This window comes from Homo sapiens, chromosome 13 (genome assembly GCF_000001405.40).
Source record: "Homo sapiens chromosome 13, GRCh38.p14 Primary Assembly".
NCBI classification, from domain to species: domain Eukaryota; kingdom Metazoa; phylum Chordata; class Mammalia; order Primates; family Hominidae; genus Homo; species Homo sapiens.
Genome location: NC_000013.11, coordinates 29,763,811 through 29,907,989, shown reverse-complemented (window position 1 = coordinate 29,907,989; position 144,179 = coordinate 29,763,811). Strand labels below are relative to the sequence as shown.

The window sequence follows — 144,179 nt, the reverse complement described above, 5'->3', positions numbered from 1 at the left end:
AGGTCTAGGTTTGAGGAGCAAGCACTTCTAGCCACAAAAAATATCCAAATAAGGATGGAGGGGCGAGAACAGTCAAATGTAGCTTACTCATGGTTTTCAATAGGTATGCTTTCAGTTTTCTTCTTCATCATCAAGGTGCTAGCAGTATTGCATCAGCATCCATATAAAGAAAGGGAGATGCAACAGGGAGCCGCAGGGAAAGCTCTGACTGAGGAGTTGGGAGTGTGAGGGATCTGCTATCCTGAGCTGGGCGGCCACAGAGAAGTCTTGGACGCCTCTGGCTGCACTGCAAAAGTCTGTTGGTTTATGTTTCTAAGTGATCATCATGTCTTTAGAAATTAGCTATGCAGATGAGCTCTCTCCAGATGTTTGTTGGAAGATTTTAGTAAGTACAGATGCTCCTTGACTTACAATGGGGTCACATCCTAATAAACCCATCATAAATTGAAAATATTATAAGTCGAAAATTCATTTAATATACCTAACCTACCAAACATCACAGCTGAACATAGCCTTCCTTAAACGTGCTCAGAACACTTGCATTAGCCTACAATTGGGCAAAATTATCTAACACAAATCCTGTTTTATAATAAAGTGTTAGATCTCTCATATAATCTATTGAATACTGTACTAAAAGTGAAAAACAATGGTTGTATGGGTACTAGAAATACAGTTTCCACTGAATGCATGTCACTTTCACTTCATCATAAACTTGAAAAATCATTCATCAAGGAATGTCTGTAGTTGTTTTGGGTTGAATTGTGTCCCCCAGAAAGATACGTTCATGTATCTTTCTAACCCTGTAAATGTGACCTTATGTTGAAACAGAATCTGTGCAGATGTCATCAAGTTAAGATGAGGTTATACTGGATTAGTGTGGACTCTAATCCAGTGACTGGTGTCCTTATAAAGAGGGGAGTTTGGACACAGACGTAGAAAGAATGCTATGTGACAAGGGAGGTAGAGAAGGTAGGGACTGGAGTTGTGTGCCTACAAGCCAAGGAACACCAAGGATTGCCAGGCAAATACCAGAATCTAAGAGAGAGACTTGGAATGGACTCTCCCTCAACCCCCAGAAAGAACCAACCCTGCCATCCTGTTGAAGGGAACACTACGGTCCCAGAAGTGACCACACCTTGATCCTGAACTTCTGGCCTCCAGAACTGTAAAAGAATAAATTTCTGTTGTTTTAAGCCACCCAGTTTGTGGTACATTGTCATGACAGCCCTAGGAATCTAACACAGCAGTCGTCTCACACACAGGCCAATATAACTAGTTTAGAACAAGATTCATTACATCTGTTAGATGTCAAGGGAATATTTTTTGGTCTCGATGATGGCAAATGTATTTTGATAATACTACTGACCTTGCAATTTTTACTGGGAGTTTTTGGAATGTATATTCATTTCGTGCTCCTAAAAAGATTAAGCATGCATGAGTGCATGGACACATCTATCAATCCACTACGTGGCATTTCATTAAAAAAATAAATAAATAAAATCAGGCTGGGCATGGTGGTTCACACCTGTAACCCCAGCACTATGGGAGGCTGAGGCGGGTGGATCACCTGAGGTCAGGAGTTCGAGACCAGCCTGACCAACATGGTGAAATCCCATTTCTACTTAAAATACAAAAATTAGCCAGGTGTGGTGGTGGGCACCTGTAATCTTAGCTACTCGGGAGGCTGAGGCAGGAGAATTGCTTGGACCCAGGCGGTGGAGGTTGCAGTGAGCTAAGATTGTGCCATTGCACTCCAGCCTGGGCAACAAGAGTGAAATTCCGTCTCAAAAAAAAAAAAAAAAAAAAAAAAAAGAAATCCTGTTTTTTAGTATCAGGAAATGAATTAAATACTTCATCTATTTTCTACAAAAAGGTGACCTATGTTTACATTTTCAACCTCATATTTAACAGTGATTGTGCAATGTTATTGCATTCTCTCGTTAGCCACTCCCAGGCAGTGGAAATGTTGGCTTGCCAGCTCTCAGTGGAGAAGTAAATTGCCCTCTGACAGTGCTGGTGAGGCGCCACTCTATTTAAAGGCAATTTGAGGAAGAGTGATCATCTCCTGTGTGGGGAAGGCCAAGTTAAGACTTCTGTTCAGATCCACTGGAATTTACATAGCTACACCAACTAGAGGACACTTCCACCTTGGTTCATGCTACACAAAAAGAAGCAGACCCCTGACAACTATTTGGTGATTGGCATAAATGAAGACTCACTGAACTTGAATGTGGGCCTCAAAACTGATTTTTATTTTGACTTAATTATCTGGCTTAAGACTTTTCTTTTTTACTGATTGGCCTGATTTTCACAGTCATGTTGTCATTTTTCTTATCAGCTCACTGAAACAGCCTCGGAGTCATGTACAATTCAATGTACATGTACACAGTTCAATGCTGCCCTTCAAAACTTTCTGTCCTACCATCATTTCTTTTTTGTTTTTGTTTTCCAGAATACAACTCATTCAAGTAAGAAGAACTGAAGGGAGCTTTTAAAAAATGATTCTGAAAGAGTTTATATGATCACTGGGAAATATATATACTATTTCTTTAAATAAATAATATTTAAAAAAATAAAGTGGAATATGAAAATCAGCCTGTGATTTTTAAGTAATCATGTTTTTAAAAAGCAGCTTTTTTAAATGGGACATTTTCAAATCTAATTTATAAAATTATTGTTTGAATTAGAAAAAGAGAATTTCTGGCACCTCTGCAGTTGAGAACTTTATGTGCCCTGCAATTAACAAGAGAGACTAAACTACACATTGCTGGTTGGTTAACTGGGTAAAATAAGATAGTCTTTAAACTGGAAAACAATTTTCCATCCTTTTCTGTAGAAAGTGTGCTTTTCAGAAGATATATATGTATATATTCATCACATGTATATTACAGACAAATAATCCTAAGTGTAGAATCTTAACTGAAAATATATGAATTATCAGCCAGGGGCGGTGGCTCACACCTGTAATCCCATCACTTTGGGAGACTGAGGCAGGCAGATCATGAGGTCAAGAGATCAAGACCATCCTGACCAACATGGTGAAACCCCGTCTCTACTAAAAGTAGAAAAAGTTAGCCGGGCGTGGTGGCACGCACCTGTAGTCCCAGCTACTTGGGAGGCTGAAGCAGGAGAATCACTTGAACCCTGGAGGCAGAGGTTGCAGTGAGCCAAGATCGCACCACTGCACTCCAGCCTGGCTACAGAGTAAGACTGTCTCAAAAAAAAAAAAAAAAAAAAAAAAATATATATATATATATATATATATATATATATATGAACTGTCGATATCCACAGGGTTATATCTAAGATGGTAGGATTATAAATGGTTTCTCCCTTTTTTTCTACTCTTCTGTATTTTCTATAGCAATTATGTAGTACTATTATAATGATAAAATATGATTAATTGTTAAAATGAACTGAGAACAAACGTGATTCTATGAGACATGTCTACAGACAGCTGGGAAACAGCCATGGGTGACAGAATCTGCTGTTACACTGTTACAAGGATAAGAAGTGGCCCAATTTGGGTGAAAAATGCTCACACCAAGGCCAAGAGACAGAGCAGCAGCAGGCTCTCCAGGTGAATTCTTCGCTGGCCAATGGCCCCAGACCGGCCTTCTCGAGGCTAACGTGTCATGGAGTCCAAGCTGGCACCATTTTTGTTGTGTCAAGCTCATTTTGTCTTTAATCTGAGCCTGCTTTGATGTGTTCAAATGAAATGCTGAGAATTTTTAGAGCAGAGAAAGCAATGAAGAGCCTGGCTCCCCAGTCTGTCCATCTGGATAGACACTTTGAATCCAGAAAGCTTCTGGCACCTTCACAGTTGAGAACTTTATGTGCCCTGGAATCAGCAAGAAAAACTAAACTATTTATCATAGGATATCTGGCCTGGCAGGATGAAAAAGGCGGTCTTCAAATTGAAGTAACAGGCTTACTTTTACTGCAGGAGTGTGTTTTGCAGAGGATATACTTAAAAGACAAAAATATTAATCCTGAGAATATCAAGGAGACTGCTAAGGAGGACTTTCACACTTTCATTTATTTGTTTATCACTCACTCATTCATTCATGCAGTTAATTAACCCCAGCTGGGTGCGGGTGTGTGGCCAGTCCTCAAAGCAGTGGTTCTGAAAGCATGGGTCCAGAACTAGAAGCACAGGCATCACCTGAGAACTTCTTAGAGATGCAAATTCTCAGAGTCAACCCCTAGACTGCAGAATTGAAGTCTCCAGGGGTGTGGCTCAGCAATGTGCATTTTAACAAGCCCTCCAGATGATTCCTGTAACTGCTAAAGTTCGAGGACCACAGGTGTTATGCATGGGTGTGTTGCAGTGGAGCTGGAAAGGAATTGCTGTTAAGTATTTCAGCTGGGCACAGTGGCTCACAACTGTGATCCCAGTACTTTGGGAGGCTAAGGTGGGAGGATTGTTTGAACCAGAAGTTCGAGGCCAGTGTGGGCAACATGGCAAGACCCCCATCTCTAAAAACATTATTTTTTTTTTTAAAAAAAAAAAAAAGGACAGTAGTGTGTGAGGTGGGCCTGGTGGCTCATGCCTATAATTTTAGCACTTTGGGAGGCCAAGGCAGGAGGACTGCTTGAGCTCAGGAGTTTAAGATCAACCTGGGCTACACAGTGAGACCTTGTCTCCACAAAAAATAAACAAAATTAGCCACGATGGTGGTATACACCTCTGGTCCTCTACTCAAGAGGCTGAGGTGAGAGCATCACTTGAGCCCCAGAAGTCAAGGCTACAGTGAGCTATGAGCCATTATTGTGCCACCACACTCCAGCCTGGGTGTCAGAGCGAGAGCTTATCTCTACAAAAAAAAAAAGAACAATAGTGTGTGGAAGAAGCTCATTGTTCTAGGGAAGCACAGAGTGCAAGGCAACTCCATCACCCCATGGAGAGGACTTTCCACAGCCTATTTCTTTGCACTGAATGATTCCACTCTTAGGATGAAATGTGCAGTCTTCTTGATCCAATATTGTATTGATTTGAAGTGTCCATTCCAAGTGGCTTCCAGAAGGAAGTAAAACAACTCAAATTAAAAAATATCTCCATTCTTTCTTGCTTATGTTCTTTGATCAAGTTGTCTTTGTGCTCTTATGAAATGGCTACAGCCCAGTCCTCACAGCCCAACATAAGTTTGCCAAAAGATACTCTGGGAATCCTAAATGGTTATCAATGATGTCACCTGATAGGCAGCATTAGATGTCCACACGATGCACTTAGAACAAACACTTCCTACATACAATGACACTCATTTTCTTTCGTTTTCCTCTTCTCTTCTTTTTTCCTCCCTACATCATCTTTAGCTGAGAAGGTAGTAATGCTGCAGACGAGCTCTCCTTATCAAATGTATCAGGCCTGGACACAGCTGTGTGGGAAGCAAGGCTGCTTGCGATGTCAGCCGCCTCCAGGATCTCCTGGGTCAAAAGGACTTATTTTGCAGTTGAATCTGTTGTGTCTCATGTTTTTCTGCTTCTCTGGAGAGGAATGCCCAAAGAGGCGTGGCTGAGAGGTTAACCACAGTTATGCAGACAACAGCTGGCTGCTTTTCTCATCGCTTCCTAAGGGTTTAATTTTGGATCCTGTCCAAATAGCTATGTTTTGGATAGAAAGTGGGAAAACAGCCCAATTGAGATTGCTTTAGTTGCCTATATGATGGACATCATCCTCATAGGTTTCAACTGGAGGCTTGAGGTTATGTTTTCAATGACTAATATATGTCTTTATTTAAATTCCATCACAGGAAAACCTAATACCTGCTAGTCACAGCTGTTGAAAATTGTATAACTACAGTCTACCATTAATCGAATGCTTGCAATGTGCTAGGCGTTATGTTGATATTTCCTGCTATAACCACATGTCAACTATCTAAAGGAGGTTTTATTACCCCATTTTGCAGCTATGGAAACTGAAGCTGAGAGAGATTAAGTAATTTGTTCAGGGTTATATAGCAAGTAAGTTGCAAGATTGGAATTTGATTCAGGTGTGTCTGACTCCACCCTGTTATGGCGTCTCTCTGATATCCCTGTAGTGAAGGGATAAAATGATGACATTCATTTGGTTAAAGAACACTGATTCCGTCTTCTAGAAATGTGCTCTGGCCAGGCTCAGACACAGCATTCTAGACCAATGACTGCATCACTGATTTCTTATCAGCCTAAAGCTGATCAAATTGCAGGGGAATTTACTGATAAATGATAGATTCCAGAGCTGGCAAACAGGTTTTTCGCGCCAATTCTGATTATTTTTTCATGCACGCATGAAGTGCTGTGTTGAGAAAGTGTCTGAGGCCACATGTGAGCCCAGGGGCAAGGTGTACTCTGATGGATAAGGTGACATCTGGCCTGGCATCAAGAGAGGCAACTACAGAGGATATGATAAATATTTTGTAATATTTGATATATTGAATTGGGTGCCAAGTGTCCTAAAATTTAGGCTCAGACCTTGAATTTAGATTTTATAATAATTGCCATTGAAAATTAAGTATCATAAAAATGCGCTCAGTAAAATGTGGTGTTACCTCATCAGTTCTGTGTGATGTGGGAGATGATGAAACACCACAATAGATTGGATTAGAATTGATGCAAGCATGCTTCATTCTAAGGAAACCTACACTCAAAAGATTACAAATTATGAGATTCTCAACCTTACAAAAGGATTACTGGGATGCTTTTAAAGAGTAACATCACCTCAGCACTACCCCAAACACACCCAATGCATGCAAAGAGTCTTTCATGATCCCATTCAAGATGGAAGAGGGAGTCAGAATAAGAAACTAAACTTGCTATTGTTGGCATATTGTTAATACTATCCAATGTGATCTACAGATTCAATGCAATCCTTATGAAAATTCCAATGACGTTTTTCACAGAAATAGAAAAATAATCCCCAAATTTGTCCAAAACCACAAAAGACCCCAAATGGCCAAAGCAATAATGAGCAAAAAGAACAAAGCTGGAGACATCACAGTACCTGATTTCAAACTATACTATAAAGCTACAGTAATCAAAACAGTATTGTACTTGAATCTTAAATTCAGCTGATTTTAAAAAGAGAGAGAGAAAAAAAAGTATGGTACTGGCATAAAAACAGACACACAGACCAGTGGAACAGAACAGAGAGCCCAGAAATAGATCTTTGCATTTGTGGTCCATTGATTTTCAATGAAAGTGCCAAGAACACACAATGAAGGAAGGGCAGTCTCTTCAATAAATAGTACTGAGACAACTGTATATCCACTTGCAGAAGAACAAAATTGGACCCTTATCTCACACAACATGCAAAAATCTAACCAAAATGGATTAAAGACTTAAATGTAGGACCTGGAATTGTAAAACTACTAGAAGAAAACATAGGGGACAAGCTCCATGACATTGGTCTGGGCAATGATTTTTTTTGGATATGATACCAAAAGCACAGGCAACAAAAACAAAATTAGACAAATGGAATTGCATCAAACTAAAAAGCTTCTGCACAGCAAAGAAAACAATGGAGTGAGGGGACAACCTATGGAATAGAAGAAAATATTTGCAAACCACACATCCAATAAGGGGTTAATATTCAAAATATATAAGGAACGCAAAGAACTCAACAGTAAGAAAGCAAATAACCAGACTAAAAATAGGCAATGGATATGAATAGATATTCCTCAAAAGAAGATATACAGATGGCCAACAGGTATATGAAAAATGCCCAAATCATTAATCATTAGAGAAATGCAAATTAAAACCATAATCAGATATCACCTCACACCTGTCAGAATGGCGATTATGAAAAAGATGAAAGATAACAAGCGTTGGCAGGGATGTGGAGAAAGGAAACCCTTGTACACTGTCAATGGGAATGTGTTAATGGGGACACACATTAGTACAGTCATTATGGAAAACAATATGGAGGTTCCTCAAAAAATTAAAAATAGAACTACCATATGACCCAGCAATCCCATTACTGGGTATATATCCAAGGGAAATGAGATCAGTATGGTAAAGAGATATCTGCAGTCCCATGTTTATTGCACCACTAATCACAATAGCCAAGATATGGAATCAACCTAAGTGTCCATTGATGGGTGAATGGATAAAGAAAATGTGGTATTTATACAACAGAATACTATTCACCATAAAAAGAAGGAAATCATGTCATTTGTGACAACAAAGATTAACCTGGAGGACATTATGTTAAGTGAAAGAAGTCAAGCACAGAAAGACAAATATCACATGATCTCACTTACATGTGAAATCTGAAAAAGGTGGACTCTGAAGTAGAGAGGAGAATGGTGGTTACCAAGTACTGGGGAGTGGGGTTGCTGGGAAGATGTTGGTCAAAGAATACAAAATTTCAGTTAGACAGGAGGAGTAAGTTCAATAGATCTATTGTATAACATGCTGACTATAATGAATAACAATATATTGTATTCTTGAAAATTGCTAAGAAAATGTACTTCAAGTGTTCTCACCACAAAAAAATGAAAAGTATATGAGGTAATTAATATGTTAATTCACTCAATTTAGCTGTTCCAAAAATATACGCATATTTCAAAACAACATGTTGCACATGATAAATATACAAAATTTTTATTTGTCAATTTAAAAATAAATAAAAGAAGCTAAAGTGTTGGGAGACTACTTATTAAAGAGCAATCAGGAATAAGCATTTATAAAGCTATTAGGCAAGAGGAACTCTTATTCAATGTATAGAGCCCAACTACTTGGGATGCTGAGGCAGGAGAGTTGCTTCAGCCCAGGAATCCGAGGCTACAGTGAGCTATGATTGTCCGTGTGAGTAGCTGCTACACTCCAACCTGGGAAAAACAGTTAGACCCTGTCTCTAAAAACAAAAAGCAAAATTTATGTGCATGACTATTTTTTTTTCTTTTGAGACAGAGTCTCGCTCTGCGCCCAGGTTGGATGGAGTGCAGTGGCGCGATCTCCACTCACTGCAAGCTCCACCTTCCAGAATACATCTATCAAGGAAAGGCTTCACTATTGATATTCTTGAGGTGAAAGAAAATGTCAGTAGATGAGAAAGATCTTTATACCAAATCTTCAACATCTTCAGTTGAGTTGATTTTCACAACATGCCCTTGGACTTGGATGATGCTGCATCCTCCATGTGGTCTGACATCTCCAGCAAGATTTGGCACACTGTGGATGGAGCAAACCTGCCTCTGGAATCAAATCATTATGCCAAGGCATCCAGGCTGAGGGTAACCCAGGATGAAATGTTTCCCAAGATCACTGGGACCTTCCTACCCACATGAGGTCATCAACTGAGACTGGCTTTCTCCAGACCAGACTTGGAGGTTGATGCTATCTTCACAAGTGTGCAAAAGTCAATAAGAGTTTTGTGTAACTTTGCTCAGGATACTTTGAAAAATTGTTTAATTTTTTATTTCTGGTTATGCATATTTTCAACTATTAAAACCATGCAAGAATCACTGTTCACTAATTAAAACAATAATTTCATATTGAGAACATCTTGTAAATTCAAAATAATTGGGGGGTACTCTTTATATTTAATGTGCTTTCAAAGTACATCTGCAATGTACTTTACTACCAGAAGAAGAGGTGACCATATGGCACACAATCCGAGTTTTAAAGCATGCAAAGTTAATTTGACATTTCACCTATCATTGACAGTGACTTTACAGAGGCAGTTTTCTTTTGGGTAACACGGTACTTCACAACATCCTGGATGTACCCAGTGGTCACTGAAGCAATTCTTTGAACCAGCCCCATGCATGACCAATAAACTCTCACAGAGGGAGTGGATGCAATGGGCCAGGATGGGGATAGAAAGCTGAGAACAACATGTATAGCTGTACAGCACAGTGTCCCCTAATCATTTGGAAGAATAACCTTACTGGAGGCAATATATACTTACAGAAATTAACTTTTTCACTACTTCATACTGGTGGAGGAAAAAAAGAAGAAATTAATTTATACTCTATACAGTCTTGCACAAAATATTAGATTTAAAAAGCATTAGGTTTAAAAACATTAGGCTAAATAAAATCTTATTTGATCTAAAAAAGTATTTATCTACTTCCCTCATGGTCCTCCCATTCCCCGTTCTGCTGCTCCTCACATCTCCGGCCAAAGATAACAAAAACCTGCCCCCATAATCGCCGCGTTACTATGCCACATGATAAGAAACACAGGTTGACTACAACCAGGCGCACGCTTCCATATGTATATTACTGAAACAAAGGGCTCGTGAAACAATAGTTATCCTTATTGCGTATGATGCACTCTGATGTTTTCTATTTGATTTTGTTTTTTGAAACATGCTGCAAGTCAGCTGGGAACATCACTGTTCCAGAACATTCTGTGATGATGGAGACGTTCTATAGCGCCACTGTCCGTTACAGAATCTACCAGCCACGTGTGTCTATTGAGCACTTGAAATGTCTAACGAGCATTGAAGAAATGAATTTTAATTTTACTTTAAATAAAATTACATTTAAAGGTAAATAGCCATATTTAAATTTAAAAAGCCATGAGGATGGGCCAGTGGCTATTGTACTGAACAAGTCAGCTTTGAAAAGTTCTTTGGTAGTATTTAATAAAGTTAAATATGCCCCTACCCCAGAACCCAGCCATTCTACTCCTAGGGGGAAAAAGCACTCGAGTCACATAACACTGTTCTAGAAATGGAATTCTCTGCAAGTCTGGCTGCTGAAACTGTCTGTTGTAACCTGAGACAGGTTTTATCTGTAACTGCTGAAATAACTTATTCAACTCTAGGACCAATTTTGCCCGCTGCTGTCGCCCACAGATGAGAGCTTCCCAGCTCCCCAAAACCATCCTAGTGTCAATGAACTTTCTCAAAGAGTAATATGTAACATTTCTCTTTCCTACAAAACCTCCATCCTTCGTTTGTTCTTCAGACCTACCAAAGACCACCCAGTCTGTGTGTATCCCCTGAATTGCAATTCTTTCCTCCCAAGGAAAGCATTAAATATATTCGTCTCTACCTTTTTATTCTGACTTTGACAATACCCAAGGAAAATAAGTGACTATGTCCATGAAAGAATATGCAATATAATACCACAAAACTGGAAAGAACTCATTGTTAGTCAATGGTAGAATTAATTTTTAAAAGTATAGTGTTGTCATACAATAAAATACCATAAAGCTATTTTAAACAAGAGTAAACTCATACCATAAGAACATAATGTTTGAGTGAAAGAAGCCAGACAAAAGAGTTTACACTGTGTGATTTCACTTATACAGTGCTTAAGAATAGGCAAAATAATCTATGGTGATAGAAGTTGCCTCTAGGGGTGGGTGAATACTGACTGGACAGTCACTTTAAGGAACCTTCTGGGGTGATGGAAATGTTCTATATCATGATTTGGGTGTTGGTTACATGGGTATATACACATGTTAAAAAATCAGAGTTATACATTTGAGATTTATGTGCATTATTCTAAACTGTATAATAGGAAAAAAACTTTTTTTCTATTATATTCTTAACAGAACACTTCTGACACCAGATGTGTGGGGTTTTTTTTCCCTCTGTACACAAAGCAATTCTCCAGTGTCTTATAATTCAATTCAATTTGGACACTACCTGCAGATAGTGTCAGATCTTCCACTGGTTAAGAGCTCAGTTCCACAAAACTGTCCCCACTTCAGACACCAGCCACAGGCCCCACATTGTGACCTGTGCTTCTGACCAACCAGCTATAAATCAGGGTTCCTATGCCCTTCTCATTGAGTTCAATAATTTGCCAGAGGCCAGGCACCACTGGTGGCTCACGCCTATAATCCTAGCACTTTGGGAGGCTGAGTTGGGTTGATCACCTGAGGTCAGGAGTTTGAGACCAGCCTGGCCAACATGGTAAAACCCTGTCTCTATTGAAAATACAAAAAATTAGCCAGGCATGGTGGTGCGCCTGTAGTTCTAGATACTCAGAATGCTGAGGCAGAAGAATCGCTTGAACCCGGGAGGCAGAGGTTGCAGTGAGCTGAGATCGCATCATTGCACTCCAGCCTGGGTGACAGAGTGAGACCCCATCTCAAAATATAACAATAATAATAATAATACTTTGCCAGGGGTGCTCACAAAACTCAGGGAAATACTTGTGTTGACCCATTTATTATAAAGAATATTAGAAAGGCTACAGATGAATAGCCAGATGGAAGAGAACATAGGGCAAGGTATGTGGGAAGGAGCTAGGAGCTTCCATGATTTCTTGAGGTGCACCACCCTCCAGACACCTCCACAGGTTCAGCAACTCTGAACCCTGTCCTTTTGGGTTTTGATGGAGGTTTCATTATGTAGGCATGATTGATTATGTCACTGACCTTGGTGATCAGCTTAACCTTCAGCCCCTCTCCCCTCCCCAGAAGTCAGGGAATGGGGCTGAAAGTTCCAACCATCAAATCGCAAGTCTGGTCCCCCAGAAGCCAGCTCCCATCCTGAGTCTATCTAGGAGTCCCCAGCCATCAGTCATTTATTAACATTCCAGAAAGGCACTTATTACTCAGAGATTCCAGGGGTTTTAGGAGCTCTGGGTCAGGAAACAGGACAAAAACCAAATATCTACTTTGTATTATACATCATGGTATCACAATTATACTTCAATAAAAAATATTTTAAGCAGGGCATGGTGGCATGTGCCCATAGTCCCATCTAGGGAGGCCAAGGCAGGAAGATTGCTCAGCCCCAGGAGTTGGAAGCCACCCTGGTCAATATAGCAAGACCCCATCTCTAAAAACTGTCTTGTCTTGTCTTTTCCTTTCCTTTCCTCTTCTTTTCTTTTCTTTTGAATCTTTTCTTTTCAAAAGAGGGTCTCACTCTGTCACCCAGGCTGGAGTGTCATGGCGTGATCAGGGCTCACTGCAGCCTTGATCTCCCAGGCTCAAGTGATCCTCCCACCTCAGTACCACCCTCCACCTCCCCCCCGCCCCCCGCCAAGTAGCTGGGACTACAGGCATGCGCCCCACTCACCACTAATTATTATTATTTTTTTTAAGTAGAGATGGGGTCTCTTCATATTGCCCAGGCTGGTCTCAAACTCCTGGATTCAAGCAATCTGCCCACCTTGGCCTCCCAAAGTGCTGGGATTACAGGCATGAGCCACTCTGCTTGGCCTTGTATATATGAATTTTGAAGTAGTTGGTTCTTAGCCCTTAGATTGATTGCAAATCTACTAATGGGTAGGGACCCCGTTTGAAGAACAGTGCTGAAACAAGATATACTCAGCATTCTACCCAAGGGCATGACTCTCTCATGGAAAGGAAGGGCAGAATATTAAAAAGTATTTTATTCTAGCCTGGATTTCTCTGCATTTGCTCCCTGTCTCACCTTGCTCCTGTATTCTGATGTTTTTCTGCCTTTGTATAGAAGAGCTGCTATGACTATATATGAAATCAAATCAACTGACCCATCACCCCCAGGCCTTTTCCCCTTTATTGTATATGGTTCTCTCTGTTCTGCTTCTCCCACCTCTACCTGCTTGCATGGTCCCGGTATGACATGGTGAGAATAGAGGAGGTGAATGCAGGAATAAGCAAGGGACTCTGCAGTCATGAGCTGGCACTTTATTTCACCTTCTCCCCCTGCTGCTGCCTCCTTACATGCAGAAAGTGGCTGGGCTGGCTCATGCTCCCTGCAGACAGAGGCCAAACTAGTGGCAGGAAGTGCTGTCTTCCTCACTCAGCCAGAAAGGTAATGGGTCTGTACCACACTTGCCTAATAGCTGATGTTCTGCCTGACACTACCCGTGTGCCCACTGAGGACCAACAAGGCCAGGTGTCCCAGCACTACAAGCAACACACAGGCGGCCTGAAGGAAGCCAGGGCAAATAGTTGTCCATGACAACACTGGGATGGGAAGTGCCCGGGAAGAGAAAGCAACCAGCAGAGGAGCACCTTAGGGGCCAAGAGAGAAAGAAGCAGGAATGTAGACACTAAATGGCAAAGGCAAGATGCAGAAGCATGGGGTCCAGGGAGAATGCAAGCGGCCAGAGAATGGGTGGGAGTGTGCCCATGCACACACAGGCAGAGACCACCTGATTAGGGGGATGGCGAGGAGAACTGAGTAGTATTCCAGTCGTTTAAATTGAAAGAAGCTGTGTTTTAATAAATTTTCCAACAGGGAGTCAGGTAACATGTATATATATGTATATGGACACACACACACACACACATATCTGATCCCTGAGAAAGCTTTGTAAAATAATGAAGCCCAAACTATTAAAGTATTAACTGAAATTCAGAGTTTTCATCTCAATTTTCTCTAGAGCATCTGGCAACCAGATGACAAAATTTTCAGTTTTGTTCAAGTATGTATGGGGTAGATGATTAACCAGTTAATCAATTTAATCTGCCTCAGCAACATTGTTATCTAGGTCATGTGGGGAAGCTTGACCATTCCTGAAGTATGTTGAGAGATGGTGAATGCCTCCTTTGTAAACTCTCATTGACTCTAACAAGCCCCAAGTTATCATATCCAGCTTATTGGTGCTTGTGAGGCCAAAAAATTAACAGTTTGAAGTAAATGCAACATGAATCCCTCCTAACCAACAAGTAATTGTTCCATAAGGCTCAATAATAATACATTTATTTATAACTAAATAATTTTATTACTAAATATATTTAATTTATAACTAAATATATTAATTTAATTTATAGATGTATTTAATATAAATATTTCACTATATAAATGCTTTTTATTATATATTACAAATACATTTTATCTGTTTTACAAATAATATATAATGTTTATATTATATATAATTTTTATATATTATAGATATAATTTTTTATATTTATGTTTTTATATCTATATTATATAATGTCACTTATATAGTGTCATATACAATATATGTTTTATATAACATATAATGTCTTAGATATATAACATATATGCAATGTCTCATATATATATATATATATATATATATATATATATATATACACGTTATATATGATATGTATAAAATGCCAGCCCCTTAATGTACACAGTGAGTTATCATGGGAATTTCCAATAAGTTTGTGAAGACAGAAACAGTGGTCTATATATGGTAATGGCAGTTAATCTGTGCAGAATAAAGAGAACCTAAATTAATTTGAAATAAATTAAAAAGAGCTTTGTCTTTTCTTTTTAAAATTCAATCAGTAAAGACTTAACATAGAAAATATTGGCAGTAGATTTCTGTGGCTTTTGCCACCTATATAAAAAGACTGATATGGCTAAAATCTTTTTTAAAAAGTAATCCAAAAAAACTGTCATCTGACAGGGTAAAAGTTGTTGGTGTTCATCACTGGCACACTTAGGTTTTCAATTGTGTTGATGCTGCCAATTCAGAGTGATATTTGTGGCAGACCTGGGGAGTGAAAATGGGTGAAGAAGACGGATAATGAGTTTAAACGAATTTGGTATCAGTGATAACTGCAGACCTTAGGAAAATGTTTTCTTTGCCAAGAGAAAAGAAGCTATTAAACTGTGAATAGAGCTCATATAGAGTGTTGAAAATCAACACGGAGTGGGGCAGTACTGCTACAATCACCTGGGAAACCATGGCAGTTGCTAGGGCCTCCCGTTGCTTCTAATGAGAACGGTGTGGTTCAGAGTCAGCGTGAGCAGTGTGCCATCAGCCAGGCCGAGGCCACGGTCACAGGCAGCGTTCGCCTCTTTAGGCAGACAATGCACAATGGTGCCTAGCTAGGCCTTGCATAAACCACATTCTCCAGAGAGTCAGCATTGATTTTGAGCAATTACTTCCATACTCCCGGGGCTCAGTAAAACCAGGAGCATCCTGTTCTGATCCAAACTCCCTTTTCTTCTTCTGAATGAAGGGAAATCTCTGCGTCATGATTTCCAATATTAAAAAAGCAATGCTGGGAAGGGGCAAGCTTGCAATTAATATTGCATCCATTTCCATTGGTGTCTGAAAGGTTCCGTGAAGCCTTTGTCTTTCAATGATGGAAAATGAGCTTCTCAAAAATTAAAGATTTTTAAAAATTCATATGATGGTGAAGGATGAACTGATACAAGGAAGTTCTTATCTTGGCAAATGACACAGACTATGCCTATACTGGTTCAACCATATGGGAGAAAAGAATAAATTGTCTTCCAGATATTTTATCTGCATAATATGAAAAACTTCTTTGATTGAATTTTTCACTTTTCATTCAGATGTTTGATGTTATAGACAAAGTCACAGATATGAGAATATGAGAAGAAAATGAAAGGTGTGCAAAAATACATCATCAAAAATGCTTTTTGATGATAATAAAGTTTCCCCTTAATATTTTAGAGTTTTCTCCCAAGCAAGATTTGATGGGTTTCGTATTTATATAGGACATATATTAGCATGTTTTTGACCTTAGAAGCTGCTGATCTCGATGTTTAAAAATCAAAGAGGAAAGAGCTGCAGACTGGAGTTTGAAATGTCCTCATCATGAAAACCTTGTTCCTGGTGGTTGTTTTAGCAAATAAGTTGTTAAACAAAAGTAGAAGCTAATGCAAAAAAACTAAGATCAAAGGGGAAAAAATCATGAAGTTGGAGGAAAGGCACATACGTAAGAGAGCGCCAGTAGGAAATAGAGAAACAAATATGATAGGCTTGAAAGGCCTGTGGGTTTGAGACCTTCTTAGGAAGAAATTTGGGTACCAGACTTGGGAACATATATTTATTTCACTAGGCACTGAAAAGCCATTCAGTGTTTCTTTTTAAATTTTCTGTTTATTAGCTGCCAACAACAGAATCTACTCTGCCTAGTCCAAGTTGAAAGAGAAGTTAACAAACTTCTTATTAAACTAGCTTATAGAATCTTCAGGTGAGCTAAACAGTCAGGCTCTGAAGATAGGTAAAAAGAGCTGCTGTAGTGAAAACACACCTCACTAACACTCCTGAGGCTCAGGAAACCCCACGCTGCAGTTGACAGAAGAATGGATCCCTATACACAGTACCCCCTCGTAGTACTCACTGTTGGTTCTACCTCTCCTGCAGGAGCCCGAGGTAACTGTGATTCATAGAACTGAAATGACATACCTGAGCATTAGCTCCAAGGGAGTCTGGGAATATGAGCTTTATACTTTAGGCAAGCATGACCCAGAATATTGGAGGATGTTCAAAGATCTTCTGCAGATCTGCACAAATGACAAGTGTCCACCACAAGAATTATGCCACTGTAGCTGTGCTTTAGGAAAAGTAATTTGCCATGATTTGTGTAGAAAGGATTGGGGTAGGCCAGGTACTGTGATTCACGCCTATAATCCCAGCACTTTGGGAGGCCAAAGCAGGAGGATCACTTGAGTCCCAGAATTAAAGACTGGCTTGGGCAACATGGCAAAAGTCTGTCTCTGCAAGAAACACAAAAATTAATCTGGTGTGGTGGTGTGTGCCTGTAGTGCCAGCTACTCTGGAGTCTGAGGTGGGAGGATCGATTGAGCCCAGGGAAGTCAAGGCTGCAGTGAGCTGTGATAACACCACTGCACTCCAACCTAAGTGACAAAGTGAGACTCTATCTCAAAAAAGAAATAATTAAATAAATAAATAAATAAATAAAATAAAGGACTATAGTAGAAAAAGCCTGGATGTGAATAGACAAGTTACAAGCCTATTGGAATTGTCAAGGGAAACAGTAATAAGGTCTCACCTTGTGTAGTAGACACACAAGGAAAGAGAAGATTCTGGAATTACTGAAGAGACAAAACTGGAAACATTTAGCAATGATGCCATCAGTAGAAATAGGGAAGTCAGGAGGAGGTGCCATTCTGAAGTGGAGGACTGAGTCCAGCCTGGGACACGATCAATTTGGAAAGCAGGATGCACAGCTGGACAAACCCAGCACACGTTAGGATGGTAGAGCTGGAGCTTGGAGAGAAGCATCCAGAGACATAGGCACTAGAGTCACCCACAAAGAAATGGAAGTTGAAAGGACAGGACTGGGAGGGTGTAGTTCAAAGTTTGTGTTTTCATTTCCCTTGAAAATTGGTTTATTTGCATGTTGTCTGCTATCATGATTTAAGGATAGTTTAGCCCACAGCCTTCTTACCCTGCACCTGCAGCAAAAATAAACCAACGGAAATTTCATTCTTATCCAAGTAACACATTATTTGCTGTCTTGAGGAACCGGTCACCTGTCTTCAAATGATTCCCCTATTCTGTTTTTTTTTTTGTTGTCGTTGTTGTTGTTGTTTTTCTTTTTTGTTTTGTTTTGTTTTGTTTTGAGACAGGATCTTACTCTGTTACCCAGGCTGGAGTGCAATGGCATAATCATAGCTCACTGCAGCCTCAATCTCCCAGGTTCAAGCAGTCCTCCTGCCTCAGCCTCCCAAGTAGCTGGGACTACAGACATGTGCCACCATGTCCAGCTGTTTTTTATTTTTTTGTAGAGACGGTGTCTTACTATGTTGCCCAGGCTGGTCTCAAACTCCTGGGCTCAAGTGATCCTCCCACCTCGGCCTCCCAAACTGCTGAGATGCAGGCATGAGCTACTGCACCTGGCTTGATTCCCTATTCTTTATGTAACTCTGCCTTAGGGTTGTGAAGACTTAGTTGTTTGTGTCTGGGTGCAGGGGAGTATCATAAATAAGGAAAGCCAAGCCTTGTTTTTATTGCAGCCATTTTTCACCTGGTCTCAGAAAACACTGACACAGTCTACAGTCAAGAGTCTACATCACAAAAGAAAAAAAAGCTTTGGAGTCTCAAATCTGAGCAAGTCTCTATTGGGGGAGAGGGAGGGGCTTGTTTCCAACTATTCAAGTGCCATGAGCGCTTGCAGCGCGGGGCCTCACTGTCCCACATTGCCATTTTCTAGTTTTCTAACAATGAGGCCTTCTCTGAGGCCCCAGAGAAAGAGACCCTCTGGACAGTGAATGGGAGGCTTGTTACCCACAAAGAGTAAACTAAGGAGTTGGGACCAGCATTTTCTTTTAAATCAAGGAACACTTTTGTTTTGAGGGACAAAACTGTCTCAGAGCAGCCTGAGCTGCTCCACGGGGATGGAACCTGAGCCTCCCCTCCCCGCTGATCAGGACAGCAGGGCTGCCCACCGGACTGACCAGGGCCAGGGTCACCAGCAGCATGGGAAGGATCCCAAAGCCAACCCCACCCTGGCAAATGGGGGCCAGTCAACTGCTCCAGGTCATCAACTTGGGCACAAAGTCATGAGGGCCCTCCTTCCTTCTGATAACTCACCTCCTGACATGGAATCCCCTTAGAAGATGCTAGAGAGACCAACCTACACACACAAATGGATGGCCTGCTACAGAAACAACTCTCCCAACATGCTGTGCCATTCTTGCTTTCTGAAAAGGAAGAGGATCTGCAGCTGCCCAGCAGGGAGGAAGCTACTGGCACCTGGTCGTTGAGACCAGAGGAGTGCTACTTCTATACACCAAGCAATCTAGTCCTCTCCACATGAAGTAGTAAATAGTTGAGTCAGTTTCAGAACTCTGTCTTCCCAGAGAGCATCAGGGCATTATTACGTAATATCTTGGAGCACCACAAATGTACATTATCCTGAACAGTAACTAATATTGTTCCTGAGGCAGAAAGAGTCCTTCACCCAGCTCGAAAAATGATAGAACAGCTCAGGCAGGGCAGGGCAAGGGTTTAGGGCCTCCTTCAGGAGACAGATGACTCTGACCGGGGATCAGGGTCAGGGCTGGCATCTCTGCTCTGGCTAAAATTCAAATTTTACATGTATCTCTATGAGGTGGGCATTTTGCTGTCAAAGGTTTTATGGATGGTTCTAGATGTGGAAACAGATTATTAAAAGGAAAAGCAAAGCCTTGCTTGGCAGAGCTTACACTTCTCAAGCATTGACCTGAGCCTTAAATTTTGCAACTGTAATTTTAGAGGATGCAGGACACACATCCTGTTTTGGAGGCTGTTTTGGAGGAGCAGGAAGACAAAAAAAGAGATGCTGTGGACTCAGTTCTCAAAGGCAAGTGGTGGCAGAACACCAGGAAGAAATCAGTTAGCGGGGTAAGTATCCACATGGATCACTTTCCTTCCAAATGGAGGCATATTCTTAGGCAGATTTTTGACGGGCCTCTCGGGACCTCCAGTAGTGGCTGCATTAACATGTTGGCCCTGACAGGGCACTTGGGGTTGGGACTCACAGTGCTTCTGTCCAGCAGAGCTGTGATAGACAAAGAAGGTGATGTTTGCTGCAGAAACCTTCAAAGTCTCCTCAGCAGCAGCAGCAGCCGTAAATCTAGGGTCAGTTTTTCTGCCCCTCAGGCACTAAACAAGCCACAGTGAGTGAGTGTCTCATGGTCCCGCAAATAAGGAAATGTATCCCAGATACAGTTGGTGGCACCCTCAGAGGAAAGTCAAGATTACAAAGGGACTGGATATGTCAGAAGAAGAGAGGAGTGAGACAGAAAAGCAAAAGAGAAGTCTTGGGGGGCTCTGAGGCAAGCTGCGGGGTAGAAAACCTGTGTTGCTTCTTGTTTCACACTGGCCAGAATCCTGTAAAGTTGTTGTTTACCCAGCAGCCACTAAGCAAATGTCCCTTCTTGGGCGGTCTAGTCCAGTCCCTAGGTGGAGGTGGAGAGAATAAGACAAAGGACAGGGTGACATGAGCCCACTGACCTTTCACCTCGTCACGTATTTGTGGGTGGTCTGATTTTCCCTGAGCTGCAGAAAAACCTCAGTGGCCCAAGCACGTGTCAGAGCTTCCTCCCACCATCAGGAGTTTTGCCTTCTTGCCAGGTCTGGCTGCACGAATCACCTTCACACCTATCCTTCTTCCTCTGACAGGCTGCTGATAACAGCATCATCATCTCTGTAGAGGTTTACAGACCATACAGCACACATCTGTTAACCCTTCCCACAGGCCAGGGACTAGTTATCATTGTTCTTATGTTCTCACTACAGAACCTGAGGTCCAGAGAGGTTGAGAGTCTTGTCCAACATCATACCATTTAAAGAAAAAATCATTGGCATCTAGCATTTATTGAGCACTTGCTACTTTCCAGATAAGTGCTTTATTTGGATTTATTATTCTCATAACAACCCAGTGTTGTTGGCGTATTATTGTCTGCAGGGTACAGGTGAGGAAGCTGAGAGCGTGCACACATCTTGACCATAGGTTCGCATGTGTGGGACACCAGTAGTGTGTGAAGTGGGCAGCCTGACCTCACAGCCTTCCCTCTTCTGTGTCTCTGCCACAGCTAGAAACTGGCAAAGGCAGAATTTGAATGGAGGTCCCAGCCCACCTTTCCCACGAGGCTGGCGCTTCTCAAACCTGAATGTGTACATTGCCATGAATCACCCGGGGATGTTGTTCAAATGTGGGTTCTGACCCCACAGGTCTGAGACATGGCCCAGGGTTCTGCGTTTTTTAATGAGCTCCCTCCCAGGTGACACTGATACTATGGGACCGCAGACTCCGCTGTGAGTAATGATGTTCTATACTATTGTCACAGGGTAAACCCCCAAACTGGGGCTCAGCCTCGGAGGCCACGTGGGTGTTTGGCTTCACATAGGAAAGAATTCAAGAGTGAGCCAACAGAGTAAAGTGAAAGCAAGTTTCTTAAAAAGTAAAGGAATAAAAGGGTGGCTACCCCATAGGCAGAGTAGCATTTGGGGGCTGCTCGACTGACTATACTTATGGTTATTTCTTGATTAGATGCTGAACAGGGGGTGGATTATTCATGTTTTCTGGGAAAGAGGTGGGGAGGTCCTGGAAATGAGGATTCTTCCCCCTTTTGGATCATGTAGGGTAACTTCAGGAAGTTGCCATGGCATTTGTAAACTGTCCTGGTGCTGGTGGGAGGTTCCTTTAGTATGCTAATGTATTATAAGTAGTGTATAATGAGTAATGAGGATGACTAGAGGTTGCTTTCCTTGCCCTCTTGGTTTTGGTGGGTTTTGGCTGGCTTCTATACTGCATCCTGTTTTATCAGCGGGGTCTTGTCACCTGTGTCTGATTCCTATCTCACTATAGCTACTTTTTTTCTTTTCTTTTTTCTTTTTTTTTTTTTTGGACAGAGTTTTGCTCTGTTGCCCAGGCTGGAGTGCAGTGGCAGGATCACCACTGGGCCTCCCCGGCTCAAGTGATTCTCCCACCTCAGCCTCTCAAGTTGCTGGGACTATAGGTGCTCACCACAGTGCCCAGCTAATTTTTTTGTTTTGTTTTGTTTAGAGATGGGGGTTTCAATACATTGCCGAGGCTGGTCTTGAAATTCTGGCTTCAAATGTTCTTCCCTCCTGGGCTTCCCAAAGTGTTGGGATTACAGGCATGAGCCACTGCACCTGCGGCTACTCTTTGTGATCTCTGACTGCCAAATCCCTTGCACCTGACCCCTATACACACTGTTGTCCTACCTTCTCTTATACATACATTTGAAGGCCTATTTGAATAGACCTTCAAATCTGACTTAGTCCATGGTTGCATCCAGTAGGGCAATGGCCCTTTACTGGGAATTAATATAATAATAATTTGAGGGGCTCTTCCAATGCAAAAACAGCTTTGCCTCAATTGCAGAGATTTCTGATTCAATCTACAGTAATGGGAGCGGGGTTGGGGATTAGCATAGTGTGAGTCTCTGCCCTTTGCAGTATAAATCAATCCACCCTTTCTCATGTGCTTTCGATTCATCCATTACCCAAGTGATCTACATAGTAAGACCCCAGAAAATAGGCTAGCAAAATCAGAGTTCTCCTCAGTGGTGAATACTTACCCTGAATGGTTTTTCTCCACCACAGCTGGATAGGCCGACTTCTCTGCTAATCACACTATGCATGTACAGGATTGGCTCTCTTGCCTCCACCCCACCTCCAATGACATAATCACTTATAATCAATCATAGGCTTTCCTCTCTTGCCACGTGTAGACGTGGCCAATATGCATAAATATGAGCCTTTTGGGGAAGGATAAAAACCACTTCTAATCTGACAAGTATAAGGCTGAAGTAGCATTGATGATTTTTCTCTTCCCCAAGTCCTCATCCCCAGTAATGTAGCCGCTCTGAGCCTTGGCTGAGAAATAAGAATTCTTATAGAGGACTCCTTTCACTTTAAGGATTTTCAAAGACCAGCTCCCTGTGTGGTTACGTTTTCCTCTGATTTTTTTTTTCTGCAGTTCTAAAGAAAGCCTCACATTGAGAAAAACTAGAAAGGCATGATTCAGTGATGTCAAATGCTCTCAGGATTCCTCCTTCCAAAGTCTTTGTTAATTGTACCCAGTATCTATAGTGATAAATTTAAAGACACAGGAAACAGCGGGATCCCAAAGACACTAGACTATTGTATTGTCCCATTAAGTTGAAACAATGGAGCAGAGTCTTGAGCCTGTCTCCAGGGCAACAGAAAATGCCAGTCACAGTCAGGTGGACTTTCTGATGAATTTTTTAAAAATAGAGTTGCACATACTTTGTTATTTTAAAGAAAGTTAACTCATAAACCTTTAGGTGCAATTAAAAATACTTTGAACCGAAAATGTCCTTGATTTAATTGCAAGCTTTCTTTTTTTGGTATTTTTTTTATTCCCATAGCCAAATAAAATTCTCACACCAGGGGAAAAAGACCCTATGGAAAGACCAAAAAATGACATATTAGCAAAAAGCTGAATTTTATTTAAATATGTGTGTTGGTATTTAAATATCAGCAGCTGAATTAGCAATGGGCATTCTGACATGTGTTCTTCTGTTTCTATCACCAATCTAATTCACTTTGCTCTGGACTTAGGGCTGGACCTTCTAAAAAGCCCAAGACCATCAAATATAAGTCAGGAACTATGAAAAATCCACAATGGTCCTGTGTGTCCTACTGGTGACTCTGCCCTCAGCTTCTCGGTTTGGCCTTGTCTCTCTCTGGCCCTAGCCTGCCCTCTGCGCTCAGCAAATTCCTTGCCATCACCTCTCGTGCATGACCACTCATTTTGGCAGCATTTTTCCTGGCTGACCTCAGCATTCTCTTTTGGATATGATTTTAAGCACTCGCTCTCCAGAAGTATTTATGATAGCTAGAAATAAAACAATTCTAGAGCTGTGCTATCCAATATGGTACTTATTAGTCATATGCAGTTGCTTATATTATTTAAAATTAAATAGGCTGGACGCGGTGGCTCATCCCTGTAATCCCAGCACTTTGGGAGACTGAGGCGGGCAGATCACCTGAGGTCAGGAGTTCGAGACCAGCCTGGCCGACATGGTGAAAGCCCGTCTCTACTACAAAAAATGAAAATTAGCCGGGCATGGTGGGGCGACGCCTGTGATCCCAGCTACTTGAGAGGCTGAGGCAGGAGAATTGCTTAAGCCTGGGAGACAGAGGTTGCAGTGAGCCGAGATCACACCATTGCACTCCTGCCTGGGCAACATGAGTGAGATTCTGTCTCAAAACACATAAATAAAAATTAAATTAAATTAAATTAAAACATTCAGTTCCTCAGTTGCACTAGCCACATTTCAAGTACTCAATAGCCATATGCAATGGACAGCACAGATATAGAACATTCCCTTCATTGCAGAAAGTTCTGTTGAACAGTACTGACTTACAGACACTCTTAGTCTCATCCCAACCCCAATGGGCTGACCAATTTGATGTTAGTATCTTTCTGCAGTTCCCTCAATCCAAATCGTGTGAAACTGAAATCCCTAAAGTCTGAAACAATCTTGTTAGCATTCTCTTGAGATAGTCCCAGGATGGTTCAAAGTTCCTTCACATAACTTCTGAATGCCTATTAGCCCCATTCTGGCTATCTAGAGCTCCAAAGACACTGGGTAGTTGGATCATTAGTGAAGAAGATTTAGGTTTAGGAACTCACAGCAGCGTACTGTTCTAGGACCAGTAGAGTACCACATTTATTACTACCCATTTAGGCAGAGCCAGACTATATTAGTTTGCTGCTTATGTGCCTTTTATTAATCAACATGCCTAACATTCCACCATTAGAAATTTATTCATTTGGGCCTTACAGATATCTTCTTTATTCCCCATACTGGGAGAGAGTATATGGACTATACTGGTTAGGGCAGATTGAGAGAGAGAGTTAAGTACGGAGACACACATTGTCGATGTCGTTGCTTGGCTTACTCCCCACACCCCCACAACACAACCCCTTGGGTGTGAGAACAGAAGTAAGGCTCTGCAGTGCCTTGCCATATGTCAGATATCATAAAGGAGAAACTACTTCTAAATGTTAGCCACTATATACCCAATACAATGCTGGGCCCGTAAGTGCTCACTACCATATCTGATGGGTTAAATTATAGATCGTTTTAATAATATTTTAATACATTAGAATTAAAATCTAATATATTTGAATCACTCTGAAGTATGTTCACCCATCATGAATTCAAAATTAATTTTTAAGTGCCTAAAGCGAGTTTTTTCATGCTTTTTTGACTTAGTGAGCAAAAATCATTCCATCCACACCTGCCACCCCAAACAAAACTTCTTCATTTTATTTACTCCTTTGCTTATTTATTCATTCAACAGCAACTTTTGTGTACCTACTCAAGATTGTCCAGTCTCAACAAAGTTGAATAATACCCCTTGGTCTAGAAGCTTGGCAGATGACCATTGTTGAAGGAAAAACTTTAGACAAATTAAATTTAACACAGCTTAATTGAGCAAGGGACAACTCAAGAATCAGGCAACTCTTACAACCAGGAGAGGTTTAATGAGACTGTAGAACTGCCAAGTGGCTGGATAACATTTATAGACAGGAAAAAGGAAATGATGTACAGAAAATAGAAGTGAGGTACAGAGAGAGCTGGACTGGTTTCAGCTTGGCATTTGCCTTATTGGAACCCAGTTTGAACATTTGGCCACAAGGAATTGACTGAAGCTTGGCTTCTGTGATTGGCTGAGACTTTTAGCTCTTTGTTACCGGAATATACTCCTAAATTAGGTTTTCAGTTTGTGTATGGACTAGGCTAGGTTGCAGTTCTTTACATAGGATTTCCACAGAGGCCTCTAAAGCCCACATTTAGTTTGATTTAACACTATGTAATTCCCACGTGGACCTGCAACTTCTAGAATAGAAGACTTCTGGCCCCTTGCTACCTCTGATTTGCATCCTCCGTTCCAAGTTCCTGAATCTCAGTCTATCAGTTAGAATTCATCCTGGGTGCCTAATTGAGGGAAGCCTAAATAATAGTAGCCTACACAAGACAGACAATTTCCCTCTCAGCTGAAAAGCCAGAGTTGGCCTTCAGGACTAATACAGACAGCTCCCGGTCTTCTAGAATCCAGGCTGCTTCCACTTTGCTGTTTCACTAACCTTAGTGCCTTACTTCCTGACCTAAGATCTGCATTCCAGGTGACAGGAAGAAAGAAAAGGAAAGAAGAGCATTCCCTCACTCGTTTAGGAGGCTTCCTCTTAATCTCACTGGGCAGGATTTAGTCCTTGGCTGCACCTAGCTGCAAAAGAGGCTGGGAAATTTCATCCTTTCCCCCTCAGGCTTCTGATACAAAAGTAAGAGTCTAGAATGGACAGTGGGGTAGACACCTAGCAATCTCTGTAGCCTACCACATGCTGTGCCCAAGGCACTGTCCTACTAGAAATATACTACCTACAGCTGCAAAAGTAATAATCCATGTCCTCTGATAATGGAAACAAAAGCCATTAAGTGCAAATAATATTATTCACATCACCAACATTCTTTCAATCATGTATATTGTAAAGTGCTAATCTTATCTTTTGAATGCTTGCTTGTTACTGTAAAACACGAGTAAAATTGATGTTTGTAGGCATGACTATTATAAACTCTCACATATATTAAAACAAAACCCTTGCAAAGGCAATAGCAAAGCTATAAAGAACTAAAAGCTATAGAATTAGTACATCTACGTTTTTACATATTAAAAAAATCCATTAAATTGGTCATATTGACCATGGTATTTTAAATTTCCAATTATCCTGCTGATTGCCAAATCTTAGAATAGGACATAGAAAATGGGGAAATAAATTATTGTTACCATAAGAACGCTAATTTTTTAGATCATAACTTTGAAATAACTCCATGTCTTCAGTTTTTAGGCATAAAAGGAAGAAAGAGAGCGGAGTGGAAAAGCCAGCGTGTGGAACACAGTAACAAAGTCCAAGGAGGCTTTGATGTTAATACCTGGCAGAGTTAAAAGAGGAGCAGTTCAAACCTCACCTGCTGCTAATATTCAATTGGGGATAATTAAACCACCATCAGGTTTCCCAAGCAGAGAACAGATACATTTTCTCATGAGATGGAAAGTGCTTCTCTACGTCCTGCCCAAATAATACCCAAACACATGCAAAGAACTTCTCTTTAAATTGAGACTTGTTGAAGTTAACTGTTTGGAGCCAGTGTTTCACTTGCTTTCACCCTAAGGTCTGAGGTAGATCCTGATCTGCAGCAAAGTCCCCCTCCCTGTCCTGAGTTTCTGGGTTCCCAGGGTAACCCCGCCTAGTCAAACTCCAGGAGGTTGCCGGGGTGTTGCTTCTTTTCTCAGTCTCCCAGGGATCCTGGCCCTCTCCCCACCACTGACTGCCATGTCCCTGTGCGTCCTGGCTCCCCCTGGCACCCTGTCACCACTGCTAGTCATTCATAGGCTCCCTAGTCTTGCTCCTCAATGACACAAATCATAGATTTCTGGCCAGCACTGGCTAAAATCAGTAGAAATGATGAAGCATGGTGATCCCCAACAGTGGGACCAGCTCAGATGGGGGCTGTAATCCCATGGTAGAGACTTACATCTCCCAGTAGCCTTTCTCTCCCTTTCCATAGTAATGGAACCCATAATTTTAGCTGTGCACATGGCCACCCAAAATAAAGATCACATTTTCCAATTTCTTCTGCAGCTAAATTTTTTTTTTTTTTTTTTTGAGATGGAGTCTTGCTCTGTCACTCAGGCTGGAGTGCAGTGGCAGGATTTCAGCTCACTGAAACCTCCACTTCCCGGGTTCAAGCGATTCTCTAACCTCAGCCTCCTGAGTAGCTGGGACTATAGGCATGCACCACCATGCCCAGCTAATTTTTGTATTTTTAGTAGAGATGGGGTTTCACCATATTGGTCAGGCTGCTCTCCAACTCCTGACCTCATGATCCACCCACCTTGGCCTCCCAAAGTGCTGGGATTACAGGCATGAGCCACTGCGCCCGGCCTCCTGCAGCTAAATTTAAGAGCACATGTCTAAGTTCTGGCCAGTAAGAACATAAGTGGAAATGGAAGAGAGAAGTTGTGTCCTTTGCTTCTGTTTCTTCTCTTCTGTTGGTGAGAATGTAAAGGCAATGACCAGAGCTCCAGCAGCTATCTGGAGCCATGAAATGGCCTAGAGAGTGAAAATTATGCATGAGACAAAAAATAAAGTTGACAAAGTTTGGGTTCTCCAGACACTATGGAGTACAACCTAGCTCAGAACTAACTGCCTCTGAACTTACAAAACATAAGAGAGAAATAATGTTCTTTCCTGCTTAAGTAAGAACTGTTACATGTTAGCTTCAGCCAAATTTAATCCTTACTATATGCTAAAAACATGCAACTGGCCATAGTCAAAATAGTGACTGGATGAATTGGGTTTTCATCTTCTGGGCCTTCTCCTTTGTTCCTTCTCCCAAGCCCCCTGACTCTCTGATGCCCTCTGTCCCCTCTACATGGATACCCTCCCTTGCAGCTCGCTGCTTTGCAATTTTCTAATCGTTTGTCTTCTATCCAGATTTACACATCCTATATCCCATTGCTTCGGGATCTGGCAGTGACTGGCTAGGCAATGTGATAATAAAACATATACTAAGTTATTAACAGGAAATAATGGGTGTTCTTATTCCAACATAGCATCCTAACAGGGGCTTGAGTGACTAACCCAAGGAATGACTAACATGGGCACTCTGGCAGGTAATTATGGAGGGATTTTTAAATAGGCAGTCTTATTGACATTTGATATAAGAAATACAGTTCTGCAGACTGTCAGGCAACTCCAAGTTTACACACATAGCATGTCAGATTGAATTAGGATTTCCAGATACTTAGCTTTCTCCTTATATTGCTTGCTAGTGCAAAACCATACCAATGATGTTCAAAATAAAATACATGGAGACTGGTGGGAGGAGGAAGTATGGAAATTGACAGTTTGAAAACTTTCCAATTTTTCAGAAGTGATATATTTTTAAATTTTGCTTTCTATAGAAAGTATTACTTTTGCACCAACCTATAGAAATTGTGTTTTAAAAAGACCCCCATATCTAACATAACAATGTGCGTTAAAATCTTAGGTTGCTCCTGTAATCTGCATCAGCTAGCCCTCAACCACTCCAAATAAGCATACAATCTAAGTAAAAACGATGTGCTCCATATGAAAACACCACTTGTGGACATCGCCCGACTCCTGGTCCTTCCAAGAAAATTGTGACCCTCCACCCCCCAATGCCCTTCTATATGGAAATTATGGGGCTACCATTGACTGACACATATCATCTTTCTTACTTCTCCATCATCAAATCCAAATCTGCTAATAATTGGTGAAAAGGTGATGGTTTGTTGTTATTTCCGTAGCATATTCTAGTGGGCTTTTCTTTAACATCTTATAACTTATAGCCAGCTAACAGGCAGGGAAATACATAATAAAGGAGTTCAGGAGACTGCCTGGCTCATCAAATACTGCCTGAATAAATATGCACTTTTGCTTGGCTCCCATTGGTCTCACTTCCGGTAGAAATAGAGTAATTTGAACCTATGCCCTGGACCCCAAAGCAACAGCTTATGAAAGACTTGTAATTGTAAACCAACTTCCTTAAAGATAGCAATGCCTTGAAATGCAGGACTGGCCTTGGAAATTAGGGAGGCAAGTAACTTCATGCTAAACCCTTTATCTTTCCTTTCCTCGCCCTTTATCTTATCATCCTCTTCCTTCTCCCTTTCTCTTTCATGCCACTGCTATTTACAACAATAGACTCCTGGTAGGAAATGTGTTAAAAAAATTAAAATAAGTTACCCACAATAAAAAGCATATATATATGTCTTAAGCTACTTTCCTCTCTTCTTATTTTCACTTTAAGAAGTGTCCCTTGCTATATAATTATGGTTGTTGTTCTAAGCCCTTACCTAGTAAGCTCACCAAATCAGAATGAACCTTGAGCTTAGAGTCCCTGGACACACACACAGTTGAGAACTGGAAGAACACTGGTTGGCTGTCAGCACTCTCCTAGGCGTTGTCGGGGAGGACAAGGCATCTCGTGCCGTGACTGCCACAATTAACTGGTAGTCTTGTGGGAGACAAGGCAGAATGGATGAAACAATCACAGAACAATGCCAACGGAAGATAATTAACAATGATGTCACGCTATAAATCAGTCCTTGAAATAATGACCTACATGTCTAAAAATAGAGCTCAGGTGAGTAAGAAATTAGGTGGGTAGAGAGGTATAAGAACAGGGCAGGTCCAGTGGGGGATGTGTGAGCCATGCCACCTTCAGAGACAGTATGCAGAACTGCTAAAGGCAGTTATTTAGGTCAGAACTTAATCCTGTTGCAGGTCTTTTGTGAATTCTCAGTTTTGAGGCATTCAGCACTGGTTAAAAGGAAAAGGACTCTGATGTGTGCCCCTTCTTACTTCCCTACAAGTGGGAAAGCCACTCAGGTGACAGCATAGGGATGACCTGCAAATGTCTTCTTCTCCAGCCAAATCCAGGATGCAAGGACGGGAAGGAAAGAGAGTTACTTCCACTAAAAAGCTATTAGAGGGAAATAAGTGAACATGAAATAAGGTTTTAATTTTACTTCCAAGCCATATTATGTATATGTAATGTCTAATTCTAATCTTTTTGTAAAATGAGCAATAATTTAGATGCACTGAAGTCAATATTTAATTACACATGAGTTCAAAATAATTTGTCCCTTTGCAAATGTAAAATTTTTGCCAGTAGGAAAAAAAATCCAGTCTAAAAGAAGTATGATTTTACTTCTAATTCTATATTTAAATAAAATTTACCTTTAAACCTTGGTTTAAATTGTGCAGGTCCATTAATTTATAACTTGCGTGCAATAAAATAGGGAGAAAATCTCGGCTCGAGATTTTGGTGTGATCTCGGCTCACCACAACCTCCACCTCCCAGGTTCAAGCAATTCTCCTGCCTCAGCCTCCCGAATAGCTGGGATTATAGACATGGGCCACCACGCCCAGCTAATTTTTTGTATTTTTAGTAGAGATGGGGTTTCTCCATGTTGGTCAGGCTGGTCTCAAACTCCCAACCTCGGGTGATCCACCCGTCTCAGCCTCCCAAAGTGCTGGAATTACAGGCATGAGCCAGCAAGCCTGGCCGATTTACTATTTTTAACAAAACTGTGTAATTAAGTTGTAATCTGCAGTGATACAGGTTTACTGAACATCCCCAATTTTTCATTAACTCACTCATCCTGTGTTTTCCCATTTAGATGAGTTGAAATGCACATTGGGAACTATTTGAAAACATTCAATTTTTAAATTCTACTGGACCCTCCCTATAACTCTTCACCTATCTCAAGATTCTGAATTAGAATAAATTCTCCTTTACGTACTTTAGTAACCATATTATTTCGGCCAAGATCTCAGGTTAGCAATTTATAATTATCTTCCCACGTCAAACAGGTCTTCATTGGCTGATAAACCATTCTGCCTCTCCAAAGCTGAGATGTTTGAGTGCATATGTAGTGGATGTCTGCTTTTCAGTCATTCTTAAAGAAGCTGCTGCTGAGCCAGTTGATCTCTGTAAAAGTTGCAATAGCTTGTATCTTTTAGGCTTTCTTTAGTAAGTGGTTAGAATCTTTGGCCATTTGCATGGCATTGCCAGCTTTACCAGTAGAAGGACTCTTGGTATAAATTAAATGTAGGTAAGCCAAATTATTTTAAATGCAATAGCGCTTTCAAATAAATCCTTTAGTTGCTCCTTTGCAAAGTGAAGGATTCTCTTACAAAGCCAATAATTACTTCCTAATGCATGGGTTTTGCAAATCTGGAATTTAATCCATCAGGTTTGCTTAAAGCAGATAGATCTTTATTTGCTCATCTGAGGGTTGGTCTTTTGGCTTAGTGTTAATTTAAAGAATAAAACAATCAAGAAAGAATGCTCTAATTGGACTCTTATTTTGGCAGCATTGCTGATTAATGTGTAAAGAGTAATTTGGTGTCAGTGGAAGGGAATGTAAGGTATGGAGGTGGGCTGAGCAGACTGTGCCTCAAAGCAATATGGCCAAGATTGGAGCATAGCCACAGTTTGCATACCTTTTATTTTCTCTTTAAATTTACCAGGATGTTTGGGAGGTTACACCCTAAGAAAACAAACAAACAAAAATCCAATATTCCACATCGCTGAAACAAGAAGAGCAAACCTGCCACTGCTTCTGTTTCTAAAGTGGTAGCAACAAGAGTAGATGAATCTAGCACGAAGAGATACGTAGGCAGAGCAAGCAAGTATCCAAGTTGGTGTTGTAAATCAAAACCACTTGGATGGAAAAGGACAAAATCAGTAGGAGAAGCATGTTTTGCTGACCTGGAGAATACAAAACTAAAAATAAGACCTTCTTCCTCTTGAGAAAGGCTGAACTGTGTCCTTTAAATTTATCCTTTGTGCTCCTCACTCCCATGGTTCCATCTTATATTGCTGCCATTTGATCCTCCAGGGAGGAAAAGAATCCTGCTTTGTCCCTGCCAGACCTTCAAAGCAAACGTAGCCCTTTGTTTCAGAGCTCTTTTTCCTTCACAAAATGCTGATACAGTTTCTACAAATCGAGGAAATCTGATGGCGGGAGTGGGGGCAGGTTTTGCAGAAAAAGAATTTTCCTTCCTGAAACCAAGACAGGATAAATTTAAAGTCAACTCCCCAGGGATAGGAACTGTGCTAATTTGGTGGCCTAGACCCTATGTGCTTTAAGAATTCCTTTCTGGGACTCTATGCCAAGCCGTGTAAAAATTAGGGGGGAAAATCTATCCCACCTAAATGCTCTGGCCCTCCGGCTATCTAAATTTTTTTCAAGATTTTTAGCTGAATGTTCTTCAAGGTGATGCATTTTCAAAAGGAAACCTCCAATTCTAACTGCTCAGCTCAATCAACCTCTTTGAACTTTCCTTTGGGTTCTCTAAATCCTCAGTGTGCTTTACTGCTTGAAATTGAGCGAGTGGGCATTTCAGGGGATCAATCAAAGATAATAGGAGAGTTCTGAGCTTTTATAGTTTAAAAGAATGCTGTTTTCAGAAATCGTGAACAAGAGCACTATTATGAACATTTAATTATTTCTATGAATACATTACAAACTCCTCCATCACTAGAATGTAATAACTAAAAACTGCTTTATAATGACATTTAAATGGATTTCATTCCATGAAAATGAGACTTTCAAATCAGACAGGCAAACAATGACATTTTCCCCCATTGTTTCCTCAAAACTGTTGCTCCATCAAAACAGAAGAGGAATGTTGTTCCTGACATGTAAGACATAATACAAACATCACTTTCATGATAGTTTCAGGACCCTAGTTTGTAATATTTCAGGTTGCCTCCAGCTACTTCAAAATATTGTGAAATTCCTTCAACAAACAACCCTAAATAAAGTTTAACACACTTCAGTTGAAAAAAATGATACATGGCATGAAGGATTTTTAGAGGTTGAAGCATAAATCACCAATTATATAAATGTATTCGTACTATTGTATATATATTCAAAATATACATTTGTGTCAATTGCCAAGAGCCCAAAGTCCTGGGCTCTAAATGATATTAGATTGAGCTGGAATTCTCAGAAGTAAGAAAGTAAATGAACATTTAAAATACATTCAGCTGTATTTAAGAAATATTTGCGCAAGTTATGGACTTTTTCTTTATTTTATTTTATTTTATTTTTTTTGGAGATGGAGTCTCGTTCTGTTGCCCAGGCTGGAGTGCAGTGGCAAGATCTCGGCTAACTGCAACCTCCGCCTCCCGGGTTGAAGCAATTCTCCTGTCTCAGCCTCCTGAGTAGCTGGAACTACAGGCACATGCTGCCATGCCCGGCTAATTTTTTTTTGTATTTTTAGTGGAGACGGGGTTTCACCATGTTGCCCAGGCTGGTTTCGAACTCCTGAGCTCAGGCAATCCACCCACCTTGGCCTCCCAAAGTGCTAGGATTACAGGCGTGAGCCACTGTACCCGGCTGGCTTTTTCTTTTTCTTCCTGAATATACCTGGACTTTGGGCAATTGCTTTTTATGAGTTTCCCAAGAAGCTGAGTTTAGTAAGAAAGGGGATTTGAAGGTCATATTCAAGTACTTATTCCAACTTGGGTAAAAATGTTAAATGGGGAGAGTTTTTTTTTTTTTTTTAAACCTACGTGTTGTGACATAGCCTTATAATGGAAAAATATGTAGCCATTCAGTATGATATTTACAAAGAATTGTGATGCTGGTAAAGTGTCTATGCTAGTGAAAAAAAAAGTCAAGATTTCAAATTTTATATCTAGTATGAGTTCTAATATCTAAAAGAAATGTAGAAAACAATACTAACAGGGGTGGGGATTGGTGGTAGGGGTTGGAAAGGTTAGGGGTGGGATTTGTTTTTCTGGCTTTATGTCTTTTCACATTTTTCTAATGAGGATGCATTACTTTTGTATTTGTGATTTTTCACCAAGTTTTTTTTTTTAATTCATTTCTATGCCTTCTCTAGACCCAGTAATTTTTAATCCTTTTGTTATTTTTGCAAAGGTTCAAGTTAAAGAAGCCCTCTAGGTGTTGTCATAATAAATAGAGTATCCCAAGAACTATTGTGGTCAAAACCCAGTTGCACAGAAAGCGTGGATCAAATGGCTTACTTAGGCAGGTTTTCATCTAGACACAGCACATGGTACATTGTGTATGTCTGTTAAATGGCTGTCACTGATTATTAAGGGTTACATTTTAATGAGTAAACAAAAGATACTCTTTGTATTCCTCCAGGAAAAACCACATGGCTTAGAGTCTAGTGAACAACAGCTTAAAGGGGAATACAGGTAGAAAACAGAAGACAGTTCCAAAAGGGAGACTTAATTTTTATTTCCATGAAAGCTGAGCATCAGAAGAGACCTATTTTTTGGGTCAGAGACGTTTAACTGGGAGCTCTGTCAGACCTGGGACTAGAATCGAGAGCCCAGCAGAAACACTGCTCTGGTATTCAGGAAGAATAGCTTGGCTTGGAATGGGAAGAAGAGTGGGACTCAAGAATACAGACTTTGCAGGAGTCCAGCAGAAATCAGTTGGTAAAAACAGACCTGACTCGTGAGGCTGGACAGAGTCCTCCACGCCTTGGGATCTGAGTCACTGGAACCAAACTAGACTCTATTTTACTTCCTATAACCACCTGCCTGGACAGATTGCACCCTTGTCAGTTACCATCAGGGGAGAGTTGTTTTCTTCACCACGGTCACAAAGACTGGCCTTCATGTGTGTGCTATCATGGTGATGACTTCCCAGGGAGGAAAGTACAGGGAGGATGAGAAACTTTTTGGCCAATGGGAGCAGGAAGAACTTCAAGCTCTCCAGGAGATAAAAGCAAAGTCACAGGGCTCTGTGCTGCTGAAGCACACTTCTGGATATACCTGCCACAAGCAGCAACGCTAATTAAATTGGCATTCCTTATCACCACTGCAGTAGCTCCTCAGGAATATTTATATTTTGGCATATAAGTCTGTCTCTATAATATCATCATTGTGTTTTCTGTAATCCTTTCTCTTATGTGACCACCTGCAGTGGCTGCTGCAGGGGGGCAATTTGGCTGGTCCTGCCGACTCCATCTTAAATGAACCCAGCATCCAACCTCTTGTCCTCCTCTGCTCCCTCCCACCCACATAGTCTAAGTTTTCATCATTTCTTTTTATAAAAAATTTATTAAATTGGTGCAAAATTGCGGTTTCGGACCGTGAATTTTAAAATCATTATAACTAGGCTTAAACACATATTTATTAATCAAAATAGGAACCATTACAATCAACACATTTTTGCCAATAGGAAATAAGTTTGTTTATATTGTAGCATAAAAAACTGTGCTTTGGGATTCGACAAACTCTTGGAAAGCATTTTCTGCATCTTGCTGGCTGTGGAAACGTTTTCCCTGCAAAAAGTTGTTGAAATGCTTGAAGAAGTAAGTGGTAGTTGGTTGGCGAGAGGTCAGGTGAATATGGCAGATGAGGCAAATCTTCGTAGGCCAATTTGTTCAACTTTGGAAGTGCTGGTTGTGCAATCTACAGTCGGGCATTGCCATGGAGAATAACTGGGCACTTTCTGTTGACCACTGCTGCTGCAGGTGTTGCAGTTTTCAGCGCATCTCACCGATTTGCTGAGCATATTTCTCAGATGTAATAGTTCCACCAGGATTCAGAAAGCCGTAGTGGATCAGACCAGCAGCAGACCACCAAACAGTGACCATACCTTTTTTTGGTGCAAGTTTAGCTTAAAATGCTTTGGTGCTTCTACTTGGTCCAGCCACTGAGCTGGTCATTGCCAGTTGTCATATAAAATCCACATTTTGCCGCACCTCACAATCCAATCGAGAAATGGTTTGTTGTTGTGTAGAATAAGAGAAGATGACATTTCAAAACGATGATTTTTTTATTTTCACTTAGCTCATGAGGCACCCTTTTTCACTCTTCCAATTTCCTTCAAATGCTGACCCTAGAGTGGTCGACGTTGAGTTCTTCGCAACTTCTCATGTAGTTAGGAGAATCAGCTTCGATGATTGCTCTCAGTTGGTCATTGTCAACTTCCAATGGCTGGTCACTACTCTCCTCATCTTCAAGGCTCTCATCTCCTTTGCAAAACTTCTGCATGGTAAGTTCATGAGCAGTTCCTTGGCCAAATATGTTGTCAATGTTGAGAGTTGTCTCTGCTGCTTTAAGACCCATTTTGAATTCGAATAAGAAAATCGCTTGAATTTGCATTTTCTCTAACATCATTTTCATAGTCTAAACAGCAAGTAATAAGTCATTAGCAAAAAAAGCAAGAAATGTACATTAAAATGATGTATAACATAACCACATTTATTTAAGAATGTATTTCAGTACCAAATGGCAAATTTCAACAATGCAAAAACCGCAGTTACGTTTGCACCAACCTCATACAAATGAAGATCAAATATATTTAATGTATACAATGTGATTTGACATGCATTTTCGTTGAGTAATGATGACCATAATAGAATGGATAAACAAATCCATGACCACCCATGCTGCACCTTAAATCTTCAGAACTTGTTCATCTTATAACTGAAAGTTTGTACCCTTTGACCAACACCTCCAGCTCTGCCAGCCTTTGGCAACCATTATTCTACTCTCTGCTTCTGTTAGTTCAAAAGTCATCACCATTTCTCACCTAAATGATGGTAAAAGTCTCCAGATGATCTCCCTGCCTCTCCTCACATCCTTCTATAATCCATTCACCATATAGCAGCCAGAGTGATTGATATAAAATGTAAATCAGATGTTGATACTGCCCTGCTTCAACCCCACACATTCTCCCCATGCATTGCAGCAACACAAACTCTTTGCCAGGTCTACAGGGACCTGCATGAACTGCTTAACTTTGACCTCTCTAATGTCATACCATGCCATTTTCTCCCACACACAGCAAGCTAAAACTACACCAGTCTTCTCCTGTTTCTTGAACCTACCAAGCCTGTTCCCATCTTGGGGTCTTAGCATTTGAGAGTCCCTTTGCTGGAAAAATTCTCTGTGGTTTTAGTTTGATTTTTGTTATAGTATTTTTTTCTTTTTTTAATGCTAGGTTTTCAAATACAATTACCATATATCATTACTTTGCAAAATCATAACATTTTGCTAAGCAAGGTGACCACAGTGTTTTGCAGCCACATTGAGATCTGAAAGCTTGCATAGAAAGGTGGGGACAGGTGTCTGGCCTGGGGAGGAACACAGCTGACTGGCTCCCCAGCAGGCCTCTGGGGTGACATCTCCTAGGAAACCTTACCAAAATCTAGGTTCTGGACCTCAATTCTCCTCCTACTCCTATGTGGCTTTTCTTCTTCCCTTCAGGACTCATCACAAGCATCTCTCTTCAGAGAAACCTTTCTAATCACCCAATCTGAGTTAACCTGTCCCCTCACTCTGTCTTCCTGGGCCATTTTATTCATACCACTTAGCACAATCTCAGGTGGCCTTATCAATTTCAGTTATTTATTTGCTTGTTTTCTTACCTGTTTATTTTTTTGTCTTTCCATATCAGAATGCCAGCTTCATAAGAGCAGGGGATTTGTGTCTTCTGTTTCCTGCTGTGGCCCGGATGTCCAACACTGTAGCTTTCCAAAGACAGTGCTAAGGGTTTGTACTAGCACAGTTAACAGGAAATTTTTATTACCTTTCTGCAATGTACCCAATTTTCCAAAAGACTTCTATGTCCTGAACTGCATTTATGCAGTTTTTACTAACAGATTTTCCCGTGAGATAATCAATGCCGTCATATTCTAGCCCAAATCTAAAACATCTGATATTTGAGTCTCCTGGGCAGCCTTATCAGTCATAAATAAACAATTTCTTTTACCTTTTTAAAAGTATTCGATTCCTCCGTACTCTCTTTTCTTTCCTGTTTTGTTTTGTTTGTTTGTTTGTTCGTTTGAGTCAGGGTTTTGCTTTGTTGCTCAAGCTGGAGTGCAGTGGCATGGTCACGGCTCACTGCAGCCTCAACCTCCCAGGCTCAAGCAATCCTCCCAACCACCTCAGCCTCCTGAGTAGCTGGGACTACAGGCATGCTCCACAACACCTAGCAAATTTTTAAATTTTTGGTGGAGATGGGGTCTCACTCTGTTGCCCGGACTGGCCTGCTCTCTTTCCCATCACCATCTTTTCAGATCCCTGGCATCAAGAACCCCAAGCTGGAAACTGAGTGGGTTAACTTTCAAGGGCTTTGCCACTCTACAATCCTGTGATTCTTTGGGCCACCAGAATATGTCAGCTAATCAAAAACTAAAAACGTCACCCTACATCCAGAAACATGCTTTCCCTCAGTTGTCTATGCAGGTAAAGCGAATTCAAGATCCACAGCTAGTCGGGTTAGTTGAGCTAAAAACAAAGGCTAACGCCAACCAATAAACAAATTTTTAAAAAACTAAAAAGAAAAAAAAAAAAGAGCTAAAAACAAAGGAGCCCATCGCTTTAACTAAAGAGTCCATGGTGAATCATCCCATAAAAGACAATCTGTTCCAAAAATCACAGGTCTCTGTCCTTGATATGAAAGCTTTGTCATATCTTGCAGTCAGCAAATCAAGTTTTTATAAGAATGAAAATAAACACGCTCGTGGTGCTATAAATAAAAGGTGAATAGGGAACAAGCTCAAAGGCATGCCAACGCCACTGAAGCACAGAGGATCATTACGCAGCTGTTCAGAGAATCCCAGCACGCCCCTGACAATGGAGGTGCCGATGATTTGTAATTAAGAATTTTAATTTCATCCTTGACCTCATAAGAATCATCACTAATACAATTTGTTTGTAAACTTGAGCCTTCACACATTCTACTACCACAAGACCTGGAACAAACTAGCACAGGCTTGTGTGAAGAGCATCCACATACTCAAATATAATTGGAGTTTAAATTTGTGAAAAGATGAACACCACCAACAATAACAACAAAACGTTTCCCAGATATCTTCATGACCATTATTTGGCATATTCCAAAGGAATAACCTGATTTAGAGTAAACTATGTTAATTTAATTACCATGCAATGTAAGTCCAGAAGAATCACCAGGTAGAGGGTGAAATCAACTCAGGCTTCCAACAAAATCATCCTTCATTTTCCTCAATAGGCACCTGGAAGAAAATTTGAATTTAAAATCTGACCGGCACATCTTTAATTTTTAGAACACTGTTTTCATTGTTGTTGTTTTGAGACGGGGTTTTACTCTACCACCCAGGCTGGAGTGCAGTGGTGCAATCTTGGCTCACTGAAACCTCTGCCTCCTGGGCTTAAGCGATCCTCTTGCCTCCGCCTCCCAAGTAGATGGGCCTGCAGGTGCATGCCACCACGCCTGGCTAATGTTTGTGTTTTTTGTAGAGACAGGGTTTCGCCACGTATCCGAGGCTAGTCTCGGACTCCTGGACTCAAGCCATCTGCCTGCCTTGGCCTCCCAAAGGGCTAGGATTACAGACATGAGCCACTGTGCCTGGCCCTAAACTCTTAAAAACAGAAAGGGCTTTGGGCCACTTGCTTGCATCCAAACAGGACAGAGCTGGCAAGAAAAAAAAGGATAAAAAGTCAGTAGATCTGTCCAGGCCTCCAAGCATTTTACAGTGTCAGGAGGTGTGTTTAAACTTGCCATTGTTATACACTAATAAATGTTAGCGGTGTGGTTAGTTTTTAAATAAATGGTAAAATTTGATTTCACATTTTTTTTTTTACTACTTTCCAATGCAGAGTTGCCTGTAATCACATTTGTGCAGAAGGGAGGAACACCCTTCCTGGAATAAGACAAACCGAGAGTGGAATTTGACGGATAAACTGTGTCTTTAAAAGAAAGTAAACCCAAAGGCCAGCATTTTATTAAACCAATAATTTACTTCTGGGTCCCTGAAGCTGCTTACCTTTTTTTTATGTTTATGGAAGAAAAGTGAATATGCATGAGCTAAGGAGAGTGAAGCTCCTGTTCTTCTGACGTCTTAACTCTGTGTTAGTGAGTTAGTGCAAATTGCCACATGGTACCTTTTCTGATCATCCCCTCCCCTTCTCTTTAATCCTTAGAGTTAAACAGGCATGAGTATGAATCCCAGTGACCACAAGAAAGTTATTTAGCTTCTGAGTCTCTTTTATTCACCTGTAAAAATGGGCATTTCAACGGGTTGTTGTAGCGATTAGGTGAACTGAAGTATTTATACTTTAATAAATAAATCTGGTGCTTCACAAGTCCTTTTTACTTGTGCCTGACACATGGAAGTCACCTGGGGACTGTCAGTGCCATCCAATTTTCCTTCTGCTTCTGCTCCTTTTTCTTTCTATTCTCCTTTTGTTTTTGTTTTTGTTTGTTTTTGGCTCGTCCTCACCTTCTACATCCTCAACACAGCAGATGTGTGGTAGAGCCCAGGGAGGTTCGTGGGGACTATTCCATGTTCTTTCCCCTTCTGCTGCCTGATGAAAACCCCATGCAGTATGAAAAATTGCAAGGAAAAGAGCTCCACCAATCCATTCATTTCCATGCCCTTGTAATTGGTGCAATTCCCTTTGGACAAGGTAACTAAACAGATCAGGCATAATAAACAAATGCAAGAGTTGAGAGCTATGAGGGTGGGAAAGTTCAACAACACCTGCCCTGGGCTCCCCTAAAGAGAAGCAGAACACCGTATGGACACCCTCTCCTGCCTCTTGCCCAAGGCATGGCCTCTGTGCTTGTTGCTGCTGCTTTTCTATTAGCTCACCCTTTTGCAAACTTTGTCTATGAGTATACTGCTTCTCTCTCTCCCACTTCCCTTCCGTTAATGTTTGATTGTATTCTACATAGCACCCAGACGTTTTTGGATTCAAGTGCCCTGAGCTCCCTAGGATTCAGGGAAACGACAACTTTGATTATCAATAATAGAGATTCCAATTGGTCATGGAAATTGCTGGAGTTAACAATTCAAATCTTCAGACTAGCATTGTGCACAACATGAGCATCACCCAGTACATCTTTGTTCAAATTGCTGCAATGTTTTGAAGTAGTTGCAAAATAAAGTGTTTTAGGGAAATCTCTCATGTTGGATTTTCTATGAGTAGAAAGTAACTTTTTTCTCAACTGAAGCTGGTTTAGGACCTATGCATGTTTTAATTTTCAAACTAAATCAGGGGGTTTATTATTTCAATTCTGTTTAAATATATCAGGACACGCATTCAGTGAAATAAAATTGTGAAATGTGCTCCTGGGGCTTTAAGAAAAATGAGAGGTCCTGAGACTCACGTGGACAATGACAGTGCTGGGCGAGGTGGTTGAAGCAGGGTTGCAGCACAGGTGTGTCGCTTCCTGGAGCTGTTCTGGGATGGATGTGTGGAGAAGCCAGGGAAATGCCTAGACTCTCACACTGAAAATTGCCTCTCTAGCTCTGTGGACCGCTTCATTGACACCACTCTTACCATCCCAGTCGGCTTGCCCAGATTGTACAGAAAGGAGGGCAGTAGGCCATCCCCTGGGAGGATGAGAAGCAGCAAAGGACTTCTGATTAAGCAGACTGAAGAGCCAGTGGGGGAAGGTTGTCAACCCATTGTCAGGTCAGCAGCTGGCTGCTATCAAGTTTGTTGGTGTTAAAAAGTAACAGAACAAATGTTTAAAAAGTGAAATTTATTTATTTGGAATTCAGAAATTCCATGTTGTAGCACATCAGTAATTCAATAAATGTGAATTCTCAAAAAAATTAATAAAACTGCAGTGTCACTGTCTTTTCCATGAAATCCTGGTCTCACTGAAGTACTTCTAGTTCCACTGTAAGGTCACTTGGATATAAGATCAAGGATGGAATTGTGACAATAGAGAAAATAACAGCAGGAGATATACAGACGAACATTTCATGAAAAACCTACCCACAAAGACAAGATGATAAATTCCTCTCCAAATCTCCAGATAACTTTGAAAATGTCAGAACTGGGCATACCCAGGAGCTGGAGGCAGGCTGTGTTTGTAATTCAGAACATAGCAATTCCTGCCTGACTCTATTTTCTTTGCTTACCCAAGACAATCCAAGGAATCTTGTAAAGTAGTGGTATTTCCCCAACAGGCGGATGTTAGGAGAGTCCTAAGAGATAAAAAGCACAGGTCCAGAGCCTTCCTAGTTTCTTCAGCTGAACAATCCAATTCATAGCATTTATTGAGCAACTACTACAAGCTGAACCCTGATGATGTGCAGGTAAGGTTAGAACCTTAGATGTTTATGCATGACACTTCCTTTAAGTGAAGAATACCTGGAAACTTCTGCCCCTAGCACTTCACTTGGTGAGCTGCTTCTTTTCATTCGGGTCTCTGCTAAAGTGCCGTCTTTTCCAAGGCCTTCTCTGACCATCTATCCTTGAGTTGACTACCTTCCTTGTCACTCTTCATTTCATTACCCAATTTTACTTTATTTATAGATCTATGACTACCTAAAATTATCTTGTATATTCGTGTGTTTACTTGTTGGGTTTATTAGCTGTCTCCTTACGAAAACAGAGGCTGCATGAGAGCAGGGCCTCACCTGTCCAGCTCCGTGCTCTCGCCTGGTGCCTGACACAGGTATGTGAATGGATGCCAAAGCAGGACACACTTGCCAAAGTGCTATTAGTCAAGGGCTGCTGCAGGCCACACTGGACTCCAATGTCTTCCCCTTGGTCTTTCAGAGGCTGAAACTGAGATTGGTTGAGGTGTGGGGAAGGTTGTGGACTCCTTCCTGGAGGGCACTGAGTTTCAGAGAATGAGCAGGAGTTAGCCAGGTGGTGGAGCAGGGGAAATATATGCCAGGCAGAGGAAACAGTTCGTGCCCCGGGCGCAGTGGCGCATGCCTGTAGTCCAGCTACTTCGGAGGCTGAGGCCGGAGGATCGCTTGTGCCCAGGAATTCTGGGCTGTAGTGGCTGTGCCGATCGGATGTCCGTACTAAGTTTGGCATTAAGATGGTGACCTCGGCCGGGCGTGGTGGCTCACGCCTGTAATCCCAGCATTTTGAGATGCCGAGGCAGGCGGATCACTTGAGGTCAGGAGCTCCAGACCAGCCTGGCCAATATGGTGAAACCCCGTCTCTACTGAAAATAGAAAAGTTAGCCGGGCATGGTGGCGCATGCCTGTGGTCCCACCTAGAATCGCTTGAACTGGGGAGGTGGAGGTTGCAGTGAGCTGAGATCGTGCCACTGCACTCCAGCCTGGGTGACAGAGCGAGACCCTGTCTCGAAAAAAAAAAAAAAAGAAAAGAAACAAAAAAGATGGTGACCTCCTGGGAGCAGGGAAACACCAAGTTGCCTAAGGAGGGGTGAGCCCGCCCAGGTCAGAAATGGAAACAGCTCATACAAAGGCATGGTTCCCTTGAAAGAAGGTATCACATTCTTAGATTTGCAAAATGTTTGCTGTAACTGAAGCAGGCACTGAAGGGTGAAGAGAGGTAAAAAATTGAGTGGAGGGAAAGAAAAAGAAGGAAATATAGAGAGAGAGACCAAATACTGAGGGAGATAAACTAAGGTATTTGGAATGTGATTAAAAGATTTTTAAGTAAAGAGTCAATAAAACAGTGGTAAAGACCAATCAGGGCTTTTGAGTCAGTCAAACCTGGGTCCAAGTCCCAGTTCCACTACTTATAAGCCATGTGCCCTACTATCTAAACCTCAGTTTCTTCATCTGTAAAATGGGGATAATGATAAAACCCCACCTCACACATTTGTTGTGAAGAGTAATGTATACAAAGTTATTTGGCCCTGCGATGGGCACATAAAAATGTTCAAGTACTTTTAGTTTGGAAGGTTATTATTGGGGATATCATGAAAACTTTCTATTTTAGAAAACACCTTCTGACATAGGTACACAGCAGGCATTGACAGGTGTACAGATTTCATGATGGGAAATCTTTTTAAAAACTTTATTGATTATAGCTGATGCATAATAACCCATTTCTTTTTTTTTTTTGAGACAGAGTCTTGCTCTGTCACCCAAGCTGGAGCACAGTGGTGCGATTTCAGCTCACTACAGTCTTGACCTCCTGGGCTCAAGCAATCCTCCTCCTTTAGCCTCCCCAGTGGCTAGAACTACAGGTGTGCACCACCATACCCAGCTAATTGTTAAATTTTTTTTGAAAAGATGGGGTCTCCATATGCTGCCCAGGCTGGTCTTGAATTCCTGGGTCCAAGTGGTCCTCCTGCGTTGGTCTTCCAAAGTGTTGGGATTACTGGTGTGAGCCACTGTGCCCAGCCAAACTGTACATTTTTAGTAAACTATTTGTAAAACATTTCTAAAAAACATTAGTGACTAAGGTAGAAAGCCAACTTAAAATATATATGTATAATAAAAATGACCTATTATCACCATTTCAGAATAAAGTATTTTATCACCAAAGAGGCAGGAAGAACGTTCTCTCCAAACAAAGGGTGAATGTTTATTTAAATTGAAAAAAGAAATTACTTTTTGAAAAACTCACTGCATTCTTCATCATTTTGCCCCAGATTAATAAAAATTTGATCCTGGATTGGTGTTTGGGAGGCTCTAATATTCAGACTTTATTAGAGGGTGTGAACCTGGATGTAGGGAGGCACCATGGATGGCAATTGGTCCCAGAAAGAACTTGTGAACGAATGAACGAAGTAAGATTTTCCAAATGGGTATGGAAATGTGGGTGATCAACTCAAGAAATATTAAGAAGGTAGAATGTGTACGACTTGGATGTTGGGGATGTGTGACGGGAAAAACTCCAGGATGGACGACGGGAAGAAGCTGGTACCACACAGGAAGGGAGGAGGCTTAGTAAGTAGACATGTGGTGCTTTCATTTGCAATGTGCTGACTTGGGAGCTCCAGCAGGACATCCTAGTGGAGGGGTCTCATGGGAAGTTGGGATTTTTGAGTCTGGAGCAGTTGATGCCTGAGATGCAAAAGTGGACGTCTTCAGCTTCAGGGAGGCAGTGGAGGCCACTGCTGTGGAGGCTGCTCAGAGTGAGAAGAGGGAAGGGAAGGAGGGAGATAGAGGGAAGCGGAGGGAAGAGGGAAGGGGAAAGAGACCAGAATGAACACTGTAGGGAACGTCAACATTTGAGGGTCTGATGTAGTATGGAAATTCGTGAAGGAGATGGAAAGAGAGCAAAGAGAGAGTCACAAAACCTGGAAAGGGTGTTATTGTAGAAAACTATGTTCCATTTTTGAAAAGATAATATCAGTGAGCATTTCCAGAATGCCTTCTATCTATCAGGGACTGTGCTAAGTGCTTTACAAACTATTTCCTCTGGCTCTCCTAACAACCCTATGAAGTAGCTACCATTCTTAACCATTTCTACAGTTGAGATACTCACATTTTACCCAAATGAAGTCAGCAACGCCCACAATGCTAGTGAGTGGTAGAGCTGGAATCCTGTCCCATGCGGTTTGAGTCCAGAGCTCATCCAAGGGCGAGGGAGTGGTCTCTTCTGTCAAGGAATCCGAGTGTTGGTCAACAATGACAAGGCCTGAAATGTATCTGTGGTATTTGACTGTTATAAATCCTAGCTTGAGGGTCTGAGTGAGGTGTGAGGGAAGGCGAAAAAGAAGAATGCCACATGGAAGTGGATAGAGCCACCATATGTGGTCTTGATATATGTGCACCGTATAACTCCAGGGATGCCATTGACATCAATCACAGTATGAGCCACTCCTGGAGTTATGTTGTGTACAGTCTGCATAGCCCTTTGCAGCAGCCCTGCCTGAGGGTTACATGGAGTACCGAGGAGGCGCTCCCACATACTTTGAAGAAGTGTGGTGTTAAGGGAAAGAACAAGAGAGGGTAGGAGTTAGAGCAAGAGCACTGAGAAATGAGAAGGCCCTGTTTTTCAAGATGGGAGAGGCTTGAGCCTATTTCCACTCTGAAGAGAAGAAGCTTGGTTTGCCTGGGGTAGCCCCAACTTACCTGTTGTTGCTAGGAATGATTAATAGTACCATTTCCCCGTGAATATTTCCTGATTTGGACAATATATTATATGGCCCCCATAGGTAGGAGAACCCTGGGAGCAGGAGACAGAAGATGTAAGAGATGGAAGGATTGTTTGTCAGAATAAGATTCTGGAGACAGAGGGAGTGGCTATGGGGCAGGTAGAGGGTTTTAGAAGGGAGGGGGATAGGGCTTCCCTGAAGCAGGAGGGTGATGAGGTCAGAGTAAGTGTGGACAGCAACGGGTAAGGGAATGGATACAAATGTGTGAAATTTTTTACTTGATCCCTTTTCTTTGTGAAGTAAGTGGCCCTAAAGTTACAGTTTGGGGTTCAAATTCCCAGGCCCAATTTGCTTTACTCTGTTAGTCATGAGGCCAACCTTTTCATAAATGTGACTCCATTGGTCTCTATATGAAAAGGTGGCCAATGTAGATAGATCTGTGCTGAGCGTGGACAAATAACTGAAAACACATGCTCTAAGAGAAGTTAGTTCAGTAGTGTTTCCATTACATATGAAGAGCAGTATCCCATTTCATTATGATAATTCTAATACTAGCATATGATGTGCTAGAAAGTGTTCTAAGTTTTAAATTTATATGTTTTGATGTAAGATTCTAAATGTATCCACTTTTCTACTTTTAATTATTCCTTTTAAAAACTTTATTTATTTATTTATTTATTTATTTAAAAACATTTTTTAGAATCAGTCTTGCCCAGGCTGGAGTTCAGTGGCACGATCACAGCTCACTACAACCTCAAACTCCTGGGCTCAAGCGATCCTCCCACCTCAGCCTCCCAAGTAGCTGGGACTACAGTTGTGCACCATGCCCAGCTAATTTTTAAAATTTTTGTAAAGACAGGCTTTCACTATGTTGCCTGGGCTGGTCTCAAGCTCCTGGGCTCAAGAGAACTTCCTGCCTCAGCCTCCCATAATGTTGGGATTACAGGCATGAGCCACTGCAGCCACTGCACCCAGGCCCCTCTTTTTTTAAATACATGAGAAACTTATTCAAGCTTCCATAGCTAGTAAATGGCAGACCAAGGATGTGAATCCAGGGCCCACACTCAACTAATATGTCTAAATCATGTCTGAATCCTCTAAATTAATATTAATTAATTTAATTAATCAAGTTAAATTAATCATGTCTGAATCCTCTAAAAAAGATGAGCCAGTAATCTGATATGAAGGCTCCTGGCATGCTAGACCAGATGCCAAGCAGAACAGGGTCATCATTTCTTTATGTTGTTGCTACCCCCGTAAGAGAGTTAGGCCCCTGGCTCTTCCGTGAAGTCTCTCGTGAGCATGCTGGAGGAGGTGCATGCTAACTAGATTGTTCAGTTTAGGAAACACAGTCATGAAATTCAACCACGTTGCCCAATAAGGCCTGACTCAGGAACTGAATGAGCAATGACAGAGGCCACTCTCTGGCTGCAGCCATTCTCCAACTGTGGTGACCACTCTGTTAATGTGGAAGGCTTCAAGAGCAAATGTGAGGCTTGCAAGAAACCTCTCTTGGATTCTTTATTTTGTCCTATCAAATATTAATATAATATAATACATTTATTGATAAGCCATGCCACTATCTTCTTTGGTGAATATAAAACAACACAATTTGAATGTGTGGAATAAACAATCAATCAAGTAATCAATAAAAACTGGTGTCAAAACCTTATGGCATGACTATGCTAGAGGTTATTGGGGTACAAGAGAAATGGGATTTACAGTTCATGACACAAGATTAATGTTAAGAGTACACTTGCCTACACTGAGGAAAATATAATTCTTATATAGGATTTTTTTAAAAATCAGGGGTCGAGTATGGTGGACTAGCTCAAAAGATTCTGGAGGCTGAGGGAGGAGGATCACTAGAGTCCAGGAGGTAGAGTTCAGCCTGAGCAAAATGGTGAGACCCTCAACTTTAAGAAAAAAAAATTGATAGAGTTTTATTACTTTTGGCTGAAAAATTTTTTTGTTGGCTGGGCATGGTGGCTCACCCCTGTAATTCCAACACTTTGGGAGGCCGAGGCAGGTGGATCACTTGAGGTCAGGAGTTCGAGACCAGCCTGGTCAACATGGCAAGACCCCCATCTCTACTAAGAATACAAAAATTAGCCAAGCGTGGTGGTGCGTGCCTGTAATCCCAGCTACTCGGGAGGCTGAATCAGGAGAATCGCTTGAACCTGGGAGGTGGAGGTTGTGGTGAGCTGAGATCGCACCACTGCACTCCAGCCTTGGTGACAGAGCAAGACTCTGTCTCAAAAAAAAAAAAAAATGTCGTTATTGAATAGCCCTATGATAATGGGTTGATCTCTATGGCAATGAAAACCAGTAATAATGATTATGTCTTATGATATCAATTTGATGATAAATTCTACATTTATTTGACATGATTTAACATAAAATTATATAATAATTCAACATTACATAATGTTGCTAGAATTTGTTTTGTCTTTCTATTTCTTGGAACAACTTAGAGGAAACTCATTCTCATGTACACTTGAAAATTACAAAGAAATTGTGGCTGCTTCTCAAGAAGTTTCTGTTTCCTCATTTGTGAGAAGACAAAAAAGGGTGGAGATGATATCATCATGAAGCATCCTTCCAGCTCCAGCACTGGATGATTCAATGACCTCATAGCGTTGGTAAAGTGAGGTCAGGTCAGGAAGAAAGGCATTAAGGGGCATCAGCAAGATACAAAATTCGAGGATTCTTTTTCTAGTAGCCTGTGCATTCTTAGACTACCCCACTCACATTGTTGTTGGCAAAATAGTAAAAAACACGTTACCATTAAAAAATGTAACTCGTTTTTTCCAAAGGGGAACTTCTCCAACCTTAACATGAAAATCATTCCTCTTGCCATTGGCATATTCTTTTAGTCATGGGAGAGCCATTGAGTTAAGCCTTGGATATCATTTCTGTGGAAACCAGACACAGCTCTAGGTCTGAAGATAACATGAAGAAGGTAATCCTTGACTTTACAGAATCACAGACCTGGGAAGGGATTTTAAGACATCACATGTTCATCTCTGTAATGCACTTAGAAGATTTTTTTTGAGTGCTATTCACTAGGTTAAGCCCTGGGGATACAAAGATGACTAAAACCCAGCTCCAGCCCTTAAGGAGTGTACACATAGTTGGAGACACCAGGCATAAACTGATGGAAAGATGAATGATAGTGAAAGAGACAAATATCATTCTATTGCTGGTATAACTAGCAATTTAAAAAGAGAGAGAGAGAGACAAAGTCAAAGCTGCCAAACGGTAGCAAAACTGGGTGTTGCCTCTTTCTACATTCATGATGGACAGCCCAGGAGTGGTATTATGGCAGTAAATTGTCTGTGAATAAGAATACGATTTCTAAAGTTTAACAGATTGGTATTTGCACTCAAGTGATTCTAAAACCAAGGTTTTACTCCAGGGCCAAGACAATGAGTCTAGTGTCCTCCAGCAACCTCTCAAATGAGTGCTTTTTTAGGGGGAACAGTTGGAGAATGAGTAAGGGCTGCCGGTGTTGGTCCCCACCCCAGAGGGGAGAAACACCTGGGCTGCAATGAGGGCTTCCTGGGCCGAGTTGCACACAAGTCCCAAACCTAACTAACTGTGCCTGCTGCCCTGTTTCTGCTTGCTCAGCATCCACCCTTCAAAAATGTTTGTTTCCTATGCATACAAAAAGGCCTGTAATCCTAGCACTTTGGGAGGCTGAGGTGGGCGGATCACTGGAGGTCGGGAGTTCAAGACCAGCCTGACCAACGTGGAGAAACCCCGTCTCTACTAAAAATACAAAATTAGCTGGGCGTGGTGGCGCTTACCTGTAATCCCAGCTACTCGGGAGGGTGAGGCAGGAGAATCGCTTGAACCTGGGAGGGGGAGGTTGCAGTGAGTCGAGAACACACCATTGCACTCCAGCCTGGGCAACAAGAGTGAAACTCTGTCTCAAAAAAAAAAAAAAAAAATCTGAATCTGATAAAAATCATCAAAATATAAAACGAACAACCACAAAGTACATTTTTTAACCTAAAAAATCAGCATGCATAGGCAGAAATGTTTCCAAATTTTATAAATATGAGGGGTTTCCTATCTGATTGGAATGTGAGTTTGTGTGTGGGTGTGGGAGGGTGTGAAGGGGGGGCTGTGAGGGTGTTGCTGAGGCTGTGTTTGTATAGCAAACACTCATTTTTACTTGGATTGTATCTTTACTTAGAGTATAGCAGAGTTAGTTGACTTTGGAAAATACCAATGTCAGGCCCAGCCCTGGAGAGTCAATGATATTGAGAGGCTAAGACCTCCCTGCAGTCGCCACTGTGCACTGCCACTGCGTCAAGGTTATGCATGTATATTACATACAAGCTGATACAGCTGTAGAGACACATAAGGGCTGGAGGTGGTAGTGGGAAAGCTGGATTCTCAAGTACAGGTAGCATTCTAAGCAGGTAAAACCCTTTTGGAAAGTAATTTCACTATGCAATTCAAGCACTAAGGGAATGCTCAGAGACTTTGTGGCCAGTAATAGCAGTTTCTGAACTCTCACCTAAACAAGTAATTCAAAATGCAGATTTATAAGCACAAATAGTGAACAACTGCAAGCAATCTTATGCCTGCCAAATAGAAAATGATTACATATGTACCAATCAATATGCAATGTAAGAGTGTGTAGCTCTTAAAAATGAAAAAGAGCAATTGAAAGATGACATAGTCATTTGTAAAAATACACATTTTTATTTAAAAGAAAAAACCTTTGCTTTTAATATTTAAAAGAAAAAACCTTTGCTTTTAATATTTAAAAGAAAAACTTACGTATATCATAAATGTGTGATATCATGTACACACACACACACACACACAATCCTGGAAGGAAATATACCAAAACCCAAAAATAGATCCTGTAATTTCCAGAATTGCTATAATACCGATGTTACTCTTTATTTTAAAAACAGAAAGGGAAATACATTTTTACTGGGTTAAATATATATTGTGTAGTAGAATGATGAAAAGTCCTCCTTGTTTTTATAGAATTTTGTTGGCAGGAGGTGGGTAGTGAAAAAAGCTTTGCACTGGGAGTCAACCTGGTAGCCCATGACACTGGTAGGTTTCCTGATCTGCAAAACAAGGAGATGGCATTTGATGATCTCTGAGACCCCTTAAGAGTTTTAAAATTATGTGAGTCCAAGAGGTCATACAACATGACAACTGAGCCAAAACATACAGACAAAAAGTATTGTTGGAGTTCACAGACCTTTTCTTTTTATCCTATTATATAAACAGATCTTATCACGACACTCTCCAGCTTAAAACCTTTTAATGGCTTCCTTTTGCTATGAGAGTAAATCCAAACTGCTCAGCCTAAGTTACAAAGCCTTTGGTGATTTACCTCTAGTTTCTCTCTCCTAACCTTCTCTGACCCCAGTCCTGCCTCGATTCCCAGAAGTAGCCATCTGAGCTTTAGCCACTTCCCTTCTCTGCCTCACTCTGCCCTGAGTCTAGGTCCATGTGTTTTCTTCCTGATTACCCTGCCTGTTCACTTGGCTTTCACCTGGTTAAACTCCACACGCCTCAAGGCTGAGTTTGCTTTATTTCCTCTGTGCTTTCAAAGTGCCTAGTGCATATTCCTGTGGTAGCATTTAGCAACTCACCATATGGCATTTTAATTTTCACCTTACTTGTCTGTGTTTCTTACTGGACTCTGAGCAAAGTGGGAAGCGTCTTGAGACGGAAACTAGGGCTGCATCAGGGAAAGGTCAATCTCTTAGTTATTAGGTTGGTGCATGAATACAATGGCATAGGGAGTGGGAGGAGAGAGCAGTGTGCTATGATTGTTCCTCAGACCACTCACGACTGTGGCCATGGGTCACCTTTATAAATCACATTACCTTCAGGTGAGCACTCTCATAAGAGAAACTAACTGGGAAAAGGTGGGGAGCTGGGCAGAAGGAATCTGGCATATGCAGTGTTTCTCCACTGCACATTAGAATTGCTTTAGAGATTTGGAACATACCAGTGTCAGGCCCCACCCTGAACAGTCTGATTTGGTTGGTCTGGAGGAGGGCTCAGGTATTTGCCTTTTTAAATGACTCCCAGCGATTCTTTTTTTCTTTAATATTTTAATTTGACAAATCATGATGTATACATTCATGGGGTACGCTGTGATGCTTTGATATGTCTATGCAACCCGGAATGATTACATCAAGCTGATGAGCGTTAACTATCACTTCCTTTACATAACCTTCCTCATCATTTTTTGTGGTGAGACATCTGAAACTTACTCAATGATTTTGAGACATACACCTACATTATTGTTGACTATAGTCCTTCTGCTATGCAACAGTTCTCAAAACTTACTCCTCCTGTCTAACTGGAATTTTGTACCCTTTGATTGACAACTCGCCATTCCTCCCCACTCCCACTCCCTCAACTTCTGGTAACCATCATGCTTAAGATATGGAATCAGCCTAAGTGTCTATGAACAGATGAATGGATAAAGAAAATGTGGTATATAAACACAATGGAATACTATTCAACCATAAAAAGGAAGAAATCCTGTCATTTGCAATAGTATGGATGAAACTGGAGGCCATTATGTTAAGTGAAATAAGCCAGGCACAGAAAGATAAATACCGCATGATTTCACTTATATGTGGAATTCCAGTGATTCTTATAGGAAGCAAGTTGAGAATCTCTGTTTAGGAAAGTGTGGGGTTAAAGAGCTGGAGGTATCTGCCATATGTGTATGGGAGTAAAAAGAGGTCACCCAGCCTGTCCTATCTATTCCTTTGCTTTACACGATTGAATTTTATTCTTTATATTGCAAACTGCTTCAGAGGACAATTCTCAAATCTAAACACACATTCATTCTGCTCCAGCAAGAGTAAAGACTAAGGGAGGAAAATCTATTACAAAACCATTCAGTAAATTATCTCTAGTTTCAGAGGAAAGCCCTTGGCCACTTGTGGTAGGGAATCAACATTTCTTTTTTTCTTTTTTTCTGGAGACGGAGTTTTGCTCTTGTTGCCCGGGCTGGAGTCCAGTGGCGTGATCTCGGCTCACTGCAACCTCTGCCTCCCAGGTTCAAGTGATTCTCCCGCCTCAGCCTCCTGAGTAGCTGGGATTACAGGCGTCTGCCACCACTCCCAGCTAATTTTTTTTGTATTTTTAGTAGAGACAGGGTTTCGCTGTGTTGGCCAGGCTGGTCTCAAACTCCTGATCTCAGGTGATCTACCCGCCTTGGCCTCCCAAAGGGCTGGGATTACAGGCATGAGCCGCTGCACGTGGCAGAATCAACATTTCTTGAGACCCCTTCTATGTTAGAGGTTTTCACATAGTTTTCTCATGGGAAGTACAGAATAATTTTACTAAGTCTTTGAAGTGACTCTTACATTGGCTAGAATCAAATAAAAGACTTAAAGCAGAACCTTAGGCATGGGTAGAGTTGTGATTGCCCTCACACTGGGCCCCTGCCCCTGGGCCATGACCAGAACACATAGGGTTCCAGCTGCCCTTTGATAGGAAACTCCACACTGTGTCTGGGGGTCTGGGTACCTGCAGATCAGGCCAGCCTTGAGCAAAACTGAATGGAGATGGCAAAGGCTGTCTCTGCTTCTTATGGCATTTTCCTACTCTCTGATCCTTTGTAAATGACAGAGCATGGCATCATGAGATAATCAACTAAAGAACCACATGATAAAAGTTTACTGGTTTCACAGAAAGTAATTCTTCCATTTAGTTATTTTAACTTCATGAGGTTCCTTGAGAAGATCCTTCAGGAATGATCTTAAGATGGGAGCCATTTTAGACACTTACATGGTAGATGGGGGAGATATATTTGTTAACAAATGTATGAGATATAGTTTACATATTATAAAATCCACTCATTTCTCAATAGCTCTATGGTAGAAACAATTGACGTGTCTATCCATGGATAAATGAATACATAAAATGTGGTATATACATACAATGGAAAATTAATCAGCCATACAAGGGAAGGAAATCCTGACATGTTATAATATGGATAAATCTTGAAGACATTTTTCTAAGTGAAATAAGCTAGCCACAAAAAGACAAATACCATATGATTCTATTCATATGAAGTACTCAGAGTAGTAAAAAAACATAGAAACAGAAAGTAGAATGGTGTTTGGGAGAGACAGAAAGGGGAGTTGGTGCTTAATGAGTTCAGGGAGCAAGATGAAAAGAGTTCTGTGAATGGATGGTGGTGGTGGTTGCACAGTGTGAACGTACTTAATGCCACTGAACTGAAAATGTAAAAAAGACTAAGATGTTAAATTTTATGTTATGTGTATTTTGCTACATTTTAACAAATAAAAAATTACTCATTTAAAGTGTACAATCCAGTGGTTTCCTGTGTATTTACAGAGTTCTACAACCATCGCCAAAATCTAATTTTAGGTTGTCATCATTCCACCTTCCCTGTTCCCCCAAAATCCCTCCTACCCATAAGTAGTCACTTAGGGAAGATATTTTTAACAGGCCATCGGTGTCATGCCCTATTTTTCCAGGACTTGACACTCATAGACTCTTAGAAGGGACCTTAGAGATTTAGTTCAAGCTTCTCAGATGAAGAAATTGAAACTCAGAGAGGCAAAAGGTCACATAACTAATTCGTGGCAGAGCCAGGTCTTTTGACTTCCTATGAAGTTATTTTTCCCATTACAAAAATGCTGTGTCATTCACTTTCTTCCAACTGATGCTGACAATAGATTCCTGGTGTCAAGAAGATGCTACCTTTTCCTGCTTGGGACAGCTGAACTCCTTTCTACAGCCTCCCACCTCACCCGCCTGAGCTGGGAAGCAAAGAGAAAAGAAAGAGTGGAAAAATCTGCAACTGTGTCCAATAATGTTACCTCATGCCTTAACAATGTTAGGGATGAGTTATAATGAGTTTTATTGAGAATAATGTCTCAGCCCCTCTTAGAAGAGTAATTGGAAACACAGCGACTTTTGAAAGACATTGCCTTTTGTAAAGGTGGCAGTGGTAACCTGCAGCAAACAGCAACTCTTGCCTTTCTACTTACAGTGGCACTTAGGCCCGGCAGTGCCATGGCCAGGCAGTGCCATGGCCAGGGAGGTCATTGGATAAAAGTTGGAGTCAAGGGTATGGTGGAGGGACTAACTCTGTGAGTTAGAGCTTTCAAAATGTGCTCCAATATTCCTTCTGAGCTCATTGGTCAATTGAAGTATTTTCACCTGCCCTTATTTCCTGGGGGGCTGGTGTAGGGGTAGGGGGACTCTGTGGTTGCTAAACATTGCAAATGAGCAACCAAGTAACAAAGGCCATGGAAAATCACGTAACTATGGACTTGGAAATATCTAGACAAAGTCCTGAAGCCTAATCACAGTGAGATTTGGGCCTCTCTTCTCTTCTGGCCTTTGGTTTTTCGGAGAATTTGATCTATCTTCCTCAGGGTGATATAGGCCCTTAGGAGTGTTTGGAATTTCTCCACCCAGGCTACTCAAGAGGCAGGTACTCTAAATGTCCTGTGGGTTTCCAACTGATGAGAAACCCAACTGGAGAGATTGCTGTGGGGAATCACGTAGGCTTCTAGACAATGAGCTCCCTGAGGACAGTGACTGGATTCTGCCTCTTTTCAACAGCCCTATAGACAAGGATGTAATAACCCCCATTGCCAACCCAAGACCTTGGCATTTCTGCCACATGATGCTGCTGTTCGCTACAGTGACTCATTTTTAAACTCCTAGTGCCTAGCAGAGTGCCTGGCACATTTGTTTGCTGAATGAGAGAATGAGTAGTGACATTTCATATCAAATGATGCATTATTATTTACAAAGTGATTTATTTCCCATGCATGAACTCATCCTCATAACTACCCCTACTTTACCCCGGAAGGTAGGCAAGACCATTTTACAGATGAGGTCACACAGCTGTAGGTTGGAGAGGTGGCTTTCAGACTCTAAATTCATTGGCATTTATATATAGGCATCATATTGAGACTGCCCTTTCTAAAGTACTCTGTCAAAGGACTAAGAGATATGAATAGGGATTCAGATGTTGACCTCAGATTTAGGAACAAAATGCAGAAATCACAAATGTCCATCTGAATGGTGTCTCAACAATGGCATTATTTTCTCCTATTTGCTAATCACTGCAAGGCATATAGGTTTTCAATTACATTATGAGTTACATAGAATAGAATTTAGGGTCCAGATGGGTAAACTGGTGAATCCCCATGAAGTTTGTAGTAGCTATTTCCTGATACAGATTTGATATAATAACACTGTTGTATGTAATACAGTTTTGGTAATTTCAGTTAAGTAGATTGTAGCTTTATTGCCCTGGGTCTTCAAGGAAACACATGTTCAAATATTCTCACTGCTTAATGAGATCCTTGTTCCTGTTGAACTTATGTGACCTTATTGGAAATCAATGATTGCTTTTGTTCTTCAAAATGTAATGTTGAGGAGACCTAGATGAAATCACTCTACAAAATGCATTGAGATTGCAGGATGTGGAGAATGTGCTGTAATTAAAATGAATGATTCTGCTTGGAGGTACAGCATATTTTAGCTCTGTGTGCATATCGTGCATAAGGGAATTTCTCTATGCAGAATTATTTTCTCCCAACAATTCTCATGATCACAGCACTCCTGGTAGCAGGTATCACTTAACTCCTGGGCAGCAGCTTGTCCAAAGCAAGGGAAAGGGAGCTTTCCTTTCCTCGCAACTGTTGCTATGGGGGGCGTGGCTTCGGAGCTGGGTGAGGAGGCGTTCGGCGGCTCCCTCCCCCCCCCACCCTCGTAGACTACACTTCCCGTGATGCTCGAGGGAATGGTCTCCGTGGTGACGCACTTGGTGTCCGCGGAGGGAGGACGAGGACGGGGGCGGCGGCTGCTGCGAGGGGGGGCCCGTGCTCTCCCCGTTTCCCTTAGTCGCACTCAGGCAGCCGCCGCCGCCGCCGCTGCCGCCATGTTGGTTTGAGAGGCGATGACAGGAGGCGGCCGCGGCGTGTGGGACTGAAAAGTGAAGGAGGAGGAGGAGAAACAAAGCTCTGAGAGGAAACCATTCCCGGGCTGAGGAGAAGGAGGACCCGGCCTCTTCCGGGGACCAGCCGAAGTCGGCGTCGCCCGGAGCTCGCGAGGCCGGGGAGGGGAGGGGAAGGGAAGGCGGAGACCGGGGAGGCGGCGGCGGGGAAGGCGGAGGCAGAAGAGGAGTGGCGAGGAGCCGGAGACGATGCGCCCCGACCCCAGCTGCTGTCCGGAGGCGCCCGCGGCCTGAGCCCAGAGGGGCTGTGGAGTGTCCCGGCCGGCCCCGAGCACCCCCGCGCTGTCGGTCCCCCGCTCCGGTCTTTCGCTTTGGCTTCCAACTAGTTAAATGCCCTTGAGCGCGGGTTTCCGCGGCCCGGCTCTTCGCCCCCGCGGCGCGAGTTGAGCCGTTTCCCCGCGCTGTCCGCGCGGGCGCTCCGACAGCGGCTCTGCAGGGTCCGCGGCCAGCGTCCGGCCACCGCTCGGCCGCCACTCAAGGCTCACGCGTCGATGTGTAGCTACATAGTTATCTGTGTACATCCACGCTGGGGCATTTTTCTCCTGCTTAATGAGGACTTGACTCGGGAGCAAGTGTGAATCATTGCCGGGGCTGGGAAAGGAGGAAGGCGCATTTAACCCCCTCCCACCCCTCTCCATGTCCGTGTGTCACTCGGCTCGGTCCACCTGGCGCGGCCGGTCCTGGGGCTGCTGCTGCTGTTGACGACGACGACGACGACGGGGGCTGCCTCTGCTGTCCCGGGAGTTTCCTCCTGCTCCGGCCACACAGCTCCTGGGGATTGTTCCTCTTCGAACCAGAACCTCGGCCTGACCGGCACTTTGGCTCCAAAATAACTTTATTTTTGGGGGAGAAAGCACATCACGAACCAGTCAAAATCGTGGTTTATTTCTGTAACGTGAAGACTTCTGCTCTTTTTTCTTTGTTTGTTTTTTTCGTAAACATCTGGGTGTATATCAAACGGCAAGATGTCCAGTAATGTCCCGGCGGATATGGTAAGTGACGGATAAGTTATGACACTGATTTAATTGTGGTTTCCAATCTTATTTAATCGGAAAGACGGCAGGCGTGGGGCGAAGATTTGCTGGGGACTGTCGAAAAGCCACTGTGCTGAGCGATTTGGAGAAGTTGGAGCTTCTGGTTTCCCCCTTTTAGGAAGTACTGCTTTTAATATGGGTTCTCTCATTTGGTCGTGTTTTCTAAAGCATTGAAGATAGTGGAGAAGTAGGGAAATGTATCATGGTAGCTTGAGGGGACAAAACATCTCCCTCTTCGCTAGAAGCCTCCGAACACTAGTATTTTAACGTTTCTGAAAACGTCAGGGACAGTGGGCAGAGCTGAGGACGGGTGTCCCTACGAGAGAATAGGTAGGGAAACGGGAATCTTGCTTTATGACACAGACGAGATCGTCATTGCAGTAGGGACGAACTTGATATTTTTCAAGAACAGGGATGCACATCTCTTCAAGAAAAAGTATGTTAGAATTTGCTGTGAGGTTTTTGAAATGTCTGAATACGGATGGCAACAGAAATATAAAGATATTTTGGGATTTTCAGAAACGTAGGCTGACCCTGTATTGGTACTTACAATGAATATTCCAGGGCTTTTTAATGCCAGATATTTATTAATAGTAGATTCCATATTAGACATAAAGCTAAGGAAACATAGTATTGAGCCTCGATCACTGAGTGTTGAGAACTTGAAACAAAAAGTACTGTTGTTTATTGACGCCTTTCTTTGTTTTGTTTATAAAGGGTAAGGTTGTGAGTCGGTTGACTAACAGTAACCGTGTAACCTTACAGTGCTGGGGCTGGGCTTGTGTGAGTGTGAAGTTACATTTTGCAGTCCTAAGGACAAACATAATGCATTTAATTACCAGGAAGAGGAATAATCCTGTTTATGAAAGAATTGAAGTTAACGTAGTTGTGCTCACATATGTTAACATTTGAGTGTTTGTGTATTCAGTGGAAACAAATTGAACTTTGCTGATGATTAAATTTTATTTTATTTTTTAATTTTAATTTAATTTTAATTTAATTTTTATTTTTTGAGACGGAGTTTTGCTCTTGTTGCCCAGGCTGGAGTGCAATGGCGCGATCTCGGCTCACTGCAACCTCTGCCTCCTGGGTTCAAGCGATTCTCCTGCCTCAGCCTCCCAAGTAACTGGGATTACAGGTGCCCACCACCACACCTGGCTAATTTTTTTTTTTTTTTTTTTTTTTTTTTGTGGAGACAGGGTTTCACCATGTTGGCCAGGCTGGTCTCAAACTCCTGACCTCAGATGATCCACCCATCTTGGCCTCCCAAAGTGCTGGGATTACAGGCGTGAGCCACTGCGCCCAGCCTGCTGATGATTAAATTTTAAAACGCCAGATGTTTCTAGAGGAGCAAACCTCATATACAGATTTTATAACAAAAATTAAATGATTCTAAATGGCTTATTTTGACCTTGGTTTAAAGGAATTTTGCTCTTGTTTAATTTCCCATTGAATGCAAAGGAAACACAGTGTTCTGTCTCTGGGGGTGGCCACATAACAGCTTTACAGTCTCCTTCCTGAGTCCTAAAACTCGTGCGTTGTCCTTTTAGTTTTCGCTTCTCTTCTGGTGTGCACACATGAAATAGCCTCCTGCCTGGTTAAGTACGGCTGGACAAGCTTTCCTCCATACTGCTCTTGAAGTTGCCGGGAGCGGTCTCTAGACAGAGCTGGGAAATGCTATTTCCCTTGTTTGATGAGTGATCTGTGGGTTCATCGCCTCGAGCAAAGATTTGCTCTCTCGAAAGCCTCCATTTTATATCATCAAGCACAGTGCAAAATAGGTTAACCTTAAGTACCGTCTATTCTCTCACAGACGTTGGAATGAAATAGATGTGTTATTAAAACAGTGCCGCTACTTCCTTTAGGTCCAGTGAAGAAAAGCTGGAATGTGCGTGGCATCAGTCACAGATTGAGATGATTTGGGAAATACTGTTTCCAAGTCAGAGAGAGGGTTTGGAGGCTGATGTTAGGATCAGAGGACTGGGAAGTAGGAGCAGGGTTTTATTAATATCTGCAATTATAAAATATAACAGTTTATCTGTTTGAGACTGGATGTTAAGGCCTTGATTCTGTGGTGCTTTGAGATCCTTTGATTAAAGGTGATATGCAAGGGCAAAGCAATATTATGTAATAAATATATAATGCCCTGATGATGCTATTTCAGAGTGGGTACTAACGTACAGCACAGGTTTGATTGTTCTGAGTATTTTTTTATGTCTTGTTTTCTACTGTTCAACTGGTTAGAGGTTAAGATTTTCTCTTTGTGAAAGTCTTTTAAACGTTCGTTTATTACTTAACTTTGCATTTTTGCTTAAGAAGTCTATCATTTGCTATGTGCCTAGAATTCTCAACTTTTTGAAATATAACATGACAAATACTGGTTAGAAGTTGTCGATTAAATGCTTCATGATTATTAAACTCTTAATACCATGAATTGACAATTGATTTTAGTTTACATTCATGACAACAATTTACCGCTCCAAACCTTGAAGAGCTCCTCTCACCACTCCCACAGCAAAGCTAATGACATATATCCCTTGCAGCATAACTCTAAATTGATCAGGATATGTACTGTTAAATACATTTTTGCTAGATGCAGTAAAATGTTAAGCTTTCTCCTAGTTGACAGTATGTGCTGTCAACTGTGCTGAAACAAATGTTACACTTTTTTACTTTTTGGTGGTGGTGTCATTTCTATTGAAGTCAATCTTTTATATGTTAATGGTGCTTGTCAGTTGTATAGGAAAATCCTGTTGGGGAGATGGGATGGAGTGGTGAAGTTAACCCCTATCATGTTTCCAATAGAGATAATTTATTCTCGAGCTACAATAATTGCTAAATCAATTGATGTTTTTGGTAAAGTCTTTTTATGGCCGTGATTATGACTCACTTTAAAATAGATTTTTTAGCTTTGGTTTTTGTTTTGTAGGTAGAACTCCCATTTAAAATTTATTTTTGAACATCCAGTAAATTTTTGTGTTTAGCATAAGGAGTCTCATTTTTAATGATCCAAATGTCAATTTTTTGGATGAGGGAGTGGCACCCGTAGTGAATGGATTTGCTGTACCCTTTAAAACATAATTTGTAGTTGGTACTTTTACTACATTCTGCAATATATATGTCCTATAAATATTACAAGTGTATTTACTTGAAATGTTGGTTTTTCTTTGCTAAGAGTGATTGAGTTTGAACTAGATTTAATAACATCTTAGTGTAGTAACTTATTTGTGAAAAAATCTGAAAATATCTCAACAGAATATCATTATAATATATTGTATTTAAATGATGTATTTATTTATTTATGTTGCAGCCAAGATCATAGTTCATGATGCGGCTATATTCATTGTTTATAGTTGCAGTGTGACTTATGTTAACCACTGTAGGTTTTTTGCAAGAAAATATTTACTGCCTGTGTTAGTAATAAGGCCTAAGACTGGGCAAGCAATGGTAATTTTGTTTTCTGGATTGGTAAAGTTATCAAGAAATACATTCTTGTTTTTATAAGAGTATTGTATACAACATTTAGGCTACTATTTAGAGCTTTGGACTAAAATTATACTTTATCTATTACATTGAAAACTTTAAGAGAGAAATTGACAGTGTGAGAATAATGGCAAAGCAATTTTGTGATTCAAAACATTTTAGTTGATAAAACGGTCAAAGAAAAGCCCCGTATCTTTAACAACTGTAATGTAAAAATTGTAGCAGATCAATTTGTAATAGGAGTTGAATCAGATAATGACAATTCAAGTTTTTTCCAGTATATTTTATGTGCTTAATGAATATTTTTATTGTAACTTTTGTTATATCACTTCCATTCATGTAAGAATTATTGGAGCCCTCTTGTGGACAGGAAATTACTAAAATACATTTCCTTTCAAAGTGAACTTTTATCACTTTTCCAAGTTAAAGTAAAATGACATATGTTGAATATACCAGGAGAAAATGCCATGAAAGGAAAAGGTCCAGAAAATAGAAAAGTATACTGAGATTTAATGCCCAGGGACTTTTTCCTCTTTAGTTACAGCTCCTTTTTATTTTTCTTTCTATTCCTGATGATTCTTATTTCAGGTTTAAGTTGGAGGGTTTTATAAAGCCAAAAGGTAGATAAGTACTGTTTACATATATGTGTGACTTGAATAGCTTAATAAATAATATATTAAGAATTGAATGTTTCTCTGAATTTTTACTTGAATGTCTCCTATTTGGTATTTTGAATTAGACATTTTTATTAAGAAAACAGATGACATTGTTTCCCACAGCTTTGAATTCCTTCTTTCTAGCTCTGAATCCTACCCCAGCTTGTGTCTAAAATGGTCTTTAGTTCATTTTAGGCCACAGTGATCTTTCCTTCTTGTAAACCATTTTTCTTTAGTGCTTTTGACATTCCTCTTACACAGGTATCAAATTTCTATGGATATAGTATCACTTTTATTTCACCTCTGATATTTTTTAGACATTCAGAAATTGTTGAGTGACTTTCTTGACTCACAAACTATTACTGTCTTCGTTACTTACAGAAAAAAATAAATATTGTTCCGTAGTAATAGTGGTGTTAAATATGAAGTCTATAATGTCTGCTTCTGTTATCACTTGGAATATGAAAAATATATATTTATAGTATTAAAACTTGAAGTTATTTTAAATTAGTGGATAAAATACTGATGGTGCTAATAGTTTTCACAATATAGAACATTAAATATGTTTTAGGAGACTGAAGCATATACTTAGTAAATGTGCTCTTTGATTTTCTAAGTCATCTTATTCTGGGAGGGAAAAATGAAGAGTGACTGTAGAATTCATGGTAACCTGGAAACCTTGGGTAATAAGTCATTCCGAACCAGTAAATTTTCTGAATACTTGGAGGTTGAGTGTTAAGATAGCCCAATCTAACAATGTTGGATTACCATTGCATTTGCTTAAATGAAATATACTATGCATAATTTAACTTATTTTTGATGACTTAGAGCTATGATTTGAATAATATTGCTTGCATTCAATCAGTGTTTATTGGGTACCTGTCTGTGTAATATGGTAGTAGTATTAACAGGCATAAGCTACAACTATAATACCCTCGGCACCTAATATAGATTGTGAAGCTTTATGCCCCTTCACTAGATCAGTAATTTACAAAATGAGGTGAAGCAAGTCAATTTTGAGAAGTAAATATGAGAACTTCTGTTTGTTTATTTTGTCCCCCAAAAGGGAAAAGAATTGAGCTTTTCTATTCATACTATGTGAATTGGCTGTGAGGTTCTCCTAGGTCCACCTGCATTCAGGTGGTCACTGAGAGTGTGGTTTGCTGAGGGAAGATGTGTGAATTCTAGAATGTAGATGCCAGCAACAGCACCATGAGTTTCTCAGAGTTTTTCCAGTTTTTCTGTTATATAGTCCCTTTAAAAATACTTTTTAAAAGAAGAATCTATGATACTTCTTATTGAGATGGGGAACAGAGGTTTGCTGTCAAAGCATTTAAGAGTTGTAGAACTCAAAGATTAATCACACATTTTTATTACAAAAGATGAGTATTCTATATGCTGTTCTTATCCGTGATGACAAGAGGCTACCAAAAATAAAAATCTAGCGGATGTGTTTGGGAAAAAATCCCCAAGTTGTCACTTCAAGGCAAAATCGACATTTTAAACAGTAAGTGAGAAAGTACCTGCTTTTCAAAAGAAACATGTTATGGAGAACATTTTGAAAGCATGTTGAAGTATTTACAGTCTGTTGAAAATCTTCCTTACAATGAATTTTAATTGACTTTGGACCATTTATTGGAAAGCCAAACATTTTAATTTGTAAACATTCTTATTGCAGTCAGGAAAAAGAAAATTTTAATAACATTGACATCAGGTAGCTGACTTTGAATAAAAATGTTTGCGTATTTGGTGATAGAATGAAAAAGTAATATGATTTAGTAAGTTAGTAAGTGACATGTTCTTCTATATAGATCTCATCTTTGTAAGATAAGTTTTTCAGGTATGACTTATGACAGCTCTTAAAACCAAGTGCAAAATACATTGAACTTCACAAAAGAAGAAACTAAGATTTAAAAAAATGGAGATATATTTAATAATAATGCTCACCTAATATGTTAATAGTAATAGCATTTTTAGTGATTGAAAGATTAAAACAAGTTAATATTTAAAATAGTTGATAGTTAAAATAGTAAAGTAAAAACAAAATTTTAATCTTTTAATTTCTGTTTTTAGTATATGTTTTATACTATGTGTATGTTTATAAATGAAAACACATATACTATAGGTATGTGCCTCAAGTATTTTATATTTGGGATCTTCAGTCAAAAAAATGTAGGAGCCACTGCACTAGATGACTAAAGATTTCTGAGCATTTTAACTTCTTGTGTTTGATAGTTAGAAGTTTTCTGTCTCCTGCCTTGTTGAGCAGCTGTTTTTTCCTGTGATCAGTGTGCCTACTTATTCCTAACCATTTACAGTTGCTGGTTTTAATTTGCTATGGGTGTGGAAACCATATTTCCAAAGTTTATTAAAAATAATATGTGTTTAAAATGAGCAAATGGTGTCTGAGTAGGATTTTAGGAGTTACCTCACAGTAAAGTGAGTATCTTTTGTTTCATGGACTTGATCATATCTGTTTTGGTTGCTTAGAATTCTCTTTTTAGGAGGGCTAATTTTCTGGCTGTTAGTTATGTTTTGCAGAGATGCAGTTTCTTGATAGTGAAGAACTGCTTAGGTGATAAAAAAATTACACATAACTTTACTTTGAGCTCGTAGAGGAGAGAGAACTAATATTTGTTGTGTACTTTCTAGTACCAGGCAGATGCTTGGCATTTTACATTATAGCATTTAATTTAATCCTTACAGTCACCCTGGATAAATATGGTTGGTATATAGATAAAGAAACTCTTAATACCCACCAGGTGAAGACCACCAGGAATGCATCTGTGGTGAAACAAGTTAGGTTGACTGTTTTGCAGCTAGGAAGAGCGTATGCCAGATCCTGCCAAGTGTCAGTAAAAGAGAATGGGAGGGCTGGGCACGGTGGCTCACACCTGTAATCCCAACATTTTGGGAGGCCGAGGTGGGTGGATCACTTGAGGTCAGGAGTTCGAGACCACCCTGACCAACATGGTGAAACCCCCATCTCTACTAAAAATACAAAAATTAGCTGGGCATTGTGGCAGGCGTCTGTAATCGCAGCTACTCCGGAGGCTGAGGCAGGAGAATCACTTGAACCCAGGAGGTGGAGGTTGCAGTGAGCAGAGGTTGCAGTGAGCTGAGATTGCGCCACTGCACTCCAGCCTGGGCGACAGAGTAAGACTCTGTCTCTAAAAAAAAAAAAAAAAAAAAAAAAGAAAGAGAATGGGAGGAGTTTTCAGTAGGGTTTGGGCTGTGCTGGAAGCAGGGACTCCTGGACTGAATGCTATCGTACATCAACTGGAGGTGGGTTAGTAATTGGGTCTTTCAGCAGTCTTTGTTTAGGAGACAGGATAAATGAAGGGGATTTGGAAAGTCATTGGTGAGAAAACATAATCACTTACAGAATGGGAGATTGTTGGTCATTTTGGAGCTGCAGTGTGGCCATAGGAAAAACTTTTTACCTGTTGGTCTTCTATCTTTCAGATATCACAGTCTGATTATCAACCGAGCTCATTTTTACTTTCTCACAGCCTAGGTTCAGAGAGGGTAAGGAACTTGTTTGAGATCACATAGCGAGGAAGAAGTTGAGCTAGAATAGGAGTTTGGGTCTGGTGGCAATAGTGATAAACATCTACACCCCTCCCCACAACGGTAACTGAGCAAACATTACTGAATCCCTCAGGCACATTATCCTAAGAATGCCTTAGATTCCTTCCCAATACCTTGCTCCAGGGAGTCCCTACTGATTGGTCTGAGCTAGCATGGTAGAAATGAAACCTACTTCATATATCTTTGTAATAAACTATGTAACATCTGGATTGGAATGATTTTAATTAAGGTTGGTTGTCTTACTAATTGGTAAAATTAAAGGGAGTTTCCTTTAAACTTGTTGGAACTTTGAGTCTTCTTATGTATATATTTGTTACACAGTGGATTTTTCTTAAAAAGTACTACTTTGAATGCTTTATATATATATGTAACAAATAGATTGACTTGTAAAGGATTTAGTGATTTCGGGGCATTTTGTTTTTGTCTCCATACTTTTAACTGCATATATATATGTAGAGAGAGAGAGAGAGAGAGAGAGATTCTCTATTGGTTGGTCAAATCTAGTAGCATTTTTGGTCTTAAGTAAATATATATTTGGGTAATTTTCTGACTAGATTTTGAGAAGAAAATGTTCTTTCTGCTGAAGAAAATTGTTGAAGTTTGACATTAACATTTTTGTTTATGTACTTAAGATGGCAATTTATTGTGTCTAGACAAAATGTTCTTATGATATATGTTTTTCTTTACTTTCATATAAAATTAGTGTTTTTCTTTGCCTTAGAAATAGTCTTGCTTTTGTATCCTGCTATTCTCATTGTCATGTTAAATCAAGTTTAGCCTAAAGCTGCCTCCTTACATATTTAAAGCTCAGCCTATATTATGAACATCTATCTATGCAAATAAGTATAGAACCGTATTATAATTTTGAACCGATTATGATAGATGTATATAAATTATTTAGCGAATTCCATATTCATGAGCATTTAGAAGCTATTACAAACAATGACATAATGGATATTCTTAAACATATCTCTGTGCCTTGTCTGATTATTCCCTTAGGACAAAACTCTTAGTAATGTAGTTGCTCTGTCAAAAAATATGTGTTAATTTTGGGATGGGTGGGAAAGAGAAGGATATATATTTCCTAATTTTAAAACATCCTTGAATTTCTGGATAAACCTAGCTTTTAATTTTACATTACTCAAATGGTATATGCTAGATAATACTTCATTGAGTTTTTTTTTGTTCATGAAAACAATTGGCTAGCAATTTTAATTTCTTGTAAAGTATTTGACAGATTTAGGTATCAAGGTTATGCTGACCTCATAAGATGAGTTGGGAAATGCTTTTTAATACTCTGGAAGAATTTGTGAAGATTGATTTTATTCCATCCACAAATGTTTGAAAGAATTCACTGGTGAAGCCCTCTGGAGTTTTCTTGTGAAGATTATTGATTGTATTTCGTCAGTACATAAAAAGCTATTCATATTTTCTATTTCTTTGTCAATTTTGACAAGTTTTGCTTTTCAAGAGATTTGTCCATTTTGTCTGAATTTTCCAGTTCAGCTTAAGGTTTTTGTGTGTGTGTGTGTATCCTTTTATAATTGTTTTGGTATTTGTAGTATCTATGATCTCTCCTTTTCAAAATCTGCTTATTGTAATTTGGGTCTCTTTGTACGCAGTCTTTTCAGAGTCCATTTTCAGATAAATGTTGTTTTTAACTTTTTACTGATTTCTGCCTTTACCTTTATTTCTTCTATTTAAAAAAATGATAATTTTCTGTACTTTTAAAAGTTTTTTGAGATGAGTACTTAAGTCATTAATTGTCAGCTTATTTATTTTTTAAAATCTTCTTTTTTTTTTTTTTTCCCCCGAGACGGAGTCTCACTCTGTCGCCCAGGCTAGAATGCAGTGGCTCCATCTCTGCTCACTGCAAGCTCCGCCTCCCGGGTTCACGCCATTCTCCTGCCTCAGCCTCCCGAGTAACTGGGACTACAGGCACCCGCCACCACGCCCAGCTAATTTTTTGTATTTTTAGTAGAGACGGGGTCTCACCGTGTTAGCCAGGGTGGTCTCAATCTCCTGACCTCGTGATCCTCCCGCCTCAGCCTCCCAAAGTGCTGGGATTACAGGCGTGAGCCACTGCGCCCGGCCTATTTTTTAAAATCTTTTTAAGAGATGGGGGTCTCACTGTGTTGGCCAAGCTGGTTTCTGAACTCCTGCGTTCAACTGCTCCTTCCTCCTTAGCCTCCCAAGTAGCTGAGAATACAGATGTGCAGACCACTGTGCCTGGCTCCTTTGTGGGGTTTTTTTGGAATATTTTTGGAATTTAAAAAATGTATATGAAATTCCCTCTAAATGCAACTTAGATGGATCTTACAAGTTTGTTGTATATTATTTTTATTATCATTCAATAAAGCATATTTTAAAACTTCCCTTGTGCTCTCAGCATTTGGGGATTTTCTAGCTATATTTTTGTTATTGATTTCTAGTTTGGTGTCTGTTGTGGTCTGGAATCATTCTATGATTTCACTTGTGGGTAATTTGTTGACACTTGCTTTATGGTCAGTTTTAGAAAATTGACAGTGTGCCATATATAGCAATTAAATTTATTAATCATGTTCAATCTATTGTATCACACTTGACTTTTTTTGTCTTTTTTAAATCACTCAATTGAGAAACTTGTGTTAACATTGCCAAATATGTGAGGATTTGTCTGTATGTTTTTAGTTCTCTCAAATTGTGCCTCATATTTGGAGGCTAAGTTATTAGCTACAAATAAATTTATGATTGTTCTGTCTTCCTGTCTAGTAACATTTTTTGCTTTAAAGTTTTTTTCCAGAGGGGATGTTAATATAGCATTCTTTTTTTTTCTATCCATTTCCTTTAAATCTCTCTTCGTCCTTATACGTAAGATGAATCTCTTTAAGCATCATATAGTTGGGTTTTTGCTTTTTTACTAAGTTTGATAATCTCTGGTTTACCTTTAATGTAATTACTGTACCACATTATTTGGGTTTGAATTTACAGTTTTGCAATTTGTATTTTACTTCCATCATTAAGTCCTTTATAACTTTCCCTTCCATTTTGTTTTCTTTTGGATTAATCAAACAGTTTCCCATATACCTTTCTCTCAGCTTCTCTGTTATAAATTCTTTTACTATCTTTACTGGTTAGCATAGAGATTACAATGTTCATCTTTAACTTTTTTGTCTGTCATAAATTTTTGCCTTTGCCACTTCAGGGTAATGGAATGGCCTTTTAATTTAATTCCATTTACCCCTCTTCCAGTCTTTGCTTTGTTTTCAACCCCAAAGATGTCATTATTATTATTGTTAAAGTAATTATAACAGTGGTAATAAGAGTAATGTTGTTGTTAAAATAATCATTGCTCATTTCACTTTGTCCTCAAATTTACCTTTCTGGAGGTCTTCATTTCTTTCTTTTTGATTGTATGTGCATCTGGGTAATTATCGTTTTATCCAAGGAACTTTTAGTGCAGGTCTTCTGGTAATGAATTCCCTGTTTTGGTTTGCCTGAAAATGTGTTCATTTTACCTTCACTTTTAAAGGGTCCCTACTTTATGCACCTTCAAGATGTTATTTTATCATCACCTGGCTGCCACTGTTTATGTTAACTCAGGCTTTTGATTTTATTGTTACTCCTTTGAAGTTAATGTGTTTTCCTTTGGCTGTTTTAAAGATTATATCTTGTCTTTGGTTTTCACCAATTTTACTATTGATGTGCTCTTGTGTAGCTTTTTTTTTTGTAATCTACATAAAGCTTGTAGAGTATCTTGAGGTCCTGAGTCAATCTTTGGCTTACTATCTTTTGTCATTTGGGAATTAGCTAAAATTATTATTATTATTATTATTATTATTATTGAGACAGAGTCTTGCTGGTGTGCAGTGGTGCAATTTCAGTTCCCTGCAACCTCCGCCTCCTGGGTTCAAGTGATTCTAGTGCCTCAGCCTCCCTAGTAGCTGGGATTACAGGCGCATATCACCACGCCCGGCTAATTTTTGTATTTTTCATAGAGACGTGGTTTTGCCGTATTGGCCAGGCTGTTCTCAAACTCCTGGCCTCAAGTGATCCGCCTGCCTCAGCCTCCCAAAATGTTGGGATTACAAGCATGATTACAAAGTGTTGGGATTACAGGCATGATTACAGGCATGATTACAAAGTGTTGGGATTATAGGCACCTGGCCCGGGAATTAGCTAATATTCTTTAAGTATTATTTCTATTCAATTGTCTTCTTTCCTTATGGGACTACAATTACGTGTATGTTAGGTCATGTCACTGTTTCCATTCTTTTTTCCCCTTCTCGTAAGCCTAGAGATTTTCTAGCAACCTATCTTCATGTTCACTTGTATTTTCACTGTCCAGTATCCAGTTATTTCTAATTATTGAGTTTTTAATTTTAGTTTTTGTATTTTTTATCCTAAAATTTACATAGATTCAAATTCTTATGTTTTCATCTGTTTTCTTGAGTATATTAACTACTGTTGCAAAATTCCTGTCTGATGACCGTCATACCTAGATTGTCTGTGAGCCTGTTTCTGTTGTTTTGTTTTTGATTATTTGATCCTTTTTCCTTGGGTGCCTGGCAATGTTTTATTAACATTGTGATGAAAAATTATAGAGAATCTGAATTATGGTTATGTTTCTCCGTATAGGATTTAATATCCTCTGGTGAGTAGTTAGAAAAACATTGATTACTTTGATTCGTAAGTGACTGATAAGACATGAGCCTGAATTCAGGGCAGTCAGGAAATTCTGATAGCCTCACTATTGGTGGACTACTGGTGTATAGCCCTTAGCTAAGGTCTCAGTTGAAAGTTTGCCATGTTTACCAAGATACCTCTTCCTTGGCAAGTCCTGAATTTCAGGTATCATGAGGCTGATGAAAGCTATTTTTAAAACCTCTTTTCAACATCTTTTTGTTGGGATTTTCTGAATTTCAGTCCATGCTGTTTACAATTCAGCACATTCCTGGAGAGGAAAAGTTGAACAGAATATTGGGCCCCTTTCTTTGAGGTTCCTTTTTATTTTCCTGAGATCCTCAATTCCTGGCCCTTTGGTGGTACAACATCCACTTTTTGTGTCTTCCCAGCCCAGTGAGATTCATACAAGTTCTGGGATGCTGCTTTCTGCTTGGCCTTTTGCTCTGTACTGGTAATTGGCAAATACCTCAAGGGGGAATTGAAGGGAGATCTTCAAAGTGTTTCCCTTCTCTAAGGGATCTTGGCTCCTCAAGTCCTGACCCTTGGTTGTTCTCCGGAAACCTTCAAATAGCTGGGGATTTAGGGGCATTTTATATCACTTTTATAGTTGTTTTCCATGGGAAATTTGGTCTGATATTGCTGTTCTCTCATAGGTAGCCTAATTGCCTTTTCTTTTCGTACCCTGGTTTTATTTTATTTATTTATTTATTTATTTGTTTATTTATTTATTTTTGCTGTTTTGTGCTGTAGAATTGGCAGTCCTCTCTCTCTTTTATCCTTCTAGTTGCTAAGAACTGCTAAAACTAATTACTATGTTACTTACCATGGCACCATCAGCCAAGCAGTTGCTTAAGTCAGACGTCTCTTGGAGCCATCCTTGATTCCTCTCTTTTCCTCATTCTTTATATTCAGTCACTTTCAAAGTATATCTAGAATCCATCTACTTCTCTTCATCATGCTACCAACCTAGTTCAAGTACCCTCTCTCTCCTGGACTATTGTATTAATCTTGGAACTAATCCTTCTACTTTGATTCACATTCCCTGTAGTACCTTTTCCAAAAATACCTTGAGTGTTTTCCATTGAAGAATAAATTTCCATAGAATAAAATTACAAATCCTTTCCTTGGGCCTTCAGGGTCCTGCATGATCTAGCTCCTGTCTAACATGACTATGTCATCTCATTTGATTTGCTATGCTTTAATTGTATTGGCTCCCTTTCAGTTCCTCAAACATGCTACAAGCCCTATCCCACAGCAAGGCTGAGTCTTTGCCTTGGATATTCATCAATATACTTTTTTTTTTTTTTTTTTTTTTTTTTTTGAGACAGCGTCTAGCTCTGTTGCCAGGCTGGAGTGCAGTGGCGCGATCTCAACTCACTGCAACCTCCGCCTCCCAGGTTCGAGTGATTCTCCTGCCTCAGCCTCCCGAGTAGATGGGACTACAGGCACGCACCACCGCACCCAGCTAATTATTGTGTTTTTAGTAGAGATGGGGATTCACCATGTTGGCCAGGATGGTCTTGATTTCTTGACCTCATGATCCAGCTGCCTGGGCCTCCCAAAGTGGGAGCCACCCACTGGGAGTTACTAGGATTACAGGCGTGAGCCACTGCACCTGGCCTGGATATTTATCAGCATACTTCTATACCCTCTCTGCATCACAGAGTCTTTGCTTAGGATGCTCATCAGTATACTTCTATACCCTCTCTGCATCTGCATGGGTAGTTTTTCTTTCTTCAGAGAAGCTTTTCCTGACATCTAAAGTTGAGAGCCTTTACTCCCTTGGTTTCTGTTGCAAGACCATATTGATTTCTTCTGGAGCATGTATCACACTTTGTAATTCAGTTATTTGTCCTCCCCAGTAGGCCATAGATTCCAGGAGGGTGGAGATATATATATATATATATATATATATATATATATATATATATATATATATATATATATATTTATATATATATATATATTTATATATATATATATATTTATATTTATATATTTTATTTGCTGCCATGACCAGTACTTAGTATAGTGCCTTTTGTATAGTAGATTTTTCATAAATGTTTGTGGATTAAAGGAGTAAGATGATCGCTTACAGACACTGTGCCAAGCTTATTACTTGAAACAAATTTAATCCATCGGAAAACTCTCAAAACAATCCTGTCAGGTAGGTAGGTGCTACTATTAACTTCATTTCATTGATAGAGAAAGTGAAGCTTAGTAATGTTTGATTATTTTCCTGAAGCCAGCTAGCTAAGTAGCCTTTTTTGTGTTCTTGGAGTTTTTACTTTTCTAACTTTTTGACCATTCTTCACTTTGTCATATCCTCTTTACTATATTTTAAAGCCAGTGGTTACAGTTATACTAATACTCTGATATTTCAACCTCAGCTTCTTGCCTTTGCTTAACATTTAATTTTTAACATTTTAAATTAGCATGTAATTTAATAATTTAAATGTGAATTTTAACATTTTTTTATCATTAAGCCAAAATGTCAGAAAATAAATTTGAAATTTGAATGGAAGTTTTGAGAAAGCATTAACTGAAGTTTGGTGTCTTTAATAGGACTTAAGTACTTTAAGTGGTGGATTTGCTATGTGGCTATCAATTATTGTGAGTGATTTTTCCAGCTATAAAATCTTTCTCATTATTTTGTGACTGTAAAGAGAAAGACTGTATTATAATTATATATATTTGAATATATTATGTCATATATGAAGAAAACATTTTTGAGCCTTTTATATTTAAAGAACTATTTAGTTATCCATATTTTTTCATTTGAGCATCCAAAAAGATCAACAGATTTTTCATGTTAGGTATCATTTTTATGATTACATACTAGTCTACATGTATTCATTCTGTTCTTCTTACTCCTTTTTTTTTTTTTTTCTTGAGACAGAGTCTTGCTCTGTCACCCAGGCTGGAGTGCACTGTGGCGCGATCTCAGCTCACTGGAAGCTCCTGGGTTCAAGTGATTCTCCTGCCTCAGCCTCCTGAGTAGCTGGGATTACAGGCACGCGCCACCTGTGCCTGGCTAATTTTTGTAGTCTTAGTACAGACGGGGTTTCACCATGTTGGCCAGGCTGGTCTCGAACTCTTGACCTCGTGATCTGCCCGCTGCGGCCTCCCAAAGTGCTGAGATTACAGGCGTGAGCCACTGCGTTATTTATTCAGACAGTCAATAAGTACTTGTTGAGTACCTCCTATGTGTCAGATGCTTTTTTAGGTGCTGGTGTATAGTGGTGAATGAAGCAAACAAATCCTTCTCCTAATAGAGTTTACATTTAAATAGTAAAGATACAGACATTGAACAAAATAAGTGAAATATATTGTATATTAGATGGTGGTAAGTATTACAGAGAAAAATAAAGCAGTAAAGGGGGTTGGGAGTGCTGAGTATGTCTGTGTTCAGTTTTAAATAGTGGGATCAGGGAAGGGCTCACAGAGATGTTGACATTTATGCAGGAGTCTAAAGGAGGTGGGGAGCAAGCCATGCAGCTATCTTAGGGAATTATATTGTAGGCAGAGGGAATATTGCCTCATTGGAGTCTTTGTTCTTTTTAAATCTCACAGTGTGTCTTCTGCCATGTTCTCAAATTTTTATGTTTCTTGTGGTATTTGTTTTCTGTCCTGTGTGATCTAAGTGGTCTCATTATTTTCCTCACTAATTTGGGCAGCAAACATTTTTGGGTGCCAGTGTCCTAGATAGATCCCATCAATAAAGCCAATCATTTTTCTCTAATATGTTTCAAATCAATTTCCTCTTTTATCTCCACTACTTTTTAACCCGATCTCCATCCAGACGTCTTTTTATTTTAGTCATCCACTGCGGTCCGCCTTCCACCGTTTTCCCAGATTTGTCTATGGAAAATACAGATCTCAGTGTCTGACTGTACTACCTACTAATGGCTGGCTATCACTCACATGCTAATCCAGGCCAACCTTCTTACCATGACAGCATTAATGCTCTTGTCTTGGCAGTTGGGCCGCATTCCAGCCTCATCTCCTGTTGGCCCCTTGTATGTACCCTGTGTTTGAGTTGTAATGAACCCCTGCTTGTCCATAATCTTTCTTTTAACTCCTGTGCTTCTCTCTCATCCTTTGCAGAGCCTTCACTTTCTGCTTAAAGTGGACCTTGACTTCTCTTTATCTTGCTCCATTTGCACCTGAAACTTGTCCTCAACTGCAGTGCTAATTCCTTGGTAATGTTTTATAACTTTGTCAGGCAGCTAGACACTGTAAGTATAGAACATGCTGGGAAATCCAAATTAAAAATGACAGTTGGCACAAAGCTGACTTCTGGGAGGGACCAAGGAAAAGTAGCCAGAGTGGCAGGATAGCTGCTTCCATCACGGATTGCCAGCAATGTAAAGCGTAGACTCCAGAGGAACAGTGCTAACTTAAATTAACTATGCAGGCATCAGTACTTCTGGTTCTGATGGCCCGGGGATTTCTAAGTAGTAGTGAGTCTCAGCATTATTTGTTATACAGTCTACTGCTAGATGAACAAGGCTAAGTCTACAGAGAAGGTAAATTATAGAAATTAGGCCCCGTCTCTACTAAAAATACAAAAAATTAGCCGGGCGCGGTGGTGGGGTCCTGTAGTCCCAGCTACTCGGGAGGCTGACGCAGGAGAATGGCGTGAACCCGGGAGGCGGAGCTTGCAGTGAGCCGAGATAGCGCCACTGCAGTCTGGCCTGGGCGAAAGAGCGAGACTCCGTCTTAAAAAAAAAAAAAAAAAGAAATTAGGTAAAAGGATTGGAATCTTAGCTAATTGGTCTGAAATTCAGAGCTAGGCCACAGAATTAGTTGCTCTTTCATAAATTTCATTACCTGTACTCTAGCAATTGTAAGTGTTTTTATGTGTTTCTCCCACTAAACAGACTATGTACTTACTCTGAGGGCAGAGAGGCCTCATCTTTCTAAACTGCTGTGTCTAGCACAGTGCCTACTAAATAAGGAAAACTCAATGAATGTTGAATTAGCACTGCAGGTGTCTGATAGAACTTAGCACAATCATGGAAATGTTCTTTATTGTGTCGTCTAGTAAGGTAGCCACGTGCTGGGCTACTTGTGTCTATTGGGCACTTTCTTCATGGCTAGTGTTTGAGGAAGCGAATTTTTACTTATGTTTAATTTTAATGAAAATATCTATGTGTATCTAGTGGCTACTATTATTGGACAGTGCACTTGTATGGTTTATATAATACTTTCAGTGGACTAAAAAGATCTTTGACTTTTTTTGTTTTTTTGTTTGTTTGTTTTTGACTTGTATTCCAAGTGGTCCCAGACTGCTAAGCTTTTTGTTTTACTTTTTGTGATTTTTTAGTTTTTTTCTTCTCTTAATGTCAGCGTTCTTTTTTTTTCTATCATTAAGTAAGCTGTCATCAGCCTTTCTTTTAACTTTTCTGATTTTAGTCAACTATCATATAGAAAGACATATAATCAAGCTTGTAGAATTATCTTTTTTTTTTTTTTTTTCTTTTGAGACGGAGTTTTGCTCTTGTTGCCCAGGCTGGAGTACAATGACGCGATCTTGGCTCACCGCAACCTCCGTCTCCCTGGTTCAAGCGATTCTCCTGCCTCAGCCTCCCGAATAGCTGGGATTACAGGCATGCACTACCACCCCGGCTAATTTTGTATTTTTAGTAGAGACGGGTTTTCTCCATGTTGGTCAGGCTGGTCTTGAACTCCTGACCTCAGGTGATCCACCCACCTCGGCCTCCCAAAGTGCTGGGATTACAGGCGTGAGCCACCGCGCCCAGCAAGAATTATCTTTTTTAAAAGAGCAAGTAGTATAGGAATCTGTGAGTCATTTTACCTCTCCTTAACTTCTGTAAGAGTGTGAAATTACTCATCAGGAAAGAAGAGAAGTCTAAAAAGTATAAATTTTTGTGAGCATTCAGTTGAAAAAATATCAATATGAGATTAGATGAGTCACCAAGGGAGGGAGGGAGGATACCCTGAAGGCACAACCCCTCTATTTGGGAAAAAGGGAATTATGAACGTGAGAAAAGGAACAGAGTTATAGGAAAAAAGAAAAAAAAAATGCTGGATTGTCATTTAAGGCATATAGGGAGAAACTCAAGGAGGCAGATTTGTCAACAACAGCAGATACAGCAAGGAGGTGAGGAATATTGTATAATTTGGTGAAAGCTATATGGGTCTCAATATATTATCAAGTATTTCAATGTGGTCAAGAGTGTTTTTAATATAATTCTTGTAGTTTTCTTCCATACTGATATGCTAGGCATAGAAGGATTCAGTATGTGCATTTTTTTGAAAGTCATTTTTTCCATTCTTGTGCCTGTATCTATATTTTCCAAACACTTTCTAATTGTCAAAATACCTTTGCTTTGCTACTGCATATAATCAGGACAGGCATTAATAGTACTTGCTTTTTGCTCTGAAATTATTCCTTTTTAATCTTACAAAGGTGAATATTTCTATTACAGAATAGTAGGGCTGTTGGTTCAGTAGCAGTCATCTAGTTCATGCTTTGATGCAGAGATTGCGAAGAGATGTTGTTTCTTGTTAAATTCTTTGTACCCAGAGAAGGAGTTTTACTAAAAAATTGGGAAATTAGATTCCCAGCTGTCATAGGAGGGAAGCAAATGGCTTTTTCATTCCCCAAAGTACTGTCTACCTTACTCCTTTGGGACTTCGAACAGGCAGCCAAGAAAAATCAAAAGCTGGGAAAACTTTTTCCCTAAATACCTTTATTCTGGGTTCATTGATAAGTTGTATGTACTGCAGATTGCAGATGTAAGCCTGTTATTATATTTTTGCTTTTCAAATTATGGCAACACATGAGTCATTTCTGGAAGAAATGCTTACATATCTCATTTCTCAATTAGAACCACTAGATGGACAGCTGAAGTCTCCCTTGAGTAGTTCAAGTGGCTATCCCAGGATGGACAAAAGGGATAGCAGTCTACTCTGAAACTGTAAAACCCTTTTTTTGTTCCCCAGGTGACTTGAATAACTTATATAACTTATAATTACCTGAGAAGCACACCAAAAATAATCACAAGTGCAAAAGGGAGGTTTTCCAGAATAGGCACATCAGATTATTACAAAGAAAAGAGCAATGGTATATCCACTTTCGCTCTGTTTGAAAACATAGTATATGTGTGGTCACATATTAGATGATTAATTTAAGCTAGAAGAGTAACTTTCCCAAATTGACCATTCTTAACATTTTAAGAAAATAATTTAATTAAAAATAATATGAGTAGGGGGTGGTTCCAAGATGGCCGAATAGGAACAGCACCAGTCTACAGCTCCCAGCCTGAGCGACGCAGAAGATGGGTGATTTCTGCATTTCCAACTGAGGTACTGGGTTCATCTCACTGGGGCTTGTCATATAGTGGGTGCAGGACAATGGGTGCAGCCCACCGAGCGTGAGCCGAAGCAGGGCGAGGCATCACCTCACCCGGGAAGTGCAAGGGGTCAAGGAATTCCCTTTCCTAGCCAAGGGAAGCTGTGACAGATGGCACCTGGGAAATTGGGTCACTCCCACCCTAATACTGTGTTTTTCCAACGGTCTTAGCAAACGGAACACCAGAAGATTATATCCCGCGCCTGGCTTGGAGGGTCCCACGCCCACGGAGCCTTGCTCATTGCTAGCACAGCAGTCTGAGATTGAACTGCAAGGCAGCAGCGAGGCTGGGGGAGGGGCGCCCGCCATTGCTGAGGCTTGAGTAGGTAAACAAAGCGGCCTAGAAGCTTGAACTGGCTGGAGCCCACCACAGCTCAGGGAGGCCTGCCTGCCTCTGTAGACTCTACCTCTGGGGGCAGGGCACAGCCGAACAAAAGGCAGCAGAAACCTCTGCAGACTTAAATGTCCCTGTCTGACAGCTTTGAAGAGAGTAGTGGTTCTCCCAGCACGGAGTTTCAGATCTGAGAATGGACAGACTGCCTCCTCAAGTGGGTCCCTGACCCCCTAGTAGCCTACTGGGAGGCACCCTACTGGGAGGCACCCCCTAGTAGGGGCAGACTGACACCTCACAGGGCCAGGTACCCCTCTGAGACGAAGCTTCCAGAGGAACGATCAGGCAGCAACATTTGCTTTTGAGCAATATTCGCTGTTCTGCAGCCTCCGCTGCTGATACCCAGGCAAACAGGGTCTGGAGTGGACCTCCAGCAAACTACAACAGACCTTCCGCTGAGGGTCCTGACTCTTAGAAGGAAAACTAACAAACAGAAAGGACATCCACACCAAAACCCCATCTGTACGTCACCATCGTCAAAGACCAAAGGTAGATAAAACCACAAAAATGGGGAAAAAACAGAGCAGAAAAGCCGAAAATTCTAAAAATCAGAGCGCCTGTTTCCCTCCAAACAATGCAGCTCCTCGCCAGCAAGGGAACAAAGCTGGACGGAGAATGACTTTGACGAGTTGAGAGAAGAAGGCTTCAGATGATCAGACTTCTCCGAGCTAAAGGAGGAAGTTTGAACCCATTGCAGAGAAGCTAAAAACCTTGAAAAAAGATTAGACGAATGGCTAACTAGAATAACCAGTGTAGAGAAGTCCTTAAATGACCTGATGGAGCTGAAAACCATGGCATGAGAACTACGTGACAAATGCACAAGCCTCAGTAGCCGATTCGATCAGCTGGAAGAAAGGGTGTCAGTGATTGAAGATCAAATGAATGAAATGAAGGGGGAAGAGAAGTTTAGAGAAAAAAGAGTAAAAAACGAACAAAGCCTCCAAGAAATACGGGACTATGTGAATAGACCAAATCTACATCTGATTGGTGTACCTGAAAGTGATGGGGAGAATGGAACCAAGTTGGAAAACACTCTGCAGAATATTATCCAGGAGAACTTCCCCAACCTAGCAATGCAGGCCAACATTCAAATTCAGGAAATACAGAGGATGCCACAAAGATACTCCTCGAGAAGGGCAACTCCAAGACACATAATTATCAGATTCACCAAGTTGAAATGAAGGAAAAAATGTTAAGGGCAGCCAGAGAGAAAGGTCGGGTTACCCACAAAGGGAAGCCCATCAGACTAACAGCTGATCTCTTGGCAGAAACTCTACAAGCCAGAAGAGAGTGGGGGCCAATATTCAACATTCTTAAAGAAAAGAATTTTCAACCCAGAATTTCATATCCAGCCAAACTAAGCTTCGTAAGTGAAGAAGAAATAAAATCCTTTACAAACAAGCAAATGCTGAGAGATTTTGTCACCACCAGGCCTGCCCTAAAAGAGCTCCTGAAGGAAGCACTAAACATGGAAAGCAACAACAGGTACCAGCCACTGCAAAAACATGCCAAATAGTAAAGACCATCAATGCTAGGAAGAAACTGCATCAACTAATGAGCAAACTAACCAGCTAACATCATAATGACAGGATCAAATTCACACATAACAATATTAACCTTAAATGTAAATGGACTAAATGCTCCAATTAAAAGACACAGACTGGCAAATTGGATAAAGAGTCAAGACCCATCAGTGTGCTGTATTCAGGAAACCCATCTCATGTGCAGAGACACACATAGGCTCAAAATAAAGGGATGGAGGAAGATCTGCCAAGCAAATAGAAAACAAAAAAATGCAGGGGTTGCAATCCTAGTCTCTGATAAAACAGAGTTTAAACCAGCAAAGATCAAAAGAGACAAGGCCGTTACATAATGGTAAAGGGATCAATTCAACAAGAGGAGCTAACTATCCTAAATATATATGTACCCAATATAGGAGCACCCAGATTCATAAAGCAAATCCTTGGAGACCTACAAAGAGAATTAGACTCCCACACAATAACAATGGGAGACTTTAACACCCCACTGTCAACATTAGACAGATCAACGAGACAAAGTTAACAAGGATATCCAGGAATTGAACTCAGCTCTGCACCAAGCGGACCTAATAGACATCTACAGAACTCTCCACTGCAAATCAGCAGAATATACATTCTTCTCAGCACCACATCGCACTTATTCCAAAATTGACCACATAGTTGGAAGTAAAGCACTCCTCAGCAAATGTAAAAGAACAGAAATTATAACAAACTGTCTCTCAGACCACAGTGCAATCAAACTAGAACTCAGGATTAAGAAACTCACTCAAAACCACACAACTGCATGGAAACTGAACAGCAAGCTCCGGAATGACTACTGGGTACATAACGAAATGAAGGCAGAAATAAAGATGTTCTTTGAAACCCATGAGAACAAAGACACAACATACCAGAATCTCAGGGACACATTTAAAGCAGTGTGTAGAGGGAAATATATAGCACTAAATGCCCACAAGAGAAAGCAGGAAAGATCTAAAATTGACACCCTAACATCACAATTAAAAGAACTAGAGAAGCAAGAGCAAACACATTCAAAAGCTAGCAGAAGGCAAGAAATAACTAAGATCAGAGCAGAACTGAAGGAGATAGAGACACAAAAAACCCTTCAAAAAATCAATAATCCAGGAGCTGGTTTTTTGAAAGGATCAACAAAATTGAGAGATTGCTAGCAAGACTAATAAAGAAGAATCAAATAGAAGCAATAAAAAATAATAAAGGGGATATCACCACTGATCCCACAGAAATACAAACTACCATCAGAGAATACTATAAACACCTCTACGCAAATAAACTAGAAAATCTAGAAGAAATGGATAAATTCCTGGACACATACACCCTCCCGAGACTAAACCAGGAAGAAGTTGAATCCCTGAATAGACCAATAACAGGCTCTGAAATTCAGGCAATGATTAATAGCTTACCAACCAAAAACAGTCCAGGACTAGCCAAATTCGCAGCCGAATTCTAGCAGAGGTACAAGGAGGAGCTGGTACCATTCCTTCTGAAACTATTCCAATCAATAGAAAAAGAGGGAATCCTCCCTAACTCATTTTATGAGGCCAGCATCATCCTGACACCAAAGTCCGGCAGAGTACACAACAAAAAAGGAGAATTTTAGACCAATATCCCTGATGAACATCGATGCAAAAATCCTCAATAAAATACTGGCAAACTGAATCCAGCAGCACATCAAAGAGCTTATCCACCATGATCAAGTGGGCTTCATCCCTGGGATGCAAGGCTGGTTCAGCATATGCAAATCAATAAACATAATCCAGCATATAAACAGAACCAAAGACAAAAACCACATGATTATCTCAATAGATGCAGAAAAGGCCTTTGACAAAATTCAACAGCCCTTCATGCTAAACATTCTCAATAAATTAGATATTGATGGGACGTATCTCAAAATAATAAGAGCTATCTATGACAAACCCACAGCCAATATCATACTGAATGGGCAAAAACTGGAAGCATTCCCTTTGAAAACTGGCACAAGACAGGGATGCCCTCTCTCACCACTTCTATTCAACATAGTGTTGGAATTTCTGGCCAGAGCAATCGGGCAGGAGAAAGAAAGGGTATTCAATTAGGAAAAGAAGTTAAATTGTCCCTGTTTGCAGATGACATGATTGTATATTTAGAAAACCCCGTCGTCTCAGCCCAAAATCTCCTTAAGCTGATAAGCAACTTCAGCAAAGTCTCAGGTTACAAAATCAATGTGCAAAAATCACAAGCATTCTTATACACCAATAACAGACAAACAGAGAGCCAAATCATGAGTGAAATCCCATTCACAATTGCTTCAAAGAGAATAAAATACCTAGGAATCCAACTTACAAGGGATGTGAAGGACCTCTTCAAGGAGAACTACAAACCACTGCTCAACGAAATAAAAGAGGACACAAGCAAATGGAAGAACATTCCATGCTGATGGATAGGAATAATCAATATCGTGAAAATGGCCATACTGCCCAAGGTAATTTATAGATTCAATGCCATCCCCATCAAGCTACCAATGACTTTCTTCACAGAATTGGAATAAACTAAAGTTCATATGGAACCAAAAAAGAGCCCACATTGCCAAGACAATCCTAAGCCAAAAGAACAAAGCTGGAGGCATCACATTACCTGACTTCAAACTACATTACAAGGCTACAGTAACCAAAACAGCATAGTAGTGGTTCCAAAACAGAGATATAGACCAATGGAACAGAACAGAGCCCTCAGAAATAATACCACACATCTACAACCATCTGATCTTTGACAAACCTGACAAAAGCAAGAAATGGGGAAAGGATTGCCTATTTAACAAATGGTGCTGGGAAGACTGGCTAGCCATATGTAGAAAGCTGAAACTGGATCCCTTCCTTACACCTTATACAAAAATTAATTCAAGATGGATTAAAGATTTAAATGTTAGACCTAAAACCATAAAAACCCTAGAAGAAAACCTAGGCAGTACCATTCAGGACATAGGCATGGGCAAGGACTTCATGTCTAAAACACCAAAAGCAATGGCAACAAAAGCCAAAATTCACAAATGGGATCTAATTAAACTAAAGAGCTTCTGCACAGCAAAAGAAACTACCACCAGAGTGAACAGGCAACCTACAGAATGGGAGAAAATTTTTGCAATCTACTCATCTGATAAAAGGCTAATATCCAGAATCTACAAAGAACTCAAACAAATTTACAAGAAAAAAAACAACCCCAGCAACAAGTGGGCGAAGGATATGAACAGACACTTCTCAAAAGAAGACATTTATGCAGCCAATGGGCACGTGAAGAAATGCTCATCATCACTGGCCATCAGAGAAATGCAAATCAAAACCACAATGAGATACCATCTCACACCAGTTAGAATGGTGATCATTAAAAAGCCAGGAAACAACAGGTGCTGGAGAGGATGTGGAGAAATAGGAACACTTTTACAGTGTTGGTGGGACTGTAAAACTAGTTGAACCATTGTGGAAGACAGTGTGGTGATTCCTCAAGGATCTAGAACTAGAAATACCATTTGACCCAGCCATCCCATTACTGGGTATATACCCAAAGGATTATAAATCATGCTGCTATAAAGACACATGCACATGTATGTTCATTGCAGCACTATTCACAATAGCAAAGACTTGGAACCAACCCATATGTCCATCAGTGATAGTCTGGATTAAGAAAGTGTGGCACATATACACCATGGAATACTATGCAGCCATAAACAAGGATGAGTTCATGTCCTTTGTAGGGACATGGATGAAGCTGGAAACCATCATTCTCAGCAAACTATCGCAAGGACAGAAAACCAAACACCGCATGTTCTCACTCATAGGTGGGAATTGAACAATGAGAACACTTGAACACAGGAAGGGGAACATCACACACTGGGGCCTGTGGTTGGATGGGGGGAGGGGGGAGGGATAGCATTAGGAGATACACCTAATGTAAATGACGAGTTAATGGGTGCAGCACACCAACATGGCACATGTATACATGTGTAACCTGCACATTGTGCGCATGTACCCTAGAACTTAAAGTATAATAAAAATAAATAGAAAAATGAGTAATTTCTTATAAGTTTAAAATTGATGTGAATCTTTTAGAAGGAAAGGTAATTATCATTATGCAGTGTCAACTAGGTTAATGTGGTTGCCACTCAGTTATCCTCCATAGTAAAATTAATGACATTTATTCTTTCTGTGATTTCTCAATGTACTTGACCAGTGGTTCCTAAAGAGAAGTGTTTATGTATCTTGTCCCAATTTGTCCTTTCTTGGCCATACTGTATTTATTTTTATCTGTCTACACTTAAAGATCTAAATTTGCAGCCGGGCGCAGTGGCTCACGCCTGTAATCCCAGCAGTTTGGGAGGCCGAAGGCGGGCGGATCACCTGAGGTCGGGAGTTGGAGACCAGCCTGACAAACATGGAGAAACCCGTCTCTTCTAAAAATACAAAATTAGCCGGGCGTGGTGGCGCATGCCTGTAACCCCACCTACTTGGGAGGCTGAGGCAGGAGAATCGCTTGAACCCGGGAGATGGAGGTTGCAGTGAGTTGAGATCACACCATTGCACTCCAGCCTGGGCAACAGGAGCGAACTCCTTCTCAAAGAAAAAAAAGAAAACAAAACTAAATTTACTATTTGGTTTATTATTCTTTCATTCTAATTTTGTAATTAATTAGAAAAGCAATAAGATTATTGTAAAACTTGTAAAATAGAAAACATTTTAAGGAAAATAATACCATTTATAAAATTCTTCTTCTTACATATGAATACTATTCATGTTTTTTCTCTCTACGCTCCACATTTTTTATGTGTGATGTGATGTGTGTGTTTGTGTTTGTGTGTGTGTATACAGTTGATAATTCATTTTGAAATGTTCTAATTTGGGGAGATCTTAAAGATCAAATTTAATTATGTGCCCTTTTGTGTGCCCTTTTGTGTAGGCAATTTACACTCACTCAAAAGAAAACCTTTAGTTCTTTGAGTTTTTCACAGGATAGTACAGGCTTCTTTTTAACACATCATAGCTGTACCGTATTTCCTTTTTAAAATGCAGTCTTTGGCCAGGTGTGGTGGTTCGTGCCTGTAATCCCAGCTACTGGTGAGTCTGAGATGGGATGATCACTTGAGCCCAGTAGTTTGAGACTGCAGTGAGCTGTGATTACGCCACTGCACTCCACCTCAGGTGATTCTATGGAGTAATATGGTTGTGCCAGTGACTAGAAACACTTTTCTAATTTTAATCCTGTAATTTCACTAAGATAGAAGCAAATTAGAACTCTCCTAAACTAGACTATTTCAGTAGAATCAAAAGGAGCAGAGGTTTGAGTTTATATTTGAGATTTGTGGGATGCTTATTTTAAAATCTTTGAGATCTCACAAAAGGACTGTTTTGTTTTTAACTGTTCCCTCCTCCAGTCAGTACTTTATCCTATTGCTAGGTTTGTAAATACATATATGGTATGTGTATACATCTCTGTAGTATACAACACCTTTGAAAAGAATCTTTAGATTTCAATTATATTTTACTTACTCCCCCTTTCACCAGCTAAAAGTAAATGAAGTAAAAACAAATCTCTAAATGTGTGATTACAAAATTTACACATACATTTATCTTTTCAGAAATCACATTTGCATAAAGTTCATTGAGTTCAATGTCTGCTAATTTATAAGATAGTTTCCCTACCATATATATTCAACCAAGGCAGCATATTCCAGTGGTGGTATTGTTAATTATATCAGAATTAAGAACATCAACACTTTCTCAAAAGTACTGAATGAGAGCAAGTTTCTGGATCTTCTAATTCAGGTAATTTAATTTAACAAAGAGCTTTAGGACTAGTTGTAATCACCTAGCAATTACTCATAAAATTGTTTTTAATTTCATCTATGTTCCTTGAGAGCCACTGTGTTGATGATTCTGTTTTGGGGATTTATGTGCAGTCAGATAATTCATATTTTGTATTTCTGTACGAAATCAATGGAACAAGACAAAAGTAAACTTACAGAAAATTAGTAAAAAATTTTCATATGGTCTCGTACTAGAGAATATAAAGCAAATAAAAGATTTTTATTGGCTAAAAACTAAACTTTGCTACCTGTGGAGTACGTATGTAATGAATAAATGATACACATACAAAGTGTTAGAAAGCTCAACCAAAGAAGTTAGCATGTTCTTTTGGAAATGAGAATGTCTTCATGTTCCAGTGACATTTAGTATCTGGAATGCAGTAGTAGCCCGATCTTACTTTAGAGGTTTTAAAGTTAGATTTACCAATAAATGTCTGCAAAAGGTATTACATCTGGCTTCCTGAGCAATTTGACTAGTTACCCAAGAGTTGTGATTACTATGACATGACGCAGTACAGCTGTAAAAAATAAAGACAAATTTAAGTTTAGTCCTGGTATGTATACACAGCTTTGCTATATTACAAGAAGGGTATTTTCTTTGTGATGAGTTTAGTGTAATAAATCAAACACATATATAACCTATAAGTAATAGGTTAAAAAAGTATAAATATATTGAAACACTGCTCAGATTTCATAGTCTTTTTTTTAACAAAGCTTTTTTGGTACTTAGTAAGCTTCTTCTTTGTGTTATTTTTTAATAGTGAAATACCAGTTGCTGGCATCTATTGAGTGCCCAGGTGGGCACTGTTTTATGCTTCACACATGTTTACTCAGTAAAATTTCCCTACAATGCTATTAGGTAGGTATTATTATTATCCCCATTTTACAGATAAGGAAGCTGAAACATGGAGATTTTAAAGCAGTTTTCTGGTAACTGGTGGAGCCAGGATTCAAACCCTGGCATTCTGTTTCCAGAGCCTATCATGTGACAGTCTGTTATTCCCAGAATTCTGGGAAGGCATACTCTGCTATTAAATACTATATATATTAGAAATAAGGCAGTTCATTTTATATATGCATGTGGTAAGATTATAGAACAAAAAGACAACAGTCATTTAACAAATAATAGCAAATAAGCTGAAGGGTTGACTTCAGTAACTTTAGAATGTAGTTATGTTTACTGTTTTTCTCATGGTCAGAACCTAATATGTTGATTTAAGCAATGTCTATAGTTAATTCATTAGAATGAAAGGACAGAAATGTAGTGGATGATAACTCAAGGGAGAAAAAAGCTTGATATAATAGTTTTTAAATGTTTAATACTATTTCAAATATAGGAACCATGAGTGAAAAATAAACTCCAGGATCGCAAGGAATCTGGGGAGTATCCTAAACTCAGAGTTCATTCTGAGTTACTATAAAAAGTCTGAGGACTTCAGGCCAGGCATGGTGGCTCACTCCTGTAATCTCAGCACTTTGGGAGGCCGAGGCAGGCGGATCACCTGAGGTCAGGAGTTCAAGACCAGCCTGGCCAACGTGGTGAAACCCCATCTCTACAAAAATGCAAAAATTAGCTGGGCATGATGGCACATGCCTGTTGTCCCAGATACTTGGGAGGCTGAGGCAAGAGAATTGCTTGAACCTGGGAGGCAGAGGTTGCAGTGAGCCGAGATCGAGCCACTGAGCTCTCCAGCCTGGGTGACAGAGCAAGACTCCATCTCAAAAAAAAAAAAAAAAAAAAAAAGGAACTCTGAGGGCCTCTCAGTGGGATTCTAATTTCTGATACATCTTTCTTTTCAGGGTCACTCGCATACTACTATTAGGACTTCATTAGAGAAGCTTCTTTCCAGAAAAGAAAGAAAAAGCCATATGTTGGAATAAGTTAAGAAACATTGTTAGGCTTATGGGAACACCATAAATCATCCTATAAAGCTTATTTGTAGAACCTTTTACGTTTTTGAAATGGTTGACATTTTATCTTTGCAGTTGTCTATAGAAAAGTTTTGGGGGTAGGGATTGGGGAAAAAGGATTATTGTCCTTGAATTATCTCCTGTGATAGAGGTCTCAGGTCTTGAAATCAGCCCTTTGACGTTAATGAATCTTTATCATTAATTCTTGGGGGTGGGGGCGGTGGTGTGGTCCTTGGATTCTTTCTAAATCATTTCTCTCCAACTTGGAAATATGGTTCTCTTCTAACTTTTACCTTTTTTAAAAAAAGTGATGTCTTTTCTGGTAGAAGAAATTTTATTTTTGAAAAATGCTCATAAAAAGAAAGCTACATACTTTGCAGTATCCTAGTATTTTAATTCATTATCATAAGTAAGCAGTAATTATATAGGTTCTATTACAGAAAGTATAACTGCTTTATTGTATTAAATCTTCTAGTCCTGTGATTGGTAGGTTAATTTTTTTCCAGCTTTGTAGAAGTACCATTGTAACAATCTCCTTAGTTTATGGACTTGGCCAAATGTTGTATTCACAGGTAACTGTTTCTTTTGAACTCTGAGCATCTTTCTTTATCCCAGGATTTCTGATATGGATAGCCTTGATGTGGTTAAGGGTAAATGCAACAAAATCACCTTACTTGGCCTTTGCCTTTCGTTTTACGCTTCATAGTTCTCCTTTTCTGTCCCAAAGCTAAACATGGGGTTTAACTCTCTCAGATTATATTTAGAGAGTCACTTAGGTGGGATTTTCTAAGCACTTTTATTTTAACTTTCATGAAAAATTTCAAACATACAGAAGTAGAGAGAATATTATAATAAAACTTCCATGTATCCATATCTCAGCTTCAACAGTTGTCACCTCATAGACAGTAATGTTTTATCTGTATTTGTACTTGCTCTACTTGCTCCTTCTAAATTATTTTGAATCAAATTCCACATCTTTCATAAATATTCCCAGATATGTAATATATAGTGATTATTTTTAAAACAACCATAATACTCTTATCACACCTTAAAAATTAGCAGCAATTACCTAATATTATCAAACACACAGATATAAAGCATGTAAAGATGCTGCTATCTTTTAGCAATTGAAAAATTAACATTTCAGAATGTGATTAGTGTTAAAGTGGTTTTTGTCTTGTGAACATTGTGAAGGGGAGAACGCATGGGAAAGGTCTTTTTAAATTCTGTCTGAGACAGTATTCTTAGAGTTCTGGGTTTTTTAGTCTTAAACTAAAATGAATTAAGTCTCAATTTGCTATCAAAATATACAAGCTGTTATACATTGGCCACTAAGGTGAAGTGCAAGCACACTTGTGATAGGCGTATTATGTGAAGTCAGAACTTTAAAAATAAGGAAACAAACACTTTTTTGAAAGGCTGGAAAAACTTCCTTAACATTTAAAAATAGTTCTTAAACAGAGAAAAATTTGTCAGGTGATTGATTGGCCTTAATTTGAGAAATTATTAGTTTTCATCTTCCTTTTTTATTGGAAGGAAAAGGAAGAAAATAGTTATTTGTGTACTTCTGATCAAGTGACCTAAACAGTTTTCTTTTTCCTTTGCTCTGTAAAAGATTAGTAGTCGTTTAAATAATTGATGTTAAGTGTCTCTGAATTCCTGTGTTTTGAAGGCTTTGCACATATTAACTTTCTCTTCCTGACTGAAAAGGATGTGTGTGATAGTATCTTTTTACTTAGTTAGTCTAAATTTAGATTTCTTGATCATGAATTAGAAAGCCTGTGAGTATATGTGAATGTTAGAGTATGACTGTTTTCTTATTTTTAGCTACTTTTGCTGCTGAACTTCCTTTTTTCACTGCTTGGTGCAGTTAAGGGTAAATGCAGAGCTGATTCTGGTGTAATGCAGCTTCTAGGACAGAACATTTGCATATAATATGTTCTATACCAGGAATTTGAAATGGGGACTAAATGCAATTTGTGAATGAAGCACCTTAATTTGCTAAACTAGGAGCTATGTCAGATTTTAAAAAATAAAGTTTTGCTGTCAGTTCAGGCTAGTATAAGTTATTTTCTGTAACTCAAATGATAAAAGCAAAAGTTTAAAACATTCTCTGGATCAAATCTAATTTTGAATTCCTGGCTTACAGAGAAAGCACTTGTTTATGTCTGGTTGCCATTTACCCAGCTCCCTGCTCTCCCATCTGTCAGAATGCTGACCCAGTTTGGGATTAGAATAGGGATTTACCACACGCACAAGTTTATACATGCATGCACACATGTACATGTGAATTTGTACGTATTTCACTTAACAAATTGGATTTTAGCATTGATCTTCTGCTAAATGGAATTTTAAAAAAATTATCTATGATTACTTTGCTTTTAGAGTTGGATTACAGATTACATTGAAAAAAATAGAAAACCTCCAGAAACGCTTTCCTTTCTAATACATTTCAGCTATTTTGCCTCTGGTCTCTTTCCTGTTCCTCCCCTGACCCATTCTTATTTCCATCACCTCAGCCGGCTTTATCATCATAACCCTGTACCCCTCCCCTACCAAGTAGAGCAGGGACTAAGCAGTGATTAAAACATTGGAGCAAACCTGAATGGCTTAATTCATTTAAAAAATTCGAAGGTTCTGCTGCCCATTTATCCATCAGATAAGAGGCAAAACAAACAGAAAAACTTAGCTTTAGTTATTACAGTTTATGTTTTCATCTTACGCGTGTTGCATACCAAGCTATGGTAACTGTAGACTTCCCCAAATGACATTCAGATTCTAAACTAGAAAATGCTTTTATTTATTTACTCCAGAATAAATAAAATGTCGCAGACAAGAAGGTAATGTATTTTCCTCCTAAAGTGACTTTAAAGATTGAGGTGGTTTAGTATTTAGCACTGAAACTTGGAATCAAACAGTTCTCAGTACAAAATGTCCAGGAATAATGAGGAAACGGCATGGCAGCACTGCCATGGTTTTTGTCTTTGGGGGATTGTTGTATGCAGGCAGGATAACTTTTGCGTCTCACATCTTGAATCCAGAGGTGATAGATAACCCTAATTTACCTAGCAGTTAGGTATAGCAGCAGTCTGCTACCTAGAGTTTATCCAAGAACAAGGAAATAGCAAATGTCTCCAAGCAATAAAAATATTACACAGATTCTTGTAACCAAATTTATAAACTTTACTCCTAGAAGATTTTCAGAGTTCAACATTGTTCCTTTTTTTTTTTTTTTTTTTTTTTTTTTTGAGACAGGGTCTTGCTCAGTCACCCAGCCTGGAGTACAGTGGCACAAACACAGTTTACTGCAACCATGAACTCATGGGCTCAAACAATCCTCCCACCTCAGCCTCCTGAGTAGTTGGGACCACAGGCATGTGCCACCATGCCCAACAATTTTTTTTTTTGTAGATACAAAATCTCACCATGTTGCCCGGGCTGGTCTCAAACTCTTGGGCTTATTCAATCCTCCTACCTTGTCCTCCCAAAGTGCTGGGATTACAGGCATGAGCCAATGTACCTGGCTCATTTACTTTTATTTTAGACACATTTGCTATTATTTTAGGTAAACAGTTTAAAACTGATTACTTCAGCACATAGCAAGAGATTTGTTTTAGATAGTCAAAACAGTCAGCTTATATGGTAAAAATTCCTTATTGTTACTTGGTTCTAAAAGTAAATTCCCTAAACTCTGTGGTTATATTCCATAATTTAGTCAGTTTCTTCAATACCATATTGCTTTAATTGAGGAGAAGGGACTCTAGACAAAGTAATGTAATAATATTAATATTATTCAATAATAAAATTGTAATATGTTTACAGAGTGCTTTTTGCTTTTCAGTTAAAATACTTTCATTCATATTGTCTTATTTAAAAATAGATTATTTCTTCTTAGTCAGATCCTGGTGACAGTGGGGAAAAAAATCCTACAAAGCTAACAGAATTCGTAGCATAGCATTCTGAAGTTTAGTGGAAAATAGCCCTGAGCACCTACCTAATATGTCCTAAAAGCATCATTGTGTGATAAATGATATTTATGATGACTCCATGCAGAAACTGGTTATTTGATAGATATTGAAAGGTGTTAAACTTACCTACATCAGAAATGTATAGATTATTCAGCTGTTCTCAAGTTGAGGTAGCTCCCAAAGATAAAGCTAAGATAGACCTGTATGAGTTCAGTTCCTTCATTGCAGTAGGTAAGTTATCCAGACATCTTTCATTGAGTGCTTTTCTATTTGAATTGGCATCTTGTTTAATCACTTTGTGAATGACATGGAAACCCACTCATCTGGTAACTTTTAGATAGATTTTTAGGCAATTCAGAAAGCACACTGAGAATTTCCCTAAAATGTCAGTAACATTGCCTGAAGTTTTATTTTATGGTTCTGGGTTGGAAAGACAGTACATATTTGGGAATAAAGTGGCATTCAGAAGAGCAACAATAAAATGGGGTTTTGTTTGTTTAGTTTAGCTGTGGGTTATACATATTCCTTGGCTTCTAGACCTCACAAATTTATTTGTTCAGGAAGTTATTAACACATTTCTAACTTGGATAAAATACTTTTAATATCTTTGATCTATGGTAGGTGGGTAATTCATGGTCATTTCCCAAAGTATGTATTTATCATTTTTGGTATCCAGACTAGAGGATCTCAGAAGTTTGAAGCTGATTTATTATATGAGATATTTCTCCCCCCCACACACCCATTTCCCACTCATCTAACTCGTTCTATTTGAAATCTCAGCTGAGTCTTTAGAATTCTCTGGGATGCTGTTTCAGACCCTTGTAAATCTGTATTGGTGCTCACTCTTTGTGCCCCAGTGACACAGGATTTCTGTTGTAGTACACACTGGATTGACATTTCAATTGCTACTGTGTTTTGCGCAGAGTTAGGACAATTCATAGGGGATGGGAACTAATAGTTGGTGAACTAACACAGTAATAATAATCTTAAATATTTGCCCAACATATATTTAATAGAAGAGGAATAAACTGATTTTATAACATTTCTATATAGAAACAAATACCTACTAATTCGTTTTCTACTGGCCAATGCAGGGTCAGTTTTCTAGAAATAATTAGACAAAACATTTCTGAAGGTTTGGTAGTTTTAATCCCTTAGATCTTATTGCATGATTTTTCTGAACCAGGCAGCTTTCTAAAGGCCATTTAAAATTACACAATAAAATTTAATTAATTCTGGTAAAAATATATTGTTCAGTTTTGGAACTTCTGCTGACTGCAACCACACATGGCCAATCATATTCCAGTGGTGTATTTCTGGACAGCAGCCCGCCTAGGTCATTCTTTAATAAAACTCTGGTCTATCTCATTAGCTTATGTGCTGGGACAGCATGGCACATGGGCATCTTATTCAACTTTATAATAGGCCCTTACATCTTGGGCCTATTACAGTGCTTGGAAAAGAGTGGGTGTTAATATTTATTTGATGACTTGTTGAAAGAGTATTAAAGTTTTTCTCTTTACTCATGTACAAAATTTGGCTTGGCATCCCAAATAAAATTTTTATTATTTTTTATTATATAGTTGTTATATATCTCTATATATTAAATGATTATTTATGATAACAGTAGAAGCTCTTAATAGGTTTTCATGTCATTGCCATTAATTTGTTCTAGATTTTCTGTTTGGTAGAATATAAATTTGTTTTCCTTGAGAACGTCTGTAAGCTAGCAGGCAGGCTCAGTTTTAGTTAAGGACTGATGAGTAAAATTTGTAACTGCTGAAAGACCTTGTATGATTTTTGATATTTGAAGTAATTAAAACAACCTGTATTTATTCTTATTGGCTGTGCAATATAACTTCACAAAATCTACAGCAAAATAACATTAGATACTCTTTAAAAAAAAGAAAGATTCTAAATTAGACCTAAAACTACTGTTTCTTCTTGGATTAGACCTAATAACTCAGAATAGAAAGTAACCCTCTTGAATAAGCTGAAGAAGCGTGATTTGCATGCATTCCTTCTTTTGTAACTCTGAACATTATTTCATTAGATAACCAGAACAGTGTCACTAATATTCATTAATTACATCTTTTTCTTCTGAGGATTTTAATTTTATTTCAAAAGTGGCTCTGAGTCTTCTTCCCCAAAGCATATGAGAATATTGTGGTGGTGTTTAAAGGTTGCTTTATTTCTTGAAAATAATGATGCAAAGTGAATTTAAAAAGTAGCAGTTTGAGGAATTGAATACAGTCATCTCTCAGTATGAGGGAAGGATTTGTTCAGGACCCTACCATCACCCAATGCCAAAATCCACAGATGCTTCAAGTCCGTGATATAAAATGGTGCAGTATTTGCATATAACCTATGCACGTCCTTTCCTGTATGTTAAATTATCTCTAGATTACTTACAACTAATACAATTTAATGTTGTTCTATGTATTGTTTTTTATTTGCATTATTTTTAATTGTTGCATTGTTTTCAGTGTTTTCCAAATATTTTCAATCTGTGGTTGGTTGAACCTGTGAATGCAGAGTCTCGAGGATAAAGCCAACTTTACAACTTTTCATATTTTACTTAAATAAATATGCCTTTGCCTTAAGTTGTTTTGGTATTTCCCAGGCTTTGGTTCTTACTGAAGATAATTACTTTTTTCATTGTAAAAAAAGATTTATGACTTTCAAGAAGAAAAATAATTTCTGAGCAAAGAGAAAATGAAGAAGAATACTATGATTGGGCTAGCTGGAGAAGCGTTTCCTGACGTTCTATGCAATTACTGAAGTTTGGCTGTAATTTGGCTCTCAGCAAGGCAAAGGGAGATATCTGATTGATAATAAGATTCATAGTATTCATAAATTAAAACTATAGCAATTGCTTAGGAAAAGAAATTTTTTTCCTGACACTGAAGTCTGAGAGAAATGTCTTACATAGGCCCTTATAAAGGAGACATTGACTAGTTCTCTCCAAGTAAATGTAATGGGTATTTTTAATGACGTAACTCTTAGTCACAATTGGGTAAAAATGACTCTTTAGAAAATAGCACTGTCCAATAGAAATAGAACACAACATATGTAATTTTAAATTTTCTGGTAGCCACATTAAAGTTAAAAGACAACAGGTAAAATTAATTTTAATAACATTTCACTTGATATATCCAAAATATTATAATTTCAACATCTAATTGATACAAAATTATTGATAGTGTTTTACCTTTTTTCATACTAAGTCTTCAGAATCTAAGGTGCATTATACTTAGAGCACATCTGAATTCAGATGTCAGATTTTCATTAGAAATAGTCTATATTTCATAAAATTTACAGTTGAAAAAATAAATTCATATATCCAAGTTCCAAACATGCTTAAGGTTTTCTGGTAACTGAATCTCATATATCAATTTTTAAATTTAAATTAATTTCAAGTGCTCAATAGCTGTATATGGCCAGTAGCTACTGTATGGAATAGTGCAATTCTAGAGTATCTAGAGTTAGAAAAATCTTACCTAGGAGTACACATCAGAATCACCTGATACCTTCAACATATATGACCTTGGAAATGATTCAGTATGTCTGGGGTGGTGCCTTGGAGTATGTATTTTGGAAAGTTCCACAAATATATTCTGATTTATACACTTGGCTAAGAGTGTATTAATCCAGAAGAGAAAATGAGCTGCATATACTTAAAGTGATATAACCATGAGTAGTGGTTCTTGCAGGTAGGCTTTGTACAAGAGTTCAGCAATAAGAGCCCAAAGTGCAGATATTCAACATTCCCAGCCTGAAAACTCTTAGAATTGAATTTTGAATTGGCTAAACCCTGTGCTGATTTGAAAGGGAAGGTTTACATGGGGAATAAATAATGGTAAGACTGTCAATACATTCAGAGAATTGTGGACTTCAAGACTTAAACCGTGTGGCTTGGAGAGGCTTCTTGAAGGATACAGGAATTAAGCTAGGCCTTTTACAAATTGATAAGATTTAGATGGGGGAGCATTTCAAGTAGAGGAACATTAGTACGAGTTCAACCTATATTGGAGAAGAAATTTTGAAGTGAGATGGAGCCGGAGTAAGGGATAAAATTTTGAATTTTGTTTATTTAAAGGGCAGCATGAAGATACTTGGATATTTGAGAGAAGATAGAGAGTGTATCAGTTAGGAATGCTTTTAGCTGCAAAAACAACCAACCAAAAAAACACAAAAACCCCAAACAACCCCAACTAATAGTGACTTTATCACTAAAGATATTTAATTATCTCACATAACAAGAAATTGGGAAAAAGGCATTCTGGCTAGTCTAGCAGCTTAGTGATGTTATCAAGCAGCCAGGTATTTTTCATTATTGGAGGTAGCCTTTTTATCCTTGTGCTTGTTGCTCAGTACTTTCAAGATAGCTGTGTGCTCTAGGTATCACAACCAGTTGAAAGACAAGAAGAGCAACTGGTGAGGAATGGCATGGAGGGCATGGCAGGGACAGTCTATCTACCAGTTTCCTTCCGCAGCTCTCTCTTCTTTGCAGCATAGGATTAAATTTCCTAGAAGCCCCCATCAGTCTTCCATACACCTCTTTGTCCAGAACTAGGTCACATGGCTAGTACTAGTTGCAGTGGAGTTTACTGTAGCTCTAATGTCCTCTTAACTGTGTTAAACATTGCTTCATTTTAAAATACTCTTAGGAAGGAATGAAACAAACATGGCATGTATCAATTAATATTGAGTTTAGCAATTAGTAACTGCAAAATCACACTTAGTAGATTAAAATAAGTAAAGAGTTTATATTATTCTGCAACAAGAAATTTGGAAAGTGGCAGTCCAGGGCTAGTACAGTGGCCTGAGAAGTACCCTCGAGGGACCAGTATCCTCCTGTCTACTTGCTCTGCTTTCCTTAGTTTATGGATTTCCTCCCCATGGTCCAAAGATTATCGTATAATAATTCCAAAGATCACATTGTGTTCTGGGTGGTGAAAAAGTGGATGGGCAAAAGGCTTTTCCCTAGCAGTGCTTTGAGAAATGACCCTTCCTCCCCAGGTACTTTAACCTGTACCACCATTGACTTGAACGATGTCAAGGGTCTATACATAGCTAGTAAAAGTTGAGTACGTTTTCCAGGTCTTTATTGTAAAGGCCCAAAATTCATAATTTTTAACAGTGAGCAAAAGAACACATTCCCACATTGTAGCCAGCCTTTCAAACTAAGTCATTTTGTATCCTTCTGTTGTGTGCGCAGCTACTTCTTCCTAAGCAGAGTGCTGGTTTCCAATCATAGCTTGCATTATAAACAACATCAGTTCAAATAAGGCAAATCATGTTCCTTAATTTAAAATATCTAATTCACACGTAGAAAACTCACTGTTACACTAAAAATACCTGTATTTTCACTTAGTAGAATATTAACTAGTTATTAAATATTTACAAAGGCTTTGCACAAAATGTACTATACACCACTGGTCTTCAGTTTACAAATCCAAAAGATGCCTTGTCTTCATCTTACTTGGCCTCTCAGCAGCACTTAAAACAGTACAGCATCTGGCCTTTTAAACACTTTCTTCTTTTGGTTTCTGTGACCCCATATACATGATTTTCTTACTGTCTCATTAGCTATTCCCTCTCAGTTTCTTTGGCCAACTCTTTATTTGCTTTTTAAATATTAGCCTTCTTCAGAGCTCAGTCTGTGCTCTCTTCTATCTCTCTCTTTTCTAGAATTGGATCAGTTCCCAGGCTAAATACCACTTAAATGCTGATGACCCCCAAATGTGTATTTCTAGCCCAGACAATCTCCTCTGAATTCCTTAATCACGTGGCCAGTTATTTTTAACATCTCCACTTTTTAAAAAACAAATTTAGGATTGATCCTATTGATACCATCATCATTCTCCCAGTTGCTCAATCAGGTATGTGGAATAACCTTAATTCCTCAGTTTCTCCATTATTCATATCACATACCTCAGCAAGTTGTATTTTTTACTCCTAAAATATACAGTGGGCCTTTCATATTCATAGGTTCTGTGTCTGTGGATTAACCAACTGTGAATTGAAAATATCCAGGAAAAAAAAATTTCACAAAGTTTCAAAAAGCAAAACTTGAATTTTCTGCAGTCTGAACACTATGTTGGATCCACACAAATAAATTAATATATAGTCATTTGTATTAGGTATTAAAAGTAATTTAGAGTGATTTAAAGTATATAGGAGGATGTGCTAGGTTATATGGAAATACTGTGTTATTTTAGATCAGGAACCAGAGCGTCCTTGGTTTTTGTTATCTGTGGGCGGGGGTCAGAAGGCAGGGTCCTGAAACATAGACCCCACTAATGCCTAGAGATGACTCTATATTTAGTGGAAACATATCTTCTTCACTGCCTCCATCCCTGTCCAGGCTTTTGTCATCTCAACTAAACTCTTGCAAAGTCTTCTAAGGGGTCTGTCAGCTTCTGTTCCTAAGGAAAGAATGCTCTATCCGTACAACAGCCATGATGACCTTCAGTGTAAATTGGACCATGCTCCACTGCTGAAAACTTTTTAATGGTTTCACAGTCCACTTTAATATTTAAATTCCTTCCCAGGCTGTGTGAGATCTGACTCTTGCTTGCTCTTCAGCCTTATTGGTGGCTGTCTTCCTCAGTTACCATTCTGTGCTGATTTATTTATTTTTTCCTCAGATGTGCCAAGGCTTTTTCTTTTCTGCTTTGGAGTTTTTATGCATGAAGTTCCCACTGCCTAAACTGTTCTACCACCTACTCTTTGCATTTCTGACTCCTTCTTCAGGTCTCAGTGCAAGTATCCCTTTCTCAAGCTCCCTCTCCCCAGGTTCCCTATTCTAGGACCCTGTTGACCCTGTTACTTCTTTATAGCATTTTCCCACAAGTTGTCTTTTGTTTGTTTGCTTGTTTACCTGTCTTCATCGCTGTACTGTTAGTTCCATGTTTTCAGACATCCATCTATGTTTTACATCATGTGTACCCAGTAGGTGTCTAGGGTAGGTGCTCAAAATTTTTGAATGCATGATTAATACCTTGTAGAGATGTTTATATTATTTTGAGGAAAAGAAAGATTTATATTCTATTGAGCATGATCATACTGTGTTAAAAATATAAATAGTCTTTAGTTAATCCAATTTTTTTTCAATTAAAAGTTAAAAACTCTTCCAACTTGCACTTTTATACCTGGGCACAACGGGAGATCATTGAATGCAACTACTACTTCCATAAGAAGGGAACATAGAAAATAATATGCTACTTTATATTTTTACAGAAAGTTACAGAGCTTAGAAAATACATACATATTGTCTCATTTGAGCTTTACAATAGTGTTCTGAGTAGTTAGGATATTTAACTTTGTGTAAGCATTGGTCTTGCTACTAGGCATGTGACTTTGGGAGGTAAGTCATTTGCAAAATGAGACAATGAGGGTGGTGTGGGTATCCATAGAATTAATATATATGAAAATATTTTGTAAACTACACAAAACAAAACAGATGTTGGTGATAATGGTATTAACACTAAGAAACTTAGCTTCCAGGACAGTTAAGTGGCATGTCTAGGATGTCACAGCTATTAAGTAGTATGATTGATAACCAAACCCAGGCTGTACAGTGAAATGGAAAAATCAAAAGGTTGAGTGGTAACATATTAGAATGTCTTCATAAATCATATGTGTGAGGTGGGGGGAGTGGGAGCTTGGGTTTTGAAATTTTGTAATTAATTTAAAGTAGTCATGTCATCCTTTATTAAATGGTCATATATGCACTGTATGCATTGAGTATACACTGAGCAAATAAGAATACTATGACACCTTTTTATAAATTTGATACAAAATTAACTTGCTAGCTATATATTAAATATTTAGTTTTTCCCATCTTAAGAGTTGGAAGGAAAATGGAAGGTGATTTTTAATGGTCTAGAATAGATTGTAATGAAAGCTGCTTAAGCAGCTTCTTTTTGTTCATTTTTCCCTTTAGCAAACAGAGGCTTTGAGAATTTCCTCATATATACCTGATTTCTCTTAGAAGCACTATGAAAGCTGTTTTAATGCATGTTTGTTAATCATTGTGGTTTTTACCCACTACAAAGAATTTATAAAATAGACTATTGTAATACGTTTAACCATTAAGTAGCAATAGACAATTCTTTTAAAATTTGAAAAATGAAGGAAATATTAAAAAGTGGCAAAAAGTCATCCATATTGTTACCTCCCAAAGATAGCCTTTGTAAATATTTTGGTTTCTGTCTTGCCAATCTTGCAGTTAACTGTTAGAGATAAGTCTTGAATCAACTTTTTCCTTCTCTTTTTCAGAATTCCTTTTTTTATTTTTTCAGAACAGCAATCATAGCTGATTGCTTCCTTGAGGGCTATATTTGATCTGAACAGTGATGCTATTAAGACTACACTAGATACTATACTTACAGTTATTAGATTAAGTCATACTTCATTGAACAGCAATGTAAACAGTTACTTGGATAATAATAACTACTGAATAAAAAGGAGCTCTAAAAATTCATAGAATTAATAGGAAAAACTGGTTGTAGAATTGTGGTTGAAGTCAATAATTTGGTGGAGAGCAGAAAACAAAGAGATAAAAGGCAATGAGAATTGAAGTCTGAGGTACTTAAATCACAGAACTCAGGAGCAGTAAGGCAGCTGGACTGGCAGTCTCGATTCTTATGCAGCTCACCAGTTTGTGGGCTAGGGAATTGAGCCTTGAGCAGTGAAGTGACTTACCCAAGATTATATAGTCAGCTAGTTTAAAAGCCAGGACTAGGAGAGTCCAAGGTTCCTGACTTACAGTTTAACCTTCGTTTCCCATACAAGAAGTAGCAAGAACTGGGCTTGACATTATAGAAAATGAATTATACAAATATTAACTTTATACAGTTTGTGGTACCTAGGTTCTCTTTAACAATAGTTGGGTCTCTGTGGAAAAGGAAAGAAAATATGGTAAACTTTCAGATTCAAATGCCCAAATTCATATTCTTACCAATTCCTTTTTGGTATCATTACTCTTTCTTTGTGATTTCATCATTCTGAAGTACACTACATATTAGAATAACTGATAATTATAATTGAATTGATAAAATATGGTATATATTAAATATTAGTTTGGAAATACAATCTCACAGTAGGAAAGAACAAGATAGAGGTTATTATAAAACTTAAAAATTGCACCATAGACACAAAAGCTACTGAAGAAAGCATTACAGATCACAAAAGACAATAAAGTGAATTATGAGTTTGCACGTGTATCACTGGGTCAGGAGAGATGACAAAGCCATGGCCATTATAATATCCCTTCAGGCAGTGATCACGTGAAGCCAGTTTTGGAGTGAGGAAAATGCTTTTTAATATTTCTGAATTTAAGCCAAAGAACGCCTCAGTATTTATAATGAAGCAAAGATCTTGGTCTAATTTAAGAAGGTGTTAGACTGGGGTCAGTAAATATATGGCACTCTTGCACCTCAGCACTGCACCCACCATACTCCCTGCCCCCCAGCCCTACCCTTTACTTATGACAGACATGGATGATTAATAACAACTCATTTTCCACTAAACCTAGAGATGGTTTAAGATCCTTCTTAGGGGAGCATATTTTCAGCAGCTCCTGTAAATTAATGATTGGCAAGAGTGATAAAATTTGTTTTCCAGGCCGGCATTAGATATTTTCTGGATATTTTTCTTGCTAAAGTAGACTAATGTAAAAGTAAGTCAATCAATAACCATACAAGAAGAGCTAACTACTCACTTGCTGAGTAATAAAGGTTTTTTCTCTATAGCACAGTTTTATGTAATTGGATGCTAGTGTGTAATTTTACTAATATAGAAATACAAGATACTACTTTGTGGGGTTTTTTGGTTTTGTTTTTTGGTTTTGAGACAGCGTGTTGATCTGTCACCCAGGCTGGAGTGCAGTGGTGCAATCTTGACTCACTGCAACCTCTGCCTCGTGGGCTCAAGCTATTCTCCTGCCTCAGCCTCCCAAGCAGCTGGGACTACAGGCACACGCCACCATGCCCAGCTAATTTTTTGTATTTTAATTAGAAATGGAGTTTTACTGTGTTGGCCAGGCTGGTCTCAAACTCCTGACTTCAGGTGATCTGCCCACCTTGGCCTCCAAAGTGCTGGGATTACAGGCATGAGCCACCATGTCCGGCCACAAGGTACTACTTTGGATGCATACCACTTTATTTTAGAATGGCATTTGTAATGCCATAGTTTTCTGGAAATCCTTAGTAGTTTTAGAAAATGGTAGAATTTTTAAGAATTTATTTAAAAGTCTAGCCTGTATATAACTTAATGTTGGATAATTGCATGGAAAATGTATATAATGAATAGGTGAAATCATGTTCTATCATCTCAGCTTCTTGAATGTTGTGATGTTTCAACCATTCATTCAATTAAAAATATGGGAGGGCAAGTTATAATTAAGCCAAACCAGTTGTACTAGGGAGTGATTTTCCCCCCAAGTTAAAGGAGACTATTTTTTATTAAAAAGATAGATAGCATATATAGTCATGTTTCTCAAAGAGAAGGTAGTATTGGGGGTGTAAGAGCCGTTTTCTAAGTGGAGATGCCCATGCTTTCATCCCAGAGGACAGACATATCAGACTCTTGGAAGAGGGGGCCCGGGCCAAGAAATATAATTTGAAAAAGCTCCCTAGGTGATTTTGAATCTACCTTGCCCTCAAGGACTGCTGAAATCTAGGAACTTTAAGAATTTAGATTCTAAAATTGAGTTTGTTTTCCAGACAGAATTCCCAAGAGAGAATTACTGTGGAAAGCTGCTGTAGACCATTTAATCCATCCATTGTGATAAAATGGCAGACATTCTTAGTTTGATATAGGTGTATGTTTTACATAAATCTTAGTATTTCAAATATTTTAAATACCTCTTAATTATTGAGTAGTCTCTTTAGAGAGTTGTTTTTTATTTAAATCATTGGCTTTGCTTAATTAAATGGTCCCAAATTTCTGAATCAGATGGCTATTTTGATATTTAATAATCTGGCTCTTTCAAGTTAGTACTGTTACCTGAGATACAGAATTATATGTAACCAAGTTGTATATATATGTGCATGTGTATTTCAGGCCACATGCACATGTGTTGTGTATGTTCAGATCATTAGAAGGTAGGAATGATCGAATGCATTATAAGCTGTTTCTGTAATCTCTGTTGTTTATAGCTATAAATCATGTTCATTGTGGAAATTTGGAAAAATGTGAAAAGTTTAAAGTAGAAATCTGAAATAACTCATTATGCTATCACCTGGAAATAACATCTGTTCTGTTATTCAGTTTCTTCCTGGTTCGATCTTTGGAGGTTCTGTTTCCAGGAGTTTATCCATTTGTTCTAGGTTTTTTTAGACTGTGTGCATAGAAGTATTAATAGTAGTCTCCCAGGATTTTTTTTGTATTACTGTGGGGTCAGTGGTGATGCTCCCTTTGTCATTTCTTATTTGGATCTTCTCCCTTTTTTCTAGCTAGTAGTCTAATTTAATCTTCAAATAACCAACTCCTGGATTTGTTGATCTTTTGTATGGTTTTTCACATCTCAGTTTCCTTCATTTCAGCTCTAATTTTGGCTATTTCTTGTCTTCGGCTAGTTTTGGGCTTAATTTGCTCTTATTTCTCTAATTCTTCTAGGTGTAATGTTAGGTTGTTAATTTGAGATCTTTCAGACTTTTTGATATGGTTATTTAGTGGTATAAACTTCTCTCTTTATAAACTTCCATCTTTAGCTGTGTCCCAGAGATTTTGGTATGTTATATCTTTGTTCTCATTAGTTTCAAAGCATTTCTTGATGTCTGCCTTAATTTTATTGTTTACCCAAAGGTCATTCAGGAGTAGGTTGTTCAATTTACCTGTAATTGTATGGTTTTGAGTGATTTTCTTAGTATTAAGTTCTATTTTTAATGAGCTATGGTCCAAGAGTATGGCAGTATAATTTCAGGTTTTTTTTTTTTTATTTAGCTGAGGATTGTCTTATGGCTGATTGTGTGTTCTATTTTAAAGTATGTGCCATGTGCAGATGAGAAGAATGTATATTCTGAAGAATATACATTCTGAAGAATGTATGTTTTTTGGTGAAGAGTTCTGTAGATGTCTGTTAGGTCTTTTTTGGTCAAGTATCAAGTTCAGGTCTTGAAAATCTTTGCTAATTTTCTGCCTTGATTATCTGCTTAATATAGTCAGTGGGATGTTGAAGCCTCAAACTATTATTGTGTGGAGATCTAAGTCTCTTTGTAGGTCTTTAAGAACTTGTTTTATCAGTCTGAGTGCTCCTGTGTTGGGTGCAGATATGTTTAGGATAGTTAGATCTTGTTGAATTGATCCCTTTACTGTTATATAACGTCCATCTTTGTGTTTTTTGATCTTTGTGGGTTTACAGTCTGTTTTGTCTGAAATTAGGATTGAAACCCCTTCTCCCTTTTTTTTTTCTGTTTTCCATTTGCTTGGTAGATTTTTCTCCATCCCTTACTTTGAGCCTCTGGATGTCATTGCGTGTAAGATGAGTCTCTTAGAGACAGCGTACCAATGGATCTTGCTTCTTTATCCGGCCTGCCACTCTATGCCTTTTAATTGGGGCATTTAACCCATTTACAGTCAAGGTTAATATTGATATGTGTGGATTTGATCCTGTCATTGTATTGTTAGCTGGTTATCATGTAGACTTGTTTGCATCATTCTTTTATAGTGTCAGTGGTCTGTGTACTTTTGTTTTTTTAGTATGTACTTCTGTGTGTTTCTGTAGTGGCTAGTAATGGTCTTCTTTCCTTTCCATATTTAGCACTCCTTTAAGGACCTCTGGTAAGTTAGGTCTGGTGGTGACAAATTCACTTAGCATTTGCCTATCTAAAAAGGATCTTATTTATTTCTCCTTTGCTTATTAAACTTAGTTTGGCTGGATTTGAAATTCTTGGTTGGAAATTCTTTTCTTATAGAATGCTGAATATATTTGTATAAGTGAATGATTTGTATAAGTGACCTGCCTCTTCTCTCTAGCTGCTTTTAACATTTTTTATTCCATTTTGACCTTGGAGAATCTGATGACTGTGTGTCTTGGGGATGGTATTCTTATGTAGTATCTTTCAGGGATTCTCTGCATTTCCTGAATTTGAATGTTGGCCTCTTTAGTGAAGTTGGGGAAATTTTCATGGACAATATCCTGAAATATGTTTCCCAAGTTGCTTACTTTCTTCCCCTTTCAGGAATGCCAGTTAGTCATAGATTTAGTCTCTTTATTTCATAACCCTGTATTTCTCAGGAGTTTCGTTCATTCTTTTTTATTCTCTTTTTTGTTGTTTTTGTCTGACTGAGTTCAGCAAACCAGTCCTCAGGCTTTGAGACTCTTGCCTCAACTTGGCTTATTCTGCCATTAATACTTGCAATTGCATTATGAAATTCTTTTAGTGTGTTTTTCACCTCTATCAGATCAGTTTGGTCATTTCTTATAATGACCACTTCATCTATCAGCTCCTGCATCATTTTATTGTACTCCTTAGATTAGGTTTCATCTTTCTCCTGAACCTTGATGATCTTCATTTGTATCTCTATTCTGAATTATATTTCTGTGATTTCACCCCAGTTGGAGGACCCCTGCTGGGAACTAGCGTGGTCATTTGGAAGAAAGAAGACAGGCTGGCATTTTGGGTTGCCAAAGTTCATGCACTGGTTCTTTCTTCTCTGTGTGGGCTGATGTTCTTTAACTGTGGTGTAACTCGAGTACAGTCAGTTAACTTCTTTTCTGGATGTTTTCAGAAGGCCAAAGCTTTGTGCCTTGTCCTTTTATTTGTGCAGGGTCTTTATTTGTCACTGAGTTCTTGTCCTTGGTTTCACAGCAGGGTGTATTAGCAAAGTATTTTTGGTGTTGAAGTTTAAGCTGTGATCCAGTAGATGGTGCTTAAGCATAATGGCTAGTAGGTAGGCTGTTGCTCCACTGCGTGGCCCCTCTGTATTTCCTCACCACTGCAGCTGTGCTTCCTCTCCCTGCTCTGAAAGTGTGGGCTCCTCTCCCACTTAAGTGGTGGCTGCAAATCTGGCCTTCATACTCCCAGGCTGCACACTGCTGCCCTTGGATGAGCTCAGGCTTCATGTTCCCTTCCCAGTTTGGAGGCAACAGGGGAAGGGACCTTGGCAGTGGCTGTGGCAGAGGGCCTTTCACTTGCCTCTTGGGGCTCCACCCCAGAGAAATGCAGACCCTCTATCAATCAGTGTGTTCGGCCTGGGGTGGGGTGGCTGCATAGTGGGCTCAAGCCAGGGAACCCTGCCTGGTGACGTTGAGCAATGGGGAAAGAGGACTTTGCGGGGAGACAGTCTGGCCTCTTCTTAGGGTGGCTATGACTTGCTAAAGGTATAGTTAAAGCACTCAGGGTCTTCACTCCTTCCCCGGTCCGAGGGCAACAAGGGCAGTACAACTGAAGTGGTAGAGGGGCTTTCAGTTGTCTCTGAGAGCGAAATCAGAGAAATGCTGAGCCGTTGCTAGTGGGAATGTTCAGCCAAGGATTGGGGAGACTGCACTGCTGGCCCAAGCTTGGGGCTCTGCTTGCTGAAAAATGCGGGGGTTGAGGGCTCATAATGAGAAGAAGCTGAGCTCCTCTGTACAATGACTGTCATGCTTTAAGTGTGAATAAAGCTCTCAGGCTCTTCGTTTCTTCTCCAGTCCAAGAGCAGCAGGGGCAGAACCGCTGCTATTGGTTGCCTCTGGGAGCCCCTCCCCAGGGAAACACAGAGTTACTAGCAGTGGGAATGCTTAGCTGGGGGTAGGATGGCTATTCTGTGGTTCTGAGAGCGGGTGTGCCTGTTGAAGAGTGGGGAGTGGGGTCTCACAGAGAAAAGAGACTGGGCTCCTCTCCATAGGGTGGCTGTGGCATGCCAGAGTTGCCATCAGGCCCTCTGTTCCTTCCTCAGCTTGAGGGTGGCAAGGGCAGTACCCCTGCATCTGCAATGGCAGAGGGGCTGTGGGTTGTCTCTGGGATTTTCTCAGAGAAATGCAGAGCTGCCACCCACTGGTGTTCGGGTAGGGGCAGGGTGGATGTGCTGGGGGTCCAGGTTGAGAGGCACCCTGTCCCTACCCGGAGGTGAAAATCCATATGGAAAACAGTCTGGCCCTTTTTCCATAAGGCTGCTGCACCGTGGGGGGGTCCCTGTCAGTCCCCAGCCACTAAGCTGCCTTCTAAGCCTGAGGGCAACAGGAAAGAGGTCTGTTGAGCAGCAAAAATGGCTGTCTGCTCCCTCTGGGAGATCCATCCCAGGGAGGTTCAGAGCTGCTACCAGCCTGAGTGTTTGTTACTTAGGGCAATGTTGCTCCAACGATTTAGCAGACCGGCAGGTAACTATCCTGCCGAAAGGTTGACTTGACTTATTCCATCCATATTTTATAAATTTTTATGGCTGCATAATATTCTTTCAAGTTAGTCTGCCATATTTTTTCTTTTATCTTCTTTTTTTTAGTTGTATTAAAACATTCACACTTTATCATTGTTAGGATTTTAGAAGACAACATTTTTATATGTCATAGCTTTTTTTCTTCTGCCTCTTTTGAATTATTTACATTGAATCAATTTCTAGGAATGGAATCTCAGTTAAAAAGAGGGAATATTTTTTACAGCTTATGATATTAATTGCCAAATGACTTTTCAAACAGGCTTACACTGTTCAAGTGCTCCTCTCTCTCCTCAAATCTGCCTACTCATTGGCCATCAGAACTTACTAACTCATTCAGTCAGGGTTAGGAGGAGAAATAAGAGGCTGAAATTTAAATCCATCAGTCTTGTTACTTTGTTGCTGTCTCGTCATATTTTCAGCAGAGCAAGATGTCAACACTAGCATTTCAAAATATATCTTAAAAATTAAATGTGAAATTCAGTGATTTATTGATTTGAATTGACCGCAGGGTGTTTGCGGAAGTAAAACTTAAATAATCATGAATATAAGCTCGAAAAGGAATTACTGTTCAGCAATTGGATTTTAAAATAAACTTTTGAAACCTTTGGATGTTAGTATAGTCATCCCCCTATTCCCTGCCCTAGTCATCCTAGAAAATTTTATTCTCAGTCCATTGGTTCTGCCATTGCATAAAATACTTTGACTTTTTTGGCTTTTTTTTTTCAATACCCACAATGTGACAAATTTTGTCCTTTGATACTTGGACTTATTTTGAAAATAAGCAAAAATTATTCAAAACAAAGTCTAAAATAAAATGGTGATAAACTGCATGGTATTATTCTAGGCTTAAAAGAAAAAGCCAAATGTGATTTGTAAAATAATAAGGCAAGTTTTGTAAATAAATGCCATGTAGAAGTGAGGTGATGGAGAACAACAGAGGGAAATAACTTCTAAACTAGGTTTCAAAATACTTCCAAAATACAGGATTTGACTCTTTTTTTCCCTTCAATGGCAGCAATTGTGCACATCCAGTCCAAAGGTACCGCTTTGAAGAACCACTCATATGCATGTAAAAAGTTCTATTTTTGTTACAGACTCATAATTTTATAGTCTTAGTGTATGGGAGCAAAGAAAATAATATGTGATCATGTAATTTATTGCATTTAGGTACCTTTTAGACATTTTTACTTAACCATATAACATCTTCAGTTAGTCTTATTTTCAAATGATTTTAAATATCCTATTTGCTGAGTAGTTTAAAATGTGTGAAGTTGTTGTATTGCTCTAGATTTCTCCAAGAATGTGCTCTTGATGGTTTATCACAGTAAAGGTATGAATTAAGTAATACATTACTTAGCCGTGATTCTCAACCAAGGCAATTTTGCCCCCTAGGAGACATTTGGCAATGTCTGCATACTTTTTTTTATTGCCACAACTTTGCCGGGGGCAGGGGGAAGGGGAAGGTGGCAAGGGTGGAATGCCACTGATATCTAGTGGATAGAAGCAAGAGATGATATTATACCTCCTACAATGCACAAAACAGCTCCCCCCACTACCCAAATGAAGAATTTATCTGGTCTAAAATATCAGTTGTGCTGAGGTTGAGAAACCCTATCTTAGCCTAAGATCTTGGGTTCAGAAACAGAGCTGTATTCAGTTTCCCACTTACCTTTGGCAAGATATTTAACCTCATTCAAGCTTCAGTTTCCTTATCTGGAAAATAAAGAGAATAATATCTACCTTATATAAATATCGTTAGCACAATTTCTGAGACCGTGGTAAGCAGGCAACACATACTGTTCTCATTGTTATCACTACCAATAATATCAAGCATGTGAAAAATTACTAAAATTATAACGTTTGATGAGTACTTAAACGCATCTATAGTTTTTTGGGGTTTCTCTTAATTTTGCTCATTTAAGAAGAATTCACATATCCTTTGTGAAATAGCTGTGCTGTTGCAAGTATGACTACTTAGAAGTTTTTGTTTTCCACATATTTTCTAATTACACTTGATTCAGACTACTCTATTCATACTTGTATTATCAAAATAATAAGGCTTAAATGCTGTGAAAAATTTGTAGAATGATTGCACATATTTAGAGGACTCAGTCTTTAGAATAAGGACTGTTAGTAAGCTTATGGACTGTGGCCTCTTCTTTTTTAGAGCTGCATCTACAGTAGTAGCTATGGCTTATTAGAGATCTTGTCTGTGATCATGGTAATTATGGTATTTTTCTCTTTCTTTCTAATGGCCCCCTGAGGATTTTATTGACATACTTTAGGGAGGACAATCAGCTGATTTAGTACTTGTACCATGCCTTCATTAAAGATGTTTAGGGTCGGGCGCGGTGGCTCACACCTGTAATCCCAACACTTTGGGAGGCTGAGGTGGTCGGATCACCTGAGGTCAGGAGTTTGAGACCAGCCTGACCAACATGGTGAAACCCCGTCTCTACTAAAAATACAAAAAATTAGCTGAGCATGGGGATGGGTGCCTGTAATCTAGCTACTCCGGAGGCTGAGGCAGGAGAATCGCTTGAACTCAAGAGGCAGAGGTTGCAGCGAGCCAAGATCGTGTCACTGCACTCTAGCCTGGGCACAACAGAGCAAGACTCAGTCTCCAAAAAAAAAATATATATTTAATATGCCATCAAAAAAAAAAACTACATTGTGAAAAACTGGGTAATGGTGGAAAAGAAAAAGTAGAAGGAAGCAAAGACAGAGGAATAGAGGGCATCATGATTCATGATTCCTCCCCTTGAAGAGTTTATAGTCTAGTTGACATGATATTTAAGTAATCCTCATGGATTTACAGACCTAAATGTTTGGCAGATTTCATGTATTAATAGAAGGAAGGAAGTATTAATAACTGAGCAATGTTAGGAAAAGGACAAACCAGGGACAGCCATTTTCCTTAATTGAATCTTATTAACCCTTACATTTAAGCATAAGACTAACAACAGTTTTAAGACTTAGAACTTACATGATCATATTTATTTTATTTGATCTTTGCAGTAGTCATAAAAGGTAAATCAACACTTACGTAATGTGCCTCCCAAATGCATGTAGGTAATGTATGTAATGTCAAATTAGAGATTTGAAAATGAATTGGTAAAAATGTAATGGCAAAAAAAATGTATTGGGGAATGTCAGTGCAGAATTTGAAGGGTTCTTTCTCCAGCACTATCTTGGCCGGTGTAAATGATTGTATTTCGAGACCTTAAAGAGGATTAGGGGGATTCACCAGAGAACCACATCCTGGTGAAAATATTGTATAGAGACATTAAATTCCTATAATTCTAAGATTCTGTCTGTACCTTCAAATCACATTTTAGTCACTAACTAAGCCTGCTTCTTTGACCATGAACATCATATCTCTTTCACAAGGAAGCAAAGTACCTAGCATTTAATTTTCTTTCTCTTTTTCCTTTTCTGACCTGAAGAAATGTACAGTTTCATTGGGGAGACAAAGACCAACCAGCCAACAGAAAACTGATACTAAAATATGAAGAATAAGAAAAATACATTAAGAATTTTTTTCTTTAGAGCCTGTTTGATAATGTTTTCAATAAATAACTTCTACTAATTTATAAATAATTAATTTATAAATACGTTAACTGCTTATTCCATGCCAGTATAATTGAAAAGTCAGTGGTTAAAGAGACATTTAGACTATGTTCTCTTTATATGACCCACGCTTCCTGCCTTTAAGTTTTTTCCTAAAATCTTCCTGTTATTTTTCTAAATCTAGAATATGAAGCCCTTGAGGAATAGCAGCTGAGTTTAAACAGTACCTAGTGAAAGGCTGAAAGAATCCTCAAACCTTCTAGAAGAATGACCTTAACTGTTGTGATCAGAATGGAGACCAAGTCATGGTAGAGATCCAAGATGAAATCATTTTATCACCTAAAAGATTGTCAGCGTTTTTGATTATAGCCATCTTAGTGGGTTGGAGATAGTATTTCACTGTGGTTTTGATTTTTATTTTCCTAATGACTAAATCATGCTGAGCATCTTTTCATGTGCTTATTGGGCAGTGTCACTTCCAATTTAAAATATGTAATTGAGTAATGATTTTGCTTGGGATTTTTAGGAGAAATGCTTATAAGTTTATTTGTAGTACCATAACATTTATGAGAATTTAAGGTTGACCATTTTTATAAGTTTAGTTTATTAGATTTATAAGAATTATAGGTAATTGGGAAGATTCACCAGCAGTTAGTGGAAATATCTAAAGAAGAAATTGAATCTGTTTAATTTATAATTGCAGTTTAAAATCTAAATAATTGAAAGCCAGTGGTAAGTGATACATTTTGACAGATTTGTAAGTTAAGTAAAAACTTAAAGGTAACTTTAAAAACTGGGACTAATTTTTTGAATTTTTTTTGTAATTTTCATAAATCAAATATTAATTAAAAAATAAAATTAAACTTCTAGATTTTATTTTCTGTGCACAAAAACTACTCCTGGCACAAAAACCACTTCCAAGGGCTCCAAAAGCAGCTCTCATCTTCAGCCTTTTAGCAAATGACTTAATTTTTATCGTCTAATTATTTATATTAGGCCAGCTCTAACATGCTTCTTCCTTTGCGGTAGATCTTTCAAGTTTTATCTTCTGTTCTCTTTTCAGGCTTTCTAATTATAAGAACCGAACAATAGAACTAAGTATTTTAAAATGCCATTAAAAAGAAAAACTTAAAATTCTTCTCCTTATTTAAAAAAAAAAAAGAGAGATCAAAGTCTTCCTCTGCCACCCAGGCTGTAGTGCAGTGACACAGTCATAGCTCGTTGTAGCCTCAAACTTCTGGGCTCCAGTGATCCTCTTACCTCAGCCTTCCAAGTAACTGGGACTGCAGGTGCTTACCACCACACATGGCTCTCTCTCTTTTTTTTTTTTTTTTTTTTTTCTGAGATGAGGCCTTGCTATGTTGCCCAGGCTGGTCTTGAACTCCTGGCCTCAAGTGATCCTCCTGCCTCAGCCTCCCTAGTAGCTGCGATTACAGGCACAAGCTGCCACCTCTCCTTAGGGTTGCAGTGAGAATTAAATAAGTCAATATATAAACACCTAAAAGAGGATCTGGCAAGAGGTATATGGATTAGCAGTTATTAATAGTGTTATTACCTATTAATAATGTTACTAATTGTTAATAATATAACTAATGTTAGTCACTAATGTTACTAATATTATTAATAATGTTACTTACTAAATCCTGACTAGAGGATCTAGTAAGAGTTATATGTATTAGCAGTTATTAATGTTACTACTATGTACTGCATATTAAGTATATATTTTTTATATTATTAGGTTAAATTCTTAGGAGTTCCCTAGGATATTTGCTGCCATATATAGCTCATTTTTTCCCCTTTGGAAAATATAATCCAGGTTACAAACAATGGATTTACAAGTTAAGCCTTTAGGACATAAAAGTTTATAAATCAGCATTGGTTAGGCTCCAGATTATTTAGTATTTGCTAGATTAAATCCAGTAGTAGAGTTATCCCTTGAAGGCATTAGGTCTTATGCACATAAAAGTTTATGTATGAATATATGTGATCAAAATCACTAACTCCATTCATGAGCGAATAGCCTGAGTACTTGAATTTGAAATGAATGTTTGCTGTCTTATCATTTAAGAGTGTCAAGATAAGAATGTTTTGGCTACAATTTGTAATAATTGTAAGTCTCTTTGAGTAGAATTCTGCCTTTGTTATTTTATAGTCTTTATGCATGCATTTAATTCTTCCCTGTACCTGCTGCAAGAAAAATGTACTCAAATGCATAGCCAATTTCATGATTTCAGAAGCACATATTGAAGTGTACCTGCTAATTTCTGTTGCTTTTGCAGGTCTTGAATATTTAAGCATTGATATGATAAGTGCCTGATAAATACATTTTGCATGGATAAATTAATATACAGGATTAACTAGAGCAAGATACATCGGAGAAAGGGCACCCAGTGCCCAGGAAGACCCATTAGTAGATTACTTACCTAGTCATAAGAGTCTAAACTAGGATGCTGACAGGTGAATGGAGGAAAAATAAAAGATAAACACTGCAGAAGAAAAATTAATAAAACCTGGTGACTGCGTAGCTCTATAAAAATAGTTGTGATTAAAATACAATTTAAAATCATATCTGCTACCAGCCATGTTCTTTATATCTTCTTCTAACTTCTAGGATCATTATTATTCTCTAAATTCAGTTAACCTATACCTGGGTACTTAGTTTTCACCTAACAAACATAACTAAAGTAGGTCAGAAAAGGTCAACATGCATATAGGTAGGGGTGCGTGTGTGTGTGTGTGTGTGTAGTGTTAGTAAAGATTCCCTCTTATTAATGTTGAATTGCTATTGAAGAAAAGTGAGAAAGTAATTTTATTCCTTAAGAAAGCAGCTTTTATGGCATAGTCATGCTTTCTAAAACTTTTAAGATAAAGTAAGGATAATACCTTCAGTATTGGTAAGTGTTCAAACATTAACATCTTGACTATTCTGAAAATAAGATAATATCTAATAGGCCAGGTGCAGTGGCTCACACTTGTAATCCCAGCACTTCGGGAGGGTGAGGCGAGTGGATCTCTTGAGGCCAGGAGTTTAAGACCAGCCTGGCCAACGTGGCGAAACCTTATCTCTACTAAAAACCTAAAAAATTAACTGGGCGTGGTGTCACACACCTGTAATCCCAGCTACTTGGGAGGCTGAGGCAGGAAAATCTCTTGAACCTGGGGGGTGGAGGTTGCAGTGAGCCAAGATTGTGCCACTGCATTCTAGCCTGGGCGACAAAGCAAGATTCTGTCTCAAAAAAAGGAAAAGAAAAGCCAATAGAAGAAATGAAAGTGTTAGTAACACTTAGTAACACACATTGGTTCTTGTAATGAGAGGTCCAGAGACTAATTTAAATCTTTTCCAGACTTTGTATCCGTTTTATGGTGTTAGTTACTCTGAGTTATCATTGATATATGGTAGCAACTTCTGGCATCCCTCACATATTCTTGAGGATTGTAGGTGTAGATAATTGTAGATAATAGAAGTGAGTATAGGCTATATCATTGATTAAAAATAGAATATTTGAGTAATTTATAAAGAGGAAATTTAGAATATTAAAGTAATAAGAAGAAAACTAAAATAAATAAATAGAACATTGCTAAGTAAATAGTTCACGTCAAAGGGTTGCCATACCTATACCAATTTATTTGGAATTCTATCTTGTCTTTTATAACCTTAGATAATTCTTTAAAAACTCTGAGCCTGTTTCTAAATTTGCAAAAAATATGTGATATTTTCTAGCTCAGTGCCAGGGATCCATTAGTTCTTGAATTGTGTCTCTAACAATGATGCATTCTGGTCTTTTCATGTCCATGGCTTTGGATAATTGTCTAATCTGCATATACCAATCTTTCCTATTTATGAATATTATTTCTGCTGTCTGTTAGTCGTTGACTTTTCCCCAGGAGTTTATCTGTTCTTTTCCTTAGCTGTTTCTTTTTAAAATTTTTCCTTTCAATTTTAATTTGCGCTTTACTATTCTATAGTTCTCTTCTTTATTTCCCCTCTTTGAAGCCATCTGCTGCCATTTGTTTTGCTTTCTGTATTGTAATACGAAGTGTTTTGATGCTGCTAGATTTATATTCTCTAACAATGAGTTTATGAGCATTCTGCTTTTTAAAACAAACATAGTGTGATGCCTTTACCTCTAATAAATAGCACTTAATGATTATGTTAATTAGCATTCTTAGCTTAGAAAGTATGCACAGATGCAGAATTTTGTGCTGTATTTTATATTATGTAGTGACAGGGATGTATTTGTCACTTTTGCTTGTCGTTTTTCCTGCTTGTTATGCAAAGCTGCCCTGCTGAATAATTTGTCATACCAATTCTAAGTAAATTGATAAATTATGTATTAGCATTTTAAAATTTAATTAATAACTATTAATAAAACACCATTGTATTCAAGTAAGAATTCATGAGTATTCCAGAGACATCTATGTATAAATAAGAACTTCAATATTAAGAGCACGTGAGATCATGGCTTTCTGGGGCACCACTAAGTGACAGTGTCACTAGTCACAGGTTGATGCAAATTGTCTGAGCTGAATAGGACTGCAAAGCAGAGGCAGTGTGAAACAATCGTTTTCTTCATAGACAGACAGACTGTATTCTTTTAAACAGGAGAGCTTGCTATCACTTTTGAATAATAAGTTAACTGACAACATACTGTAAAGAATAGGATGATTTATTTATTTATTTATTTTTATTTTTTTCCCTCTTTAGAGAAATTGGTTTTTATTATCACTGTGGTCTGTTCCAGAGCTTGTATTCCAAAATAGTTGTGGGAAATAGTCTGTTATCACTCAACTGTGTATAACGGTAAAAAATATTAGAAAACATTTTTTCTTGGTAATTATTGGTAGATCCACTTGGTGGTTATACACGAAGTGTCCAGTTACATGTATATCTTTGAAATATTTTAGTAATGTTGGCTATAGTTTGGCACACATACTCTAGTACATTATTCATTCATCCTTTCAAAGTATTAAATACCTACTTTTTTCAAGCACTGTGACTGAGGTTGACTATATGAATTAACTTGAATTATTTTTCCTTTTTTGATTTAAAAGCAGGATTTAATCGAGAAACAAAACACAACCAATGGAACCTCATGTCCACAATTGTTCTGTAGCCACATACGCATAATAAATGTGCCTGGTGTAAGAGAAATAAGACCAGTTTAAGTTTTCAGATTGATTTTCTACCTTCAAGGACCATGATTTAATTGGGGGAGTTGGTAGGATATGGACATAAATGGTTTCTTGCTACAATAACAGATGTGATATATGTAGGATGACCTTATAATTTATTGTCTAAATTGAGGTACTTTTGAGAGTGAAAGGGGGCATAGTAATAGTGAGACAGCAAACATGAGTCAGAATTGTCCTAGGCAAGCATGGACCCTATGGTGACAGTGATTGGATATGCCAGTGATTGGATGGAAACTCTGAGGAAGGAAGGAGTAGTGTAGGTTTGAGTGGTCACTTAGGCTTCAAAGGTGACCTCAGAACCGAACAAGAACAATCAGAAAGTCATTCTGGTGATTCTTGCCAGGATAGGATTTATAATGAATATATTGCTTTGGCTGAAATAGGAATTTGGATAGGGAATTAGCAGTAGTTGGACTGAAGAGTTTGGATTGTAAATATTTGATCTTAAGAGTTACTTAACCTTAGTGTCCCAGTTTACCATCTATAAAACGGAGATAACAGTACCTGTCTTATAGGGTCCTATGATGTTCAACTGTGTACCTCATAGAAAGTACTGTGCAGCACTTGTAAGTGATTAGTAAATGTTAGCTGTCTAGAACACCCTGACAGAATTTTAAACTTTTAAGAATGTTTTTGAGAGTACAGGATGGATTGGGCTGAGAAACTGACAGAGAGAATTTGAAAGAATTAGTAATTGGGTAAGGGCAAGTGAGAAAAAAGGGCAGGAGTAAATGATGACTGAGCTTTCATGCCTAAAGGACTGAGAGACCAGGAGAATTCAGCAGAAATAAATAAGTCAGGAAAGATATCTGTTGTTAAGAAATAAGTTCAGTTTTAAACATATCAAATTTGAGGGGACAGTAAGCTATCTACCCGATCAGAAATGGACAGCTAGCAGACGGAGAAATGAAAATGGCGCTTCATGGATAATTAGTTTGGGAATATTCCAAATGGGTGACAGTGGAAGCCTTGGGAGTGAATGAGATCTCTCAAGGATGGAGCAGGGACTGGGAGAGAGACTGATGAGGGAACCTTGGAAAAACCCATATTTGGATTATAAAAGGAAGAAAAACCAACTGAAAGAGAGGATCAAAGGATTAAACAAGCAGGAATAGTCTTCCCGAAGGATGTTTAACCAAACACTAGTTCTGTGGGGTGGGTAACAGGTAATATGGGAAAGAAAATTGGTTCTGTAGTTAAATACTCATTCACTGCAAGAATTCTGTGCCCTTTTAATATGTTAACATGCATGACACATCTCCAAGAAGGAAACATATAAAGTAGTGTTTTGTAGATTTACCTGACGTCAGAACCCCTTTCTCCCCAGAATACCTCTTGGGGGTTGGTGTTCCAGAAAACATAACTTTGGGAATTATAGGAACCTAATGAGGAAAGACGTTTAAGAAGTAAGGAGTTAAATTGTGTGGAATGTTACAGAGACTAAGGAAGATGACAAATGAGAAGAAGGTTTTTGATGTTTTCATTAGATGGTCATAAGTAACCTTTAGGAGCACAGTTCAGTAGCATGGCTTCAATAGACACAGGTTTAAAAGGAATGAAAGATAAAGAGTTAGTGATAAAGAAATTAGAGCATTGGATTTATGTAATTTTACCTCTATTCAAGTCTAAAGTGTGACTGATAAGAATGAATTGGTCATTATTGAATGTTTATGTGTCCTATGTATATTATTATATTCCTAAATAACGTTCTCTTTTTACTTAATGATTTTCAGATATTAGTGAGGAACTTTAACAGTCATCTAGAACAATACCTCTGAGGACCATTAGTTTCCTTTTCATAGGGTGAAGTCATACATTAAAATGATCTTATTTTCTAGCCATGGCATCAAGCATTAAACCATTTCCCCATGTTTTCTTAAAAGTATGGGGAAAGATGCACCTTTTTAAATTCTGTGTTTTTACAGTGTCCATCTTATGTGAATTTTATTCTAATATTAAAGACCATCTCTGGGTATATTCTGCTCTTTCATGCAACAGTGATACAAATATTTAATTGATAGTTATGCTATAAAAGGGGGAGTCATTCTTACATTCCCCCGAACAATAAGTAGATTATTTTAATATCAGCTATTTTAACATTTTTAAAGGTAACAATGCTATGTCATAGGACTTCTGACTGACTTTCCATTACAAGTAAAATTTTGTTTCTACATCAATACATTATGCCCAACATATTTGAAAAAAAGCAAATAAACTTGAATTTCAGTGACCTGGTTGTGTTAGCCCCATTGCCTGCTGAGGTGGCTGAATGCCTTACAGCAAACCCAGAGTACTGTAGAGCTAGCAACTGTGTTTGATCATCTCTGTATTTTCTGGCGCATCTAGCCTAGTGCCTTTTTAACACACATTTGTGTGTTCAGTCTTTTGAAGAATCAGCTGAAAGTAGAACAATCTTGAACACACTAATAATACAGGTATAGCTCTCCTCCCTCTTAGAGATTTTGGCATATGAAAGATTCTGAATTTTGCAGTGAAGAAACTTACTTGAATTGAAATTTTCTTTTATATTTTTAAATTGTGATAAAATACATATAACATAAAGTGTACCATCTTAACCATTTTAAAGTGTGCAATTCAGTGGTATTTTACATTTGTGAAGTTTTGCTACCATCACCACAATCTGTCTCCAGAACTCTTTTCATTTTGCAAAACTGAAACTCTATGCCCATTAAACAATAATTCCCGCCGGGCGTGGTGGCTCACACCTGTAATCCCAGCACTTTGGGAGGACGAGGCTGGTGGATCACCTGAGGTCGAAAGTTTGAAACTAGCCTGACCAACATGGTGAAATCCCATCTCTACTAAAAATGCAAAATTAGCTGGGTGTGGTGGTGCATGCCTGTAATCCCAGCCACTTGAGAGGCTGAGGCAGGAAAATCTCTTGAGCCCAGGAGGTGGAGGTTGCGGTGAGCCGAGATTGCGCCGTTACACTCCAGCCTGGGCAACAAGAGCAAAACTCCGTCTCAAACACACACACACACGCACACACGTGCGCGTGCGCGCGCGCGCGCACACACACACACACACACACACACACACACACTTCCCCATTAAGCCCTACCTCCATTCCCTGGCAACTGCATTGTTTGAATTTTTTAACCCATTTCCAAACTTATTTCACAGTAATTAAGAATTCTTTTTTTCTTAGCATCTACTTATATTCCCTAGAAGTTCCATGGGTCAGAGAAATGCAGGATTAGTTTTCAGTTAGTATATAGCAGATTAATTAAGGAGTATTTTGTCTCAAAAGTTGTGTAAATCCTAAGAGAAAACAAGCTTTTCTGGAGAGGCTATTCGAATAAGATAGAAATCAAATATTTAGAAAGAAATAGGAGGAGTCTTGAGAGGGTGTTTTGGGGTGGCATCGAAGTATGCTGGAACAAGTCCTGACCTAGGAAGAAGAAAACCCAGGTTCTAGCCAGCCTCTCAGGGCATCTCTGTCCTTGTCTTTTCCTTATCTATGAACTGGATGAATTCTGAGACTCCTAGTTTTAAAAATTGTTCTGTGTTGAATGATTGAGGAATATTGTGAAAGGCATAGAATTTAAAGTAGTACTGAGAATTTGATAATAGCATAGAATAAGTAGGAGAGAGGGAATCTGGGAATTGACACAACAAAGGAGCAGACATCTCAAAGGGGATATTGTGGAAGGCTCAAATAATGGTAAGGCTAAGACAAATAAGTGTAGACATAAAAGATTTATCCTGTATCATACCTGGATTTATTGGAGTAACTAGATGGTTAGAGAGAAGAGAAAGTACTATATAGTAGGTTCTGGAAATGTGCCTTGCGCTAGAACTATTCAAAAGAAAACGGGTGCCTAGTTGATCTTCAGTAAATACTGGTTAATTTCAGGCTGTCTTATCCAAAAAACTTCCACCATCATGCCGTCACTAATGGGAGGTGGACAGAGGAAATAGAATTGTCATCTTCCTGAAATACATGAAACTCCATCATGAATATATACTACTCTAACCCTCCCTGCTGTCCTCTCTAGTGCTTTGCCTTTACCATTTCCCTTTCTCCTTTCTTAGTTTAGTATCTTCAGCATTTGGGTGACAGAAACAATTGTACTAAACAGCTGTTCTTAATTTAATGAGCCATGTGACCTAAAGATACTCCCCAAAACAAAGATTTCTCTAGAAATCAATCCAGTGCCCTAGAGAAAGTACTTTTGAATTCATTCAAATTTGTTATTTAAGTTAATAGTATGTATAGAAAACCAAAGGGCTACCATTGCACATTGAAATCCGGTTAAAGCTGTTACCTTGTATCCTAGATGCAAGGGATATCCTACAGTCAGGTTTTAAAGTGATACCATAATTTAATTTCAGAATCAATATGTTCTGTAAGCTTACAGGATTTTGAACTTGCAAAAAAAGTAATTTTAACAATAATTTGCAAGAATTCTCAATAAAACATACTGTCAGTCTTCTCATGGAATTTTAATTTTATCAAAGTTTCCCAAACTGAAAGTAAATGTACATTTTAAAGTACTAAAGGAAAGAGCATTATATAGTTAGCGTTATGTGATTTACTAAACTGATGATGGATATAATGATGATAATTTGTGATAATATCTAACTATTAGGGACTTACGTGCTGGGCACTAAATGCTTTATGAATTGTGAGTTTTATATTTTGATTCTGAAATGTATTTATAAGAACCCAAAGTTTTCTTTGTTTCTTCACTGATGAAGAAAAAAAAAACAGTTTACATAGAAAGCAAGGAGGCTAATTAACTATTCCTGTTCATTCATCTCTATAGCCCAACAGCTTTTTGTTCATGTTGAGTGTTCCCCCAAAAATATTTTAGCTAATAAGTAGTTGAATGGTTTCTATAATTCAAAAATTATTAAATGTTGCTTTGGAATGTAGTTTTCCACCTACATTTTAAAATGAGTCAAAATATTCTGCAAGTTCACATTCCAAGTAAATGATATGTTGTAAAAGTTTTATTTGGGAACTTAAGCTAGAGGACTCTCTGACCTCTCTTATCTACCTCATAGGGTAGGTAAATGTTTCCACAAGTAAAAACAGGAATCTCACTGAGTGTTCTACCTATAAGGATTTGATATTAACATTTAATAAATATTAGAATCTACATCATAACTAAATGCTAAACAGAATATAGAAAAAGATCCCGTAGCTTCTTCCATCCATTTAGCATATCTAAATGTACCCTAGTTTACAACTTCATGCCTTAGTCTACTGAATACAAGTAAATTCATAGTTAGGAATTCAGATGTATTATAGGTTAAAATCTGTTTTCACAGATGGCTTAAATTACTTCTTCGCAAATATGATTGCTGCCCCATTTCGGTGGGGGAGAGAAATCCTTTCTTGACTTCTCCAGTTCTATTTTGAAATTCTTTTTCTACTCTTTTTTTCAAAAAATGGGTCATTATTTCATCCAGGATGATTAGATGGCCAAAGGATTTTTTAATGCCATTCCCTCTCAGACATCTATAAGCTAGAATGTGTGAATCGGGGTAGAGGGTGAGGAGTGCAAAGCATTCTAGGCAGAAGGAAAAACCTGTGTAAAGGCCTTGGGGCAAGTAAGAAATTAACAGTTTTGACTGAAAGACCCCTGTGGTTGGAGCCTAGTGAGGGGAAGAGTGGTGGAGATGATGCTGGAGAATAAGCAGGTCCATATAGGGACCATGGTACAGAGTTGCTGAGTCAGTTGGTCTTTAGTAGAGTGATATGGTAGCTAGGTGCTGTGGGCTCAGATGCACCTGGGCTCAAATCACAGCTTATCTGCTTACTAGAGTCTCTAAACTCTGTCCCACAACTCTAGAATGGGAGAGTAATACCTTTTTCAGAGATGGGCTAGGTAGAATAACCAAGTGCAGTACCTGAAATATACTACACCACTCAATAAATGGCAAGCTATTATTTTTACTTTTTATAACTCACTGTTCCACACCCTACTCAGGAATCTCAGACCCACTGCTGCTTCCTTTTTATTATTTTTAAAATTCGTCCAGCAAATATTTATCAAGCACTTACAATTACATATCCTAACTATCCCTCCCTCCTGTAGTTATCTGTTTGTATGTCTCTCATAGCTTCAAGGTTATGAGATCCTCAAGGAGTTTCATATTAACCTTTTGCAATCCAGGTACCAAGCAGTGTCTGTTTTAGAAAATGTTTGAATAAATGAATAAAAGAAAGTTTATGAAATACGTAATTACCATATTTTAGCGCTGCAATTGTTTGAATAATTTTTATTTTAAATCAGTCTTACATAGGAAAATGAATATATCGCTTCCTCATTCTTTGTTTCTTTTACAGTACAGTTAGCAAAAATTCAAAATATGCCCTTTATAAATTCATAACTCTAGAAAATGTTTATTTTAAAATTTACATATTAAAATAAGTCACTGATAGGTTTATATCTTCTAGATCAAGTAGCTGTTTTAATATGATGTTATTTTTTAAAAACTATTCATTTTCAAATGTCAATAAGAAAAATAACCAGAGACCGACATAAACACCAAATTATAAAAAGTTGAGCACTTAAAAAAAATCTTTTTAAGACAATTATAAATTAACCATGCAGTTTTCAGAAATAATACAGAGAAATCCCCAACACTGTTCACCCAGTTTTCCCTAATGGTAACATCTTACATAATCACAGTGCAGTATCACAACAAGAAATTGATAATGATAGGCCAGGCATGGAGGCTCATGCCTGTAATTCTAGCACTTTGGGAGGCTGAGGCAGGTGGATCACCTGAGGTCAGGAGTTCAAGACCAGCCTGGTCAATATGGTGAAACCCCATCTCTACTAAAAATACAAAAATTAGCCGGGCATGGTGGCGTGCACCTGTAGTCCCAGCTACTTGGGAAGCTGAGGCAGAAGAATTGCCTGAACCCGGGAGCCGGAGGTTGCGGCGAGCCGAGATCCCGCCACTGCACTCCAGCCTGGGTGACAGAGTGAGACTCCGTCTCAAAAGAAATTGGTAATGATAAAATTCACAGACTTTATTAATATTTGTCCAGTTTTATATGCATTTATTTGTGTGTGTGTGTGTGCATGTGTGTATGTGTTTAGTTCTATGCAGTTTTATCACAAATAGATTCCTGTACCAACTACTACAGCCAAGATACAGGACAGTTCCATCACAAGGATTCTTTGTGCTACCCTTTTATAGGCAAAGTAACCCTTCCTGTCTCCCCTTCCAGCTGGCCATTCTCCATCTCTATAATTTTGTCATTTCAAGAATATTGTATAAGTGGGATCATATAGTATGTTACCTTTTAAGCATAATTCCCTTGATATAAGTCGGGAGTTGTTTTTTTTTTTTTCCAAAGATTTGCAAAAAGGGTCTAATACCTTTCCCACTGGCTACCTGCTGCTTGTTGCCATTTAGCAAAGAAGGCAGGAATGAGCAGTAGAAAGGCAAAGGGTGCTTCTGTTGATGGTTTTCCCTAAGGAAGACTGGCATGTGAAGTAAGAGTATCCCAATACTCATTTTATTCTTAAGAGATTCTCAGAGGAGAAGTGGGAATTCTTTTTCTGATCAACGTATTTGTCTTTTGGTAGAAAACAGCCTTTTTAAAGGGCATGGTCCATCTCTGTAATTATATTTTATATCCAAAGACCATTCTAGTCAGTTCCATCTTCCATCCTCCCTCTTTCTTTCCCGTCATTTTTTTCCATCCTGACCAACTAAAAACATATTATTTTATAAACTAAGTTCTATATGTAATTTCCCCAAATTGATACTATCTAACAAATAGAAATGGCAGTTTGACTAAAAATGGTTCTAACTTGAAATTACATGCATTGAAGAGTTCTTGTTGTATCCATTGGCCTTACAGGAAATCATCATGGTAGTTCTGCCTCACTAATAGTCTTGTCTGATTTGTTTTGTCTCAAAAGTAAATATAAAAAATATATAATTCATTTGAATGATCTAAATGCCATCTCTTAGGAACTTTACTACATAATAGCTCTCATACCAAGTCAGAGTCCTTATTACCAGTTTTCTTTTAGACAGGTATGTACACAAAGTATATAACATTTTAAGCTGTAAATAAGTCTTATTTTTAACCCATTATTGATGTGTCAAGGATCCCATTACCCTACAAGCAGAGGTTTTTAAATGTATTTTATACTTAGACTTAGCTTGGCTTCAAAGAAGTAAAAAGGCCTTTCACTAATAAATATTTAAGTAATAAGTACTTAATATTTTAAAGGAACAAGCTCACATTTATAGAAATTGTCATACATTTACTGAGAGGAGCTACAATTAACATTATTTATCTGAATAAGCCCTGGAAGATTCTTATTATAGCATAGGAACAATTAACTAATAACCAGCCCGGTATCCAGTTATCTGCGTGATTGCTTTCAAGATTTCTTCTAAAGGAAATTATGGGAATCCAGTGTTTTTCTCCATCTTTCTTACAGTCCTAAGGTATACTTGACAAGCATACTGAGGCAGATTCATGGCTCTAGTCTAGTAGCAAGCTTGTCTCATAGATATAAGCATAGGCCCAATTAAGACCAATCTGTTAATTGTCTATATCTATTAACCTAGTCCGTTTGAAAAGTAGACCCAAATGTATACGTTAATACGGTAACTTAGAATTAATTTTACTTTTCAAAATACCTGACTAAATGATAGCATTTATGTTAACTCTGGCATGTTGCTGACAGTAAAGATCCAGAGCCCAAAACAAATTAAAGATTGAGGTGTTCACGCATTTGAACTATCTGCATGACCACAGCACTACCAAGAAACAATTATTATCCATTCCTGTTCTACATACTATGCCACTCATTCAATACAATGCCAGAATGCTGAAGCCTAGGTTTGAATCAGCTCTGACCTTTCTAGTCTGCACTTTCAGTTGCATCTTAAAACTGAAAAAACAGAAATATTAGTCAACAGTTACTGGCTGAGCACCTACTACTATGTGCCAAACACTGATCCAGGCACTGGATGTTTCAGGCAAGAGTTACTTTACTCAGCAGTGCAGTGCTGTGGGTTTATTGTTGCTCTTTTCAATTTTGGACATAAGCTTCTTTCCTGAAGCAGTTTTGCTATAAGACTTGATAAATTTTTAGACTTATGTATTTACACAGTTACTGTTGCAGTTGTCATTTTCTCCCCCTTCCCCACCCAGAAGGGTGATTAGGTTTCCTCTGAGTAGAAGATTTTAAAATCTTAACCTGCTTTTTGTTCTCATTTTATACTTCCAAACTACTTTCAAACTCTACTGTGAGTTAACAAACTCAAATGTTTTCTGGAACTAGGCAGTTTCCTGAGTGTCTGAAGCAGGCCAGGGGGAGTAAGGAGGGAGTAGTAGGGTCTGTGTCAAACCGAAGATTCATACCCACCTATAAACATTAAAATAATATTTTTTAAATTTGGTTCAAACATATTTAGAGGCTATGAGTTTCCAACATTCTGAACATCTAGATAAATATGAACTCTTTAGACCATTGATTTTTGAAATATGAAAGTGTAATATCAGTTTATTGGCAACTGTGATGTGTGTTAGTTTTAAATTAGGAAATGCTGAGAATTTTGTGGCAGGAACCCAGTTAAATTTATGGAGTACAGTATGTGTGTCTTGTTTTGTCTTGTTTTGGTTTGGTTTGGTTTTCCTCTCACAAGCTTTTAAGCTTGTGAGTGGAAAAAAAGAGATTGGGAATGTTCAAAGATAATTGAACATTATCTAGAACATCTAGAACAAGGACATCTAGAACAGAAGGTCTTAGGTTCAATGAATAGTCTTCAAAGGATCCATGAATATCTTATAACTTTATTTTTAAATGTTGTATTTCTATATTTCTGTGCTTAATGTTTTCTATAAAAAGTAGGCTTTGTTGATTTATGTTTATTTTATTTTTTTTTTTAGAGATGGGGTCTCATTCTGTCACCCAGGCTGGAGTGCAATGGCATGATCATTGCACTGTATCCCCACAGCCTCGAACTCTGGGTGCAAGTAATCCTCCTGCCTCAGCCTCCAGAGTAGCTAGTACTATAGGCATGTGCCACCACACCTGGCTTTTTTTTTTTTTTTTTTTTTTTAATTTTTTGTAGAGACAGGGTCGCAATTTGTTGCCTAGGCTGGTCTCAAACTCCTGGCCTCAAGCTGTCCTCCTGCTTCAGTCTCCCAAAGTGCTGAGATTACAGCCGTGAGCTACTGCACCTGGCCAACTTCATTTTTTAGAGCAGTTCTAGGTTCACAGCAAAATTGAGAAGGTGGCAGAGATTTCCCATTTACATTTTTCCCCCATGCATGCACGGCCTCCCCTATTATCAGCGTTCCCCCACCAGAGCGGTATTTATTACAATTGATATGCTTATTTGTCTACTTAAGAAAATCATTTATATTTCTTTGAAAGCCCATACCGATACAGTACTTGATAGCGTTAACTTTTTAAAATATTAATAGTTTATTAGGAATATCCTGAAATGATTGAGTACTCTTTGAATTAAATGTTACTCTATTTTAAAAGTAATACAGACTTAATGTGAAAATTAGAAAATGCAGGAATACATGAAGAAACTAAAGATGAAATAAGGACTGTTATATTTGGTACATATCCTTCAAGACTTTAGTTTGTACATATATATGTGTGAGATATACACATCCATGCTATTGAAATATAACCAGAGTTCTGCTTTGTATTTTAGGGTTTTAAACTGTCAGAAGCACTATTTATTTATTTATTTATTTTGAGGCAGAGTTTTGCTCTTGTTGCCCAGGCTGGAGTGCAGTAGTGTGATCTCGGCTCACTGCAACCTCTGCCTCTGGGGTTCAAGTGATTCTCCTGCCTCAGCCTCCCAAGTAGCCGGGACTACAAGCGCGCATCACCATGCTCTGCTAATATTTTGTATTTTTATTAGAGACCGGGTTTCACCAGGTTGGCCAGGCTGGTCTCGAACTCCTGACCTCAGGTGATCCACTTGACTCAGCCTCGCAAAGTGCTGGGATTACAGGCGTGAGCCACCGCGCCTGGCTAGCACTTTTATTTAATTCAAAGTTATAAACTTACAAACTGCTGTACCAGAGAGGCAAGAAACCAAGTTGCTGTAATAAAACATTTTGGCAGCAAGAGAGTCCTGATCTCTTTATATGGAATGACAGGAAAACAAAGTAGAAAAATTTGTCACTGAAGATAGAAAATATAGGATAGGTAGGATAGGTAAATGTAGTCTTAGTTATACCTTTTCTCAACCTTATTAGTAAACAGGTTACTTGTTTAGCAACCCATGAATATTCTATATTTCGTAGCCTGTTATAGCACAGCAAAGGAATTTATAACGAAACTTGAATAAACAAGATGTTTTTAGATCCAAGTAATTTAGTTTTTAGTTTTTGTTGATTTTTTTGTCAACCTTCTCACCAATCAGTTTCTATTTTATCAAAAGCTGCTTCCCGTTTTAAAGGGAGCCTCACATTTCTTATTTGCTATATATATATATATAACTTATTATATATATATACACACACACACACACATATATATATATATATATATATATTTTTTTTTTTTTTTGAGACAGAGTCTCGCTCTGTCGCCCAGGCTGGAGTGCAGTGGCACAATCTTGGCTCACTGCAAGCTCCACCTCCCAGGTTCACGCCATTCTCCTGCCTCAGCCTCCCGAGTAGCTGGGACTACAGGTGCCCGCCACCATGCCTGGCTAATTTTTTGTGTTTTTAGTAGAGACGGGGTTTCACTGTGTTAGCCAGGATGGTCTCGATCTCCTGATCTTGTGATCCTCCCGCCTTGGCCTCCCAAAGTGCTGGGATTACAGGCGTGAGCCACCGCGCCTGGTTTATATTTTTCTTTGTGTGTATTATTCAACTTAGGCTGCCACAGCAAAATACAGTAGACAGGCAAAATACCATTGCCTTCTTGCTCTCCCCACCTGGAGGGCAGGAAGAGAAGAGGGAGAGAGCATAGGAGCCGAGCTCTTTCTCTTCTTATAAGGCCGCTGTGGTACAGACGAGGACCTCACCCTTACGATCTCACTTTAACTTTAATTACCCTATCCTCCAGACACAGTCACTTTGGGAGGTAAAACTTCAATACAGATTTTGGGGAGATGCGAGTCAGTCCATAGCAAATAGGCATGTGTTCTGTTGTTCCCACAATACTGTTTTATACCTGGCTGCTTTCTCTCACTTAATATATTGTGGCTATCTGTTCATGTCAGATCATACAGGTCTTTATCTCATGTCGTTTAACAGCTGCATGGATTTCCATGGTAAGGATATACTATCATTTATTTTCCCATTTCCATATTGATAGACATCAGGGAAAATCAAAAGTAGGCTTTGGTGTCACCTTTACAGATCCTAAAGACTAAATCTATTTCCTTTCATCATTTTTAAATATTATAATTTGAGTAAAAGCCCAATGGAAATTAATTTTAAGCTTAAAAAATTTTAAGAAGTATTAAGTTCACATAATTTGCATAACTCTTAATTAGAAAGCTTGAATTTAATTATATTTTTTCTAGTTAAACACAAGTGGCTGAACTACTAGGGGCAGAATTTCTTGGGCATTAATGACTGAAGAACCTTAAATATTCCGTATAAGTTCATAGGGTAATATGTATTTGTTATTCATACATTAAGAGAAAACCATGAGTAGTAATGTATCTGTGAGGACTGAAATTCATATTGTGTTGCATAGATGTTAGGTTCCTTGCTTGAAGAATTGCTCATTACTGATTTGCTATAGGAAATAAACAAGGTGGTACTTTCGTAGAGTGTAATCATTCTTGCAGACTACTTCTTGAACTTATTCAAGTGGAACTCAAAGTTTTTGGATCACTTCTTTACAGCAACATGTTATCAGATCTCTTCCTGTATTCAGCTATTTGGTATAATTCCATTCTAATTAGAAAAAGCAGCAAGAAATTCTTATTGGGCATATTGAAAGGGTTTTTCACCTGGAATGTAGATTATTTTCTTTTATCTTCTAAAAAACTTTTAATTGAAATATGTAGATAGAATACAGGTTCTAATATGAAATCTACTTCCACTCCATCTAATGTGAAATTCATTTGCATTACATTGAATCCAGAAATGTGTACATGCATTTTTATAGGGGAGATATTTTATAACTTTCAACAAAATTTTCAAATAATAAATTATCAAATTGGTGAGGTGCTGGGAGTGACATTGGCCATGGTGGTAGTAAACATAGTAAATCAGTGACTGCTGTAATAGGCACCAATTTATTCATTGTAGACTCTGACATCTTAAAGATTTTCTGGTATTTTTAATAAGAAAAAAAATTAGTAACTAAAAAGGAGAGCTTGGGTAACCTGGGACCTGGCACAATTCAAACTGGTGCAATGAGGTTCTCTGTTCTTTATATATAAAGAAACTAGGCTAGATGGCCTTACCAGGGCACAGCTCTGGACTGGACCCAACTTTTAGTAGGATCTTACTTACTCTTTTAACAAAGGCCAGGAGTAATAGGAACAACACTTGTATTTCTGTGACTTACAGGGAAATACATAGATATGGTGTTTTTTAAAAATAATATTAAATTAATTACAACAGATAAAAATTAAACATTTGGGAAATACATTAACAATGGTATAAGCAAATATATATTGACTTGGAAATGTGAAGCCAGTAGATCTCAAACACTTTAATTCTGTTATCCCCCTTAGGGTTATCACTGAGGTTGAATTTATATCCTTTGTCCCATGTGTCCTACCTTACTCCCCCTAAAAAATATATGGTCATGCAGTTGGGGCTAAAAGAGCTACTATTATTGATTCTTTCTTTAACCATGATAAAGTTCTTTAAAATTAAAGTTTCTTGGCTGGGCACAGTGGCTCACACCTGTAATCCCAGCAGTTCGAGAGGCTAAGGTGGGCAGATCACTTGAGGTCAGGAGTTCAAGACCAGCCTGGCCAACATAGTGAAACCTCATCTCTACTAAAAACACAAAAATTAGCTGGGCGTGGTGGTGAGCACCTGTAATCCCAGCTACTTGGGAGGCTGAGGCAGGAGAATGGATTGAGCTTGGGAGGCCGAGGTTGCAGTGAGCCAAGATTGTACCACTACACTCCAGCCTGGGTGACAGAGCAGAGACTCTGTCTCAAAAAAACATACATAGTTTATTGTTAATTCGTCTAGGTTTTAATAATTTTCATAGGAAAAAAACTTGTATATAGTTTATTTTCTTTTAATTATATTTTTTAAGAAGTAGAATATCAACTAAATTTTTTTTCTGTTTAGTGACGAGACCTGCAGTGTCAACATTTTTATTAATTTTTGGGTAAAAATGTATATTCTATAATAATAGTGATAACTTGCAAAAGTTCAATTCTGAACATTGTTGGAGTGATTAAATTTAAAAGTGTAATGAATTTTGGTTTTCCTTTGTTCATTTATTATGGCAAATATGTCTGACACACACACACACCCTTTAAATAATAGGAAATAAAATCAAATATCAAATTCCCATTCTTTTTAAAAAAGTTTTATAGAATTTAAATAAAAACCACAATATGGCATTGGTAATAATTTAGGATGTGATTGAAATGAAAAGCCTTTGAGTCTTCTTTTTTACTTAAAAAATTTTTAGATTTATGTTAAAAGAATCATTGTCTTCTTTCAGATAAATTTGCGCCTCATTTTGGTAAGCGGAAAAACAAAAGAGTTCCTGTTTTCTCCTAACGATTCTGCTTCTGACATTGCAAAGCATGTATATGACAATTGGCCAATGGGTGAGTGATATTTTTCTCTTGAGTATGAATAATGTTGATTCTTATGCCCTACCTTGTCTCACAAACATTTTGAAACTGTTATATAACATTTAAAAGAACAACCGAAAATTGAGAGTATAAGGCTCAGATTTAGAGGATCATTGTACCCTTCCTTATCTTGCTCTTCAGCAGTCTCATTCCCAAATGGTAAAGGAGCCCAGAATGCAATGGCTCTGCTTCTGTCTTAGAACTGTTTTAACGTAAGTGAAAAAAATTTTTTTTTTTTTTTTTTTTTTTTTTTTTTTTGAGATGGAGTCTCGCTATGTCGCCAGGCTGGAGTGCAGTGGCGTGATCTTAGCTCACCGCAACCTCTGCCTCCCGGGCTCAAGTGATTCCCCTACCTCAGCCTCCCGAGTAGCTGGGACTTCAGGCACGTGCCACCACACCCAGCTAATTTTTGTATTTTTGGTAGAAACAGGGTTTCACCATGTCGGCCAGGATGGTCTCGATCTCTTGACCTTGTGATCCACCCACCTCGGCCTCCCAAAGTGTTAGGATTACAGGCGTGAGCCACCGTGCCTAGCCAAAAAATATTTTTAATAAAGAAAAATGCAGCCAGGGATGGTGGCTCATACCTGTAATCCCAGCACTTTGGGAGACCAAAGCAGGAGGATTGCTTGAAGCTAGGAGTGTGAGACCAGCCTGTGCAACATAGCAAGATGTCATCACTGCTAAAAATTTAAAAATTAGCCAGGCATGGTAGCACATGCCTGTAGTCCCAGCTACTTGGGAGGCTGAGGCAGGAGGATCACTTGAGGCCAGGAATTTGAGGCTGCCATGAGCAATTATCACACCACTACATTCCTGCCTGAGCAACAGAGCAAGACCCTGTCTCAAAAAAAAAAAAAAAAAAAGAAAGAAAAGAAAAAAAAGAAAAAAAAACACAAAATAGTGAATATACACACACCTTCATATCAGTAAACCTATTTTTACCAAAACACAAAGAGGAAAGAACAACTATTTTTAACAGATAATACATTCTCTGTGGTCTTCTCTAGATAGCCTATTTAAAATTAAGTTTGAAACAAAGTTAACTTCTAATTCATGTCAGTTCTTATGTTCTCTGAACTACTATAAGGTCAAGATAATTAATGTCTGTCTGTGCTTTCCATTTTCAAGCCAGTAACCATAACAATCTTGGAAAATGTGTTTGGTATTTCTTATTTTCTTTGATTTTTTTTTTATATAATAAGACCGTCAGCTGGGCGTGGTGGCTCACGTCTATAATCCCAGGTCTTTGGGAGGCTGAGACAGGCAGATCACTTGAGGTCAAGGAGTTCAAGACCAACCTGGCCAACATGGTGAAACCCCGTCTCTACTAAAAATACAAAATTTAGCTGGGCATGGTGGTGCACCCCTGTAATCCAAGCTACTCAGGAGGCTGAGGCAGGAGAATCTCTTGAACCCGAGAGGCAGAGCTTGCAGTGAGCTGACATTATGCGTCTGTACTCCCGCCTGGGTGACAGAGCAAGACTCTGTCTCAAAAAAAAAATTGCCTCCCTCAAGTGAATTGTTGGTTTATTTTCTTCCTTTGAACTTCCCCAGTGTCATCTTGATCCTTATGTCATGTATCATAGTGATATGATTTTTTTCAGCTGATTTCACTTAATTTTATTAGCAGTAGCAATTTGAACTTTTAAAGGACAAGACTTATTTTGACAAAGAACATAGTATATGTACAAAATGAGTCAATTAGATTAGTGTTTCTCAACCTTAAATAATATACGGAGCTTTTCTAGAGGAAGATAATTCTTGTAGATCTCTAGTTGCTGACTTAAATTATTTTTATTATAATGCGTATTTTAAAATGTAGAAACTTAAACCCAGTTAAAACTCTTTATTCTTCTTAACTCATATACACAATCATAAAACTAAAAAAGATTGATTCAGAAAATGCAAATATAACTCTGAAACCAATAATGTTCAAGTTAACAACATTAATGTGCTAGATGATGTATTTTTGCCAAAGCCAGCTCACTGCTTACAGCATGAATACTGTTGAGTTTGTCATGCCTATGTTCCTACATAGTGTTTGATGACCAGGTTGTCTGTAGAGTCACCATAAAACCTTTATTTATACAGTATAACAAATTGTTACTCAGTTTTCTCATAGGTAGAATGCATCATTTACTTGTTAAGTGAACCCCTGTTCTGATCTCATTAGCCTCCTAACAATTAAAGAAGTACTGACTGCTTGGCACCAGTACAGTCATAAATTTAATGCACACGTGAGTACTAAAACCCCAAGGCTGCACTTGGGTTATAAAGTCACTATTTAAATCATCTAGACAATCTCCTCCAGATTTCATTAAAATGAAAATACAGATTTTCCAGATTTTCATTAAAAAAAAAAATACAATTTAAAACTTCTTGAAGAGGACTTTTAGACCCTAAGGACATGTCTTGGTGGATTCATAGGCCTAAATTTAAGAAATACTGATTTATACAAATACTTTCAACTACTGGATCTTTCTTCACATTAGTAACCAAGCGGCTAGTTTCTAAGTCAGGGAGATACTGAAGCTATAAAGGTTATAGCTAAGAAAGAATTTCAGAAAAGCTAAAGATATTTGGGATCTAAGAATATTGGCTATTCTTTATAGCCAGGCAGGAATAGATAACTATCAGTATGAAAAGCATTTTTAAATACCCAAGAATGATGTTGTTCTAAGTGTGATACAAAAAGATTACCTTTATGAGATTTTTTTTGGGGGGAGCGGTCATAGTAAGTAATAGCTTTTGATATATGGATATTATAGAAAACATAACACAAGGCAGAAAAAGGGTAATCACTCTGAAATTTATTTGGGCAGTATTGTAACTTAAGGTAAAAGAAATACTTTTACTTTCATAATTACTTACTTAGATATTAAAATTAGTTTAAATTCAAGTATAAGTCTTTGCCATAAATAGTATCCCAAATGAACAGACCATCTACCAGTACTGAATATTGATTGTATCAGTGGATGTTCCCTTATTTTCAAAAAAAAGATTTTGATTCCCAGTATTTCCTCAGGTTGCCAAATCTACTCAGCAGTTTTAGACACTGCAAGGAATAAAGAGAAATACTTTAATTTTTATTTTACATAAAATACTTAAATTAAAAATCTAAGTCTATATTGTATCACATAATGTACTAAAGATCAGCAAATTAAATACTTATTGATGTTAATAACAAATGTGTGGCAAATATTAATAGCAGAAAATACTTCGTGCAACATACTTGTTGAAGGAATTAGTTTTCCTTAGCATACCCTTCTGCTATTTAGTGGAAATATTACTAACAGGTGGAATAGTCAGACACATAGCTATTATTGGGTCAAAGGTTCAAAAAAATCTTGTTATACTTAGGATATGTTAATAACACCTGAAATTCTTCATTTAAGCTATATTCTAAGATTTCTCTAAATTTTAGATCCCTGGAGAGGGGAAGGGAGATAGCATATTACACCAGTGAAGTACGTGGAAATCATGACACTCTGTATAAGATAATGAAACATGGGGCTTCAGGTTTCTGCATCTCAAAAAAAAAATTCAAGTATTTTTAGAATATCAGTCTTTGTTTCCTGTGAATTAAACAATTACTGTCATTTACCTTTGTATCTATGGAGCACTTCCATCTTGACCAGAAATATTCTATTAAACAATAATTTTGGAATTGATGAATTCAAAGCAATTCATACTATAGTGTTAGAGACTTATTTGATCTTTCTTCTAGAATAGGAGGGACCTGGGAACAATGGGATCAGAAGGCAACAAAGCCTTACAGGAGACAGAAGAGGGAAGAGACTAAAGGCATGGAGCGGGGGCAGGAAATGACGGATTCATTTCTCCTCTGCTCATTTCTGCTGTGCCTAAGTTACCTATAGGCAGTGGTTTTATCAAATTCACATTCATCATTTTGAATAGTCAAAAAAAGGGCAAAAGAAAAGTCTCTAGTTACTTCCTTTATCTTCTGTCACTCTTTCAGAATACTTTAAACTATTTTTTTGTGTTAACCATTATCTCTTTCTATAGGAAACAAACACATTAGAATTGTTGACAAAAAAGACAAAGGAATTCTCAGATCATTACTAAACTCAAAGCTTAAATTGTTACATCTGCAAGCTCATGAAAATTACTAAACCTTTACCCTATCATAACACTAGTGTCCTTAAACCTTTATTTTAATGGAGTGGTTTCCATCTTTTACAATAATATAAATTATAGGCTGAAGTTAAATATTCTGTTACCCATTCTGCCTACCAGTTTGTCTTATTTTCTTTGTGTGTACACTTTTCTAGCTTTCATGTTTGTACAGTACCTCCAAATATATATAATTTTTTTGGTTTCTTCCAAGTCTTCATTTTGGGTGAGGTGAACTAAAGTTGTATCTTCTCTAATGTTTACTAACTGACTTCAGATAGACAATAAGATAATATATCAACATTATCCAAAAGTAAACAGTTTTTTTGTTATTCTCAATATCAATATATTAACTGTTTTTTAGATCTTTGTTAAGCCTGCTGTTTTCTAGCCTTAAATGTACATTTTAACAGGTACAAATATTGGAGCATTATAATACTATGTGTTAATTACTGGTAATTGAAATTAATTTTAAAATGATATTTCTTTTTACTCAGTAGGTCTTTCCCAACTCATTTGTATTAACTTTAAACTTGGGGACTACAATTTGGTACATTTTAGTATTCTTTAAGAAGCAAAACGAGTCTTTTTGCAGCTCTTGCTACTTAAAAGAATAAGTAATAACCAAGGTTGCGGTAAATGTATGAATAGTGACTGTTTCTAATAGTAGTAGGAAGCTCCAAGGGCCTTCTTTGTACTCTAACTGATTTGGATCTGAATTTTTAAAACAATATAGTAGTACCTTAATTATATGTTGGAATATACCTAACCAGTACACTGGATTCTTTTCAGACTGGGAAGAAGAGCAGGTCAGCAGTCCAAATATTCTACGACTTATTTATCAAGGACGATTTCTACATGGAAATGTCACATTAGGAGGTAACAGCCACCTTTGTAATGGGATTTAATGTCTGTCTCATGGTAGCATGATTCGCTTGTTTTAAATGTTAATGTCTTTGAATTTGCTAAAAAAAATGATAAATTCAAACTATGAATTCTGCCTATTTCTGGTATGCCTACTCCTTCACATTGTATATTCTGTTAAATTTAGTTTTAGGACTGTAGTAAGTATTTACTACCTTGTGAAATAAACTCTATCCCAGTATAGGTAGGATTCTATACCTACTATTTTTTAAATGTAACGTTATTATATTTCCAAATAATATATAATTCAGATGTAGTATTTTAAACTTAAGACTGGACACACAAACTAGGAAAAATTTATGATAGTTTTCAAATATATGAAGGGATGTTTTCAGATGTTTCTACCTGATACAGTTGCTAATCATGTGAGAATAAAGTAGGTGGCTGACATTAGAGCAGCATTTTAGCATAATAGTTGAAAGAACAGATTTTGGAACTAGACTATTTAAGTTATATGTTAGCTGCACTACTTACTGGCTGTGTAAACCTTGGGCAAGTGACTTAACCAACCTGTGTTCCAGTTTCCTCATCAGTAAAATGGAATTACAGTAGTGCCTACCTCATAGGTTAAGAAGGGTAAATTACTTTATATATTCAAAGTGCTTACGTGCATAAATGGTGCTTGGCACATAGTAAACACCTTAATTGTTAGCTATTATTGTTCTTTATATATGATTGGAGAAATGTAGCTCAATATTGCCCCCTTATGGGGTATATTTTCTACCATCAACAGGATTTGATGGTAGTTTTGAAAATAGGTATTTCAAATATATTCAGATAATTGGAAACGTATAGGCAAATGAAATGGTCTATCTAAATATATATTTCACTGAATATAGTCTGAGTTTTTCCTCTAAACCTAATATTTAATCTATTTTTCCTTAAAGGTAGAATATTTGCATTCATTCATTCAGCATGTATTTATTAAATTCTTATGGGCCAACACTGTGCTAAGCACTTGGGAATACAGGATTGAATAAGACAGAAGCTCTCCCTTCAGGTTGCTCTAGTATTACATAGGACAAACAGATAAAATGCACTGGTAAAAATCCTGGGCAATAAGGGCTAAAGTAGATGAATGCAAATGATTTTATGACAATGTCAAGTGAGTAAAACATTTCAGGCTGTAATCTCACACTGAGTTTCACTGGTAGTATTATAACTGGTCTAAAAAATGCTGCTATCTACTAAGAGATATCTGGCACTTTAAAATGGAGCTTTTTTGATTTGTAGCTTTTTTTTTATAGCTTTTGTATAAATAGATGGACCAACTCTTAATGCTCTTCATGTAAGAATTGACTGTTAGCTCCCTGGCTATATTGTACATTCATTAAGGATGGGACCATGTTCTAGTCTTTTTAAAATTCTCCATGGCTCATACAAGATCTTATGTGAATTAAAAATTGGTAAATGTTGGTTGAATTTAATCTATCGATTATATGAGTGAACCTTGAAATGCTCCATTTCCCTTTTGAGTATTGATCTATGTGAGCAATTTCCCACCAACTCCATTCCTTAATTATCTTTTCTGTTGTGACCTCAGAGTTTGAACTTCATATTAAAGCTCATAGAATTTGTGTTAAAATCAAAACTATTGATTTATTCCCACTAAAGTATAATTTTTTACCAGTATTTTTTTGAAATCTGTTTTAGAATAATGAACAGATTGACTTATGTAATTATTATTGTAATTCTGTGTTGCTGTCCTTCTTTTCAAAAACAATAAACTATCTCTAGTGTAGAAGCATGGCCTGGACCTCCGCGTTAATAATTGTAGCTGGATGTTTGAGCAAGTTTGGATAACAACATTCAACTATTTGTCTTTTGGGTCTCAGTTTTTCTTTTTAGCCTCCCTGTGTTCTTCAATGTGAATAATAAAGAAGATAGCACACAGGGAAATACAACCATCTTTAAATATTTGAGTGGCCTGTGTGGAAGAAGGCTTTGTGTGGCCCTAGAACTTGCTCTGTATAGCCCTGTGAATTAGACTTAGGATCAGTAACTGAAAATCAAAGACAGTTTTCTCTTCAATATAGGAAAGAATATGTGAACATGTTGAGCTACCTAAAGAAAGAATAGACTGCCAGGGAAAGTTAGTGAGATCTTGTTATAGGTAGTGGTCAAGCAGTGGATGACCACGAAGTAGTGGGTATACAGCCATGGGTGGAATTCAGCCATTATGCAGACAAAGTAGGAAGCCTGGGCATTCTCTGCCATTCTTGAAATTTTCTGCTTAAGTTTCAGGTTGAAATGTTTGGTTATCAAATGTCTTAAAACATAGCCCTGAATCCCCCCTTTTTAAAATAGAACCTTTATAGCCATATAGAGTTTCATTTCATTAAAGGAAAGGTGTGACAGCAGCCTTGTTAATCGGAGGGTGAAGAAGATGATCAGCTAAAGCTTTGGCATTCAGTATGGCCCAGATTAGCATTTCCAAAAATGTGGCTCTGAAATAGTGGGCATGAGACTCATCTAGGATACTTATTTTAAAATGCAGATTTCTGCATGCCCTCTCTCCCCAACCCCCATCTCCTAATTTTACTAGTGAATTGAATTCCTGGGTGATTTTTATGTACGCTAAAGGTTGAAAACCTCTATTCTGGATATTGTACTGTGTCATAGGAGAGAGCAGAAGCATCCACAGTGAAAGGAAGAAAACGCATTTTAGATTCTGGTATTCCTCTTCTTTCACATTTTTAAATGTTATTAACATCAATACCTACTATTTCTAGTTAAAATTCAGATGGAGAAGAAAAATAATAGCTCCCACGCATTACATTTGTAACTTCAAATGGTAAGCCTCTCAGGAGCTTTCCAGGCCTGTCTTGACATTTTTTACATATATATCTCAGTTTACCTACCTTTTTTCTCAGATTCATTTTCCTTGCTATCTCAAAATGATGATGGTAGTATATACTGAATGCTTTCTTTGTACCAAGTTCTGTGCAAAGCACTTTGCTTGGATTGTTTGATTTAATGGACACAGCTACAAAGGGCAGGTAATGGAATTAGTATCTCCAGTTTAGTTGAGGAAACAGAAGCTTAGAGGGTAAGTAACTTGCTGAGAGTTACACAGTTGGAAGTAGCAGAGATGAAAATTTGTAATCCAGGTCTGTCTTATTAGAGTCAAGAAGACGGGTATGAGAATGATATACAGCTTGGTATGTGTACATTTTAAGTTCAGTTCAAGGTTTGAAATGTTGATCAGGCTTTCCCAACTATTTAGTGAAAATTTTAATAACATAAAGTCTTACTTACATTTTGATTTAAGTCAGGCCTAGGAAGTTATTCTAAAAGCCTCCCTTTTTTCATTATGTATTTATGGGCCATCGTGCTTCATTTGAACATCAGAGGTTAAAAGTGTAGACCAAATAATGGCTGGCCAACTTTAAATGAGATTGGAACTCACCTTGAATATATGAAATAGTACTAGTGTTGAAGATAATTAGGATTCTTTTTAAAATCTGCATGTTAACCATCATCCTATAGAGCAGGTTTTAAAAAGCAGGTAGCTGGAGTGGAGGATCATTATTGCTAAGTGATGATCTTAGGCCTTACTTCAGTTTGTAGTTTTTGAAGAGAGGGTAGTTTGAGGTGTCAGAACTAAAACATAACAACTATAGAAACAGTTCTAGAAGCTAAATATACCAGCTGCTTCTAATTTTATACACAGAGTAACAAAGGGATTTACCATGAAACTCAGTATTTGTATTTGCCTTAGTGGACATGGGTGTGTGTTCTATGTCTGAAATATTTCATGATAAAATTTATTAAATTTATGAGTGAAAAAATGTTATAAAGACTTGATTAGGAAACAGTGATTATTGATAATGCCAAGAAAGTGATTATTTTAACCTAATCTTTTTAAGAAAGTTCTTTTCTAATGGACGAATACAGGGTGAGAATAAATGTTTAAAATCAAGTTTATTTCTTGCATTTCTACATCATAGTAGCCTGTTCAGTGCAGTAATTTTATTAGGCAATAGACAAGTAATTAGATTTAGAAATGAATATCTCTTAATCTAAACTTTTACCTAATATAGAAAAGAGTATTCTTTTAAAAAAAATTTAATCCTTTCTCCTCTAAAGGTGGCCTCTGATATTAGCCAATTACATATTTTTTCTTATATCATCTCTTAATATGGATAAATGTGTCAAGCAAATGGCTATATAACTGCAAAAAATAATTTCTAAATTTTAAATGTTATTTCTGATAATATTAACCTAATTTTGTGAAGGTACTCTGAGTTAAGTTGAATCTGTTAAAGAAGTCATAAAAAAGCAATCAATTTTTAAAATGGTTTTAAATCTGGATAGTGATTTTAATAGGTCGATATATGTGTAACTAATCATCTTTTGCTTTTCACATAGCATTAAAACTTCCTTTTGGCAAAACAACAGTGATGCATTTGGTGGCCAGAGAGACATTACCAGAGCCAAACTCTCAAGGTAAGCCATGCACTGGAAAAGTATCTCAGTTGAGGCACAAAGACAGGCATTCAAAAATGCTAGGTTTTTCTTGGATATGCTGAGGGAAGGGAAGTTTGCATAGTTTATGAATAGAGATTGTCAAGCAAATAACCAGACATTTTTGAAACATGCTAAAATTAAAAGAACATTTATTACAGCTTCTTAATTTTGAAAAATGCAAACATTTTTAAAAACTCAAAACTACTACTTCCTACACTTGATTGCCTAGCCCATTTTCCCCTCCAGTTCTAGAATTTTTATAAACGAGGCTCTTCTTCGTTTTCCCTAGGTCAGAGGAATCGTGAGAAGACTGGAGAGAGTAATTGTTGTGTAATCCTGTAAACACTGTCTGCCTAGTGTGATGTGATATAGTCTTTGTCTTTCATGCTGCTGGGACAGAAAAGACCCGACATTGCTTCAGAAACCGTTCAGAACAGTCTGCCTGTAAACACATGGAACTGAATTACCACATGAACACTGTCATCTTTTCTCATGAAAGTAAAAAGAACCAAGAACATTTTTCACTCTGATTTTTTATTTCTTGTATTTTTTGTTGAGCTGTTTTAACACATATTGGTTTTTGAATGCAGTCAATCTCCAGGGGAAAAGTTAACAAGTTATCTTTCGTAGCAGAAACCATTTTGCTGCCACAAAATTTTCATCATCAGAACTAATAAATCAAGTGTTCCAAATACAATTTGCATTAAAAAGATTGGCATTATTTTCCTCATCAGCAGAATTTATAACAGTGTGTGGTATCTAGAAATACTTATATATACAATTCCACACTGGAAGACACTCAGCAATTAATGAAGTTAATTACTGGGCCAACTTGAGAGGAAAAAATGGAAAAGAAACTAAAATGTTGGGTGAATTCTACCAAAGTCAGCCGTGGTGGCTGCACTGGCACAGAATACTAAACTGAGTGTGACTATTTTCACTGCAACAAATGAAAAAACAAAATGTGCCTGTTTAAAGCACTCAGTAGAGGGCTGATGAAACTAATTTTTTTTCCTTTAAGACATGCACTCTTGAGTCCTACAGTAACTGAGTGTTTGTTTAGACAGCACAAGAAGGGGTGAGAGTGCGTCTCCTAGCCTTAATGTGGGAGGGTAGTTTCAGTCACTCATCGGCTTTCATTATTGTGCAGAAATATTAGAAAACCTCATTGATCAATTTTATGTATTTGAATATCAGCAAATTGAAATTTTCCATAATTATCATTAATTTGTAACCACATCCAGTGTCATGCTTACTCCTTAGAGTTCAGATGAATTCTTAAAATTAAAAAAAAACTCCATAGTACTAATTTTGTTTCTTTATATAGTTTGCGTTTGATATTAGTGCTTGCAATTGTATTAAAGTCAAAAGCTGATTTTTATGGCATACACAAGAATGCCACTTTTTCTTTTATTTCATACCAATAATTTAAAGATTGATATGCTAAAAACAATTTGCACAGCACTAAAGCATGAGCTACTTTCATCTAAACCTGTAAAAATATGAAAGATTTTTATATTTTTTCACTGGGAAGAAATTCTTCCTGGATGAAATTACAAATATGTGTAGAATATATTTAATAAAAGACTTATAAAATACCTAACTACAGGACTTAAAATATAGATTGGCGCGTAGTATACAGAACAATATTCCATATAAATAAGTTTAGCCTTTATAAAAATGAAGTTGCAGGCTGACATTACATTCTGTACTAAGTGTCAACAGCCCTTACAAACATTAAATGTAAATGGTTTCAAATGGTCAGCGTTGTTTAAATGTAATCATGTTATTTTATTCATTGTTAATGCTTTGATGAAAAGGCTTTATATGCAGTAGATCTACGAAAATATTGTTCATACTGATCAGAATTAAATTTGTATAGAGCAGAGTTTTAAAATGAATGTAAATAGCACTAAACGTTTTCTTTCTGCAACCTGTACTTACAGATTCTTCCTGTAAACTAAATAAAAAAAAAATGATAGTGCATTTTGGTGGTAATTTTAAAGGTCTTGATTAGGTCAATAATTGTTTAAGCACCGTCTCATTCATGTTTTCTACTTTCATTTCTTAAGCTTTTAAAATTCATTTAATTAATATTCTGTTGTTGTTTTGGGGAGTATTCCCAATGTATCTTTGATATTTAACCTGGTTAATTTGTGGACAGTCACAACAATGGATAGAATTATGTAGTCTCCGTTATCACTAAAATGTTATCTTCAAGAGATGTTAAATATTTATATGCTTTGTTGACTAGCTGAAATGTGAATTCTGTTAGTGTTGACTAAAGAATCTGGTAGTTGCTTAATTGGGCAATTAAACAATTTATGGCTCTATTTTGTAAAACAAACTACTGGTAATTATTTTTAATACCTATTTTCATTCTGATTACTCTTTTTTTAAGTTAAAGACTATCAGTTAATTAAGATTGAGTTTTTATGATGGTTAAAAATAATTCTCTATTGGTTTTTCAATATATTTTTCTGTGTGTTCTCAGATTATATATTTCCCTCAATTTAGAGTTTGCTAAGTGAAATAAACTGGTTCACTAGTAGAGAAAGAATTACGTCGCTTAATACCTAATATCATAGTTGTACAATATGAAAAAAAAGAATAAAAAGTAGCAGTAAAATTATATACTGAAAACACCAAAAATTTAGATGCCTTAATAGTATATACGTGAAATACTCAGCTGTCCCTTTAAAAATAATTCCTTGGACTGCCTGGTGGTTAAAATACGATTCCTCATATCCAAGGCTACTTTTGAAGATCCCTCTGCCAAAAATATAGCTCACTTATCTAAAGGTGAGAGCTGCATAGATCCAGTAATGTACATAAAGCCTGAATGATGAGCCTATGTCCCTGCCTAACGCTGGTGTCTCACTCATCTCTTTTACCTAAATTGTCCTGAACTTTGTTAAGTGTTCTGGACAAGGCCAAGCTTTTCTTTATTAAAACCTCAGCATGTCTCCCTGATCTGAACTATTTGCTTTCTCTTCAAGATAAGTTGTATTTTACCATGGAAAAATACAGTATCTAACATTACCATTCACGTTAAATGAAGTTTCCTCATAACATTTATCTTTAGTTTTATGAAGTCATCGTGACCAATGTTACAGTAATTTCTGTTAGCTGATTGTGGTAAACAATGTTTAATGTGAAAAGAAATTAAAACTTTCTTCATCTGTTGTAGAATATTTCTCTTCTTTAAAATGGCTTCTATTCATAATTCTGGTGTATTTGCCTATTCTTTATTTCACTACTGTTTATGTCTTTTTTTCTTTCTTCAGTTAATGATACTCTTCAGTAAAAATCAACATTGAGCCAGCCTTTGCTATAGTTTAGCAAAATCAAAGGGAAGTATCAGCCAAAATTTAATATGCCTTCATACCGTTTTTATTTGTAACTTTTTCGAGCATTCCAGTTTGTTTTCCATTTTTGTGTTATAATATGGTCACTTGTTAGCCAAATGGAGTGATTGGGGTGGAGTGATTGGGGTGGGGGAGAAGGCACATGACCTATAATTACAAACACAGCTATAATTGAAACACAGCTGCAGGCTGTGCTGGAGTCTAGGCACAGTTTTTGTGGCCAGGGTAGGGTGGGGTTCTTGGGTGTGAGCAGTGGTAGTTGGGTGTGACTCCTGGCTTACCCTGACCCCCTGCCAGTTGGTGTGTTTCCTTCAGAAGGCAGTGGCTTCTATGAGGCTTTTACACAGGAGGTGGTTGACTTCTGAAAGAGATCATGGATAGAACTAAATGAGAAACACTTAGTTCTTAAATATCAGAG

At 38.4% G+C, this 144,179-nt stretch overlaps 1 protein-coding gene, 1 long non-coding RNA gene and 1 pseudogene across 3 annotated transcripts, besides 8 other annotated features; all 3 read left to right on the top strand.

The window, feature by feature from the left end:
- Positions 1 to 19,584: 19,584 nt before the first annotated feature.
- On the top strand, positions 19,585 to 35,377 carry LINC00297 (long intergenic non-protein coding RNA 297). Its single transcript, NR_046510.1, has 2 exons — positions 19,585 to 19,961; positions 34,842 to 35,377. It is a non-coding gene; the product is annotated as a long intergenic non-protein coding RNA 297 (long non-coding RNA).
- Positions 35,969 to 36,200: a silencer, noted in NCBI's record as "fragment chr13:30445927-30446158 (GRCh37/hg19 assembly coordinates)". NCBI's record gives its function as "represses an EF-1alpha promoter that drives an FKBP-Casp9 reporter gene in an ReSE screen in K562 erythroleukemia cells {active_cell/tissue: K562}" and the evidence as "EXISTENCE:reporter gene assay evidence [ECO:0000049][PMID:32094911]".
- TIMM8BP1 (translocase of inner mitochondrial membrane 8B pseudogene 1) lies at positions 41,861 to 42,225 on the top strand (annotated as a pseudogene).
- Positions 57,218 to 57,327: a silencer, noted in NCBI's record as "silent region_5225". NCBI's record gives its function as "represses an Ori minimal core promoter by ATAC-STARR-seq in GM12878 lymphoblastoid cells {active_cell/tissue: GM12878}" and the evidence as "EXISTENCE:reporter gene assay evidence [ECO:0000049][PMID:35858748]".
- On the top strand, positions 57,373 to 143,619 carry UBL3 (ubiquitin like 3). Of its 2 annotated transcripts, XM_047430394.1 has the most exons (6): positions 58,558 to 58,956; positions 111,079 to 111,202; positions 130,727 to 130,835; positions 135,792 to 135,878; positions 140,295 to 140,372; positions 140,683 to 143,619. In XM_047430394.1, exons 2-6 carry the CDS (start codon positions 111,200 to 111,202, stop codon positions 140,733 to 140,735), a joined length of 330 nt encoding a protein of 109 aa, XP_047286350.1. In that variant the 5' UTR covers positions 58,558 to 58,956; positions 111,079 to 111,199; the 3' UTR covers positions 140,736 to 143,619. The 2 variants fall into 2 exon arrangements, with proteins under 2 accessions (NP_009037.1, XP_047286350.1); NM_007106.4 differs by lacking the exons at positions 58,558 to 58,956; positions 111,079 to 111,202 and adding an exon at positions 57,373 to 58,478.
- Positions 57,458 to 57,527: an enhancer, noted in NCBI's record as "active region_7526". NCBI's record gives its function as "activates an Ori minimal core promoter by ATAC-STARR-seq in GM12878 lymphoblastoid cells {active_cell/tissue: GM12878}" and the evidence as "EXISTENCE:reporter gene assay evidence [ECO:0000049][PMID:35858748]".
- Positions 57,598 to 57,897: a silencer, noted in NCBI's record as "silent region_5224". NCBI's record gives its function as "represses an Ori minimal core promoter by ATAC-STARR-seq in GM12878 lymphoblastoid cells {active_cell/tissue: GM12878}" and the evidence as "EXISTENCE:reporter gene assay evidence [ECO:0000049][PMID:35858748]".
- Positions 58,198 to 58,267: an enhancer, noted in NCBI's record as "active region_7525". NCBI's record gives its function as "activates an Ori minimal core promoter by ATAC-STARR-seq in GM12878 lymphoblastoid cells {active_cell/tissue: GM12878}" and the evidence as "EXISTENCE:reporter gene assay evidence [ECO:0000049][PMID:35858748]".
- Positions 58,738 to 58,807: an enhancer, noted in NCBI's record as "active region_7524". NCBI's record gives its function as "activates an Ori minimal core promoter by ATAC-STARR-seq in GM12878 lymphoblastoid cells {active_cell/tissue: GM12878}" and the evidence as "EXISTENCE:reporter gene assay evidence [ECO:0000049][PMID:35858748]".
- Positions 101,701 to 101,750: an enhancer, noted in NCBI's record as "active region_7523". NCBI's record gives its function as "activates an Ori minimal core promoter by ATAC-STARR-seq in GM12878 lymphoblastoid cells {active_cell/tissue: GM12878}" and the evidence as "EXISTENCE:reporter gene assay evidence [ECO:0000049][PMID:35858748]".
- Positions 105,923 to 105,972: a silencer, noted in NCBI's record as "silent region_5223". NCBI's record gives its function as "represses an Ori minimal core promoter by ATAC-STARR-seq in GM12878 lymphoblastoid cells {active_cell/tissue: GM12878}" and the evidence as "EXISTENCE:reporter gene assay evidence [ECO:0000049][PMID:35858748]".
- Positions 143,620 to 144,179: the final 560 nt, after the last annotated feature.

Coding starts and splice junctions, on each gene's coding strand:
- UBL3 (NM_007106.4), top strand. CDS start 58,452: ATGTCCAGTAATGTCCCGGCGGATATG. Junction 130,836..135,791: donor ATATGACAATTGGCCAATGG/GTGAGTGATATT, acceptor GATTCTTTTCAG/ACTGGGAAGAAGAGCAGGTC. Junction 135,879..140,294: donor TGGAAATGTCACATTAGGAG/GTAACAGCCACC, acceptor CTTTTCACATAG/CATTAAAACTTCCTTTTGGC.